Source organism: Callospermophilus lateralis, chromosome 17 (genome assembly GCF_048772815.1).
Source record: "Callospermophilus lateralis isolate mCalLat2 chromosome 17, mCalLat2.hap1, whole genome shotgun sequence".
NCBI classification, from domain to species: domain Eukaryota; kingdom Metazoa; phylum Chordata; class Mammalia; order Rodentia; family Sciuridae; genus Callospermophilus; species Callospermophilus lateralis.
The window spans coordinates 38,778,052-38,922,230 of NC_135321.1; the positions used below are offsets into that span (position 1 = coordinate 38,778,052).

The following is a 144,179-nucleotide window of genomic DNA, read 5'->3' on the forward strand; positions in this document are numbered from 1 at the left end:
GGCCTCAGCTATCCAGAATTTTCAAGGCTCCTTGCATCCTTTTTTTTTTTTTTTTTTAATATCAAATTCTTTACTTCTTACTTTCTTCCCATTCCTGGGCTTTTCCCCTCCTCTCCAAATAATTAATATTTTATTAGGAAAAAAGAGTTGGTTCCCCCTCCCCACTTTTTCCTTGTTCCTTGGTTTCATAGGGGTTTCTTTTGTCAGCTAGGATGGCTTCCAAGATATTCTGTTAAATGAGAGTTTTGAGCTGGGTGCCAGTGGCATACATCTGTAAGCCAAGTGGCTTGGGAGACTGAGGCAGGAGGATCGTGAGTTCAAAGCCAGCCTTAGCAAAAGCGAGGAGCTAAGCAACTCAGTAAGACCCTGTCTCTAAAGAAAACACAGAATAGGACTGGGGATGTGGCTCAGTGGTTGAGGGCCCCTGAGTTCAATCCCTGGTACTCCTTCCCAGCAAAACAAAAACAAAAACAAAAACAAAACCCAAGAGTTTTGGGTTGGGGGTGAAGTTCAGGAGCAGAGCCCTTGCCTGGCATGTGTAATCCCTGGGTTCAATCTTCAGCACTCCCCATTCCAAAAAAATCTACCCCCCACCAAAAAGAAAGCCACCAGCTGGGTTTTTTAATCAAACGAATACCACATGCATAAGATTAAGACATTATTCAATAGTTAGAGAGACAATGTAGAGACATAATTTCTTTTCTCCCCGTAGCTAAAAGGCCTCAGTTCTTCAGGTCTCTTTTGCTGTATACCTGCTGCTTACCATCCCAGTTCACTCTCTACCTCTCATCCCTGCACAGAGATCCATTGGGAATACATCCTTAGGTTCCCCACCTCTAGCTTCATGTGGGAAGATACTAGGGGGAGAAGAGAGACGTGGGCCTTGGCTGGCTTCCTAAGTTTCCATTGGTTGCTCTCACTAACTGCTCCCTTCCCTAACTGCTCCCTCCTTCCAGCTCTGGTAACTTTGCCTGTCTTTCACTTCTTCAGACCTTTTTGTGGTCACAGTGCCTCATACTATCAGGCTTCTTCCCCTCCCACCCTCAATTTATAAACAGCTTCTTTATAAAACTCAGTTTATTCAGTTTGAGGGATTGCTTGCAGGAATTCCCAAAAATAAAAATTGAGCACAATTTTCTAGAGCTTAAAAGTTAGGCCTTACTAACTCACATGAGATCTACTTTAGGCCGTTACAGGCATAATTTTCAGCTACATTGATATAATTTATTTACCCACTCCTTTATTGGTGGAAATTAGGTTGTTTCCAGTCATCCTATTTGAACATCACTGCAAATACATATTGTTGTGCGTGTATCTTTGCATATACACATAAGCAGGCTTGCAAGACAATTTTTATTTTTACTTTTTTTAAATTTTATTTTGGTGCTGGGGATTGAACCAGGATATTGGAAATGCTACACACATGCTCTGCCACTGAGCTGTACACCCCTAACCCCCAGGAAAATTTTAAAAAGTAGTAACTGCTCTACCAAAGAGTATTTGTATTTAAAATATTAATAAATATTGACAACTACCCTCCTTAAAGTTTGTATTCGTTTATATTGCCACTGACATTGTCTTGCCAATATAGTATAGTCTTTGCCAAACCAATAGGTGGAAGATGGTATCTCATTGCCATTTTAATTTGTACATTAAATATTTAAGTTTAACAACTTTCCATTTATTTAAAAATACATTTTCCATGAGAAGTCCCTTTCCCTATATCTCTTATTGATATGTAAAGTCTTATTCATATTGAGGAAATTAATCCTTTGTCTCTCATATGCATTTCAAATATTTGCTTTCAGATTGTTGTAGTTTTCTAACTTTGATTTTGGAAAACTTCCAAGGAAAAAAATTTAATATTTATCAGTCACTTCTCTTAATATCATTCTTAGTACCCTTCCCCATTCTAAGACAACTGAAAGATTCACCCTGTTTTTCTTCTAGTATTTTTACAGTTGTTACTTTTATATTTTGGAGTTTAAAACAGTAAACTCTCTAGAAATTTTTAGTGCAAAAAAGTAAGCAGATCTCATTTCTTTCAGATGCTAACATTGTTCCATCTCCATTTCACTAATCTTACTCTTCTTCCCATGACTTGAAAGAATGCCATTTTTACATAAATAATAAATATCTTTATTTGTGTCTAATTCTGAATTTCTGATCTGTTCTACCATTTTACTAGTCTAATTAATTAGTTGTCATAGACTATGTTATGCTATGATAAAATATTCCTAAAATATCAGTCACTTAATAAAATGAAAGTTCATTTCTTGCTTAGACTCAATTTCTTGCTTAGACTCAATGTACCGGTAGGTACAAATGGGTGTGGGTTTGGTTTTTGCCCTATGTGGAGCATGTAGAGTAGGGGAAAAGCAATATTCAGAGAATTAACAGCTGACAGTTTGCTAGAATTTAAGAAAGATGATATACCCTGTCTTTATCAAGGTAAACTAAGAAACATGTAATATTGAAACCACAGAAAATCTGCAAAAAGAGAAAACAGTAATAGCAATAGAAACTATCTACAAAAAAATGACCATTAGAAAAATTGCAGCCATAGATACCATAAGACAATGACCATAGTACCTTCAAAGGTATTACCTTCAAAAGTGTACCTGTTAACCTAGAATTTTATACTAAGCTAATAATCACTCGGTGAAGGAAAAATTATATACATTTATACCTACAATGACTGAAAGTCTAATACCCACAGGGCTTTACTGCTAGAGTTATAACTGACAGCCTTTAAGAAGAGAGAAAGTGAGCCTAGATGAAGCAATAGATGCAAGAAGCCATGGTGAGAATAAAAATGGGAAAAAAATCTCAGGCAAATCTGTATATTAGTACTAAAAGCAGCAGCCATAGTAGTTCTCTTTTTAATTTTTTTAAATAGCCTTAGCAATTACGTTTTTATTTTATTTTATTTTTCAGGGGGCGGGTACCAGGTATTGAACTCAGGGGCACTCGACCACTAAGCCACCTCCCTAGCTCTATTTATTTAGAGACAGGGTCTCACTGAGTTGCTTGGGACCACACTTTTGCTGAGGCTGGCTTTCAACTCATGATCCTCCTGCCTCAGCCTCCTGAGGGGCTGGGATTACAGGCGTGTAACCCTGCTTCCGGCTATATTTATATATTTTTTAGATGACTTTAAAATTTTTTTAATTGATTCTTCTTAGTTATACATGACAGTAGAATCTATTTTGATATATTTGTACAAACATGGAATATATTTTATTCTAATTAGGATCTCAGTCTTGAGGATGTACACAATGGTGAAATTCACTATGGTGTATTTTTATATGTTCTTAGGAAAGTTATGTCAGATTCATTCCACTGTCTTTCCTATGTCTATCTCCACCTCTCTTCCCTTTATTAAAAAACAGTTTGATGGGCTTTAAAATAAACTGAAATAAAATAGGCATGGCATGCTGTATGGAATGAAGGCTCATTGGAGAGAAGCTAAATTGTTCTAGAACTTTAATTGTGAAATATTCACTGATAATTTTAGAACTACTTAAAACAATAAAAATAGCTGTGCACATTAAAAATGTAAGGACCACCAACAAAATGATAGAATGTAGAAGATAGTAAAGAGAAAAAGTCAATGACATATAACTTGATTACAAATGATGACATGATGGGAATAAAAGAAGCTATTAGAATCTAGAGGATAGAGGTCCTCTGCCTCTTTAGTTAGTTTAAATATTGGTTTGCCTCTTGGTTATATTTATTCTGTCTTCTTCTTCAGCAAAACCATATGTGCATATGTCAAAATGCGTTACCTGTCTTTCCCTATTGTTTTATGTGCTCAGTTTTCTGTTGTCTTATACCTCTAATTGTGTTTTCAGCAATGTCTGTTATTTATTTATTTATTTTGTTCCTGCTCTCCATGTGGCCATGGTTTTTGTGGCAATATGATGCTCTTTTATTTTTTTATTTCCAGTTTTTCAGCTTATTTTGCCTCTGTTTTCTCGAGCCCTTCCAATTCTGTCTGTATTCCCAGGGATGGGTGTAGGTGTGCATGCATGTGCACATGCTTGTGTGTATGAAAAAATTCTTTTGATGTTTAAAACATTGGCTTCAATCTCATTCTTGGTATAATCTTTCTGATAAGTGGTTATCTACCTTTCATACATCATGTTCTTTTTCCTTCAGTTCTCTCGGTGCTTTACCCTGGTTCCTTTGGATAAGTTCAGTTTTGAATGGAGTTATTCCTGGTTTAGTCATGGGTATGGGCCAGGGAGTGCTTGAAGGCACAGCAGGATTGCAAGATGTTGCCTATGAAAGTTTCCTTATTGATATTTTGCCCAATGACATGGTTCTATTCCAGGTTAGGAGAAGTAGCACTGGTTTCTCATGAATCTCTGCATGATACAATTTCCTAATAAATATAAAAACATGGTTACCTTTAACTTAGCTTTCACTACTCTTCAACTTATAAAAATTGGCAGCTGGGGACTGCATATATTCCAAATTTTGTCTCCCCTTGCCACATTGATAACTTGCTTGTTATGGAAATGCTGTCTGTATCTTGTTGGTCGAACACCTCTTCTTTCTTGCTCCAGGCAGCCCAGGTGTAGTCTCTCCTTTCAGGAGAAGAGACTATTTTGCCACTTTGGGATTCCACAACCTCAGAGAGTTCTGCCCTTAAGTTTTGCCTTAAGTGTTCTGAGCAGAAATCTTCTCCTAGGACTTTTTTTTCCCCCTGACAGTGGGGTAGAATTCCCAGGCCTTCTCATGTATTACTTTTTAGGATTATAGGTATTCTCTGGTAACTTTGAAACAGTTTTTATTTGATTTCCGTGAGAGTTGGTGTCAGAGCTATTTTTGTTTCATACAACTGGAAGCCAACTTCTGCCAGTCCAATTTCTTGATAACAGGCTTCCTTCCTCCTACAAATAAGGTTTTAGCTCCTTTTTCCTGTAGCAATGGAGGATTTACCAAAATTTTTTTCTTGAAGATAGGAACAAAGTCATCCCTCCCTATTTTAATGACTTAGAGTTCAAGCATTAATATTTCCTCTCTATAGTTGTGTTGGTCAACTTTTCATCCCTGTGACCAAAATACCCAACATGAGCAACTTAGAAGAGAGAAAGTTTATTTTGGCTCGTGATTCCAGAGGTCCAGTCCGTGGTTGGCTGAGTTCATTGTTCTGGGCCCAAGGTCATGCAGTACATCATTGCAGAAAATAATGTTGGAAGAGCGCTGCTTGGTTCATGGCTGGCCAAGAAGCAGAGAGAGGAAGAGGGGAAGAGACCACAAGGAAGAAGAACCTTCCCAGCGCATGCCTCTACTGACCACTTTCTCCAGCCATGCCCCACCTGCCTTCTCTTAGTACCAATCTTTTCAAACTAGGGTGGACTGATTATGTTATAGCTCTCCCAGTCCAATTATTTTATCTTTGAACATTTCTGCCTTAGCACAGGAACGTCAGAGGGACACTGCAAATCTAAACCATAACAGTGATATACCGTGTTAACAATTGTCATATGTTAAAGGTTCTTAGGAGATTTTAATTTTACAAGTATGGGTCAGGAAGTTGATCAAGAATGTTTAAAATTAAAAATCTATGTATTAATCATCATGCAATCCCTATTGCTAAAATTATTCCACCATTATAGTTTAGACTTATAGGGTCTGGGGATAACTGGTATGTAAAATGTACAGGAATAAAATTTATTTCAGTTGTATTTGTATTCTTGATTTTACAGTTATACAAATTACCACCATTCTTCCTTTTTCGGGGGAGGAGTACTAGGGATTGAACCCCAGGGGCACTTAACCACTAAGCCACATCCCTAGCCATTTTTACTTTTTATTTTTAGATAGCATCTCACTAAGTTGCTTAGAATCATGCTAAGTTGTTGAGGCTGGCTTTGAACTTGTGATCCTCCTGCTTCAGTCTCCTGAACTGCTGGGCTTACAGGCGTGTGTCATTGCACCTGACCAGTTATACATATTGTTGATGTTTCATATTGGTAATGTGATGTTTTAGGTGAGTAGTTTTTTTTTTTTTTTCCAGGGCTGGGAATTGAACCAGGGTCTTATGCAAGCACTCTACCACTGACCTATACTCCTGGACCTACAGTTCTTATCATAAAGAAAAAATAGGGAAAATTTTTATTGAAATACATTATTTAAAGATAGCTTATATCAAGACCACAGCCTGAGCTAATTATAACTCAGTAATAATTGACAGTTTGCAAATATCCACATAAACAAAATTTCCTACAGCTGTATTTCATTCTGAGCAGTGGTGAAGATTGTATAGCAAAGGACTCAGTCTGAAATCTCTTTAAGTCCTCTTCTAGGTACATGGCCTCTTTTAACCCAGTGCAGAGTTTGAAGAGGCTCAGAGCAGTCATTCTCCATTGAGCACTCCATTGTCCTGAAGAGGCTGGTGCGTTTCAAGAAGTCCATCTTGCTTGGACCACATCTGCAGCTCTGGGTAAAAGGGTTATGCTCCCTACAAGCAATAGTGCTCCAACTACAAAGAAGACATTTGGTAAATACAAGCTTCTCTATTTTGGACTGTAGCAGACTGTCCTTGAAACTGTTGCTGTTTACATCTCCCTGAAGGAAAGACTTCATTTCTTTAAAAATAGACCAATCTTCTTACTTACTCTAACAATAAACATGTTTTTCATGTCTAGTCAGGTGAAGAATACTTGAAGCATAATTGGCAGTTATCATAGATATTGTTGGAATCAATTAGAGACTTATTATCAGTTATGGAGTTGTATCTTGCTTGGAAGCATGCTTAATGTCTGGTCTTAAACTACCTGTTTTAGGGATAAATGATTGTGACTTTCTAGGTTGGTCATCCTCCAATATTCATGATCACATTTAGGGAGAATCCACTTCTTTATAATATTGAATTTTCCATCCTTTCCCGTCTTCTTTTTTGTCTCTACTTTTTGTTGGTGGTGTTTTCCCTTCATGGTGGTTTTATTAGATATTATGTATTTATATATATTGTTGCTATAGCATTTGAGATATTGTTGCTGTTTATTATATTATCTCATGGGGTAACATTTGTATGGGGTAAATTGTTAAATTTTATCCATTTTGTACAATATAATATATCGTATCTCATTTGTTGTATTTATAATATTTTAAAAATAGAATATTCTATATGCATAATAGGCACTTCTATAATAAGCAGTCTTAATATTAACCTGTTAATGAGATTTTCTCCATGCTCTGAGTACCAGGATGTTTAATTTGTAATATACTTGGGCACTATACTACTACCAAATGCAACCAATACCAAAGCAAAGTCCAAACAAACCATCCTGAGTCAAGTGGTGTTTCCTCTTTTACAGCCTCTCCTTCCAGATTTTTATTTTGAGTTCCAGTAAATGATTTTTGACATGCTCTGACTATGGTGCTCTACCTACTGCAAAAGAACAAGGGCAGAGGATGGGCACTAGATTGGAATCCATCTGCTGACAACTTGTGATGCTTTTAAAGACATACTTGAGATAGCAGAGAAGAAAAATGATTAGAAGATTAATAGCAGTCTTCTGACAGTTTGAAGGGAAACTGAGATGATTGATCACTTGCTTAAGTAAATGCCTAAAATATTTCCCCACAGGAACTACAGAAACCCATTTAACTAAATTTAGTCAGAACTCTTAATTTCTAGGAATATAACCCAATGCTAAACTGGGTAAGTTTGCATTTTTGATTGATTATTCAATAATTTTAAATAATGAGTTTTAAATAATGGGGTTTTCAGTTAATGTTTTTTCCTGCTGATAATCATATAACCTACCAATAATGATAATTTCAAACACTTTCTTTCCACTATTTTTACCCCTTTTCTCTTTCTCTTTTTGGTACTGGGCATTGAACCCAGGTGTACTCTATCATTGAGACACATCTACAGTGCTTTTTATTTTAAGACAGGGACTACTCAGTTGCCGAGGCTGGTCTTGAACTGGCAAACCTTCTGCCTCTGCTTTTCTGAGTCACTAGGATGACAGGGGTGTGATATCATGCCTGGCTTATTTTTCTCTCTTAGTTTTCTCATCCAAGGCCATTGGCTAATTCTTGTTGACCTGTATCTTTTTCAAGAGTTATATGGGGATGATTCTATAGTAATCATGTGGATACAACTTAGCTAACTCTTTATGAAATATGAACATCTTCTCTTCTCCGTATTTTATGACAAGTTTTAACATCAGAAATTATTAATTGTATAAAATGCTTTCCTGGCCTGTATAAAAGACACTGCATGCCAATAAATATATGAAAAATTGCTCAATCCCATGAAACCTCAGGAAAGTGCAAATTAAATGAGACATCACTGCATTCTACCTGAAATGTTAATAGTAATAGGGTTGACTGCTGTCAGCATTGATGAGAATGTGAGCAACTTGAACTCTCAAATGATGCAAATGGGAGAATAAATTGGTACCACCACTTTGAGAAAGCTCTTTGCCTTTATCTCTTGAATTTGAATGTTCTATATATCATAAAATCTAGAGTTTCCACTACTAGGTATAACACCAAGGGAACTGCATATATATGTGCACATGTTTATGCTAGTTTTATTCATTGTTAACTGAGATTGAAAAGCAATGTCCATTCACAAATAATAGAATAGGTAAATAAATTATGGCATATTTACATAAATATCTACCTTTTAAAAAGGTACTGTATTTTTCTTTGGCCTAATATGTTGGAATATTTTAATAATTTGTCTAATGTTCCCAGGTGTTTGCATTTCTGGGTCATTTCCTTGGTCATGGTGAAGTGGTATTATTCACACTTTTCAGGCTAATAGGATTTGACTTTGTTCTTTTGGATAGCTCTGACATACCTGAAGTTCTTATTTTTCACATGTCTTTTTACCCTACCATAGTCCTTCCCATGACTATGAGCTTGTGGATTTTAGCTTAAGTGAGTATATCCATAGTACAGAATTCTCTTTTCAGGCACAGAAACACTAAAATCCTTCATTAGTATATCTGAATCCTATTTCTCACTTCAATATTAACACATTAAACCTCTAAAAGTAGTTTTTTTTTCCCTGAGTGATTTAGTCACTAAAAGACTAGTCTGAGAACATCCTATGAGCCTATGACATTAAATATGATAATAAATGGATGGAAAATGATCTAGAAATTTTTATTAAGTTACTCTGTATTATAATTAAATTTCTTGGATTGTTTTTGTCAGCTACAATTATAAGATTCTTGATATGCTAGAAGAACACTTTCATAACATATTACCTTTCATCTGTGTATTTTATCTTTTACTTTTATGAAGATGGCTATGATCCTATGAAGATGGGCCTTTGATGACACGCTCCAGGGGTAAGGTGAACTAAACTTGTACCATTTGTTACAGTAAACTTAAAGGGCTATGCACAATTATGTAAGAGATTAAGAGTGTATTAATCTGCTCACTCAATAGTTATTAATCGCCTTGTTTTTGTAATAGTTTCTGAGATTCTACTGCATATCACCAAAATGTGTTCAAGAAATGACTTCAAAAAATTAAGTAAGGGGGCTGGGTTTGTGGCTCAGTGGTGGAATGCTTGCCTAGCATGTGTGAGGCACTGGGTTCGATTCTCAGCACCACATATAAATAAATGAATGAAATAAAGGTCCATCAGCAACTAAAAAATATGTATAGGGGCTGGGGATGTGGCTCAAGAGGTAATGGGCTCACCTGGCATGCATGGGGCACTGGGTTTGATCCTCAGCACCACATAAAAATAAAATAAAAGATGTTGGGTCCACCGAAAATGGAAAAATAAATATTAAAAAATTATCTCTCTCATTCTCTGTCTCTTCTCCCTCTCTCTCTCTCTCTTTAAAAAAATTAAAAAGAAAATATGTATAAAAAATTAAATGACGGGCTGGGGATGTGGCTCAAGCGGTGGCGCGCTAGCCTGGCATGTGTGGGGGCGCTGGGTTTGATCCTCAGCACCACATAATAAAATAAAATAAAATAAAGATATTGTGTCCACCGAAAACTAAAAAATAAATATTAAAAAATTCTCTCTCTAAAAAAAAAAAATAAATGAGAATGGGATATTTTGGTAGTCTCTTTAGAAATTGTTTCCCCCCTTCTTTTTAACAAGAATATATGTATTAACACTCAGAATTAAGCACTATTTAGAAGCATGTCTCTCTCTCTTCTCTCTTTCTCTCTCTCTTTCTCTCTCTCTTTCTCTCTCTCTCTCTCTCTCTCTCTCTCTCTCTGTGTGTGTGTGTGTGTGTGTGTGTGTGTGTGTGTGATATATCTTCCTGATATAGTAAATTTTATAAACTTTCTCTGTCAGGTTGAATTGTCCAACTGGTGAGCACAACACCTGAGGTGCCCTGTGCATCTGAGGTGCACATGTGTCAAGATTTTAATTGTCTTTGGCCTTCGGGGTCCTCACTGGGCCCAGGCAGCCAAGGTCTCATTTAATGAAGGCAGCCTCCTACATCTAATCTGGTGAGAGTTGAAGGTTGTCCCTGTACATGGAAGGCACTGGACACCACTTTCTATGTGGCTCTTTGAACCTTCTATCTCTGCTCTTCTTTTCCTGTTCTCCTATCTTCTTCTTTTTTTTTTTTTAAAGATTTAAAAAAAATTTTTTTTAGTTGTTGATAGACCTTTATATTTATTTATTTATATGTGGTGTTGGGAATCGAACCCAGTGCTCACACATGCCAGGCAAGTTCGTTACCGCTGAGCCCCAGCCCCAGCCCTGTTCTCCTACCTTCTAACCCCAGTTTTGTGAACAAATTCTCATTTTTCTTGGGCAGGCTTCTTTTCCCAGTCAGCCTAGTATTTGCTGGTCTTCAGTCAGGGCCATTCAGTTGCTATTGCTCTGATTCTCTTTAAGGCAAAACTGGCTGTCTGTTGAATAAACCCAGCAGTAAGCCAAGAAAAAGAATGAATAAAGATAACACAATCTACTAACTTTCTCATTTTCACTCACCAACTGATTATAAGCAACATCTAAACAGTGAGGACTTACCTTTACGTACTGCAGTGTACTATATGGTGCATTTTTTTTTGAGGTGCTGGAGATTGAACCCAGGGTCTCATACATGCTAAAAAGTACTCTACTACTTAGCTGCACTACCCCCAGTCCTCAGATATGGTACAACTTATGTACTTTCCCGAGACAAATGCCTAAGACAAAATTGGTAAAGAATGATTGAAATAATGAATTGCATAGATTGATTTTTAGAAAATGAAACAAAACAAAAACAAAAACAAACCACTAAACATTAACACTGCCCTGATGACAAAGTAAACTGTGTGAAGACAGGAGCTGGTATGGTTTGCAGAAGGGCATGGAACTAGGTTGAAGATATTTTGGCTCTGTTCCCAGCTTGGCTGCCTCATTACCATGTGACCTCAGGCCAGTTATTTTACCTTACTGAGCTCTAGTTTCCTCACCCCCAAATGACATAGCAATACTTGCTGTTTCTACCCCAAGGCTCTTCTGAAAATGATATGAAAGTGATCTGAATACTTTGAAAAATCCTAAAGGGCATTCTTATGATGTAAAAGAATGATCTTAGGTTTAAGATAAAGGAGCTATGGTACTTTGAGATTAGTATGAAATTTGGGTTAAACACTGAAGTAGGGATTCTCACAGTGGTTTTACTTTTGAATTTTAACTATAAAGTATTGTATCACTTCATAGCTATTACATAAGATTAGTAAGATCTGGCTTTAAAGTGATTGTGTCTTCCCTTAAATATAAGACTCAATTATTTAAAAATTTCTTGAGTATAATATAAATATTAATGGAAAAAATATAATTTTTCAGAATGTTGGTGTTGTGATGGGCAAATGGTGCAACTTATGCAGTGGAGGAAGAGAATGTCCATGCTTTTTTGCCCTTTTCAATGCTTTATTCATTCAAATAATGCAATACAATTCCACTCTATAGGTTCCTAATCAAGAAAATGACAATCCTTAATGCTAGGCACTGCAATAGACTTAATCAATTCACAGCAAACAATTCTAGATTAATTCTAAGCACTGCAAACACACTTAATCATCAGAGGCTCCTGATAGACATTCCCTCTGCATGCTAAGCTCAAGTGTCAGATCAAAAGTCTCAAGCCCTAGGCTTTAAGTCCAGCAGATGCACACTTACTCAGGCCCCAGTGATCAGATCAGGAACCAAGGCAGTCTTCCCTTGGGGTGGAGCTGATGGCTGGTTGAGGGTCATAGGGAGAAGCTGCAGTTCTCACCAGGGCCAAGATGTGGCTGTAGAGTTTGAGAATGGTGAGGAAGATGCAGAGGATCAGGCAAACAATGAGAAAAGTTGGGACGTCAGTTCAAGGTCCTCATCAGGCTCTCCAGCATGAGGGCATCAGTGTCAGCTGCCTGAATGTCTGTTCATTTGCTCCATCATTTATACTAAATTTTGGGGCTTCTTTCAATCCCTATCAGCTGCCACCAGATTTCTCAGTGATGTCATTTGTCCTGGGGTTAAAGCATCTGAGGACAACATGACAGAGACTTCACTCTGAGCTTGTCAGGGTGGGGAGAAGAGACTTGTTTATGTCAGGGCTATGCCTGATGATCATATTGGAGGGCTCCATAGACATGACTGGTGAGACTGCAGGTTGCCAAGTGGAGTTTTTAAAATGGAGTTGCTGAGGTAAGGCCTAAGGCCATCCTTACAGTTGGTCATATTTAAAATGAAAAAAATTTTTGAGAGTAGTTTCCGTACCACATTTTGGAATAAATATATTTTATTTGATGAATCATGCCCATGTTTAACTTTTATACAATCTACATTTCGTTATATAAGTAAAAAATTTCAATTGTCTAAATACAAGTCCATCAAAGCAATAATTTTATTTAGCTGAATTTCAGATGTTAAGGCCACATGTTAGAAAAGTTTTAATTACTGTATTTATTCAGTGATTTTAATACTGAGGTTTGAATTTTTAACAACCATAAAAATGAGATTTTTTTTTTTTCCTTTTTCTGCTATTGGGAGTTGAAGCCAGGGCAAGTGATCTACCACTGAGTTATATCCCCCATCTTTTAAAAAATTTACTTTGAAACAGAGTTTCACTAAGTTACCCCAGCTGGTCGTGAACTTGCAATCCTCTTGCCTTAGCCTCCCAAGTAGTTTGGATTACAAACAGCATGTGCCACCATTCTCAGGTTTTGTTTCTTCCTTTCAGTGCTGTGGATTGAACTCAGGGCCTTTTTCCATGCTAGGAAAGTGCTCCATCACTGAGTTACATTCCCCATGCCCACCTTAAAAGTGAAATTCTATATACTATTTCATTGCTTTTACCAAGGTCATGTGCAAATCTAAAATACTGGGTGAATATTGTTCAGCTTCACCCAGATAGCATAAATCATCTAGAGTATTACCTACTTCATTAAACAAACATGCATTTCTTTTTCATTTTGATTATGGTCTCTGTAATTAATTAATTAAGTTTTGGTACTAGGGATTGAACACAGAAACATTTAACCACTGAGGCACATGCCCAGCTCGTTTTTTTTTTTTTTTTTTTTTTTTGTGTGTGTGTGTGTGTATATATTTTATTTAGAGACAGGGCTTCCCTAAGTTGCTTAGGGCCTTGCTAAGTTGCTGAGGCTGGCTTTGAACTAGTGATTCTCCTGTCACAGCCTCCAAACCACAGGGATTACAGAGGTGTGCCACTGCTCTCAGCTATAATTTATTTCTTATTAATACAAATAGAAGTCATTAATTATGACAACTTAATGTTTTATCCAAACATTTGAGTGTATGTGGACTCTCTCTAGTGGACCAAAAATAATTAAAAAATGGATGGTGTAATAAATTTAGAACAAAGCTATTGAATAAAATTCACTTCTGTCTTATCATTGTAATTTATTCTTACTATTATAGGTTTTAAAGTCTTTTCAATGTCATAAAATATTAAAGTTCTTAAATTTCTGTAGTTATGCCTTTGCTGTGGGGCTTATCAGGCTTATGAGAAACATCAGTTGATGGAGTGGGTTTGAAAGGTTCAGTTAGCATTTCTTAGGTTTTGAATATTTCCTGTTTTTTTTTTTTTTTTTTTTTTAAAGCTGAGGGCTAGGGGGCAGGTAGCTCAGTGGTAGAGTGCTTGCTAGCATGTGCAAAAGCCTGGGCTCCATCCCTTGCTCTGAAAGAAGAAAAAAAAAAAAAAGAGCTGAGACCTTGAAGCATCCTTCAGAGTATTAGAGAGAGACTTACTAGATGAAAGACTAGGAAATTTGGTGTTTAAACAAAAAGGGACAAGTGAAACATTACTTGTTTCTGCTGAAAGAGATAGAAAGAAGAGCTTTAAAGATTAAATTTAACAAATATTCAAATATTGATTAGCATGCACCAGGTCCTCTAGAGGTATTAACTCATTTAATATAATTCTCACAATGGCTATATCCTTGATTTTGCTTCCTAGTACAATAGATGAAGTCCTGCTTTATTTCAGAGGAGAACCAATCAGTTTTAACAAGTCTGCAGTGCCCTGGCTAACAAGACAAACCAAAAGGAATGAGGTTAAAATGAGAAGAGATACCAAAGGCAGTCATCTATGCAGCCAGGCACATCAGATGTAGCCTTCACATTTCTTACAAGATTAACCCTCAATTTCTATGATATTACCTCCCTCTTAGTTGTAAACTTATCTTAAAAAGCCTACTTTGCCTAGGATCAATGGTCCATTGGTAGGTAAGAAAGGGTATAGAGCCCTATCTAAATTAATGATTTGGTGGAATTAACTTTGTAAACAATCAGTTGAACTGGTATAAATAGAGATGAATGTCAAGGGGAAGGCACTACCACAATTTTTGCTTTCTCATCATTCGAATTTCTTTTGCTTAGTTTTTTCCAAATGTTTTATTTAATATGTTGCTCCTCTTTGCATTTCAACTCCCCTTAAATGTAACATCTAAAAATGTTACATTTCACATTAAATATCAAATTAGCTCGAGTAACTGTTAGAGTACTCCAAAAGGAAAAATACTGAAAATGAGTTTGAACTTGATGAGTCCATCAGGGAACTAATGGGATGTAAGGGAATCTTTTCTGTGCCAGATACTATGCTTAGTATTTTAAGTTATCCCACTTAATCGCACAGCCTTACAAAGTGGGTATTACACCCACTGTTTGAGGACTAAGAGAGTCTCAAGGAGGGTAAAAGCTTATAGTTAATAAAAGGCCAGGCTTTATAAGCCCAGGTGGTTCAGGCTTCAACTTGCATAGCACTGAGACTATTTAATAGAGAATCTTGGTAAGAAGGTACCAAACTTGCTGGCGATCCAGGGATAGTTCAATCTGAGAATACGGAGCAAATGATGGCAGTAGCTTTGTTCTAAATTTGTTACACAATACATTTCTTTTATTATTTTTAGTCCACTAGAGCGAGTCTCCATACTCTTAAATAGCTGGTTAAAACATTAGTTTGTCTTAATTAATGGTGTTCTATTTTTATTACTGTGAAAGTAAATTATGCCTGCACACATTTGTTGGAGAAAAAAAATGTGATACAGTTAAGGACTAAATTATCTAGCAGGAAGAAACATTTGAAGAACGGTAGCCCATGGCCTAGAAGGTCCATTAAAGCACCGAACAGCTTGTCCATTGAAGCTGGATGGGCGGCTGCGCTCAGGGGCCTACAGAGTGCACAAAGCTACAGGGGGACTACCCCAGTGTCCACCTTTAAAAGTGAAGGCAAGTCCTAACGTAAAGCACATAACGCACTCCGACAGTGTTTCTATAGGAAGGACGGGATGGGGGTGAGGGCGGAATTATTAATCCAGGTAGAAAATACATCTTGTTCTTCGAGTATTTGGGGGAGGAAATGACATGCCCTTCCTCGCCAGGTATATCATCCTTCATGATCGATTCCTAAAGTGGAACGCATGCCAGGAGGCGACGCGTTCCTTAGCCCAGTGCGGCGAGGGGAGCGCAGGGTCCCCAGGCGGCGGGGGCGGCGGTGACGCAGGAGGCGACGGGAGCCCGGGTCCCGCGGCGCGGAGGGGGTAGCACGGCGTTGTGCGGAGCAGGCCAATGAGGACGCGCGGTGTTTCTGGCGAGGGGAGGGCGGGGGCTCCAGGTTTCCTCGGGTCCCGGCGCAGCGCCGCCTGCCGAGTTGCGAGCGAGCGGGCGGAGCCTGCGGGGGTCTCCGGGCGCGCCGGCTAGTCCGGATTTTCCTCCGAGGCGCCCCCGCCTTTCCAGGTCCACCCCCTTCTCCGGCCCAGAAGCGGCTCCGACGGCTTGCGGCCTCCTCCTCTCCGCGCTCCCCACCTCGGCTCGCCACGCGCTTCGCCGGAGCCGGTCTTTGCCTGGTGTCCCGGGGGCGGCGCCGGCGGGGGCGCCTCACCCCTGCCGGCGGCGGTAATGCCTCTGCCTTTGCCGCCCTTGCGGCCGGACGGGCAGCTGGCAGCGGCTGGAACCAGAGCCGGAGCGTGCTCGCCGCTGGCCGGGACGCCGCCCTGGCCTGCGCTTGGCTCCCGCGGCGGCCGCAGGGCGCCGGGGTCCGGCGCGGCATGAGGTGGAGGTTGCGCGCCGGCGAGCGCCCAGCTCTTCGGCCCCCAGGGCCCCCGCGGGCCGTAGCGCGTCGCGTGAGCAGGCTGCGGCCCCGGCGCCCACGCTAGCCCGGCGCAGGCACGAGACGCCGCGGCCCGGAGAAGGAGGCGCAGGGCCGCCGAGCGATCGCGGGCTGCGGGACCCTGAGTTCTGGTCTCCGTCCTGGGCGGATACCTGGAGCCGCGGGCAACCCCGGTGTGCTGCAGTTAACTGCCCCTCTCCGCAGGGCGCCGCGGCGCGCAGCCTGCGCCTCTCCCCACCTGCAGCCCCTCCTCCCGCCGCTGCCTGGCAGAGGGAACGCGCGTCCTCGCCCTTCCTCCGCCTCTCCAGGTTCTCTGGTCCTCGGGACCCCCACCCGGACTCTCCTCTTCCTCCACCCTTCCCCTTAGCCCTCCCGCGCCTCTCCTCCCCGGCTCCCCGGCCTCCCATTCATTCCGTGAGCTTCCTCCTCTTTTCTCCTTCCCGCTCGGGCCCTATTCCCAGAGCCTCTCTGCACGGAACCCTCGGTATTCTCGGGGTTCAGAGCACATTCATGGAAGTTTAGGGCCTGGACGGTGGCCCCGAATCCGGCCTGAGAGCGCAGCCCGAGCTGCAGGCTGGGAAGAGGAAGATGTCTGTGCTCAGGCGAATGATGCGGGTCTCCAATCGCTCCCTCCTCGCCTTCATCTTCTTCTTCTCCCTGTCCTCGTCTTGTCTTTACTTCATCTATGTGGCTCCGGGCATCGGTAAGTACCGAGACACACCCTCACCTCCCACGGTCACAACCGAGAAAATGCCGAACGTTAAGGATGTTACTTGTGGGATTTGGAGGCTGTGTAAACGGGGGCCCCCAGAAAGCATTTTATTTGCACTGTTTCAGACGTGTCAAACTGCCTGCGGGCATGGCTTAGCTACGTGAATTTTGTTAATGTACGTTTAAATAACTTCAAGCATTGCATTAAATGGACATAGTAGGTGTAGGTGTGATGGCCCAGGATGCTCTGGACGGGTTCTGAAGTATTCATAACCGGCTTTATCCATTTAATGTCAAATCTTAAGCTGAATGGTAGTTTTATTCAAACGTCCTCAGATATAATAACTGGTTGTAAAATTATAATGGAGAAACCGGCAGCAGGGAATGTGATCGAGGTCAAGAGTGTACCTATTCTAGTGTTCTAGGTCACTTTTTTAGAATGGGGTCAATGAACATTTGTGTTATACTTCAGGAATTTTTAGGGTCTGACTTGTCTTGTAAAAAACAGTGCTCCATTATTTGGTATGCGTGGATCTGCTTTTCAAGGGCAGGTTGCCTCAGCTACCTGTTAGGAAGACTTCGAAGATAAAATAGTGATTAAAATAATTATGTAAGGCAATTTGTGGTTTAAAATTTTAAACTTCTGTTTAGCATTTTAGGCCTTTGGTCTGAAATACAGAATTGGCTTCTTTCTTAATTTCTCATCCCCACTTTTGTTGGTAAACCACCAACCTGGAATTATTCTAATGAATGAATAATAAGAATTTCACATTGCTATGAAAATACATCGTTATTTTCAAAACTTTTTTGAATTTTCCTTGGTTATTGTGTTTTTAATGTTAAACTGTTAGTAACAGTGTGCATCTCCTACCATTTTTCGTTAGACACTAAGTTGGTTAAAAATGTGATACTATTACAGAGTGAAAACACCTGCAAAATTTTGAGATGGAATTCTTATCTGGGCATCATCTTGGGTGTAATAGATATTGTTATGAATTGTTTGGGAGAAGGATGAAGCAAGCCTCATCCAGACTGTTTGACTTCTTAAAGAAAAATCACTATGTGACTTTTTCTTTATTAAGGTTTTAGATTGAAGTAAGAAATATACACTCAGAACCAGGTGAGGTGGTGCAGGCCTGTAATCCCAGTGACATGGGAGGCCCAGGCCAGGGGATCACAAGTTCCAGGCCAGCCTCAGCAACTTAGCGAGGCCTTAAGCAATTTACTGAGACCCGTCTCAACATAAAAACAAAAAACACTGGGGATAGAGCTTAGTGGTAAAGCACCTCTGGGTTAATCCCTAGTACCAAAAAAAAAAGAAAAAAAAAGAAAAAAGAAATACACTCAGATGATGATGCTTGAGAAGATAAATTGCTGACACCTTGATGTATCTCAAAATAGAAGTTTAGGGTAGAGTTTGTAGAAGCATGGATATTTTAATATTATTTTCCATAGATGCAGTTTCTTTGTACAATAGCAACAGCAAACAACACCCCCTTGAAGCCTATAATACTGACAGTAGTTTATAATTTAGCCTGAATTACATCTTGGAGCCAAACTCTTATGGCTGAAATATGTGTGTGTAGGAATACTCTTTATTGGTCCCAAATATTAAGTTTCAAATCTCTTCTATTAAGAAGCCCCTATTCATCTTACCATATTGGCTAGTTTGGTAGATGTCAATCTTTCGTATCACTCAGTTGGCTGATGTTATCCAACATGTTCAGTAAAGACTTTCCTTAAGGTTTGTTATTTATTTATTTTTGCCATTTTGGAAGTCTATACATTAATTCCTAATTCGATGGCTTTTTTTTTTTCTTTTACTTTCTCATGTAACTTCTTAGAATTTGGACATCCCAGTGGGATGTTATTTTACTAGACATTTAACTTTGATTTTGGAGAAGGTTTTTTTTTTTTTTTTTTCCCTTTTGGTTTGCTCTTAGATAACAATGTTCTTACTTTGTATTTAACTTGTTACTTTGTATTTAACTTGTTAAAGTCATATTACTCAAAAAGTTAACTAAAGAACTAGGTGTGGTGGCCCATGCCTGTGATCCCCAGTGATTCAGGAGGCTGAGACAGGAGGATTTCAAGTTCGAGGTCAGCCTCAGCAATTTGATGAGACTGAGCAACTTAGCAAGATTCTGTCTCAAAATAAAAAGGACTTGAGATGTGGCTCAGTGGTAAAGCACCCTTGGGTTCAGTTCATCAGAGCGGGTGGCGAGTGGATGAAGAAAAGTTAACCAAAGGAAATCAGAATTCCAACTTTTATTCGATGTCATCCTTTTGTTTTTAATTTTCTTGGTTGGTGTGTTAATATACTATCTGCAGATTCTTAAAATTCAATTGATGTGAAATACTAATATATCTTTTATATCTGAGTGTTTAATGTTTCCCATAGAACAATCATATTAATATCGTAAAAATTTGGGCAGTTTTCTTGCAAGCGATTAGGTTGACATAATTTAAACTACTGTCTTGAATTTTATTTAAACAACAACAAAAACCCATTAAAGCTAGTAAGAAAAGTAACTTAACCAAGCTTATAAAATACCATAAATTTGTTAAACTGACTCTGGTTCAAAATCCTGTGCCATCTAGCAACAAACAAAAACAAAAAAGCAAAGCAACCCCCTTCCCCCACCAAAACCCACAAAACCTTCCTACTTATCTGTATATCTTTTAAGTATTGGGAAACAGTTTTGCAAAATTCAGATATTTTGCTTGAATGTTCAACTTCTTATCATTGGCAACAAATGTTATCTTTTTTTTTTTTGTGTCAGGATCCATTTCTTCATATTTGAGGAAATATAGGTCAGACACACAAGTCTAACCATGGTGTGTCTGTTGTTCCCACAAGTAAACATGATGTCCCATGAAAAATGTGGCTAGTTGAGTTCACAGTGCGACAATCCATTCTCTGCACACATGCTTTGGGTTGAGACAGCCATAGTACTTTGTTAGGCAGCAGAAGTGCTTTACCTGTGCTCCCCATTCTGTCCTGGATTTCTTAGCGTTTTCATTAGACCTATAGAAACTTCTTCATGAAATGCATCATATTTTAGCCTGAATTGCCTCTTGGGGGCTAAATTTTCTTAAGACTGAGATATATGTTGTAGGACTCTTTATTGGTTTTAAATAAATGTTTCAAATCTTTTCTGTTAAGCCGCCCTTGTTAATCCTACCACATCAGCCTGCTTGGTAGGTGTCAGTTACATTATGTCAACATCTGTGTTTGCCAGGTGCCCTTCTCAGACAGGACTTTTCATTTTAGTTACTCTTCTTTGATCTCCTTTGCCTGTGTTCCTGTCTCCTCTCTTCTCTCAATTGTGAGCTGATACACTAACTGATTGTAGTGTGCTGGTTGCAGACGGCATACTCTGTTTAGTTTCCACTGATTGTCGATGTTGCTTAGCATTTTCTGGGCTATTTGGGTCTTAATGTACAATGAGTTCCATAGAACTTTAAGCTCATTGTTTTAGGAATAACTTGAGACTTTTTTCCCCCCTGACATTTCTGATTCATTCAGGAAACACAGGGATAGTCTTTAAGTCTAGTGCTAAGGGTAACTTATGGGAGATGTAGGCACCTTCCCCCTGGCCACCCCATAAGAAGTCCACAGACACACTGCCCTACACCACTCAGGAGAGGTGGGAGCCATGAATTGTTTTTCATCCTATGTTGGCCTTTGTGCATGATTGCAAAGAGATGAGTGCAGTTTCCCTCCAAGGTTTTTACCTGGTGGGATTGAGACTAGAATTTCACTTAATAGGAAGCTATTTCTAGTATAACTTCCAACATAATCCAGTTATTTCCCTGCTGTCATATCAGAGGAGAAGATGAACTAGCTTAAAAAAATCCATTCAACAAATACAAATGGAGCACCTGAGAGAAGCTAGACATTGAGATACCAAAGATAGATGGCAGAAGCAGTCATCAATGAGGATGAGCCTGGGGAAGGAGCTGCAGCAAGTCCTTGGAAAGCATGTGGTGGAGATATACCCTACTGTCTTAAACAAAACAAAACAAATAAAAATAATAAAACAGGTTAAGAACAGAGAGAGCCAGGCTAGTCTAGCCAGAGCCTGGAGGCTAAAGGGATATGATAAGAAACCTGCAGGGCAAATAGCAACTTTCTGAGAAGCCCAAAGAAAAGCTCAATCAAAATGACAGGTGAGGGTTGAAGGTGTAGTTTTTTGACATATAACACCTGTCCAGCAATGCAAGAGGCCCTGGATTTGATTCCTAGCACTGAAAGGGGAAAAGAAAAAGAAAAAGGTCAAGGGGGCTTTGAGCAAGGACCTGACTAAGCCACCTCTCCTAGAATACATATGCCTGTACCCTAACCACCCAAGACCACCAACTCCACCACTCCCAGTAGGACACAAACCCCATGGTGGCCCAAATAACCCAACACTTGGTCAGGTAATTCCTCAAAATGGCCCACAGGAATTCAGACCAAAGTGGTCCAATTAGATTCCACCACTACCCAAAATACCAAATAGCCTCTCACTAGGCTAGGAAAGGTCAGGGATGCTAGTGAGTCAAATGGACTATGAAATTCTCACTCCCAGGGAGATTATTCAGTCTCCCCCATGATACTGCGTCACTGATTACAGGCACACTGATTTCTTTCTTAATAATAGACAGCTTAGATAAAGCTGTGTGAGCCCAGAAACCTTTCCCAATCTGACCCATCTACCACCCCACACCCTGAGTTGTAGCCAGATGGAACTAGAGTACTCCCACTTTCTGGAAGCTTACTCATGCTGTTCATTCTGACCAGAAACCCTTTGCTCAGTCGGGAAAAATCCTAGTGATGGCCCTCTCCAACCACTAGCTGAAATACTTAACCAGTGCTCACTATTTTGACATATTATACATCCATGGAGTATAACTTAGGATCTCATTCTTATGGTTGTACGTGATGTGGAGTTTTCACTGGTTGTGTATTCATCTATGAGCATATATGAGGAAAGTTATGTCCGTTTGTTCTACTGTCTTTCCTGTTCCATTCCTCCTCCCTTCCCTTTCATTTCCCTTGTGTAATCCAGTGAACTTTTATTCTTCCCAACGCCCCTCCCCTTATTATGTGTTAGCATCCACATATCAGAGAGAACACTCAGCCTTTGGTTTTTCAGAATTGGCTTATTTCATTTAACATGATAGTCTCCAGTTCCATCCATTTACCAGCAAATGCCATAATTTCATTCTTCTTTATGGGGTGAATAATATTCCATTGTGTATGTTTTCTTTATCCATTCATCTGTTGAGGGCACCTAGGTTGGTTTTATTGTTTAACTATTATGAATTGAGCTGCTATAAACAATAATGTGGCCGTGTCACTGTAGTATGCTTATTTTAAGTCCTTTGGATTTATACCGGTGGTCAAATGGTGGTTCCATTCGAAGTTTTCTGAGGAATCTTCATACTGCTTTCTAGAGTGTTTACACCAATTTGCAGCTCTACTAGCAGTATATGAGTTAACCTTTACCCCCTCATTTATGTGAGGAAACATTTATTGTTAACTTGTATTTTTTTAGGGGGTACTGGGGATTGAACTCAGGGGTACTTGACCACTGAACCACATCCCCAACCCTATTTTGTATTTTATTTAGAGAGAGGGTTTCACTGAGTTGCTTAGCACCTTGCTAAATTGCTGAGGCTTTGGACTCTTGATCCTTCTGCCTCAGCCTTCCGAGAGCTGCTGGGATTACATGCGTGTGCCATCTTACCTGGCTGCTACTTGTATTCTTGATAATTGTCATTCTGACTGGAGTGAGATGGAATCTCAGTGTAGTTTTAATTTTCATTTCTCTAATTGCTAGAGTTGTTGAACATTTTTTAAAAAAATATATTTGTGGACTATTTATGTTTCTTCTTCTGTGAGTGCCTGTTCAGTTCCTTTGTCTATTTATTGATTGAGTTATTTGTGTTTTTTTTTTTTGTTTGTTGTTGTTTTTGCATGTTAAGTTTTTTTAGTTCTTTGTATATCCTGGAGATTAATTTGAGCTATTTTAGTCTGTGTTGCATTGCAAAAGCTCTTTGGGTTTTTCCTCACCAAATGCTCTGACCTGTGTGGCTCTTTCATGGGTTCTTCTGCTTTAGGCCATGGTGTTGGTCATATTTATTCTTGGGGCCTCCCTACTGGCCTCACATCCCATGCTGGTTTGTGCTGTGAGTAACTGAAGTTTTAAAAAGGGAAATAATGCAATCTTTATTTCAGAGTAATAGTTCTAGCATGAAAGATGGGGTATAGAGGACAGAACCAGGGACAGGAACAGCAGATGAGAAGTTATTGCAGTTGGTCAAGCAATAGAAGGTTCGATCTGGATCAGACTTGATAGTTGCCCCAGGAAGAACTAAGTATTTGAATAGTGCAGTTGAAGAAAAGGAAGTGGCTTCAAGATGGTGCTCAGATCTAACTTAGACAACCAGGTAACTAGCATGAGGGAGTGTAGAAAGACTTGTTTTGATTGGGCTGTTTTGATTTTAGAGAGATTGAGTTGGGGTGCCTGTGGGGCATCCAGGAAGGATTGTGTCAGTAGGTAGGCAGATGGAAGTATGGGCATGGAGCCCAGAAGAGAGATTGGAGTGTCTTTAGTCCATGGGTAGATGACATTTATCTATTTCTCCCCTAGCACACCTGAGTAATAAACTCACTCCTGCAAGTGGAAGTGACTCACTAAGTTAGTTACTCTTCAACATGGAATCATAGGCGCTAAATCAGAATATGGAGAAGGCCCAAGTGTTGTATGGAGGTATCCTAGAAGATGCTGCTACCTTTTTTTTATTCTCTTGTCTTGTGAGAAAGGAGTCGGGGCTGGGGAGGTAACTCAGTGTTAGAGCCCTTGCCCAGCATGTGCAAGGTTTGATTCCCTGGGTTTGATTCCCCAGCATCGCAAAAACAAAGGATCCAGTCCACACTCAAGGGGACTGGAGGCCTTTTTAGAGATGGCCCTCCACATTCAGATTACTGTTCTTGAGTAACGCTTGTAACCCAGCTCTGTAGTGTCAGTGTAAATTAATCTAAATCCTATGGTCTTGGGGGAAATTAGGAAAATTTATTGACTCATTGAAATCTGGCACTGCTAAATACCATTTATTTAGCACTTTAGTCTTTTATGAATAATATGAGATCTAGTAAGCATTGTGGCAGAAAGAAGTAGTAATATGTTTATCTATCATTTCTCCCTCTTCTTGTTTGCTAAAGAGAAGAATAGCCACATCTGTGGATACCTTTAAAAGGGAAACTCCTAACCTAGCTTTGTAGTCTTTGTATATGGTAAGTATTCATGTTAGTCAACTTTTTGTTACTGGGACCGAGGAGGGAAACCTTATTTTGGTTATGGGTCCAGAAGTTTAGTCTGTGGTTAGCTGAGTTCATTGCATTTTAGCCTAAGATGAGCAGGATGTTATGGCCAAAAGCCATGGTGAAGAAGTGCTGCTGTGTTCATGGCTGACCAGGAAGCAGAGAGGAAAGCCGGGAAGGGACCACAGGGAAGATGAAGCCTTCCTGGGCATGCCCCAAGTGACCCACCAGCTCCAGCAGTGCCCCGGCAGCCTGCAGTTCATTCACCCAGTTCATTCAAAATAGGATGGACTGATTAGGTTACAGCTCTCACAGTCCAATCGTTTTACCTCTGAACATTCCTGTATCAGTGCAGGAATTTTGGAGGGGACACCTCATCTTTACAACATAACAGGATTCCAAACGCCGTTTGGAATTTGGTTGGGAAGAAAATGCATTTATTTTCCTTTTGAGGCAGTGTTATTTATGGTGGTTAATTTCCTACCCATCCAAGCCTTATTTGAGGTGGTATGCTTTAATGAGCATCTTTCCCAGGTCCCAGAAATCTTGGTTCTGATTCATTTTTAACATAATCATCCTGGCAGAAGCCTGTTTATCATAGCATGTGCTACAAGGCTTCTCGGGGCACTAGTACTTTTAGGCTTCATGCTCTGGTGGTTCCAGCTGTGACGACTACGTTCCTCATTCACAATCCCTGTTTTTGCTTCTCTCTGCAAGGGCCAAGGCCATGAGAATCCTGGACACAGAGGCATTGGTATTTCCGGTGCCAGAGTTGTAAGCCCCAGGAGCAAAACCCCAAAGGTAGCCGGCGCTTTGTATGGAAAGTGCCATAGCCAGTAGGGCTAGCTTTTGTGTGAAGAAAGAAGAAAAAACAGACTCTCTGGGTACTTGCCCAAAGTCTCACCCAGCTTGGTGGAAGAGCTGAAATGCACACTTTAGTATTCTGGATTTCCCTGTTCCTGAGTTGAAAGAACTGACATATTCTGCTCTGGAAAATTGAACATTTGGAGAAAATATGAACCCCATTTGAAGGGATAACCATACAGAAGAAACTTTCCTTACATGGCCTCAGGAGAGTGACTGCTTTTAGGATTATTGTTAAGAAACACAGACAAGCACACTAATTACTAACGGACTTGAAATCAGTGTAATAAGAGGCCTTGTGAGTCTACCTGTCCCTGCATGTTTTCAAGTGATGGTAAATGACCACCCGTTAGGGCTGGCGAGGATGCTTTGCTTGAGACAGGACAGATCACCAGCATGGCTTCAGCTCTGTGCTGTGCTGACTGTGTGCCCTTCACTCCATGCACCCGTGGCCTTCCAGCCACCTGTCCTTTCTCCACCCACCCGGGCCTTCCTGGACTCCTCTTTCCTTTCAAGCCTGCATTTCCTGTTTGTGTTGGACCAAAACTGTGGAGGTGGGTGGGAAGTCCAAGAGCAGAGTCCTAGGAGACTCCTTGGCTCCTAGGTTGCATCTGGGTGTTCCTCAGGCTCTGAGTGTTTACAGTTTTGTCCTGGCTTTTGTCACCAGTGCCTGAGCTGGCAGTTGGCCCATTTGAGCAGAGCAGTCTGTCCTGTGGATTCGTTCCTCTCTTTTCCTTTCTCTGCTTGCCTCCTCTTGTTATTTTTAATTTGTGGACAGTGCTGTGATTTAATATTTAAAAGACCCTTTCCTTCCATTTCTGACTTTTGTCAGGATAATAAAGAGAATAATGTGCAAGTAATAAATGTGATTTAAATTGGAGATCAGGTCAATTGAAGGTTGAAAGCAGACTTTTCTGAAGGTACTTACAACACTATTAACATGCCTTTCGAAAACTAAGCATTTCCTCTACTTGTAACAAGGTATTTTTACCTAATTTCTTGTCTCACTAGGGAGTGAAAGGGAGCATCCCAGTTTTACTCTTTTCTAGGTATAAATTATACTTATGGGACCATTCAGTGTGTTATATTTCATGGTCACATTCCCGTGGGCATACATGCTTTTGGTCATAGAAAAAATTGTCAGAGTTTGGTGTAAGCTACAACAAAACCCTGGTTAGTTGAAATGGGAGTTAGCTTGTCAGTAGTCATGTTTTTGGCTTTGTGGCCCAGTAAAATATTTAGGAAGGTAAACTTAGTAATGTTAAATCTTAAATGTGTTAATTCACCTTTTTTTTCCTTCTCTGGGAGTGTAACAAATAGGACCTTTTACTTGGATCTTTGTTTTATAGGTTAATTAGTTGAGTTAGTAAAAGTTTTTGTCTCCACCAAATCCTTGTTGTTGTATGTTGATTAAGGACTCCGATGGACTCTCCAGGGTCTGAATGAATTGTGCATGCCTCAGAAAGCTGTGTAAAGGAGGATGCATTTAACTAATTTGGAAGGAAAAATTCCTGTTTGGCTTATTACAAATGTTATTAACTATGTTTAGAGAATTACTATGAACAGTGATTTTTTTCAAATATTAATGTGCTTAAGCCATAGTTAGGGTGGTCTGCTTTAATAACCTTATTTCCCAGGAATTCCACCAGGGATTCTGAGTGCAATTCTGATTTATTTTTAAATGTGTCTCAGGTAATTCTTCAGTCTTGGAATTATGTTTCTGAAAAACATCCCAAATGGTGGTGCTGGTGGGAAAATTAAGTGCTAGCTAGGTTTACTTTTCTCAATTGATCATCATAATGCCATTTGGTCTTTCATAGAGTGACTCTTACATTTTGAAAACCAGGTTAAGTTGTTCTAAGATAGGAGTAGCTATAAATCATGGTGAGGATTTTTTCTTCCAGAAGAGAAATGGACAGATAAATTGCTTAAGATAGCTAGAATCTTGTACTCCTTTATGAGACTGCAGTGAGTAGGGGTTTGGGTTACAGGTTGATCTTAAATGTGTTAGCTAGTGTTTATAATTATTAGAAAGATATGTTGTAATTCATTTGAAACGATTAATAAAGTTCTCAAAGTGTATAGCATTACAGGTTACCCAGTGGAAGTAATTTTAACATAACATTTCCCCGTATTTGGCTAGAAAATTCTTTTTATAGTATCTTTATGAGAGTTTTTGCTATATAACTGTATCAGGTTTGTTACTATAATATATCATGATTAAAATAGTCTGTCTTGTTTTTAAACCTTTTTATGTATTTGAGGTTTGCTAATGTTAGTGTGAGTTTACTGAAATCATGTTACATATATGGTCTTTTGATAATTAAGTTAATCTGGTGGTGGGGCATACTTATAGTCCCAGCTGCTTGGGAGGCTGAACCAGGAGGATCTCTTCATCCCAGGCCACTCTGGACAACATAGTGAGACTGGGTCTCAAGAAAGGAAAAAAAACAAAAACAAAAACAAAAAAAACAAAAAAAGAAAATTACAATTTCTAATTAGAATGCAGTTTCAAGTTTGAGTCACAGAAGAGAAATTGGACTTTTCTTTTGAATCTGGAGACTGAGGTAGAGAATTATAAGGCACCAAAAATGGGCTCTGGATTTGGAAATCTTTGAAGTTAATTTCCTGTCCAGCATCCCCTTCTCTGCTTCTTGTTTTTCTTTCATGACTAAGTGAAATTCTAAAAGGCATTTTATAATCATGAAAACACCAGGAGATTGGGGATAGTTGTAAAACATAATTCAAATAGTTCTCACTTTATTTATTTTTTCTTATATCAATAGAATTCCCAAGTGGGTAGGGAGATTTGTTTCACATTCATCTTCTATACTCTGAAACTACTGATTTTGAACAATTTTATAATGTTTCCTAGGCATGTTTACTTATGGTTTGTTTTTTTTCGGTCTGTAATGTGGTTGGGTTTCCTGATTAGATTTTTAAAATCTGTTTAATTGCCTACACGTTTCCTTCTCTGATTCCCTCATTTCCTCCTGATTGTGTTTTTTTCCCAATGTGGTTCATTAACTCTCTTGGGCTACCATAAAACTTTAAAGAAGCCGCGCATTATTTTATATGAGTACCACAGTGAATCAACAGCAGGGCTCACAGGTATCTTGAGTGTTTTCAAACCACTGGATTCTGGGTCTACTTTTTGAATTATCAATTATGTACAGAGTAGGCTGAACTCATGATCTGCTGCAAAGGAACTTCTGATGTTTTAGGCAGTATGTGCCTCTTAGGATCTTGACTATTTCGGCAGGAATCCACAGGACCTCTTACTTCCTAGCTCTTCTTGGTAAATAGTAGACATTCAATAAATATCTGTTGGGTAAACACCTCTCCAGCCTCAGCATCTGTAATGTAAGGCCATTGGAACAATCCATTTTTATATGAGAATGTTTAACCACGATCAGTATTCAAGCGCAGATAATCTTCAGACAATTTAAAACTGTCAACTGCAAAATGAAGGGATAGAGACGTGTTGTCTAATTTTTAGTGTCTACAGCAACAAAGTTTGAGCTGTTGGCTAAGATTTGAAATAGATCTGTACTATTTGTGATCATTGTTATTTGTTATCTGCCTGATAAAATAGAACTCTGAACACAGCTCATGACTTCTTTGCAAGGTGGACAGGAGGACAGTATAGGCTGGTAATTGTACAATAGATGATCCTGAGTCAAAATCTGATTTGTATTGGAATGACAATGGTCAGATAGTCTCTGTTTAAATAGTACTTTGACATAAAAGGAGTTGTTTGTTTAATAGCCTGGAGCAATGTTAGAGTTTTTTTTTTTTTTTTTAATCTAAGCAATACCTTAGTCCTAGGCAAAGTATAAACAGCATTTCATATTTAGTCTGGTCTAATCCTGGGGCTTATACCACTATCAGTAGAGGTAATATCTTTTCCTTTTCCAACATGGATGAGTAATGTCTGGGGATTTATTGAACATGTCCCTGAATGTAGAAAGAAGATAACTTTTCAGCATATGAACCATATGAAGAAGATTGCTGATGTCTGTAGGAAATAGTAAGGGGTAAAGACACAAGGTATTTTGCTTTTTAAAATGTTACTTATTTATATGTTCAGTAGTTAAACTGGCAACTCTGTTTCTCTCCTATAACTTTTTTAAAAAAAATATTTATTTAGTTTTAGGTGAACACAATAACTTTATTTTTTATTTTTATGTGGTGCTGAGGATCGAACCCAGTGCCTCATGCATACTAGACATGCACTCTACCACTGAGCCACATCCCCTGCCCTCTCCTATAACTTTTAAATGTCTCTTCTGGCTTTCTCCTGCTCATGTTAATTGAAGTCTGATTTATTCCTCTTATTGTCACTTCCCTCAAGACTTTTTACATTACAGGTTTCTCTTTCTCCTTGTCTTTCCATGTCCTCTGTGACTTTGAACCTTTGCTTCTTCTAGCTCACTCCCTCCCCTCCCCCCATTCAGATCTGTGCTTAAATCCTGAGTTTCTGATTCTACTTGTGTAACTTACTTTTGAGCTTTTTCTTTTCATCATATCTATCAAAGGATGGTATATCAGTTTCCCAGGACTGCTAAGCTCCTTGCCACACAGTGAGTGGCTTAAAACAGTCCAAGTTTACTTTCTCACAGTTGTGGAGGCTGGAAGTCTGAAATGAAGGCTGGTTTACTCTGGCAGCTCTTGGAGTGAACTGTCTTGCCTTTTCTAGGGTCACATGCTGGACTGCTTGCAAGGGTGTGGCCATATCACAGTGTTCTACTCTGTCTTAACTTTGCCTTTCATGTGCATGTGCCTTTGTGTGTGAAAAATCCTCTTCTCCCTTTCTCTTGTAAGAGCAATTGCCTCGGATTTAGGGCTCACCCAGATAATCCAGAATGATCTCTTCATCTCAAAATCCTTAACTGGAATACATCTGCTAGGACTTTTATCCAAATGTGGTAACATTCGCAGGTTCTGGGAATTAGGATGTGGACTATCCTTTTGGAGACTCCCATTCACCCTGCTACAGAGAGTTATAAGAACTAAATGAAATGTAATTATGTGTATATTTACATATATTTAGTTACAGTCTTTAGCTCAAGTCCTGACCAAAGTTGGTACTCAGTAAATGCTAATTCATTTCCTTCTCTTTAGAATCCTATGCCCTCCATTGTCCTGCATCTGCATGACATGTCTGACAGTCTGTCCTCCATTCAGAGTGTTCCTGCTCTTGTATCCCCCACTGACAGGGAATCTTCTACCTTTACTCCATTCTGTTGTGCCCTGGTTGTCCACATAGCTGTGGCCTGACCTCCCTGCACCTCTCCAGCTGTATAATTTTGTAAAATTATGTTTACAAGACACAAAATAATGCACAGATGTTCTCACTAGCATTCCGTGCTTAGGCCAGTATCGTTTCTGGAAGTTTGTTTTTTTCACCCTTGGCTCAGTTCTGCTACTCTGTGGTGGCCTTTGTATGGTTTGATGTAGGACAAATATAAGGTATTTATATCACCGGTAACAAATGTCATATGCAGTTTTGAGTTAAAAAAAAAAAAAAAAATCCAGGATTGGGGATGCCTCACATGCACAAGGCCCTGGGTTCAATCCCTAGCACCACACACATACAGAAAAAACAAACAAACAAACAAACAAAAAAAACGTCCAGGTGCTCTCAACCAGTTGTTGTTCATAATCTGTTTGATGCCCTTCCCCACCTCCTTCAGTTGGACTTTAGATCCTGGTTTAGGTAGAATTATTAGCGTTAATGTGATTTTTTTTTTTTTATCGGAAGTTTTCGTACATTTTTGAATGGCTGTTATTTTAGTTTTCTTATTTCTCTTTGTCTCTTTTTTTTCATGTCCATTCAAGTGGAAAAATATAATAAAATTTCGTGACGTTTATAGCCTAGTATAATAAAATCAAGTCTAAACAAGTAAAATCTGATTATAGGACTGCTTTCTAGTAAGTGGGTAGATGTACTCTCAAAAAATGATTGCGGTAAAGCTTATGTAAAACCTGGATGTTTCTGTTTATCCTTTATGGGTTGTAGGTGAAAGAAAAAAATCACTCTGCTTCTCTACTCATTTTATTTCACGCTGTGTTGCTGTGTTGTTTGTAGTTGGACAAGTTCACATTTACATAAAAATGGGAAGAGAGGTAGTAAATGTCATGTTTTTCTCATCTCCCTGCCACCTGGAGAGAGTAGAGCAGAGCCCAGAAAGTTAGTTGAGCTTCTTAGCTTTTTCATTCAGCATTCATTTTCTGAAGAGTGTCATTACTGTGCTCAGTGACAACTTCTCTTAACATTGGAAGAATCGCTAAGTGACCCTTGCTAAGTCTTGATTTTGCCCAGGGATGAGCTTCTGCCTCTTGTCTTGATTGGAGTTCTGACACCCTGGCTTTGTGACTCCAGAACTGAGAGTGGAAGAGGCTTTGGAGGGCACCTGGTGCAGGGCTGCCTCTGTAAAGTGAGGAAACTGGGCTCCAGTGAGTGTCCCAGGCAGGTACTAAAGTAGCAGAATGTGGACCAGCAGGGGATCTGGGTGTATAGTTCCCTGGGTTTATAGTTACCCATTTCTCCCCAGGAGGAAACCAAGGGCCTGGTTTTAAAGCACTTTTTTTACAAAGAACTAAGGTGACAAATCATAAAAAAATGTACATTAATTTTTTTAATCTCATCATTTTCACGATCGTGGTAGGTATATTTGTGATGGAAAGGGAAGTAATTAACTCTTGGACAGAAATTACCAAAATAGATATTGATTCTAGAACAGCCTTCTCTCCCAAACGCATGAAGAATATACAGGATCCATTGCAAGATCTTCATGTATACTGAATGTTATGGTTTGTGGTATATTCATCATTAAGTAAAGAATCCTTATATTTGTTGAATTTTTGGTTTGAGGGAATTAATGTAGAAATTAGAAAAAGAAAGTTTTATGACTTGGTTTGGGAATTTAAAACGAGATAACTTTTTGAAATAACTTTATACATTTAATAGTAGAAAATAATTTTGATAAAGAGTTTGTTGTGGTATTTCAGTTTGTTCATTTAGTCTATTTGGTAGATGGATATTGCCACTTTAATTTTTTCATTTTTAAGAAATCTGTTTTTGTACCTTTAAAAAGTAGGTAATAGTCATCTTACATTTCTTCTTCCTTTTGGGCATGATAATGGAGTCAATCTTTGTTTATTGGCTAATTCTGAATATTATTAAATAAGCTTATCATATTAATGACATCCCCCCTCCTTTTTTTTTTGTAGCCAACACATACCTCTTTATGGTACAAGCTCGAGGTATAATGTTGAGAGAAAATGTGAAAACAATAGGACATATGATCAGGCTGTACACAAATAAAAACGCCACCCTCAATGGCACAGGTAAGGCAACTTCCTCTCAGCTTTGCTTGGCTTCTGCTTCTTACCCTTATAGGCATAGAGCATTTGACCAGATCTTTGAAACTCTAATTTTGCCTCCCAGTGACTCCCTGTTAGAGATGAAGATTTCTCCTACTAAGTGCACTGGTAGGTTAATTTATTGTGCAAATTAGGTCTGTTCCATATTTTAGGATACATATAAAGCTGTGGTTTCAAGGGTGATGGGATTTGGTGTAAAGATACTTAAAAGTTCACTCCTGCACATGTAAAATATACAGAACAGCTTCTGCTTTTTCAGTTTATCTATTGTATTTAAATTAACCACAAAGAATAATTTATTCATCTCAATGAGCCGTGCTACTGTTATATCTATTCTTATTTCTAAAATGTTTTTCCAACTACTTTGACCCTATACTTAGTTGTTTTACATTATAGGATATTCTTAACTTTATGACCTTTTTCAGGGGCTAGAGGAGAAGTTTTATAAAGTTGGAAATCAGTAGTTGCTCTTTTCAAAATGTTATCTGGAAGCAGAATCTGCATTAGAGTCACAAAAAGTTAAGATCTAATAGGCTAAGCTAATAATGATTTGGTGCTGTAAACGTGCATGTGGTGTGAATGGGTTTCCTACTGTGGAAGAGGTCTTCCCACAGTGTCTCGCAAGTATTGTAGGTGCTACTTTAAAGGGATTCATGGGATTGATTGTCAGTTGTTGTATGCTCTGTGTTCTCATTTTAAATAATTGAAAATAAAGATTTAATGTGTGTTGATGTTGCTTGGGTCACTGTAGACCTGCAGTCACTTTTCTGCTGTCTCTGTTTCCTCCTCTCAATAGAATGTCTACCTCCCAGCCATAAATGTTCTTTCTTAAAAGTATGTTAAGGCATATAGTAGTTTTAGATCCTGCTAAAAAATGAAAGACTACCAATTGCATACCAGTTTGCAATTTAACGTCACACATACTTTTACAAAATCCATTCTAGTCATTTGCTTAATTTGTTTTTGACGCTACTAATCAAAACACTCTTGTTTTCCTTTAATTTTTTAGCCTTCATTTCCTTTAGGAAGACTCTCAATATAGTGGACATTTTAATAGTACAGTACAGTACAAATCTCATTAACCGTTTTCTGCATTGATGCAGTAGGCCTACTGAATAGTAGGTCAGTTTTAGGAGATGTTTAAAAGATGTTTGTTTTTATTTTGGTACCAGGAATTGAACCCAAGGGTACTTAACCACTGAGCCACATCCTCAGCCCTTTTTTTTTTTTTTATTTTTTATTTTGAGATAGGGTTTGATTAAGTTGTTTAGAGCCTCAGCTTCCTGAGTCACTGGGATTATAGGCATGTGCCACTGCACCCAGTGTGAAAGTGTTTGCTACAAGTCTGTTAAACTGAAAGAAATATTAAGTTACTGTATTTGTATGAATATTAAAAGTGTGTATATTATAGTTTTTTCCTGAGACATGAATAAGTTATGTGTGGATGTTGAGTTCAATTAGGAGAAATAATTACCTGAGCAAGGCAAACTTTCCTTTAGCAGTAGGCAAAAAAGAAAAAGAAAAAAAAAAAGAAATCCATTCTTCCCCTCACTTAGTTACAGTTTCAATAATGACAAAGCAACCAGTGCATACTTTGATTGACATTTGCTTAGTTTTATGTACCTTTGAAAACCTTTCATATAGTTTATTTTTACTAATGGGAAAACTGTCCTTAGGAGACAGGAATGGGTTTGGTTCTAACAGATGCCTGGAGGTGATGGCTTAGCTACAAAGCCTTTTTGTTCTCATGTAAAAGTCTGCAAGTTGGTCATCTGTGGCTGTTATGGAGATTTCTTCATAAGTCATCACCTGCTTTTCATCTTCTGCTCTGCCACATAGCATGGCAGTGAACTCGCAGCCTGCGGTGGCTGCTGGGGCTCCGTTCTTTGTATTTGTGCTTGACTCAATAGGAAGGAGGAATGAAAGGAAGAAGAACAAATTGGGTACCCCCCCTTTTAAGGAGCCTTCCCAGAAGTCCCACCCAGTATTTCTTCATACATCTCTCCGGCCAGAACTTAATTGCATGGGCACATATAAGTACACTGGGAAATGAAGTCATGGAGCTGGGAACACTGGTGCTAGAATGAAATCAGGGTTCTGTTACCTAAGGAGAGAAGAGTTAAAGTAGTCAGTCCTGAGGCTCTGCCAGGTTCATTTAGCTAGCATTTATCGAACAGTTAGTATAGCTTGTATACTCCACTCGATGTGGAAGACACAGATTAGGAAAAACATTCTCCCTTTACACACAGCTTTCTCTAAGCTTGGAGATATGAAAACATAGTTATTTACAATGCAGCTATTATTTCTGCACAGACAAATACATATAAAATTTTGCAAAAAGGAGATAATGGCCAATAAGGTGTACAAAGGGCTTAATTGAGCCCTAGAGGAGAATTGACTAATAATACATGGTGGCTCATTTAAATTTTAATAATAAAGGGTACATAGCTTGTTATATTTATGAGTACATTCAATTTCAAAAAGAAGTTTTAAATACCCTACGTGACTTTATGTGGCATCAAATGTAAATAGGTATGTATTTTTGTGCAGAAATCATGTCATACTTTAATGATGCCTGCAGAGCCAGTCAAATTAAGAAAACAAGATTTACTCATTGAGTAATTACTGAAGTAGGTGATGGGGTCATGCTGTGTCAGGGTTGTGGGTTGGTTAGAGAAAACCTTGTATGCTTTCTTAGTGGATATATGCGTGGAGACCCTCGGGCATGTTCTGCTGATAGGGTAAGTTGGTGATGAACAGAAAAGAACTCAAGGGGTTTCTGCCACCCTTTTAAGGTGCCCTTTGTAGAAGAAGTAAAGCCATTTAGGAGGTGTCCTTTGGTCCTGTTCTTCTTTTCCAGTAAGTGATAAGGTCCAGTGAGTGTGGAGTAGGGGACCTGTCCAGGTTTTCATTTTGTTTCCTTTTTCTTTGGGTGTGGTTCTGGATGGGAAGAAAGAGGAAAGGGCCCGGAACTCGTTTCATTTTCATTCATTCATTAGATGAAATAATGTCTGCCTCTTAACAGCATTGTGGTGGACCTCAAGTGCTTCTGGCATGCGTGACCTTTTAAAACTGTCACCTATTTTGAAAGCAGTGGTTATATTTGATGGACATGGCTCACCTAACCACTTGTGTAGGAATCATGATTTTTATGGGTTTATGACAGTATAATCTCCAAGAGCTTAAATCATCATTGGCTTTATTATCAGTTGTAAAGGGTTTATTTGCAGCATGTTCCTGTTGTGCCCTACAACTTTATTGGATGGTAGAAATAAAAGACAATTGAATTTCAATTAAAAGAGGTATATAGACAAAGGACCTGGGTAGTGGATAGAGTTATATATTATCATTCATTGGAAAGAGGTAAATACCACTGGACAAAGTGCTCAGGATTGTGCAGACATTTCTGTAAGTGTTACAGCCCTTATGATCATTTATAATGATGTGGCTAAATAACATGTTTAGCTCCAGTACTGTATTGAGAGCAAATGAAGATAATGTTGCATGTCTTTTTTTTTAAAAAAAATAATTACTTATGAATGTATTCTTTTATGAAGATTCAGTTATTCTAGCACTAGAATAAACTAAGTGAAACAATTCTCTCTGGTTTTCCTGTCACCACACTCCCCAGGGGGAGTGACTGTAACAGTTTGTTTTGTGGAAATGTCTAGAGAGCTTGAAATAATGAAATTTCAGTGAGTTGGATGTAGGCCTATGGAATTATAGTATGTGGATAAGAAGAGGGGCCCCGGTATTAATGACAAAATTAGTAAATTATGCAGAGTAAATATTCTGATTTAAAGTTCATATACAACATTAATAAGTCATTTGAGGATACATGAGAATGTTAATATTTTTCTGCCTTAGCATTATAAGAAAATGAGTTTTTTTAAATAGAAAAAGGCAGTGACCCTAGGGACAACATTATTTAACCTCCATTTCCAGCTGCTATAAATGTGTATTATATTCTAGGTGCTAAAGAAAAATTGACTGAAAAGATTAAGAAAAAGCATCATATTTATGTAGCTAGTCCATCTGTTCTGGTGGCATATGCAAAAATAAAATCTGTAAATGAACTCTGTGTCTGAGTATAAGAGAGCTTGTGAGTGCAAGAGCTATGTAATTTGTGCAGAGGAACTTTCTGTTGTATTCATATTGAAAAGCAAATTATATAAATTACTTAAATTTTAAGTAGTACACACACCCATATATTTTATTTTTTGGTACTAAAGATTGAAGCTGGAGGCTGTTTGTCATTGAGCTATATCCCAGCCCTTTTAAATTTTTTATTTTGAGACAGGGTCTCACTAACTGGCTGAGGCTGGCCTTGAACTTGGGATGCTCCTGCTTCGACCTACCAAATTTCTGGGATTATAGATTACCCAGTCAGGATCAAACAGAAACAGCAGTCTCCTGTCACACTCTTCCTGAGTCCTGATCCTCCAAGAGAGCGACTTTTGATTTTTAACAACTTACTCTGTGTATACTTCCTTCTGTTCTGCTTACTTCCTTCTGTTCTGCTGTTCCTCCCTCCCTCCCTCCTAGATTGAACCCCCTGCTCTGAGCATGTTAAACATGCATACCCTCTACATTGGGCTACACTCCCACCCTTATTTTGCTGTTTCTTTATTATCAATTGTGACTGTTTCTGTTATGGAAGTAAGATATATGTATGTAATTAAGGGTAGTTTGTTTTCTTAAGCGAAGTAGTAGACATGCTTTTGTGGATCTTTTTATTTTTACTAATGGTACTTGTCCCCCTGCCTCTACCCCCATTTGCTAAGCTTTCTATGCATCTCCTACTGGTTTTTTTTTTTTTTTCCTGAGCAGTTTAGGAACATGAATTGACCACACGTAAGAGGATTTCATATTCCCATGTCATTGTTTTCTCTGATCACAGTTACTAGATGTAGATGAGTTTTTTCTTTCTGCAGACTTGTAGGATTTTTTTTTTTTTTCTTGATCGTGAAATTTTACAAGGAACTCTTGGAGCTTTGTTTTTCTTTTCTCTCTGGGTACAATGGGCCTATCAGTATGAAACCTCTTGTCCTTTGGTTCTACAAAATATTCCTCTATTATTTCTTTGACTATTTGCCTTCCTGCTCCTCACCCCGCCTTCTTTTTGGAACTATTTGGATTTGTGGTTTCTGAAAGAATCATCTAAGTTCATCATCTTTTATTTTTTGGTTTTTATTTTTTTTTTCTTTCTAGATTTTGGGGGATTACTTTGACTTTATTATAATCCTTTGATTTAATTTTTCAAATTTTGACAAACTTGTAATTTTTAAGAATGTTCTTTGTAGGTGATTTTTTTCTTCCTGTGTACCTGAAATAGGAATGCAAAATAAAGTTTAAGTTACAAACAGTAAAATCTATTTGTTGATTGGAGATATAAATAACTCTTAGGTATGAATCAAGGAGTTTGACCAAAAGGTACTGTAAAACTCAACAGTAATAATCTTAGCTATTTTTTGTTGAGGTGACAGAAATCTAACTTATGCTTACCACTAGCAAAATAAGAGTCCCCATAGAGGTGAAACCATTTTTAAAATACGAAAAATTGTGCTGTGAATGGATAATTTGAATGTAATGCACTCCACTATTGTCATGTATGTAAGATATTAATAAAAAAAATAGGACTTGAAATTGATATACCTACATTTTTTAAGAGCACCTTAAGGAAAGAATCAGAACCTTGTAAGACTGCCTTACACTTGTTTTATGTTTGTCCAGTATCTCTAAGTCTTATAGATAAATGTGGGTGGGATGCATAACGTGGGCCCCAGGAGGAGTTTCTCTGGCCCGGCTTTGTCCCTGGGCACACAAAACCATGCCCATTGAATCTCTCCTGCCCCTAGAGCCTGCGGGATCTTCCTTGTTAGATGCCTTCCAGGACTTCTGGAGAGGGCTGGGGGAATTCTCTTACTGGGGTTTTCCTACTCCCTGGTGGAATTGTCCTTAGCAACTGTACCAGCATCGTTCTCTGTAGTGTTTGCTTTTTCTGGCAATACAGTTAATGCCTTATTGATGACCTGTCAAGTTAATAACGGAGCTTTCCATGCAGCTTTTGAAATTGGACCTTCTCCTCTGGCTTCTGTCTCTTCCTTGGTAGAGAGGTCTGGAGCCTTTGTCCATCAACCTCCATGTGGCAGCCTTGGCAGGGCCCTGTTTCATAGATGGACCTGGAGATGAGGTGTATTTCTGTCCTGAAATGCTCTTCTGGCTCTCAGCTGTAGCCTCATCAACTCAGTTTTGATAATGAATGAATATTTGTACAGGGGACACATTTAGTTTGCTCTGACTCTATTCACATACCTCATAAGCATACTTCTGCCATTTTCCCATGGGTCCGAGGGTCTGGCTTTTACCTCTTTCATTGGAGCTGATCATTGAAGATTGAAAGAATATCTTCCCATTTTCCTAAAGTGTTTGTTAGAGCTTCATTTTCTGTGGTATCTGGTTGGATCCAGGAGACAATTTTTTTTTTTTTTTAGTTGTAGTTAGACACAATACCTTTATTTCATTTATTTTTTATGTGATGCTGAGCATCGAACCCAGCGCCTCTCACATGCTAGGGGAGCACTCTACCACTGAGCCACAACCCCAGCCCTAACAGACAGTAGTTTAGTCAATGGCTTCCATCTTTTATCTCGTATGCACTGTATTCTCTTAATCTTCATAGCAGGAAACGGACAAGTTGTGGTTCTTAGATTTGCATTTCAGAACTTTGTTCCAAAGAGGGATTGAAACGTGATCTCTTTGGTTCCACATTTAAGAATCCTAAGGTTCTGATTGTCTCACGCTGGGTCAGGTGCTCATGTCTAAACCAGTCACTCATAGCAGTAACTATTGGGTCTTTTTATAGGCCCAGAGGTATTCTGAGCTCTTTATGTACTGTAGTTTATCACAAATCTGAAAATGACAATAGCAGGCATGCAGAGATGAGAAACTGAATAGTGTCCTACCCTGAAAGCTAGTACCTGTTAGAGCAAGAGTTTGAACACAAGGATTTGAACTTGGTGCTCAGAACCACTGCTCTATCTACAGCATAACTTGCCGACTCTAAGGAGAATGGACCAAACTGTAATAATAGCCTCAGGGCTCCCTAGGAGCTGATGCGGGAAGGCTGAGAATGACTTAAAGGTGTAGAGTAGGCTGTGTTAGAGAAGTAAGTTGAGTGGGTGAATCTTTCTTTCTTACTGTGAGGTGTTAAGAAAACATTAGTCCCATCCCTCTGCTAGTAGCAGTGTGCTGGGTTGAGTGTGGCTGTGAGATAGTGGACAGAATTCCCTGGTGCATCTCTGTACTCCCTTTAGATCTGGCCCAGCCAATGGGTTGCAAATGGTATTGCTGTTTGTGTGAAAGGATGGGGCCAAGCTGCTTTCTAGGCGTCTCTTGGGAAATCTTGCCGAGTGTCTGTTCCATCAGCAATTTGCTTTTCTCTAGTTCTTTCTAGATAATTGCTTTAAAGTACTTCTGTGGATTACCTATTGTAGTCATCCCATTGACAGTGACATTTTATACTAGAAGCAAAGCAGAAAGCAGTTTTTTTTGGTTATAACTTTCTTCTCTCTCTCCAAGATTATCCTGAAGGCAATAATTCAAGTGACTATCTTGTTCAAACAACAACGTATCTCCCGGAAAACTTCACATATTCACCATTCCTTCCCTGCCCAGAAAAACTGCCTTACATGCGTAAGTGTGAGCTAATTTTGACTTATCTGTTTACTTGTGTTATTACAAAAAGAAAAAAGCCACATGATTTGAGCACATTACAACTGTGGGTGATAATATTCATATTATGCAGCATGTAATTTTGTTTTTTTTTTGCAAGGGAGAGCAACTTTTTGGATGGTAGTGATTGAAAAATGGAAGAAAAATAACAAAAGAGAAAATGGAAGAAAAATAATAAAAGAGAAAATGACGAACACCCGTATTCCTACCATCCATATTTAAAAACTATAATTTGGCTTGCTTACTTCTAAAAGCTTTTGTGAGAGTAATGTGTAGTCTCAGTTTCCTATTGGAAATATTAGAACATTACAGATTGAGCTAAAGTCCTTTTGGATCACCATTCTGATGCTGTTTTTCCATCTTCTCCCTCAGAAGGCACCTCACTTCTTTTGTGTGTATTCCTGTAGGCTCTTCAAAAATTTTTAAAACTTAGGTAGATGCTAGATACTTGAAAAATATTCAGTTTCTAAAGTTTTAATAATTTATAAAAATGGTCTTATAAATTATATTTGACTCTGACTTGCTTTCTTTAGTTACTTTTTTTGGAGAACTATCCATGTGTTACATATAGATATAATGTATTTCTTAACTATTGCTTAACTGTGGAAGAGTATGTTTTTGTATAAATGTATCATATTTATCTGTTTACCAGCTAACACACATTTAGGTTGTTTTCATGTTTTTGGTATTACAAAATAGTATAATAATAATGAATAAAATATAGATCTGTGCGTGGTTCCGATTTTCCTGTGCATATATGCGTATGTGCTTGAGGTGGAATTACTGGCTCTGCTGGCTTGGTTTTTTCATATTTTTTCAAATTGTTCTAAGCAGCTATACCATATTTCCATAAATGTACCAATTTGATATTGATGGACTTTTTAATTTTTGCTGACCTGATAGATTAACAAATGTTTTAGTTTTTACTTTCATTATTACTAGTAGGCTTAAGTAAATTTTTATATTTGTTTTTGAATTTTCTCCCATGTGACTTGCTTGGGCTTTATTGGTTCCTTGTTGGTTATTAGGTATTTGAATTGATTTGGAGGATTCTTTATATTCCTGCAGTGATCTGTTGTCTTCTCTGTGTGTTGAAGTATCTTTTTTTTTTTTTTTTTTTAATAGTCCTGGACTTGTCTTTTCTTTTTGTTAATGGAGTCTTTTATTTTATAAATGTTCAAAATTATGATTTTCAAGTGTGTCAGTCATTGCAATGTTTTTGGCTTTTTCTTATTCCAAGGCTATACAAATACCTTTATCCCCTCCTAATAATTTTAATATTTTGTTGTTAACTTCTGCATATAATATGTGGTAGTGACCCAGATATTGTATACTTTAAACTTATATTTTTTCAAAATTAAGAGGAAAGTGATTGGATGTGGTGGCACACTCCTGCAATCCCAATGCCTTAGGAGGCCAAAGCAGGAGGATCATAAGTTCAAGGCCAGCCTAAAAAAAAAAAGATTTACCTTTCTATGTCATCTAAGACCATGATTTTCCAACCGGAGGTTATCTCAGAATCACCTTAATGATCTTGTAAAAGTGCCAGATTGAATTTCAGTTTCAGTAGGTCCAAGGTGGTGCTGAGAATTTTCATTCTAACATATTTAATGCTGATGATCCCTGAGCCACACTTTGACTGCCCTGCCACCACCTCATCTAAGGTAGTGACTCTCATTTCTGGCTACCTGATAGAATTGCCTGGGGAGCTTTTACTATTCGTGGGCCCAACCTGTAAATTTCTGATTTTGTTGATCTAACCTGAGGCCTAGTCACTTGTTCTAAAGAACAAATTCTTGAGTGATTCTGACCTTGCTATCTCTGCTGACAGAGATTTTTGTGGCCATATGTTTTTCATAACTTTGTTATTACAGCCTTGTTTTCCTAAAAAAAATGAGTGTTTCTGTCTGCAGTACTGAAACCACTGGGTAATGTTCTGTTGAAATATTGATTACAGTAATTTCTTCTTCATAATATGCAAATTCAGGGATTTATGGTTTTAGGAAATCTTTCTGTCTTTGGTTTAGTTACCATTTTCTTAATTAGTGCTTTATGAGTACTAATTAAACAGCTGTAAAGTGTCTGCCTGCCAGCCCCCTGGTGCTAGCATTCCACTCTTCCAGTCCTGCAGCTTATTGTAAGTACCTCTGCCCTGGAGCTCCAGGGATTGCTTCATGGCTGCTGTGGCTGCCTTTCTGCTGACTTGGTGCTGGAACTGCTTTCTTCTGCCTTCCTTAAAGTCTTGCATTCTTTCACAAGGAAGATCACACTGGTTTGGCAGCCACTTTTTCAAGGCAGGCTTCCTTTCAGGCTGCTAGCTTTGGGTCCAACACCAATCAGTCTCATGTCCAGGTAGTGGTGGCCAGGGGACTGGGTTATTTGGTAGAAAATAAGTTGATACATAGGTAACACTTGAGAAAGGGACCATGGGTACAACCAGCATAATGAGGATTCTGTCAAAAATTTTTTGCATAAGCCACCTAGGAGAGAGAGAGCCCCTTCACTGGTCATGTGACCTGTGCAAAGGGGAGCCTCTGTTTTTACCTATCTGTAAAGTCTGAGATTATAATGCTATCTTTAGAGTGTTTGGAGAAAGTGAAGCACAGTACCTGAAGCTTGGGTGACATTCATTTAATAATCCCTTTTCCTTCTTCTTTGAATGATGGACCTAGATTTTACGATGAAAGGAATTGGAAACCAAGGAGAAATGTGTGGAGTTGTTTTACAGTTAACTAAACATCCTTAGTATTTTCCTTAATTAACAGGATATTTCCCATTGATAATAGAAAACATAACAAAATACCTAATGTAAAATGTTGTATCACACACAATAACTGAATGTAATACCTTCTCAAATAGGAGAGGGAATTTATGTAAAGAATGATATCCAGTTGGATGAAAACCATTCAAGTATGAGTGATATTTAATTTACATATAATTACCAAAAGGGAAGTTAACTTAAAGTGCCTGAGGATCTAGCTGTCAATCCTTCATGATTTTTCTGTGTAGCATTGGGACTACCAGCACTGGTTTTCCATTGAGTTTTTCAAATTGAAATTAAGAATAAAATATTTTCATGGATTTCAGCCATTTGATATTTAGTATTAGTTACACTGTGAAATCTATTTTAATGTATATTACTTATATGAAGAGTATGAGTGAATACTTCATTAACTATTATCATTTGCAGATTCACTAGAGGGAAAATCCACTTTCAGCTTTATTGACTGTATATAAGACTATTCCAACCAAGTAAAATAGAAATTTCATCCTATTTAGAGCAAAAAACATTAAGTGCTTTGCAAGGAAGTTTGAGTTTGATTTGTCTGGGTAAGGTAGAAATAGATGGTGTTAGCTGTGCCCTCTGCATTAAAATATATAGACTTACCTTACGTTTTCCTATCTTCTAATTCTTATTCAAACAAATTACATTTGCAATGACATTTATATATGCTGTTCCTGCTGTTTGTGCAATAGTTGCCTTTATGGTTTAACCTGATAGTTCCTGTAGTTGCTTAGCTTCTGTATATAACAAAAGGTACAAGGGCTTTTTAAGGTGATTTTAAATAATTCAAATGCAAATCATCAAAGAGGGGAAAAATGGACAAACTTCAGAAAATTCAACTACTGCTTCATATGACAAGCCGTCATGCGTATGCTTATTATAAAAAGACAGATGTGAGCCATTTTAGAGTAAAGGAACGATGGCTGAACAGCAGCTGCCCAGCCATTCTGGGTATTCACAGGGGCAGGCAGAGGAGAAACAAAGCCGGGTAGGATCCTCAGGGTGCTGGCTGGAAACAGGCAACACACTGAGAAGGGCAGCTGCCACTAGGAAGGTAATAGATGAGGCTCAGGGAAGACAGCAGTAAGAGAGGGACACTGGAGCTGGGTCTTCAAGATAGCTCAGTGGGTAGCTGTGAAGGCCATCAGCACCTGAGGGGGCTATGTGTGTTCCTGCAACAGGGAGCGTGCTGCAGCTGGAGGGGGTGTGTAAGTGGGGTGTGCAGGAGGCCACACTGCTCAGGGAAGTGCAATGCCCTGTGCAAAGCACTGTGTAAAGGCATCCCTCGATGTCCGTGAGTTGGGCTTCAGGGGGAGCAGAGCCCTGAGCTTGTATGCAGGGTTGATTTATGAGCCTGTGTGCATCTCTCTCAGATGAGAGCACACAGTTTTCAAAGGGTCTGGGGCAAAAAGGGTGGAACAAAACTCAAAGCAAAAACACTGTTGTAGGGGAATGGAAAACCATCTAAGGCTTTAGGCACATGAATGATGGACTAGGAATGTGCTTCAGAAAGATGATTCAGATGAGAGCTCAACAGTGGATGAGTGTGGGGAAATTCTGGAATCGGGGACACCAGTGAGGGACTTCCTGCAGAGGTTAGAGAGGAAAGGACAAGGGCGTGAGCTAAGGCTGTGGTGTTAGAGAGGAAGAGGCACAAGAAAGGAGCTTCAGGGTGCCCAGGGCTAGATGTCAAGACTGACTGGGGGACTGAGGTTGATTTCTCGCTTCCTGACTTGGTGATGGTTAACTGAAAGAAGCAGCCCAGGGTAAACATCACAGGAATAGAATGAGGAAGTTAATGAGTTTGGTTGGGCATGTTTTGTTTGAAGTTCAGGAAAATTAACTTGGGGTCTGAGTTTCATGGGCGAGATCTGGACTGCAGACAAGAGGAAGTGCAACTGGAAGAAGGCGAAGAGTGGGGCCCTAGGAGGATCAGCACTCCTGGGGCCGAGTCGTGTTCAGAAGAGGAAACCGTCAAGACAGAGAGAAGTCAGAGGACAGTGTCCCAGGAGCCACTGAGAAAAGCATTTCGAGGAGAGATTGTTTCCTCTTCAAAGAAGCAGGTAGAATGAGCAACTGTGGAAAGGCAAGTAGGAGGTTAATGCAAGCAGTTTTGTTTAGTCCACTGGGGTAAGAAGTCAAGTGTGTAGTCCTGAAAAATGATCAGATGTATGTAACAACTAGTTGAAAAAAAAAGTTTGGAGGAAAGGGAATGAGGGTAAGGAACCTGGGAGGTGGGGCTCAGGGAAGGACTCCTCAGGAAGAGGTAGAGGAGCGTGGGTTGTAGACTTTATGGAGAAAAGGATTGGGAGAAGAGGGATGAGAAGGATAAGGGAGAGTGGCAGGTGGGAGGTCTCTAGAGAACATGAAAGGAAAACAGAAGCTCCCTGAGGGTGAAGCTTTCACTGTGGGAGGAGGTGGAAGCCCCCCAGGCCACATGGCAGTGCAGTGGAGGAGATGTTGCTTCCCTGTCTGAGGAAGCGGGCCCACTGCGCCTATGCAGAAGCAGCCAAGGATTTTTGCACCCTTCAGCTCAGGAGGGAGGAACAAATATTGAGAAAGTTTTGATAGAAAAGAAGAGTCAGAAAGCCCCCATGGAGGATCAAAGGCACACATCGTGTGACACTTTTTTTTGTTGAACATTTGCTATGTGTGTGGCCATATACGAAGTATTCTCATTCTAGTGATGGGATTAAAATTGTGCTTATGTGGTTTTCCTCAGTGCCATTTTTTAGGTAGAGAATATGAGAATGGAAAGTAAATGCTCCAGGGTAGGATTGCAGCCCCTGGGTGGCAGGTCTGGAAGAGAGGGGGTTTGGGGTGGTGGTGAGTGTGTGGGTTCTGTGATAGGGTGAAGGCCATAGAGCTTTGTTTCTTGGAGGGTGGTTCAGGGATGACCTGGACCCAGATCAGCTGGGATGCTTGTTAAAAATTTTGGCTTCTAAACTGGGCACAGTGGTACATGCCTGTAATCCCAGCGGCTTGGGAGGCTAAGGCAGGAGGATGGCAAGTTCAAAGCCAGGCTCAGCAAAAGTGAGGTGCTAAGCAACTCAGTGAGAGACTCTGTCTCTAAAATACAAAATAGGGCTGGAGATGTGACTCATTGCTCGTGCCCCTGAGTTCCACTCTTCCCCTACCCCTGCCCCCAACCAAAAAAAAAAAAAAAAAAAAAAAAAAAAAGCAGGCTTCTAACAGCCAAACCCCAGACCTATAGCAAAAGTCTTAGTTCTTGGTTGCACACCATGGAATATACTTTATGTGATTTATGAATATAAGGAATCTATTGAAAAACTGTCTGGAGAGTTAGGTTCAGAATTTGAGCAGCTGAAACAAGGCCTAGGCCACCTTGTGAAGTGTCTCTTCTGTCCCTTGGCAGAACTCATGGCTCCCACCAGCAGTGTTCAGGTCTGGAGATAGAAGTGCCACCATCTGGTGCCCCTAAAGGCACATGCTTCTGCCTCCACTTCTCCTGAAAGATAAAGTTGCAAATTGCCCCTTTCCTCATGCCGTTTCCTGCTCCACAGTCCCATTGGGTATGCATGACCTCATGAATTCCTGCCAGAGGGGCTTGGAGAATGGGTTATGGCATCTTCGCCTGGCAGGCAGGACTTGCATCAACAGTTCAAGTAGCTGAAATGTACCCAGATCAAACTGATGGCCACAAACACGACCCTGGGCATCTACTGACACAGGTGCTGATGAGGCTGGGGATCTACATTTTAAATAAGCATACCCCCCACCCCCAAAGAAGCAAACCACTTTATTTGGAGAATAGGTAGAGAGAAAAAGATGGAGATAAAGCAGAGAGGCCTCTATGTTCATAAGGCTGCAGAAGGAATCTCATGGGAGGCAAGTGGTGGGCAAGTGAAAGGTTTATGAGAGTGTGTAGTGGTGGCAGAGTTGACAGGCAGCTGGTGCCAGGCAACGGTGATTGTTACTATGTAGAAGCAGGGGTGCTGCTCAGGGGTGGTGCACAGGGCGAGAAGGTTACCTGTCAGGAAACGGCTGCATGGAGAAGGTGGTGTGACTACAGGCACAAACTTTAAAAGAGGGTGAATTTATGGAGTAAGGAAATAAATGATGGTTTGTAAAGTGCAGGTATGAGTCTGTGTAAATACGTTCTTTTGTGGCAGCCTTCAAGATTATAGACCTGGGAACGGGAGCACCTTTCACTTAGCACACATTAAAAGGGAAGAATATGGTATCCTTAAGATGAAGAACTAGAGAGGGCATTCTAGAAGGAACATTGAGGGGTAGCATATGGAAATTTCTTGGCAATTAAATGGTTCAAAAACACATTTGGAAAGGCAGTAGGAGTCGATGATAAACTGTATTTTCTTGAAAGACATGTTATTAATTTTATAATAGCTATTTGGGAACAAGAACGAAGCAGCACATTTCATGCACACATTACAGGGTATGTCTCTGTGTTAGCATGCTAAAACATGAACGGATGTGTCTTGGAAATCAGGGAGGGTGGAAGTCTGGATTGTGTCTTTGAAGGAGATTGTCAGTTTTATTATAGAGAGTAGGAAACCAATTTGAATAAGTTTAATGAAGGGTTTGAGGCCTCTAGGAGTGGACCAAGGGCTCATTGGTTAGATTGTGAAGCGGACAGAGAGCAAAGACCGTTGACTCCAAGGAACAGTTAGTCATTCAGAGTAAATCAAGGAGAACCACAAGCAAGGGAGGAAAACAGGTGTTAGGAACTGTGTGCTGTGGTCAGGTTAGGAGACAAGAGCCTGGACAGTTTACGCTTGGAGGTTGGTCATTTAAAGAATACTTGAATAAGAAATCATTTGTTAAGCAGAAGTTTAAAATTCTAGAAAGGGAGAGGCATAAGTAAAGCATTTGAAATAGAGAGTTGCTAATGTTGGCTTCAAAGGGTACAGTAGGTGACCAATGGCAGGATGACTCATAACTGTTCAGCCTCAGAGCTCTACCCAGGAGGTAGCGTGGAGATGGGGGAGGGAACATGACATCTTATCATAAAAATTCAGCTCTGACTTTGGAGAGGAATTCATCTGAAGGGACATTTCTGGGGGATATTCAGGTCTTTTACGCTGTCACCAGAGCTTTGGGCTGTGCACATTTAAAACCCTGAGGGCAAAACATTGACAGAGGCCAAGGAATTAGGCTTTTGATAACAAAAAATACAGGCCCTAGATTGAGTGAAGAAGCCATTTAAAACTGCTGATTTATGGAGAAAAGAACTCTTTGCCTACATGTTATATGCCTTAAATTTTACTTGAAATGGTACAAAGTATAGGCAATTTGTGTGTATTGAGGATTTGTTATTTTAAGAATTATATTTTAATAGAAAAATTCTGAATCATGTCATATGACACATTTTAATCCACACCTCAGTAAGCCTGCCATTTGGGCCCATGTGTACCTAACAGGCCCAGGGCCATTATCATTTTATGTCTTGCAAATTCAACATTAGGAAATTATAATAATAAATGTTCCCACATAACCAGTAGCACAGCACATTATTTTTACATGGAACAGCAGCAAAGCAAGTAGGCTTGGCTACCTGACTAACAGGTTGCCTAACCTTGTGTGGGAATCCCTGTTCTTCACCTTTACCCTCCAGATAGGCTGCAGCTCCTCCACTCTCCAGACTCTCAGTTCTCGTGCTATTTCCTTTCTGACCTCAGCACCACCTTCCAAATAGCCAGCACCACCTTCCAAATAATAAAATTTATTCCAGTAAATCACACTACCAAGTAAAACAGCTTTCAGTCAATATATTTATTTATTTTTGAACTTTAAATCTCCAAAGGAAGGAAGAAAGCACTTCTTCCTGGTTGAAGCTGTCAGATTTAGCACAGGTGGACTGTGAAGATGGGAGAGAAGGGAGTCCTATGGAGCCCAGCGGATCCTCCCTCTTTAGTTGCCCTTGAAACCTCAGCTAGTGAAATCAGGAGGCTGGCTAGGCAAGTGGCTTTCTTTCCAAGTACCTTAAAGAAGGATGTATGTTCTCCTGCTTCATTCACAGCAGTTGCTTTCAAATGCTTTCTTAAAGCACTGGCACACTTAAACCCGAGAGGATATCCATCTGTAAGAGAGGTGAAAGTGGCCTTGGTGGGGGACCTAAGTCCCCCGAGCCTCACAGACTTCCCAGGAGAGATTTTTTTCTTTTCTACTGAAGGCAGTTTGGGGATAGCCCATAACCACTAGCTTATCTGCTGAGTGCTGCTTCTTGGCCCCCTCTTGTAGCATACCCTCTTCCCTTCCCTGGCCATGCACAGGATCTCCTCTCTGAGTTGTTGCTGCTGATACAGAAGGCCAACTGTATTTTGTGTATGGATATAACCACCATGGGAGACAGGCATCACAGCACTCGGACAGTGGAGGAAGCCAAGACAGAGGAAGATTAAGTAATTGTCCCAGTGGAAGCTGGGACTCAGCTTCCAGTCAGTCTGACTGCTTATTTAACCCTTGAGTTAAATACCTAGTGGTGGTGGTGCTTGTCTTGGGAAGACTGCTTTCTTCCCCCACTTCCTCCCCAGCATAGTGATGTTGCTGTTACCACTGGAAGAACCACCCCAGTGCCACTGGGTCATTGTTGGTGTTCACTCAGCAGGATGTCAGGACTCAGAGCAAAGAGCAACAAGCAGGTAGACAATGCTGTCAGACTCTGAGGGGTATGGATGGGGAGGCAGTCACAGGGAAGGTGAACTTAGGCACCTCAGGCGTCAGGAATAGTGAGGGACACAGGAAGCCCTCTCTGTCGAGGAGAAAGATAAAAGGCCCCTCAATTTGGCAGTGCCTGTGCATTGAAGATGGTAATTAAACTGCAGATGATGCTGGAGAAAACTGCTGACAATGATGATTACAGCTGTTGAAGCAATAAAGCTGGAAAAAAGAAAAAAAAAATTTGGATTAACAGTGCATAAAGATTGCCAGCTTCAGTTACTTACATGAACTGCTTATTATTTAGCCTAATCACTATCATTTTAGCAATCATGCATACTATTAAATGCATCAGATTTATTTGCGTGAATTTTATTTGATTACAGTGCTAGATTCTGTTTTTGTCAGCTGAGTCATGGTAGTCTGTATTTGTGTTGACTGATCACTCTTATATTTAACTTTCCCTTTCTTTCCAAGTTCATAGGTCTCATTCCATTACGTAAATTCGACCTTTCCAAGATTAGCTAGTTTGTATATATCTTGTTACACTCAAGGGTGGTATTTCATATAGGACCGTAAATTTGTCAGCAGAACAGGCAAACATTAGCAGATTGCAGTTTTTTTTTTTTTTTTTTTTTTTTTTTTTTTCCGAGCTTACTCTTGAAATCATAGGCATTTGCAACTAAAATCACTTCTCTCTGGCATGCCTCCATGCTACTGATGGTCCTGCCTAATCAGAAGGAAATGGAATGGGAAGAGAGGCCATTATAAAAACATTGTAGAATGTACGGTAGCAGGAGGGAAGGGGCTCTCTGGAGAGGAACTGAGTGTTTTTTATGTGAAATCATGGCCACACGAGGCTCAGAAGACTTGACATGGGAAATCTCAACATTGGTTGGCTTGTATTTTATGAGATGAGGAACTTGGACGGAAGAATTTGGCCCAGAGGGAATTTTAGAGCAATTTGTACCTATGTGGGCATTAAGAGTCTGTCTGTAAAAAGAATACTGTGGTTTTATCCTACTAGCCTTCATTGGAAACACCATGGACAGTATTGCTTTGAAGGGGCATAGTGATCATGCAGCTGTTTTAATGCTCAGGCAAAGATACAGAGCTTCCTGTATCAGTTTTTGACTGAGTTGAAAGAAAAAATTTTTCCATCAAGATTCATTCCTGTTTTAAAGGGTTACATTAGAACACTATTAGTGAAAAGCATCTCCAGTAATATATATTTGTTAATTTGGTGAGTGAGCACTAGTTACACCAGGAACATCTAGAAGTCTCTGGTTTTTCAGTTTTGTGGACCAAGAGGACTGATACTCAAAATAAGTGGGTTGAATTATATTTGCAAATATCCTCTCTTAAGAAATGTCAGTAGCAGGGGTATACCTCAGTAGTAGAGCATATGTTTAGCATGCAAGAGGCCCTGAATTAAATCCCCAGCACCCAAAAAATAAAAAATAAAAGAAATGTCAGTAGATAATGGTGACAGTTGCTAACATTTATTGATTTTTACCTGGCACTGTACTTGATCTCACAGATCACAGTCCTTCCTCAGTATCTAAGGGGAGTGGTTTCAGGACCATCCCTACCCATAATATGAAAATCCTTCTATAGAATGGTGTAGTATTTGCTTGTAACGTACACCCATCCTCTTTACATATACCAAAACAAGATTACGTATAATACCAAAAATAATGGAAATGCTCTGTAAATGGTTGTCATGCTATATTGTTTAGGGAATAATGACAAGGAAAAAAAGTCTGTGCATGATCAGTGCAGATGCATTTCTTTTTTTTTTCCTCTGGAATGTTTAAAAATTTAAGATTGTTGAATCTGTGGCTGTGGAACCTGGCTGATACAGAGGACCAGCTGTATTTAACGTAGTGGATATAACCACAGTGGGAGATAGGCATCCCTGCACTCCCTGACAGATGAAGAAGCCCAGGCAGAAATATTAAGTTATTGTCCCAGTAGAAGCTGGGATTCAGCTCCCAATCTGACTACTTATTTAACTCTCAAGTACTGTTTCATTTGTGTCCCCTATGCTGAAAAGGCTAAACCTAAAAATAATTCTAAAACACTTGAATGGTTGTTAAATTGCAACAATATCCTATAACAACATGCAAACATTTTTTCAAAAAATATTAAATATTCAGTATATTACTTAAAAGCAAAAGGTTAGATAAAGAACTTGACTTTCTTTGGGGTGGCCATATGAATTGTCAGCTGAAAGTGAAAGGTGCTACTAATAATTATGTGGTGAAAACAGTAGTAGACCTTACTGTGCTGGTAACTAGATTATGTCATCACCCTACTGATTGTTGTTTGTCCTTTGTGTATCTTAGAGGCAATAAAAAAAATTAAAACCATTTTTCATGTTTTTGACTTCTAGGGGGATTCCTCAGTGTCAATGTAAGTGAAGTCAGTTTTGATGAAGTTCATCAGCTGTTCTCTAAGGATTTGGATATTGAGCCAGGAGGTCACTGGAGGCCAAAGGACTGTAAACCCAGATGGAAGGTGAGGTGTTTTGTTTTGTTTTTTTTTTTTTTTTTTAATAATGTGATTATTACTATGTATTTGAAAAAATTTGCACTTGGTTCAAAATATATAGTAGAATATCATTAACTATTGATAAATTCAGTGTTTAATGCATAGGCATTTACGGTTCCACTGTAATATAACAGTGTTACTTATGAAGACTGTAAATGTTCCTGTGCACATATAAAACATACGCTTGTGTGTTCAGTCCCTAGGAATCCACAGTAAAAAAAAATACATCACTTGAATTTGATTTGGAAAACAGATTTTTTTCCTCCTTTTTGGTGGGTTCTTTTTGTTTTTCTTTCTGTTTGGAAGGGAGCTAAGTTCTCTGCCTCCTGCAGGTGCCCCTAATAACTACAGACCTGCAGGCATAGCCCCACAAATTCCTGGATCTATGAGAACTCACTGAGAGGATATTAATATCCTGATTTTCAGTTGTGTCCAGCATTGTCAAGCTGTTTCTCGGAGTCATTAATCCCAAAGAGGCCACTCATAGGTCACTGCAGTACTTGAAAGGGAGGACTTTGGGTCTTCACTTGTTTCAGAAGATAGAGAACAAGCATTTGGTTTTTTGATATGTCAGAATTCTATTTAATGTTTTGTTTGAAAATCTGTAAGGGGAGAGGTCAGCCTCTTCTGCTCTTAAAACTTTTGAAAACCCTGATTTAGAGTTTCTCTGAATAGTGTGAAATTGTTGTTATGTTTCAGCAGGAAATGGCATTTGTGTAATTCGTATGAGAACTACAGGCGATTAAATCAAATTATATCCTAATAGAATGTGCTATCACCTTAGTCTGGGAATAGTTTTCAGCTTCTCTTTTAAAATATTAATAGAACTCTAATTTTTTTTTCAGAAAGCAGGTTTGATTTATTTATCCCCCCACAACATCCTTGACAACATTTATTGTTATTTGTATTCTTTTTTTTTTGGTATTATAATTCTTATTACACATATACAGCACAATTTTTCATATATTTGGTTGTATATTAGAATTCTAACATTTGAATGTTAGTCCCTACTCCCCACCCCTGCCCCCAAAATGTCACTGGTATTGATAGAATTGTTTGTTGTTAGACTCGTGAAAAAGATCCTCTGACTTCATTGACCTTGAACTCTTTGTGCTAGGAATGCATAAAATTTATATCTGCATCCCTAATGCAGACCATATTGTTTTGTACAAGGTAGAAGCGAAACAATTTTATTGCATTGACTTCATGAGACTAATAAATGCCTCTCTGGCTTTGCTACAAGTGATTAAATAAATGCTCACCTTTCTCATTGCCTCAAACAAGTTGTGAATCTGCTTAAATGGATATCAGTACAATTTTTTTGCAAAGTATTCTATTTTTATTATTGCCTTATGCCATTTTTCCAAGATCAGATTCATTGACTGTATGAAATATGGCCTAATTTACATACATTCCACTTTTTAAAAATGTTCTAGGCAAAAAAAAATGTTTTTATTACTTTGAGTCATGAGTGTATATATTGAATGCTAATGGAATGAAAAACACCCAATTATCAAGGACATGGAATGGCATGAGGGTTGATGCTGAGACGTGAATAAGATTTATAAATGTACTCTTCTGGTGGGCACTGTATATCATATTAGTGGGATAATTTGGGATTGGAAAACTTGAGATTTATTGTCCTTTTGCCTGTGATCCATACCAGATAGATTTTAAATTTTATAACACTTACAGGCATAAAGAACCAGATAACTGTATGGTGCTGCTACCTATACAGAGACCAGGAATATAACTTTTAGTCCAAGGTCCTTTAAGGATGGTTCCAAGCCATCTGTTTCAGAACTCCCCAAGGCCTTCAGTAAAAATGCAGGTTCTTGAACTCAGTCCTGAGGTACGCTGACTCTAGAAGTGGCAAGAACCTGCAGTTTAAAATCAAGTGCCACCAGTTTGGGAACTGTTCCTGTAGGTATTAGAAACAAGGAGGAAGAGGCAGGCAGAACTGAAAATACCACAGGAGAATGAGGGTATCCCTTTCTCTAGTCTAACTCACTGGCAAATAGCTAGATGTGCCCTAAACTAACCTCATCTAAAACCACGTCGTTTAAGGGTACATAGCTGGTCATGTGCTTTAAGTTTTGAAAGTGGGACAAAAACTTGGTGGAAGAAATTTATGTGGTAGACACCTTTCTTACCTCTTCATAGCATGTTTGGGAGAAAACAAGAAAGGATAAAATCAGTGCATAAATTCAGTAAGATTAGTGGTTTGAAGGTGGGAGCAAACTGAATGGGATAATCGTGTTTGAACAAGAGGTGGTGAGGAAAGATTTGGGAAGATGAAATGATGTTCTTACAGAAGACAATGACCATATGTTTTCTACCTCCGATGGGGCTGTATCAACAGAATGGCTCACACAGCAAATTAGGGCACAGAGAAGGATGAATGTCCTGAAAGGAAGGCTATTAAACCTTAAAATAAATGATCCCAGAACACTGAGGTCTTTTTCTAGATAATGAATTTGTAAACTATTGAGAATGTCATTGCACAGCTATAAGGGGCATGCCAAATGAATTTTTAAGATACTATCTGGCTTTATTTTAATTAAAAAACCCCTTAGCTTTAGGCATATTGTTTATAATCTTTGGCATCTCATTACAATTTGGACATTTATTTGCTATTAAATATCAATTTAGCTTATTTGAATTTTCCAAGACATTTGTAATTTCTTTCTCTATCTCAGTAAACTTCTAAGATTTAAAAAAAAAAAAAAGTTTTTGATATTTTCCGTGCTTCATTGAGGAATTTACTGTATTAAGGATTACAACTTTGCCTTTGTTGATCCTTATGTTCAACTTACCAGTTAGCCTAATTGTATTTAATTAATATAGACTGTGGCCATTTGGTAGCTTCTTCCTTTCAATAGCTATAATTTGCCTTAAGCACTTTTATAGCCCATTCACATTATGCTGTAGGCAGCCAACTTGTGGCCAAGAACAAAATCAGGAAGGGCAAGCTCTTCCCTTATTTCACTAATCATTTCCTGTATTAAGAGTGGCCTCTGAACTGATTTAATAGCCATATGTGATTTAGGAATTCCTTGAATATACCGATTACACTCAAGCACATTAGCAAGGCCAGGCAGCCATACAGAGGGGACAGGGAGGGTGTCTCGGATATTGGGCCAGTATTGCTGTGGCAGTCTCTCAAGGTCCATAGGCTCCTGAGCTAAGATATACATAATAGGATAAATAATAGGAGTGGGATCCACAATAGTGCTGGCAGGGACATATATTAGAATCTTTTTAGTTCCTACCACTTACCCAATAAAAGATCATATAAACAAGAGAACATTAGTGTCCAAGCAGCCCTGATCCTTTTTTTTAGAATTTTGTCCCATTTATGATTCTGGTAATACAGAATGATGGATAAATATCACTTTTTTTTTTTCTTTCCTTTTTGGTTCTGGGGATTGAACCCTGAGCCTTGTAGTACATGCTAAGAATGTACTCTCTCTACCTTGAGCTATATACCCCCAGTCTCAATGTTACTATTTTTGGTTGATGATATCTAATGTTGCCCCGATTTTATAAGTAGGGTTCAGTAAACTTAGGAATTCTCAATTATTTTCATGTATTCATTCATTAGTTTAATTTAATTAGTTATGGGAAAATTTTAATCAATTCTAGATGTAATGTTCTTTTATAATTTTCCAGTATAATCAGTTTAGATTGTATTAAAAAATCCAGAATATAGAGTGAGACTGTGGTATCTTAGTTACATATAATTTACTGTTAGGTTCTTTGAAAAGCTAATAATTTCAGAATTTATAATCTGTAGAAAATTTGTTTTAATTCCAAATTTTATTAGAAAACTCACAGATTATAATAAAACCAACCTAGCTCAGAAATTGCTAAGGAGGGGCTGGGGATGTGGCTCAAGCGGTAGCGCGCTCGCCTGGCATGCGTGCGGCCCGGGTTCCATCCTCAGCACCACATACAAACAAAGATGTTGTGCCTGCCGATAACTAAAAAATAAATATTAAAATTCTCTCTCTCTCTGCCTCTTCTACCTCTCTCTCTCTTTAAAAAAAAAAAAAAGACAAAAAGAAATTGCTAAGGAAAGTAACTTAGAAAACATTTTAGCTTATTTTCAAGGGGAAAATCTGAATTGTAAAAAAACTTATTAACTTGTATGGCAAAGCTTGGGTCTAAGAGGATTTGAGTAAGTGATGACTGATAATTTTTAACTTACTCTCATGTAGTAGTTAACACCTTTTATGTAGGTAAATTTTTTTTATGGATTCCAAGTAATTTACTTCATTTAAAAAAATTTTTTGGCAGTCCTAGGGCTCCAGCACAGAGCCTTGCTCATGATATGCAGGCATTCAACCACTAAACTAAATCTCCAGCTCATTTTTTTTTTCATGTTAAAGGAAAGATTGATGTACTTAGAAACCATTTGTATTTTCATATGCATGTTTTTTTCTTCTACTTTTTGGGTGAGCACAAATTTCTTTGGTTTATACAGGACAGACTTCTTTTTTGTACACAGTGTCTGATCCTTTTTGTTAAGCTTGACATTTTAACATAATTTTGTTGCCAATTGCATTTTAAACTGTTTATGCTACCACTAAAATAAACTTACAAATATATCAAAAGCTTAATTTGTGCCTTTTGATTAAGTGAAAAATAGTAATTGTCAAACTCAGTGTATATTTTGTGGTCCTATTAGATATGGTTGAGTTCTATAGTGCACTGTACATATTTATGGGGTACGGTGTGAAGATTCAATATGTATGCAATACATAAGATCAAATCGGGATAATTAGCATTTCTATATCCTTATACTTTTGTCGTTTCTAAGTATTTACAGACTAGAAACTCCTTTTTCCCAGCTCATCATAAAATACATGATTGATTGTTTCAAACTATAGTCATCCTGCTGCGCTCTAGAACACTAAATCTCCTTCCTCTTATCTAAGTGTACTTGGTACCCATTTTCTAACCTCTCTCTGTCCCTCCCCCCCCAGCACTTCCTAACTTTTAGTAACCACTGTTCTTTCTTCTTTGAGATCAACATTTTCAGGCTCCACATATGAGAGCATGAGATATTTGTCTTCTGTGCCTGGCATTTTTCACTTCATATAATGTCCTTCACAAGATTTTTTTTGTTTATGAACTTGAAGACCTCAAAGTCACTCTTGCCACATCCCCTTTCCTTCACTCCTCATGTGCAACATAACTGAGTCCTCTTAATTTATCTCTTAAATGTTTTGAGAACTCACGTACCTCACCTCTCCTCCTCCCTCACCTTAAGTTCAAGCTGCCATTCCCTCTTGCCTCAACTGTTGCATTCATTTCTTAACCGGCTCCCTGGGTCCAGCTTTGGTTTTCTCCAGTCTGCTCCTTATACTCTCACTGCAGGAGTCTTGGTGACGACAAAATTGGAATTTTTCGCTCTCTTAAAATCTTTCAGTAATTTTCCGTGATGTTGTAGGACAGAGATCACAATTCTTACATGGCTTTAGAGCCCATCTGTACCTCCCAGCTTCCTAAAACCATAAGTAGCATGAGGTGAGTGTGTGTGCTCACTCTTCTGTCTGGTGAGAACATTCACGAGGGTATGAGCTGAAGCCATCAGAATTTTTTTTTTTTAAGTATTTTTTAGTTGTAGTCAGACACAATACCTCTATTTTATTTATTTATTTTTTTTGTGGGGCTGAGGATCGAACCTAGGGCCTCGCATGTGCTAGGTGAGTGCTCTACCATTGAGCCACAGCCCCAGCCCAGCCATCAGAAAATTTTAAGGATCTGTTTTATCTTTACCTCCAGGATTTGCTGCTGTATTTATTTACAAATGTGACTCTTTTGTTTTAAAGGTGGCAGTTCTCATTCCTTTCCGTAATCGCCATGAACATCTTCCAATTTTTTTCTTACACCTGATTCCAATGCTTCAGAAACAGCGCCTGGAATTTGCCTTTTATGTCATTGAACAGGTGAGAATATTTTTCAAAATAGCCAAAATGTTAATATTTTTCAAAACTTAAACTCTTAGATATGGCTTGATTAAAAATGTTTAGCTATGATTAATGAGGTAATGCAAATATTTGGTCTTATAGTTGAATAAAATTATATTTTGGATTTTTTTCCCTTGTAATTATTATAATTTTCTTGTAATAATTTTAACATGATCAGATGAATTGACAAGCAGTTATGTTTGACTTTAGTATGATAGCTATGGTATATTTTAATGACATTCTAAATACTGGATTGTCAAACCATGATTTTCAAATAACTGTATAGCTGATTTTTGTAGGATTAATATTCCTTTGACTCGTACTATTGTCCAGTTTTATGTGTTCATTAGGTTTATGATTTTTGTTTATTCCTGAAAACTTTGTAGAGTTTCACATAATTGAGAAATGGCTTATTTTTTAAATCAGACTGTTTATGAGTGCTTAACTTGTGTATTGCCTTCTGGACTCAGTGGGTGCACACTGTAGTGTAACTCAAAGTCCTGTTTCACATTGTACTGAGGCACTCTAGGATCACCTTAGATGCATTCATAGTATTTAATTTTGAAAGAGCATTTCAGTTTTCTGAATTTAAATACAGAAAATGAAGAATAAGGTCTTTTATTGTGATTTTTAATAGCAAAACATAATTCTTGATGAGGGTGCCTTTATACTGTGAGGTAGTTGGCTAGTCCTGAAATTTAATAATGAATCAATTTTATTAGGTAATCAAGGGCACATCAATGAGAGTCAGGTACTAATCCTTAAAAAAAAAAAAAAAGTGGTATACATTGAACATTTGCTGTCCTGTTTTTGTAGTGTTTGAAAGGCATCTTTCCTGGTAGAGGAATTTGGTCCGTCTCTGTTGGAGCCATACATATTTAATTTGCTAACCTTGCTTAGCCTGGTGTTAGCAGCGGAGCACTAGCCTTTCCAGTGGATAGACACATCTCAATAGCTGACAAGTAAATAGGCATCCAGTGAACTGACAGGTCAAAAAAGCCACACATTGCATAGAGGTCCAAACCATGTGATGCCCAGGATTACTTCCAATTCAGAGATTCCATGATTCTTTTAGAAATAGAAATAACCAGAAGAGAGTGGATTTAGCAAATAATGGCAAAACCAAAAAAGTTTATTCCAAATATTTTGAATAGATATTGTTAAAGCTAAGTAAATAATATTCCCTTAACATGGTTTACACGGAATTGAAATGACTTTGACCTGATTTTATAGTCTGTGTCTTTGTTTAAAGGCTGTGAATTATAAGCATAATGAAAGAATTTAATTAATCTGTGTTCTTCTTAAATGTGCATAAAATCACGTTTCAAAAACCTAAAAAAAGGTGTGATAACACTTGAAGACCAGGTCTCTTTGCCAGCTTATACCACTTTTATCATTGTTACCTCATCTGTGTGTGATGCAACAGAATTTATATATTCATGTACACTGACCTTTTGAATTGCTCTATGTCATTGCCAGCACTTGGCACGTTAGAGTACCTGTAGTAGTAGCTTATTGAAGTTTTAATTAGTGTTTCCCTCATGACTCATGATGTCGATCACCTTTTCATATACTTATTTGTTATCTGGGTATATTACTTGGAAAGTTTCTTTTTAAATCTTTGCTTATTTTAAAATTGGATTGTCCTCTGATTGAGTTTGTAAGAACTCCTTGTGTTTTCAACTGTAAGTCTTTTGTAAGACATAAGTTTTGCAATTATTTATCTTTAGTCTGTGGCTTGGCCTATTATTTTCTTGACAGTGTCTTGTGAAAAGTAAGAGATTTTAATTTTGATGAAGTCCAGTTCAATTTTTTTTTATAACTTACACTTTTTGTTTTGTATTTGTGAAATTGTGTTCTAAGATTTTCTGTGTTTTCTTCCTGAAGTTTATAGTTGTAGCTCTTCGAACTAGACTACTCCATTTTGAGTTAATCTTTATATGTGGTATATAGGGCATATATATGGTAATCCATTTTTTTAATATTTATTTTTTAGTTTTAGGTGGAAACAATATCTTTATTTTTATTTTTATGTGGTGCTGAGAATCGAACCCAGTGCCTCATGCAAGCTAGGCGAGTGTGCTACCACTTGAGCCACTTCCCCAACCCCCATTTTTTTTTAAATCTATGGCTATTTAGTTATTTTATCACTGTTTATCAGAAAAGATTAGCTTTTTCTCATTGGCACCTTTGTTGAAAATGAGTTAACATACATGTATCATCTATGAGGTCTATTTTCTGATCTGTCTGTTTGGTTCTGTTGAATCTGCTTGTCAAAGGGACCTGCTAGGATTTATTTTCCTGTTTTTCTATAGGTAAATAATAGAATAATAGACAAAGTAGTCTAGTGATATTGCTATGTTTTTTTCTTTTTGTTAGCAGATACTCAAATTTTTATTCCTAAGTTAGTTTTTCCTCCTTTGTGTTTTTTTTTAATATTTATTTATTTATTTATTAGGTGTAGATGGACACAACACAATGCCTTTATTTTTATGTGGTACTGAGGATCGAACCCTGGTCCCGCCCGTGCTAAGGGACCGCTCTACCGCTGAGCCACAATCCCAGCCCACCTCCTTTGTGTTTTATTGGTTGATTCCAGATCTGCTCCCCCCTCCTGCTCCCCCCCCCCTTCCCCAGCTTTTTTCCTCTGCTTTTCTTCCCTGGAGTAGTTGGTATTTAGTGTAACATATTTTTGTGTGTGGAAATCATCCTTAAGTTTTCTTCCATTTGTGTATGATGTTGTATATCATGACTGGGTACTTTTTAAATTTTTAAACATATTTTTTTAGTTGTTGGTAGAACTTTATTTAATTTTTATTTATTTATATGTTGAGTGCTGAGAAATGAAGCCAGTGTCTCTCACATGCTAGGTAAGCACTCTATCACTGAGCTACAGCCCCAACCCCCTGGGTACTTTTTAATGTAACAACCCATCTATGAAAATTTACCTTCTTGATAAAAAGTCAGAATTTTCTGCTACTTTTTTGTCAGCCTTAGTTGTGGATTTCTAGGTCAGTATTACCAATTGTGAGTTTCCTTTTTTTTTTTTAACTTTATTCTCCATCATGTACTGGCATATTCATCAAGGCATATTCATCATTACTTGGTGTATTTTGTGTATGCAAGGAAGACATCTTTGCAAAACAACTAAGATCTATACTTTTACCTTCAAAGCTAAGCCTGAATCTCAGCCTTGATCAATATTAATTCAGGACCACATATTTGATAATGTGTGGATCTGACTAGAAATATCTTCACATATCTATGCATGAAGTAGAAGAATATTTTTTTTTTTTTTTTTTTTGCTGGATGGATGCCCAGGAGAGGTGCTAAGAAATTGAAGAGCAGCTCAGAAACCCGAGTTAAATAAGGAGGATTGTGAATGGGTTTACCTTTTCTCCTTTCCAGACTCCAAAAATGGAAGTGAAAGAAAAAAAAATCTTTTAAACCAGAAGGGCAGAGAGATGGGAGTAGGTGATGGAACTGACCGCTTCCCCAGAAGCAGAGAATGTTGAGAACCAGGTTCTTGTAGAGGGCGATTGTGACCAGAATGGAGTCAAACCTCTGCTCTTGAGAAATAGGCTGAAGTCCTGGGCGGTGGCGAGGAGATGGTTTAGAAGTCTGATTGCAAAACAGTGAGATCCCCAGTTTCTTGGCTTTGCTTTCAGTGCCAGGTGTTTACTCTCTTGTATCCTATACAAAATGAGGAGTTTATCCTCTGGAGAAACTATGAGCAGCTCCTGACTGTTGACACAGCTGTGTTGTGGGGCCTAAACACAGTGGTAAGTAAGTCTGCAGGCTGATGCCAGGGACCCTCAGGGCTTTTCCCTGTCTTAACTCTTTGAGGCCAGCTGTCGGGTAGGAATTCCTCTGCCCTTCAACTGGGGCAGGCCATGAGTGGTGGTGACTTCATCAGAGAAATAGATTAGGCCCAGGAAGAAGAGTCCAGATCTAATATTTGGAGGTCTCCAAAGGAACAGGGCAGCTCATCACTGTCACCTCCCTGCAGCCCGTTCTCCTTCATTCAACAAAGAGGGTACTGCGGTGCTCACACCAGATAAGGTCCCATTCTGTTGGTGAGGAAAGAGTAGATAATTTTGTGTCAGGTGGATGGAGGGCACAGGAGAGTAGGGAGAGGGGGTGAGCTCAGAGCATCCTGAATAATACAACGTAAAGGAGCAGGTAAGGGCTGGAGGAAGCTTGGCATGTGGATTGCTCTGGGAGGTCAGTGTCACCATAGCATCCAGTGATGTCAGAAAAGTGGGTGAAAAGCTCTTATGGAAGGGCTTAATAATCAGGTCAGGGTGAGGACTTTAATTATTCTGTGTGAGGTAAAAGATGCCCATGGGCTATGAGTGAAGAAATGACATGATTGAACTAGTGTTTTTAAATAATGACACTGGGTGTTGTGTAGAGAATAAGCTACAAATGGGACAGGGCAGAAACAAGGAGAGGAGTTAGAAAACTTGAGTAGTCACGCAGGCAGGAGAGATGATGATGACTTGGGCTATGGTGGTAGTGGTGAGCAGCAGAAAGATTTGGGCTGTGTTGGTTTAAAAGTGTTATTATTTGCTGATAAGTTAGACATGAAGTGTGAGTGATGGACGGTCAGACATGATGCCAGGGTTTTGTCTTGCATAGGGAAGGACATTGCTGTTTGCTGAGCAGCAAATGTGAAGGATGCTAGAGGAAGGGCAGTGGAAATTAATTGTTTTAGTTTGGTTTAGGGGTGTATGTGGTGTGGGTCAAGTGGGGTTTCAAACAATTCTTGGGTACATAAGTGGAGATTCTGTTAGCTTTGCAGTGCCTTAATTTTCAACATGATTAGGCAGCCAAGGGGTCCCAGTTTTTGAAAAAATCTTCCACTATAGAGACAAAACCAAGCAATAAAAGAGAGCATGGAAAATAGAGATAATCAGAGAAGATCCTTAAGGTGGTGGGATGGTCAACAGAACTCATAGTTAGAATCTACGGAGACCAAAGGAAAGATAATAAAAGATAATCTGAATCAAAAACAGGACATCATAAAGAACAATCAGAGTAAGAGTATTTTTGAAGATAAAAGATGTGATTAAAAAAAAAAAAAACTTTGAACAGAACAGCTGGAAGATAAAATAATGCTTAAGATAGAACCCAAAGGTAAGAGGAGGATCTAAGAGTACCTGTATATTTTGGGGATAACCATCCTCTAAGAGGGTCTGGGAGTATGAGTGAATTGCTCGAGGAACCAAGTTCTGTGGAAGTGGGTTTTGGGAGGAGGTCATAAAAGACAGCACAGCTTGTGCCTTGCTGTCTTGGATCACTTGCTCTTGGAGAAGCCAGCTGTTCTGTCATGAGGGTGCTCAGGTAATCTGAGGAAGAAATGACCTGCCTGCAACCTTGTGCCAGCCATGTGAGTGAGCCGCCTCAGAAGTGGATCCTCTTGCCTGAGTCCAGTCTTCCCACCGAATCCCTGAGCACTTGGGAATAGAGATGCAGCTCTCTTCTCTGCTCCCAAAATTCTCTTTCTAGAGAAGCAGTCAGCATAATAAATGACTGTGGCCCCCCCACCCTGTGCTGGAGGGCTGGACCCAGGGCCTCATGCATGCTAGGCAAGCATTCTACCACTTTGCTCTAGTCACAGCCTCTGGCATTTTTAAGCCCCTATGTTTTGCTGTGATTTGTAATATATCAAGATGATTATGCACTCACTAATAAGAATTCTGGAAAAACTATAGAAGAAAGAAAATTTTTGGTAGTAGAAGGAAGTGACCAAAGAAAAAAAATATAAGAAAAATTTCCTGACGTGACAGCTAGATTTTAGAGACCCCCACACGTACTTATGAATGAAGTGTAGATCTATTATGAAACATGTTATTTTGAAATTTTAGAATAAAAATGAAAAGGAAGATATTTAAAAGGTTCTATAGGAAAAATGACAAATCAATCAGAAACGTAGGAATTTTCTTTTTTTAAAATTCATTTTTAGTTATAGGTGGACACAATATCTTTATTTTATTTTTTTTATGTGATGCTTAGGATTGAACCCAGTACCTCATGCATACTAGGTGAACAGACTGCCACTGATCCACAATTAGCAATGCTGACAGCTAAAAGATATGGAGCCATGCTTTTTAAATTCTAGGGCAAAGTAATTTTTGACCTAATTTCTTTCTTTCTTTTTCTTTTTTTTTGGGGGGGGGGCGGTGATATTGGGGGTTAAGCCCAGGACCTTGCACATGCTGTCAACCTAGAAGTTTTTACCCAAAATACCAAATCAGGTGTGAGGGTAGACAGTGTCATTTTCAACCACTCTTTGGCTAGAGACACACACACATACACACACACACACACACACACACACACACACACACACACATATTTTTATTCCCTGCCCAAGCTCTCTTACTTAGGAAGCTACTATACATTGTGCCTCAGCAAATTAAGCAAACCATGTAAAAGATGTGTATGATCTAGGGCATGAAGAGAAGCCCCAGATGATAATCACACATGGTCCTAGTCCAACTTCCAGCAAGAAATGATGGTAATAGAGTTGAGTTTGGGGGAGAGAGAGGAGTTGAGAGATAATCTGATGTGTTTCTGTGATTGCATCACTTATTAATAGGTGTAGGGCATATCTATGGGGCTTTTTATACAGAAAATAATAGTTAATCTTAGCTTAATAAATAAAACAACATACTCATTACCAAAGAAATCTTTACATAGTTCTAATAAAGTAAACTCTTTTTTTTAATCTTACAATTTTTTAAATTTGTTTTAATTAGTAGTAAACTCTTGATTTAACAAAAAATTGTGCTATAACTGTAGTGGGAGACTGGAGGGAGGAACAGCAGTTGTGGTGTTTACCTCCTCTACCTCCATGGTAAGAAGGCAAGAAATAGCCACATTTCTCATTACCTCAGAATATGGAGATGAATACCAGAATAAACAGCTACAAGAACTCAAATGTATTACTCTTGGCTGATGAAGATGGGTTAAACATGGAACTTATTTTTATTATAAGCTTTTTAAAGTATTATGCCAACATTTAATAAAAACAAAATTTTAAATCTTAAAGGAAAATAGTTTATCAAAGCCAATTTTGAGGTACCAGTACCAGTAATGTTATATTTGCCTCCCTTTTATTTTCTCCATTTCACTGATGAAAAAAAGGCTTCAGAAAGTAAAGTGAGTTCTTTTTTTTTTTTTTTTTTGGTACCAAGGATTGAACCCAGGGGTGCTTAACCACTGAGCCATATCCTAGCCCATTTTTATATCTTATTTAGAGACAGCATCTCACTGAGTTGCTTAGGGCCTTGCTTAGTTGCTGAGGCTGGCTTTGAACTGTTGATCCTTCTGTCTCAGACTCCAAAGCCAGGATTATAGGTATGCACCACTGCACCTAGGGTCCAATACAGTGATTTCTGTGACCTCAAGTTGGTGCAAGAACCAGGTCTAAAAATGAGTAATTTCCCAGTCTCAAGTCAGTGCAATAGTGTGTGTCATTAAGATCAATTCTTTTCTTTTCTTTCTTTATTTTCCTTTTTATTTGGTACATTATAATTACATATAACAGCGGAATTTGTTGTTACATATTTGCACATGCACACAATTTAACAGTTTAATTTGGTCAGTGTCTGTTCATCAGCACCTCCCCTTTACAACCTTTCTTCCTCTCTCCACCCAGTTTCCTTCACTCACTCTGCTGATCTCCTTTCTGTTTTCATGTCTCATTCACTTCTGTCGTAACCCTCTCTTTATATTTTGGTAAATTGAGAAATGTTAAGACATTAATAAATGCACCTTAGTTTTCTTTAGATGCTGATAGCGTCTTTTTTATTGCCAGTACATTTCAATATATTTTCACTACTAAGTGAAGGAAAATGGTCATAATATACGAAGTTGGGTTTTGTGTAATAAATCTCTATATTTTATCCATTAAAATGCTCTTGTTTTTTTATATAAGTAAGAATAATTAAAAATAAACTCTTGCCTATGTACTTTATTATTTTTTCTAATAAAGGAAAATGTTTGTAATAAAGGAAGCTGGGTTTATGTAGTACATTGTGATATTTTTGTCTCTAAAATGATCTTGGTTCTATTGTAAGCATTAGCAATGCAGAGTTTGACCTTACTAGCTTTTGATATAGGGAGAAGAGAAAGGTTACTGCCTTTTGAGTTGCTTTCACTTTCCTGCCTTAGTATTGATGGCATATGGAAAGTGTCACTAAAAAATAAAACATAATTTTTTGGTCATAATATGTGGCCCAATATGTTTGGTATAAAGCAGAAATGTAAATTATATTATAAATATGACATCGAACCAGGAGGCTAGATAATAACAGTTATTTAAGTATTGTTACCAAAGTATAAAATAATATTGTAAGTCATATACTATGTAGTGCTGTTTCAGTCAGCAGCAGGTTACAGGGATGGTCCCTAAGGTTACATGCCTGGTGACATCATAGCTGGCTTGGTTCCCTGTGTATACACTGCAATATTCATACAACAATGAAATCATCTAATGATACATTTCTCAGAATGTATCTCCATTGTAACATGACTCTTGGCTTTGTTTGAAAGTCCTGACCTATGGTCGTGACTTATCTATTTGATTGGGGCGTGATTACTATTGTTATTTGCCTACGAGTCAACAAATTAGAAAATTATAGGAAAAAGATGACAAAGCCTTAGTACATTTCTGCTTTTCTCTCTGCTCTTTCAAGACTGGCACACAACCTTTTAATCGTGCAATGCTTTTCAACGTGGGCTTCAAGGAGGCCATGAAAGACAACGTCTGGGACTGCGTTATCTTCCATGATGTGGATCATCTACCTGAAAATGACCGAAACTATTATGGATGTGGTGAAATGCCTCGTCACTTTGCAGCAAAGCTGGATAAATACATGTATATGTAAGTAGTGTGCACTCTTCCTCATATCATACAGTGTCCTTGGTCAGTCGTTGCATTGAAATGGTAGCAGCATCAGGCACCTAAATCAGAGAGCTTGAGAATAACATCTTTAACTCCAGCCTGTCCTCTTAGGGAACCTGGATGTAGAGTAGTTTGTCATCTATCCGGGCACCTCCCTTATGTAGAAGTTTGAACGCTGTGTGGGGGAAAGGAGAGCCTGGAAGTCAGGCACATGTAGATTTAAATTTAGGTTCTCACACTTGCAGGACTTGGTTAGTTACCTGGACCTCTGAAGATTGGTTTCCCTTTCATTAGAACAGTGTCTGTAGGGCTGTTCTGTGGAATCACACATGCCCAGAGCCTGCCACATTTATGTGTGGAATGCTGGCCTCTGGTTCGCCTCCCTCTTGTGACAGTTCAGAGACACAAAGGCCTTTCTTCTGCAGTGTATCTTCTTCCTAAATCATGGATTCTTGACTTGTTTTTTAATTTTAAGAAACAATTCTTTTCATTTTCTGATTGGAGATACCTTAAAATGTGAAGTTATTTTTTTAGAGCTGTGAGAGTAACTTAAATTGACATCAAAGAAACCAGGTCTAATCTGGGAAAGAGATCATAATATTCACCGGCTAATGAAAATGGAGAAAATAGAAGTCTATTGCCTGGAGCAGGGAAGATATTGCCTGCATCATAGCTTTGGCTGGTGTCCAACCTACAGAATAAAGAGAGGCACAAAGTCTCAATGACACAAGCCCATGGATTGGCATCAGAACAGAAATATTTCCCTCTCTCCCTCCCACTGTCATTAGAAACACCTTTTCCTTCTTAGTGCTATATTTGAACTTCAGGTTCTGGGTAACCTTGGGAGAGGCCATCAGAGTTGATGATCTGGTTCTTGACTCTTCTGGAAACTTGACTTTGGTTAGCCTGCTAGAATCAGATGGGTTCCAGGATAACTGTTTTCACTCTAAAATACCATAAAGGTCATATAAGCTAAAAATTCTAAATTATTTTTTAATACTTGAAAATATCAATTGCTGATAAACAAAATATTCCTATCCCTTGGAAAGTAGCTTAGGGAAGGTGGTGGCAGGTCCAGGCCTGGGCTGGACATGTGTAGACTGCAGTCATTGTAGAGAAGCCTGAGGCAGCATCCCTGCCCACAGTGCTGATCACACTCTGGTCCTACTGAGCTGAAAACTTAGGTCCTCCATATTTAAAACCTCTCCTACTTTGGATAGTTTAAGATAAATACTACAAAAATTTCTCTCCATTTTCTGCCTTTAGTTTTTCTGTTTTACCCTCATTTTCTCGAATCTTTACCCATTGTGTATGTAATGCAATTGTGTATTTCCACTCCAGCAGAACAGCTAATAGAATTGATATGCTTGCTGATTTATACATGTCAGTAAGCACACACATATTAGATTCAATGATCTTGGCTTTCTCCAAACCACTAGCTGGTCAAGAACAGTCCAAGTGGTATGGAGAAGACAACACTGCTTGGACATTGGCTCTGTGGAACTCCCACCAGCATTATTTCAAGAACCCTGAGCACTTGTGTGGGCCTTGTAGGGTCTCCTGAGGTGGTGTCTTTAGGGTTAGTGTTGTTCTTACTGTCTTGGGGTATCCCTGGAAGAGTTTTTTAACATTTATATTTATGCTGTTCTATATGATAAATTATTTACTTATAATGTATTTTTAATAAATTCAGTTAACTTTTAAAGTGTTACTAGTTTAGAAAGATGTAACATTGTATTGACAGTTATGAATGTATTTAATCAAGTTTGCTTTTGTGAAAATATCATACACTTTTTGAACACAGTTTTGAATCATATAAAGTAATGATACTAAATGTTGAATTTCAGTTGCCACAAATGTTTTATTTGGTGTTTAACATAACACATGTTCTTCTTTCATTAGTTTACATTTTCCAGAATACAATTTCATCTGCCTACTTGTTTATTTAGAAGATACAGGTATATTTTGTGAAACACATGAAAGACTGAAAATTTGATCTCATGTGGTAAACTCTTATGATTTCATTTATAGAATGCTGTGTCCTGTTTTCTTTTTTAGTCTGCCATATAAAGAGTTTTTTGGTGGTGTAAGTGGACTGACAGTGGAACAGTTTAGAAAGATCAATGGTTTTCCTAATGCCTTCTGGGGATGGGGAGGAGAAGATGATGACCTTTGGAACAGGTATGTTGAGGTACAAATTCCTTGATAATAGAATTTCTGAATTTCATTTTTATTAGGTAAATCATATTTGTTTGCTTCAAGAAAGAATTTTTTGGGATGGAAAAATTTTGAAGTTCTTAAATCATATTTTGCATTTCTTCCCTTATTTCATTAAGAGTACCTTCTGAAATTATGGTAGTGTACACATTACAGCATATTTTTTATTTTGAAATTGAACTCACAAAATGTATTTTTATGCATTTTTATATTGTACTATAGAGTTCATTATGCTGGATATAATGTAACCAGACCAGAGGGAGACCTAGGAAAATACAAGTCTATTCCTCATCACCATCGAGGGGAAGTGCAGTTTTTAGGACGGTAAGTTAACTTTATATTAAAGAACCCAGATATACGTTATATTTAGGAATTAAGTTAACTATTTGTTTTTAAAATGTTTCCATTTCATAAAACAACACATTTTATTTCAGGGATGTCTAAGTTGTAAGAGTGCAAAATAATTGTTTTAGGTGGCCTTTTTTTGGGGGGGTCCAGTAAAAATACTAATTTAGAATAATGTTTTAGAGATTTTTAATTATTCATGAAAACTTGAAATTATAAAGAGCTTTAATTGTAAGTTAATCTAGAATTATATTTTACATCAGCTTTCCATTTTTGAACATATTTCTGTTATTTCTTTTTCTCCTTTCACACTGTAGGTATAAATTACTAAGGTATTCTAAGGAGCGTCAATACATCGATGGGTTGAACAATTTATTATACATGCCAAAAATACTGGTTGATAGGTTGTATACAAATATATCTGTGAACCTCATGCCAGAGTTAGCTCCAATCGAAGACTATTAAAAGAAGTAAATGTCATGGCAGGGTAGACCACAGTACTGGATCATAAACTTGGAGTGCACTCTTAGTGGAGGTCAGCGATTGGATGTCTCAGTGCCCTGATCTCTGAGAAGAGCCAGCAGTCCTCAATGTTTACAGTGTGGGATTACATACATTCATCCTTCTTACACCCCTCCTCTCTACTTCGAGACACACCCCATGGCGAGCACTGCAGAAACCAGAGCCGTTGCTTGAGATTGGAAGTTGAGAGAGCTCCCCACAAAGAGAAAGTTTTTTTTTTTTATACTGAAATCTATAATTTAATTCAAGAGAATGCTTTTATTTCCGTTTAAACATACTTTGTACATATGTGATGTAAATTAATGTGTTCAAATTGTTGAGAAATAAGATGTGTTACAGTTTTGCATGTAATTGGTTATGCTTTCCTTGGACTTTTATAGACATTTTTTATTTGCATGGAAAAAAAAACACTGTAAATTGATGTCACTAAACAAAGGTTAACCCTTGTGTGAAATGAAGGAACTGTCAATAATTGACAGTAAATTAATACAGTAAACTGTTATACTAGTTTTCAGCTTTAGATCTCCAGCCTCTCATATGGAAGAAGTCACAGCTTTTGTAGGGCTTTAAAGGGAAAGAAGAAAGGACTTAAACAGCTTTTCTTCCTGCCAGGATTACCTGTTTTTTTCCTTGCTTGCAATCTCATCAGATTTTGCTAAATCACAACCATATTGTTTATGCATATTGCATGAGTATTACCAAGAAAATCTTAAAAGTTGTGATGTGACATGATATAAAGGACCTCTTTGTTAAATGTCTTTCATGTACCTCTGGTGTGTCAGGGATTTTGTGCCTCAAAAAATGTTTCCAAGGTTGTTTATACACTGTATTTTTTTTAATTCATAATGAATAGCAGTTTTATTATTTCTAGTTCAGAAGAGCCAAAAAAAAACCCCAGTATCTTCATTTTTTAAAAATTAGTTTTCTTTTTCAAGAATGAGCTACGGAAAACCCAGTAGTACTTATATAAATGAGTTATACTATTAGATAAGAAATTAAATGTTCTATTTTTATGAAGATAAATGCTTACTAGATAAAAAACAAATTTTAATTCTCAGACTTGTAGAATTTCACTTTTGAAAAGGACCCTTTTAATGTCAGCTGGTTTCATTCAAACTGTTTTTTTTTTTTTTCATTTTCAAAAAATTGGGTGTTAATTACTAAAATTTTCTTGTTAAAAGTAAAAGTTAATAGAGTTATCTTAAAATGAATTATCAGTTATTTGTATGTGCTGATATTATAATATGACACTTCTGAAGACAGCTCCAACTACCTGATACCAAGTATATTTATCTTAAAATTGGGCAGAGTTTTCCATGGCAAAAACCAAACAATATTTTTACTTTGAAACTTATCAGTTATGTAGATTCTTTAAAATATCCTACAATATTTTCAGAAAAAAATGTTTGGGGGGTTACTGGGATTGAACCCAGTCAAACTTTACCACTGGACTATATCCCCTGTCCTTCTTATTTTTTGATTTTTGAGACGGGATCTCACTAAATTGCTGAGGGTCTCACTAAATTGCTTAGGGTCTCACTAAATTGCTGAGGCTGGCCTCAAACTTTGGTTCCTTCTGTCTCAGCCTCCAGAGTTCCCCGGATTAAAGACATGTGCCACCAGGCTGAGTATTTTCACAAATTTAAGACAAAAAGTTGTGTACCTATTATAAAGTGAATCTTCAGTAACAATGAAGAATGATAGAATTCTACACTTGAGAAATGTTTGGGTCATTAATTTTGTGGGTTGTTCACCTAAAACAGAAATATGATTGTTGGGTTGCAAATTAATTTTCAAGTGTCATTTTCTGTGGCAGTTTTGGTAATACAAATGATCATAAGCCAAATCATAAAATAATCAGAATTGTTATACTTTGAGAAAACTGATAGTCTAGTATGATACCAAACAGATTTCCCATATTGATTTCTTAGAAATATTTTCAAGATATTTATCTTTTAGTTTTTTGTGGTACTCAAAATAGTGAAAATCAAACGTTCTGCAAATTAAGATATTTGTACTTAATTTGTGTATCTGGTCATTTTGCTTCCTACAAGCTAACATAATTTTTTAAATTGGATGAAATGAAAGCAGAATGATAATGATAACAAATGTTTGCTGACCACTAACAAGATAGTAGGGATATAGGAGCATAAATAACCCAGTAATACTCAAATATTTTAAAGGTGGGCAAAATTAAGATAATTTCTGAGTCTTATTAGGGAAACATTTTTCTCATTTTAATGTGATGTCCACATCTTTTCATTTTGATGCCTATTTTACAGTTTTTAGAGAACTCAGTTCTATGCTATCTGCCTTATTTTCTTGTGACATTAATATTGGTTTAGGAGTGGGATGTAAATATTAAGTACAGACCTAAAACTATTTTTGGCTAAAAACAGTGACCTTTATATGTTTTCCATATAAATGAAAAGAATGAAAGAGATTTCCCCAGTCGTCTTCATTGTATGACAATGAATTTATTTCCTAAAGATTAACAAATACATTGTAAATGCAAACACTCTTCTATATGGTATGTTTGGCAGACTTATTAATGAATATGTATTGATTGCCTATTCTGTATTGGGTGCAATTCGAGGTATGTCTGAAAGTATTATGTCATTTCTAAACAAATCAAGTCAAGCAAATCGAAACATTTCTGAAATTATGAAGATATCATCTGATAACTTATCTATTATATTTCCTTTATCTGTGGTCATAGACATATTAAGAGTTCCCATGGCACTACTGTATAACTATATAGTGCCTTTTACTAGAGGAGGAATCATAATTAATGGGCTTGTCAGTAGAAGAGAAAAGGGAAAAGTGTACCCAGTGGTGATGTTATGTCTAATTCACAGTGAAGATACTCATTTATTCTTTGCCAAAACTAGGGTATGATAAGTATTTTTTTAAAGTCTAAATTTAATTTTTTGTTTGTATTTTGTGAAAGATGTTCTCTCAGAAAACCTTACTAACAATATTATATAAGTACAAAATTTGTGTGTTAAAAACTTACACTGTGTCCAAGCCAAAATATTGATATCCACTTTAAAATAAAATGGAAAAGTATCCAATGCAATATACTCCTTTTGGAGGATCCCTACAAGTGAAAGCAGATTTAATGTCATATTATTTGGCCTTTGCTCGTCTCTGTTATATTCCTGTATGTACTTTTCAAATAAATAGTATTCTAGAGAATTATTGCCTTGGATTTGCAAGTATGCCAACTAAGAGAACAAGTGACCGTGGTATTTATCAGAAAGAGGAAGTGTACTTAAAATTATTTTATTTATTAAGATATAAAAGGCTTCTACATAAATGCACTGAAATAAATGCTATTAATTTCTTGTACTCTTTTTTTTTTTGCTTCTCATGGAAATGTTTGTACTTTTTTATTATTGTCTTTTATGAAATATAATGTTCTACAGACTTTGTGTGATGATGTAATTATTTTCTCTCAGGAACTCCCCCTTCCCCCAGCTTAGCTGGTGATTTTGTTTGTCTTCCTGAATATCCAGTGAGTTATTGATGACAGTCTTGGTTGACTTTAGGGTTGCAACATGAGTATAAAGCAGCCATAGTTAAATATACTTAGTGATCACATCATAGCTTGTACTTCAAAAAAGACTAATATTTTCATTAGTACAGTTGGTAATCTGTTATATCAAGGCAAATATTTAAGAATTCACTTTAAACATAAATTTTCTTCTCCCTGCAAAATTTCAGAAAACTAATCTGACATTAATTATGGACAGTTCATTTTTCAGCTATCAGTAGTCAAGAAGATCTTTAAGGCAAATCTTGAAAATACTTAAGAGACTAGATTTAAGAGACGAGTACTTGGACTAGATTGTGAGATCATGACTTTTATCAACTTACTGTTTCTAAGTACTATTAATTTTTTTGCATAGCATGATCTATAAGGATATGACCACTATATATCACACATAAAGCCAGTTGTTAAATTATAATAGTTCAGTCACTTAATCATTTAAAATCATAAAATTCAATTAGGTTAGTCTGCCCTAGATTCCTGTATATGGTACTAATATGTCCTCCGATGGAACAGGCTAACTCAATAAAATAACCATGTATACACACACACACACACACAAACACACACACACACACTCTCTCTCTCTCTCTCTCTCTCTCTCTCACATATATTCTTTAAAAACATGTATTAAAGTTTGTGAGCATATTCGAGACAAAAATGTGTTTTGGAGAGGCTCTTAAGGACCATGTGCTATTCTTCTTGATGTAAGTGACTTTCAGGAAAAAAAAAAATGATCACTCATCTGTTCTGCAATTAAAAGAAAAATACATGGTTTGAAAAATAAAACTTGAATCTTTCTTAACACATTCCTATAACATTTTGATAGACTTGAAATCCATTGCTAATTTAATCTTTCCAGTTTCATCAGTGAGATTCTATGCTTTGGAGGATCTTAAGCAGTATCAAACACTCCTATCTGCTGGTATTTACCACCTTTGTTCGTTTAGAACCTATGGAGTGGAAACTGCATGCCATCTAATGAGGTGCTGGTTTGTGTCCCATGTAAAACATCGGTTTTATATTTCACTAATGCAGTGTTTAGTGAACAGCTTTTCTCCAGGCATGTAATGTTTCTCAGTTATAACTGTATAGCTGAAGGGTATATGTTTCAGAAGAGTAGTTGAAATGTTCTTTGGCAATGGGCCTTAACAATTTGCAGTAAACTTTGAGGAGGACCGTGGAAGGTGAGGTTGGAATAATAAATTAAGACTTAGGAGTTGGACTGATCTGAATTGAATTCAGGGATTCCCCTGCCATTATCTGTGAGAAATTAGTAAAAACTGAAAGCTTTATAGTTCTGTTTCCTGCTCTCTCAATCTAGGTTGATAGGAACAACTGGAAGATCATTGAAATTATTCAACAAGATAACCCTAATTGAACACTTAGCACAGTGCCTCACATTGAACAAAAACATGGTTCATATTAAGTCAGTGTCCACCTTTTCTTTTGGGCAAATTGTTCTGGATAATATTTGAAGAATGATACTGCATTCTCGAATTCTAGGAAATTGAGTCAGTGATGATGATATGAAATTATGTAAACAATAAATCTGGCGAAGGTACACAATTAAAATTTGTCAGTATAGTAATGAGAAGAAATGTGGCAAATATTAATCAGGGTCTTTTGTTTCTTTTTTAATGATGTAATATATATATGTATATGTGTGTGTGTGTGTGTGTGTGTGTATGCATATATACATATGGTCTCAAGTTCCACCCATTTTTATATAAATAACATAATTTTGGTTTTCTTTCTGGCTGAATAAAACTCTATTGTGCATATATACCACATTTTCTTTATCCATTCATTTGTTGATAGACATCTAGGTTAGTTCCATAGTTTGGCTATTGTGAATTGTGTAAGTATGAATATACAGGTGATACTTTAATTTTATGTATACACACACATATATATATTTAATATTTTTTAGTTGTCAATGGACCTTTATTTTTATTTATTTATATGTTGTGCTGAGAATTGAACTCAGTGCCTCGCATATGTTAGGCAAGTGCTCTACCACTGAGCCACCACCCCAGCCCCTGATGTAATACATTTTTATATATATTTACTTATTTATATGTGGTGCTGAGAATTGAACCCAGTGTCTCACACACACCGGGCATGTGCTCTTCCACCGAGCTACAACCCCAGCCCTCTTTATATTTTCACCTGTTAAGTTTTATTGTGTGACTTGCAAATACATTTGTAATCCCAAAGTTGACATTATTGCGCACATTGTTTTATTGGTGTGTTATAGTTATACATAAGAATGATTTGTTGTTGTACATTTGTATATGCACACAAGATAACAGTATAATTTGGCCAATATCACTCCCCAGAACTTCCCCCTCCTTCTAAACCTCCCACCTCTGGTCCCTTTCCTTTACTGATCTTCCCTTGATTTTCATGAGGATCCCTCCATACACACATTTTTCTTTTTCTTTTCATTCTCTAGCTTTTGTGTATGAGAGAATGATGACCCTTGACCCTCTGAGTTAAGACTTATTTTGGTTAACATAATACTCTCAAGTTCCACCCATTTTTACATAAATAAGATAATTTTGTTTTTCTTTATGGCTGAGTAAAACTCTATTGTGCATATATACCACATTTTCTTTATCCGTTCATTTGTTGATAGACATCTGGGTTGGTTCCATAGTTTTGCTATTGTGAATTGTGTTGCTGTAAGTATGAATATGCATAATTAATTCTTTAGGATAAGTACCCAGGAGTGGTATTGGGGTTAGGGTGTCATATGGTGGTTCCATGCCTACTCTTTTGAGAAGCCTCTGTACTGATTTCTTTAGTGGTTTTACAAATTTACAATTTCACCAACTTTGTGAAAGTGTTCCTTTTTCTCCACATCCTCGTCAGCTTTTATTGTTTGTATTCTTGATGACTGCTCTTCTGGCTGGTGTAAGATGAAATTTCACTATAGTTTTGATTTGTATTTCTCTAATTTCCAATGATATTGAACATTTTTCATGCATTTGTTGTCCATTTGTTGAGAAGTGTCTGCTTAATTCATTTGTTCATTTATTAACTTGGTGGTTTAGTGTTTTGACTTCTTTATATATTAATCATGTGTCAGAAGAGTACCTAGCAAAGATTTTTTCCCCATTCTGTGGGTTCTTTCTTCGCATTCCTAATTGTATCTCTTGTTGTGCGGAAGCTTTTTTTTTTTTTTTTAAAGAGAGAGAGAGAGAGAATTTTTTAATATTTAGTTTTTAGTTTTTCGGCGGACACAACATCTTTATATGTGGTGCCGAGGACCGAACCTGGGCTGCACACATGCCAGGTGAGCGCGCTACCGCTTGAGCCACATCCCCAGCCCAAGAAGCTTTTTAATTTTATGCCATTCCATTGAATAACTTTTTGGCATTATTTCCTAAGCTTTAGGGATTCTGTTGAGAAAGTCATTGTTTGTGCCTCTATACTAGACTGTTCCCTCTACATTTTCTTCTAGGAATTGCATAGTTTCTGGTGTAATTTCTAGATCTTTGATCCATTTAGAGTTGATTATTGTGCAGGGTAAGAGATAAGAGTCTAATCTCATTCTTTTACATAAGAATAACCAGTTTTCCTAGCACCATTTGTTTAAAAGGTTGTTATTTCTCCGGTGTATGTTTTTGGCACCTTTTCACACAGATGACTCTTGGTGGGTTTATCTCTGTGTTTTCTATTCTGTGCCATTGATCTACATGTCTGTTTTTACACCAATACCATGAAGATTTTGTTTCTATAGCTCTGTAGTATAGTTTGAAGTCAGCATTGCTGCTGCTGCTGCTGCTGCTGCTTCTTCTTCTTCTTCTTCTTCTTCTTCTTCTTCTTCTTCTTCTTATTATTATTATTATTATTATTATTAGAATTGACTTGGCTACTCTGGATCTTTTATTTTTCCAAATGAATTTTAGGACTGTGAGAATGTCATTGGTATTTTGATGGGGATGGCATTGAGTCTGTATATTACTATTGGTAGTTTAGCTATTTTAACAATATAATTCTGCCTGTCCACAGGAAGTCTTTCTGTCTTCTGAGGTCTCCTTGAATTTCTTTCTTCAGTGTCTATAGTTTTCATTGTAGGTGTCTTTCACCTCCTTGGTTAGATTTATTCTTAGGTAATTTTTTTTAAAGGCTATTGTGAATGCAATTGTTTTCCTCATTTCTTCCTTGGCAGATTTATTGTTGGTATATAGGAAAGCTATTAATTTTTGTATGTTGATTTTGTAACCTTCTGCTTTGCCAAATTTGTTTATTAGCTCTGACAGCCTTTTAATGGAGTTGTTTTTTTTTTTTTTTTGGATCTTCTAGGTATAGGATCATATCATCTACAAATAGTTATGATTTTACTTCTTCCTTTCCTATTTTTAAAATTCTAATTTGTTATATATGACAGCAGAATGCGTTCCAATTCATATTACACATATAGAGCACAATTTTTCATATCTCTGGTTGTACATAATGTAGAGTCACACCACTCGTGTCTTCATACGTGTACTTAGGGTAATGATGTTCATCTCATTCCACTGTTTTTCCTACCCCCATGCCCCCTCCCTTACTTTTCGTTCTCTTTGCCTTATCTAGAGTTCGTCTATTCTACCCATGCTCCCCCAGCCCCACTCCCATTATGAATCAACATTCTTATATCAGAGAAAACATTTGGAATTTGTTTTTTGGGGGGATTGGCTTACTTCACTTAGCATAATATTCTCCATCTCCATCCATTTATCTGAAAATGCCATGATTTTTTACTCTCTTTTAATGCTGAGTAATATTCCATTGTGTATATATACCACATTTTCTTTATCCATTCATCTACTGAAGGGCATCTAGGTTGGATTCACAAGTTATCTATTAAGAATTGTGCTGCTATAAACATTGATGTGGCTGAATCACTATAGTATGCTGTTTTTAAGTCCTTTGGGTATAAACCGAGGAGTGGGATAACTGGGTTCCATTCCAGGTTTTCTAAGGAATCTTCATGCTGCTTTCCATATTGGTCGCATCAATTTGCAGTTCCACCAGCAATGTGTGAGTGTGACTTTCTCCCCAACACTTATTGTTGTTTGTATTCTTAATAGCTGCTATTCTGATTGGAGTGAGATGAAATCTTAGTTTTTTGACTTGCAATTCTCTGATCACTAGAGATGTTGAACATTTTTTCATATATTTGTTGATTGATTGTATATCATCTTCTGAGAAGTAACTGTTCAGTTCCTTGGCCCATTTATTGATTGGGTTATTTGATTTTTTGGTGTTAAGATTTTTGAGTTCTTTATATATCCTAGAGATTAGTGTTGTACCTGATGTGTGTGTAGTAAAAATTTGCTCCTATTCTGTAGGCTCTCTATTCACTTCACTGATTGTTTCTTTTGCTGAGAAGAATCTTTTGAGTTTGAATCTATCCCATTTATTGATTCTTGATTTTAATTCTTAGGAGTCTTTTTAAGCAATTTGGGGCCTAATATGACACGATGGAGATTTGGGCCTTTTTTTCTTTTATTAGGCACAGGGTCTCTGGTTTAATTTCTAGGTCCTTGATCCACTTTGGGTTGAGTTTTGTGCATGGTAAGAGGTAGGGATTTAATTTCATTTTGTTGCATATGGATTTCCAATTTTCCCAGCACCATTTGTTGAAGAGGCTATCCTTTCTCCAATGTATGTTTTTGGTGCCTTTGTCTAATATAACTGTAATTATGTGGGTTTGTCTCTGTGTCCTCTATTCTGTACCATTGGTCTACAAGTCTGTTTTGGTGCCAATATCATGCTGTTTTTGTTACTGTTGCTCTGTAATATAGTTTAAGGCCCGGTATAGTGATGCCACCAGCTTCACTCTTTGTAAGGATTGCTTTAGCTATTCTGAGTCTCTTATTTTTCCAGATGAATTTCATGACTGCTTTTGCTATTTCTATGAGGAATGTCATTGGGATTTTGATTGGAATTGCATTAAATCTGTGTAGTGCTTTTGGTAGTATGCTCATTTTGACAATATTAATTCTGCCTATCCAAGAACAAGGGAGATCTTTCCCATCTTCTAAGGTCTTCTTAAATTTCTATCTTTAGCGTTCTATAGTTTTCATTGTAGAAGTCTGTCACCTATTTTGTTGATTCCCAAATATTTTTATTTTTTTGAGGCTATTATAAATGGGGTAGTTTTCCTCATTTCCCTTTCAGAGGATTTGTCACTGATATACAGAAGTGCTTTTGATTTATGGGTGTTGATTTTATGTCCTATTACTTTGCTGAATTCATTTATTCTAGAAGTTTTCTGGTGAAATTTTTTTGTGTCTTCTCTGTATAGAATCATATCATCAGTAAATAGTGCTAATTTGAGTTCTTCTTTTCCTATCTGTATCCCTTTAAATTATTTCATCTGTCTAATTGCTCTGGCCAGTGTTTCAAGAACTTTGTTAAATAGAAGTGGTGAAAGAGGGCATTCCTGTCTTATTCCAGTGTTTAGAGGGAATGCTTTCAATTTGATTCCATTTAGAATGATGTTGGCCTGGGGCTTAGCATAGATAGCTTTTACAATGTTGAGTTAAGTACCTGAGATAAGTACCTGTTATCCTTAGTTTTCTAGTGTTTTGAACATGAAGTGGGTACTGTATTTTGTTGAATGCTTTTTCTGCATCTATTGAGATGATCATATGATTTTTATCTTTAAGTCTATTGATGAATTACGTCAACCTTGCATCCCTGGGATAAACTCCACTTGATTGGGGTGCACTATCTCTTTGATATGTTTTTGTATTTGACTTGCCAGAATTTTATTGAGAATTTTTGTATCTATGTTCATTAGAGATATTGGTCTAAAGTTTTCTTTCTTTGATGTGTTGTAACCTGGTTTTGGAATCAGGGTGATATTGGCCTCCTAGAATGAGTTTGGAAGTGCTCCCACTTTTTCTATTTCACAAAGTAATTTGAAGAATATTGGTATTAGTTCTTTATAGGTCTTGTAGAACTCAGCTGTGTATCCATCAGGTCCTGGGCTTTTCTCGGTTGGTAGGCTTCTGATGGCATCTTCAATTTCATTGCTTGAAATTGATCTGTTTAAATTGTGTATATCATCTTGATTCAACTTGGACAAATCATAAGACTCTAGAAATTTGCCTTTGATATTTTCTATTTTATTGGAGTACAAATTTTCAGAATAATTTCTAATTATCTTCTTATTTCTGTAGTGTCCTTCATGATATTTCCTTTTCCATCACAGATGTTAATGATTTGAGTTTTCTCTTTCCTTCTTTTCATTAGCATGGCTAAGGGTTAGTCAATTTTTTTTTTTTTCAAAAACCAACTTTTTGTTTTGTCACTTTTTTTCAATTGTTTCTTTTGTTTTAATTTCATTGATATCAGCTCTGATTTTAATTATTTCCTCTCTTCTACTGCTTTTGGTGTTGATTTGTTCTTCTTTGTCTAGGGCTTTGAGAGGTAGTGTTAGGTCATTTATTTGTTGACTTTTTCTTCTTTCAAGGAATGAACTCCATGCAGTGAACTTTCCTTTTAGTACTGCCTTCATCATGTCCCAGAGATTTAGATATGTTGTATCAGTGGTCTCATTTACCTCTAAGAATTTTTAATCTCCTCTTTGATGTCTTTTGCAACCCATTGTTCATTCAATAGCATATTATTTAGTCTGCAGGTGTTGGAGTAGCTTTTATTTTTTATTTTATCATTGATTTCTAATTTCATTCCATTATCATCTGATAGAATGCAGGGTAGTATCTGTACTTTTTTGTATTTGCTAAGAGTTTCTTTATGGGCATAATATATGGTCTGTCTTAGAGAAGGATCCATGTGCTGCTGAGAAGAAAGTGTGTTTGCTCATTGATGGATGAAATATTCTATACGTCAGTTAAGTCCAAGTTATAGATTTTATTATCGAATTATATAGTTTTCTTTGTTCAGCTTTTGTTTGGAAGCTCTATCCAGTGGTGAAAGAGATGTGTAAAAGTCACCCAGAATTATTGTGTTGTGGTCTGTTTGATTCTTGAACTTGAGAAGAGTTTGTTTGATGAATGTAGATGCTCCATTGTTTGGGGCATATATATTAATAATCATTATGTCTTGTTGGTGTATGATTCCCTTAAGCAGTATGAAATGTCCTTTATCCCTTTTGATTAATTTTAGCTTGAAGTCTACTTTATTTGATATGAAGATGGAAACCCCTGCTTGTTTCTGCAGTCCATGTGAGTGGTATGATTTTTCTCAACCTATCACCTTCAGTCTGTGGATGTCTTTTCTATGAGATGCGTCTCTTAGAGGCAGCATATTCTTGGGTCCATTTTTGAAATCTATGTCTTTTGAATGGTGAGTTTAGGCCATTAATATTCAGGGTTGTTATTGAGACATGATTTGTGTTCCTAGCCATTTTTGTTATTTAACTTAACTTTGTTTTTCCTTTGATTCCTTTTTTTCTTTAGTATAATCCCTCCCTCTGCTGATTTTCATTGTTGTTTTTCATTCCTCCTCATGGAATATTTTGCCAAGGATATTTTGTAGTGCAGGTTTTCTAGTTGTAAATTCTTTTAACTTTTGTTTATCAAAAGTTTTTTTTTTATAATATATGGTCTATCTTAGAGAAGGATCCATGTGCTACTGAGAAGAAAGTGTATTTGCTCATTGATGGATGAAACATTCTAAATATAAAACTTAATTCTGCTGGATATAAGATTCTTGGTTGACATCCATTTTCTTTCAGAGCTTCATATATGTTGTTCCAGGATCTTCTGGCTTTCTGGGTATGGGAAAAATCTGCAGAGATCCTAATTGGTTCCCCCTATATGTAATCTGATTCCTTGTCTTGTGGCTTTTAAAATTCTTTCCTTATTCTGTATGCTAGGCATTTTCATTATAATGTGTCTTGGTGTGGATCTGTTGTGATTTTGTACATTTGGCATCCTGTATGCCTCTTGAATTTGGTTTTCAAATTTATTCTTCATGTTCGGAAATTTTTCTAATATTATTTCATTGAATAGATTGTTCATTCCTTTGGTTTGGAACTCTATGCCTTCCTCTATCCCAATAACCGTTAAATTTGGTCTTTTTATGCTATCCCATATTTCTTGAATGTTCTGCTCATGGTTTCTGACCATCTTCACTGTGTGGTCTACATTCTTTTCAAGATTGTATATTTTGTCTTCATTTTCTGAGGTCCTGTCTTCCAAGTGGTCTCATCTGTTGGTGATGCTTTCTATTGGTTATTAATTTGGTTTATTGTTTCTTCCATTTCAAAGATTTCTGTTTGGTATGTTTTCAGAACCACTATTTCCCTATCAAAGTATTATTTTGTTGCTTGTATTTGCTTTTTAAAAAAAACATTTATTTTTTAGTTGTGGGTGGACATAATATCTTTATTTTATTTTTACGCAGTGCTGAGAATCAAACCCAGTGCCTCACACATGCTAGGCACAACCCCAGCCCTGTATTTTCTCTCTTATATTATTCTTTAGTCCACAGAACACTTTAATTATGTATATCCTGAATTCCTCTGTCACTTCTTCTGTTGTGCTGGTCAGTATTCTAATAATGTAGTATCTTGCTTTGTTTGGGGCACTTTCTTCCCTTGTTTTTTCATGTTGTTTGTGTGTCTTCCCTTCTAGCACTGCATTACTGTTTTTACCCTATAGGCTTATAGTGCCTCTGCAGGGTTCCAATACCTCTTCTTTGGGGGAAGAACTATGTTAACAGATCCCAATGCAAATAATATACAACCTTAAACCAAATAGTTGCTATTAAGATGTTTACAGTTTGGTCACGATATATAGAAATGATGAGTTCAATTATTATCTACAATCTAAACAGTAGGTTTGCAAAAGGTTTTACCTTTTCTGATATGGACAAAGAACCAGGGGTAAGGTGTAGGCTGAGATGCTGAGTGGGTCAGAGGGGAGGATATAGAGTTATTATATCTTAGGAAGTGTGAAAGAGGAATCTAAAGATGACACACATAAATATTAAGAAAAATTTAAAAATGTAAAAATAGAGAAAAAAGAATATACTATACAACTGTAATATACTATTCAGACATCCCGGTCCTCTGTATCCTAATTCAGGCAAAGTACTTGGTTTCACATATGTTGGGGATGTAAGGGAGCAAGAATAGAGAGAGAGAAAAGAAAAAAAATCTTGAAGGAAGAAACAAGGATTGTTTTGGTTGGAGATCAGCATCTTTCCTGCTTTCCTTCTTATCCAGTATATGGGGTTGTCTGTTGTTAGCTGTATCTCCACCCTTAGGAAGGTGATTGTTACCAGGGTGAGAGGGTTGGTATTGGGTAGAGGGCACCTGGAAGTGGGGTATGATGCCCGCTGGTCCCCAATGGGAAACTGTACCCCAAGGATCTCCTTTGGGGCCCACTTGTTTGATGTGGGCACCTGGTCTTATCTCCTTATATTGCCTGCAGACCTCACAGTTCCTGGTTTCTAAATCAGTCTCTAGACTGTATCTCACTCACCCTCTCCCTTTCTACCTCCTAATTAGGAACCTTTCTCTTCCAAGGTCTTGTGGGTGGCACTCTGGGGACTTCACACCTAACTTGGAGAGCTGTTTGTATTGGGCAGTAACTGTGCTGGGTTAGCGACTGCAGAGGTGGGGAGGTGGGGGGGCGGAGTTGGGAACTGTGGTACCTGCCAACTGGTGTTCCAACCTGGGAGTTTCCCTACCTAAAGATGGTGATGAAGTTGACCTAAGATGGAGGCGCTGCTTTCATCAATGGGGTGTCGGGTGGGGTAGGGGGACTAGACTATGGCATTGGGCAATGTATTCAGAGATGCAGCTCTGTGGTGTCCAGTATTGTGGCTGTAAGCTGTCTTCAGAGCCTGTGCAATGGCCCCAGGTACAGGCAGACTACCATGCCTGGGGGACTATGGCAGTGGTTGCAGAGTCCCAAGATGGAGGTGAACGGGGTAGGGGGCACATTGGGAGATGGGAGTCTACACGGGAGTAGCAACCAGAGTTCCTGAGCATGGGTAGTGGCTGGGTGTCCTGTGTGGTATCCACATCTGGGATTCCTGCTCAGGTGGGCGGCCAGGAGTCCTGTACAGGTGCTGATGCCAGTGGTCCCACTTGGGCACCTGGGAGTCCTACGAGGGCAGTCTGGGTAGTCAGGGTGCTGCTCTGACACTGAGGCCTGGAATTCTTCACAGGCATGGCAGCCTGTGATTCTGCATGGGAGCAGATGTGGGGAGTCCTCTATCTCTCAGAGAAGCAATATTCCTGCTAGTTGAATTCCAGGTCATGGAACAACTCAGAATGCTGCCTCCCTCTGGCCTGCCATCTTGTATCCCCCTCCTTTTCTATTTTCATCCCTTTTATTTTCTTCTCTTGCTTAATTGCTATGGCTAGAATTTCTAGCACCATATTATGTAGGAGTGGTGAGAATGGACATTCTTGTCCCAGATTTTAAAAGAAATGCTTCTGTTTTTCCCCATTTACTATGATGTTGGCTTTGGGTTTTTCACATATAGTTTTTATGATGTTGAAGTTGGTTCCTTCTGTCTCCAATTTCTTCAGTGTTTTTATGATGGATGGGTGTTTACTTTTGTCACTTCTCTGAATCTGTTGAGATGATGAAGTGGTTTTTAATTTTGTTTATGTGATGAATTAGACATTTGTTGTTTTGCTTATGGTAAACCATTTTTGCATCTCTGGAATAAAACCAAGTTCGTTGGGCTATACAGTTTTTCAATATGTTGTTTAACACAATTTGCTAATATTTTTATTAAATGTTTTTTGTACCTACGTTCATCAAGGATGTTGGTTTATAGTTTTCTTTCCTTGATATGTCTTCTGAGTTTGGTATGAATGTGATACTGGCTTCCAGACTCTGTTTTTTTCAGAGATTGGTGGAATTAAGGGCAACACCTATTTTGGTATGTAGCACCTGGGAGGCATCCAGTAATTTGAAGTTTCTCTCAGTTCAAAACTGAAGAAGTTAAATGTCCCTGTGCATCTGAGCACCTGCTTTCTCTTTCCTATCTTGGTTTTGGGGTTTGTTTTTTTTCATCTCTCCTGAGTTTTCTGGAAAACTATGGCTAGAATTTCCTCTGAAGTGGTGAGAAAAGTTTATCTCTGGTGTACATAATTGCCATCAAGGAAGTTCTTCTGTTCTTCCCACTGCCTCCGTTGATCAATACTCACTTTTTAACAGTGTCCGGTAGAATGTTCTGTGATGATGAAAATTCAACATCTGTGCTGTCTGATGGAATGTTCACTGGCCACACGTAGTTCTTAAGTGTTTGAAATGCAAGTAGCAGGACTGAAGATTGGATTTAGGATCTCGTTGAATTTTAACTAAATTAAAAGAGCAAAATGCAGCAGGTGATTTCTTGTACTTCCAAAGCATTAACTTCATGGACTCCCTACCAAGGAAACTCCCAAGTCCAGATTCCCAGCTCATAGTTCCTATCTCTTGTCTCATACTATCCATCTATTGTTCATTCCCATCTATTGATAGAAAACCAAAAACTCACTCTGATGAAGCTGAATCTATCAGATTCTCCTTCAAAATCCAGTCTGTTTCTGTTTCCCCTCAATTTAGTAAATCAAGAGACAAACCCATGAGTCATCTGTTTTTTTTCCTTCTGTAGTCATAACTAACCCTGCCTCACTTCTCTGTCCATCTGGTCCTTTGTTTCCTCAATAACTGTCTGGATTTCCCCCTCTTCTTACCAGAAGGCTTTGTCTCCTTTGAATCCATCTCCCAGATGCAACAGAAATTGGCCTTTTAAAGCACTCACCGGCTTGCTTAAAACCTTTCAGGGGCTCCTGTAGCGTACAGATAAGGTCCAAGTATTTCTGCTGCTCACATCAGGCCTTAATGACACAACCTCTGGCTGCCTTTCTAGGGACTGCTACCTTGTTTCTACATCCTCTCAACACCTGCCAGTTGCCCCAAGGAGCCAGTGTCCTGTGCTTGCCTTTGCACACCATCTTTCATACCCCATCTCTTATTGTTGGGGTATGCACTTGAGGTCCAGGTCTTTTATGTCCCTAATGAAGAATTGAGTAAGACACACAGAAGCAACAGGCACAGTGCAGAGTTATTGAAGGTGAAGGTGGATGTGACACTCTGTAAGGTAAAGCAGAGTGGGCCAAGTGATAAAGAGGCTCAAGGATCCAATGTCTGGAAATTAGTGTCTTACATGCTGAGCTGTGAAGCGTTCCCTGTCCTGTAAAGACCAATTGAAGATCTTAGCCCATTTGCTCCTATTGGTTTACTTTAAAAAAAAAACCGAATTAGAACATTGCCTACTTTACCTCCAATTAATCATTTAAAATACTGAACTTGTGATGGGAGTTGTCATGGCGATAATCCACCATGGTGGGAGTTGTCGTGGTAATAAAATTTACCAATAAACAGGGACATGACTCATCTCCCTGTCTTATCCTCCAGTGGCATCTTTCATATACTCTGCTTCTACCATCTTGGTGTCCCTGAACTTCTACCTAACATTTTCCCCTGAGAGAAGTGATCTCCAAGTTCTTTTTGGGTGGCTGAGGGGCTGGAGGTCTCCTCTGATAGCTGCTGCAAGCTGACAATGGACTGTTGTCCCTGCTTATTTGGGATTCACAGACTTCTTGCCTTATCCGATCAAAATGAGACAGCAGAGTACCTGGGTCTATTTGCAGGATCTGTTTGTAGCCATGCTGCAGTATTAGCTGGAGTTTGAGGGCTTCTAAAGGAGAAGAAATAAACCCTGTTAGTAGGTTTAGCAGGCAGGGTCCAAACAACAAAACCAGAAGGAGTATGGAAAGGGATGCTGTCAGGGGTAGTAACCAAGACATCCAATTTCACAATTTTGACCATGATCCCCATGACTCTGACAATGGCTGTCAGAATCTGGAGGCACTATTAATTTTTTTTTTGTTCTATCCATAACAACCCCAAATTGGTTTGCATAACAGCAGCATTTCTCCTTCAAGAAGAGACATAATCTCCCCTTTTCAGCGGTTAAAGTCCCCTCCTATTTTGGAGAGTGCTGCTAATGAGTCTATCTGATTTTGGAGGGTGGTTATGCTTTTTGCTGTTTCCTCTAGGCTATCAGAGAGATCTTTCGACAAATTCTGGAAATAGGAGAGGGAAATGGTTAACCCCCCTGCCCCTGTGCCAACTCTTGCAGCTATTACCAGTCCTACTAGGAAGGGAATTGTTGCCCAAAGCTTGGTCCTTGTCCCCAATGCCAATCCGGTAACCAGGACACAGTTTTTGAAGGGGGAAAAAGAAAAAGGCAAAAGAAAGTTTATTGCTTTGCTAGCAAGGGAGAAACACGGGGAACTCCTGTTCCAAAGCCTGATTCTGCCCATGAGCTGGAACAGGGGCTTTTAAAGAGGTGACTCAAAAACTATACTCCATGGGTTCTCTGTTGGAGTTGTAATTCACTTGTTCATTTGGGAGATGGTCATTTCTGAGATCTTCTGGCACCAGCCCCAAAGTCTGGATTACTTCATTCCTATAGTGGGGGTGTACTCAGAGACAGATAATCCATCTAGGATGGGGAAGAAAGGTAATCCTATTTCCCTTGAGATTAGGGAGGGGGAGATATTAGGGAGGAGCTGGGAGAGAGGAAGAAAAAAATGTCCATTTTAAAAATAAGTGGCAGAGCAGCAAGAGTTACATTCAAAGCATAAAGTTACAGAATCCACTGGATAGCTCTTTTGGCTCTAGTAGATGTCATTAAAAGTGTGATTAGAGATTGATTGTTAGGGGCTATATCTATGTTTGTGGCTAGATATACCAGTGTACATGTCCCCGTTCAGTTGGCTGGTAGACACAAGTAAGAATTTGTTCCACACAAGAAAAAGATTCCTGGTGTCTCCATCGGTCCTTGTCCCCAATGCCAATCTGGTAACCAGGACATAGTTTTTGAGAAAAAAAAAAAAAAGCAAAAGAAAGTTTATTGCTTTGCTAGCAAAGGAGAAACATGGGGAACTCCCGTTCCAAAGCCTGTGTTTCTGCCCATGCACCTGGCCTGAGGGGTAATTTTTAAGGTAGGGTTGAAAAGGTGGCTTTCTGATGTTTCCAGGTACTACCCAGAATCTTATACCCCTGATACAGGACACCTGGAACTTGGGCCTTGTTTGGGTTGTAATAGGTCCTGATATTGGCAGATAAAATGAAGTGTTAGTTATATTATTTTGATAGGACTGGAGGAGCTCAAATGCCCTTCTAGTCCTTGAGTTTTTTGGTCATCTCTGTAATTTGGAAGTTGTAAAAATCACCTAAAGTCATTAGCTGGAATGCAGGACTACCTTCATGTTTAGGATGGTGAGTCCTTTTGCTGGGATGACAGTGTTTTCTTTAGAGGTCGGAGACAGGCATATCCAACAGTCTAATTTAGCCAACCCAGTATTTGATTGGCTTAGTGGATGGTGGGTAAGATTTAAAGTTTTTAACAGATACATTGGATCCAAGAGTCTTCCTAGATGTTGACTTGAGCCAATTACTGGCCATAGACCAGAGTCAGGGAGAGAAATGGGGAAAAGCAGAATGAGGCTTTTAAATATGGTAGCGGTCCTCTGGGATAGTCACCCCATGTTAATGAGACAGTAAAGGTCTTATTGTTGACAATAAAATCTTAGGAATAGCAGGATTCCACACACAATAAAACCATGGAGAATGATAATTCCCCAAATTGGAGTCTCACCTCAGGTGGGGTAAAGAATCAGGAGACATTCACTTATCTTTTGGTGGTTGCTTCTTGAAAAGGTGTAAGGTCCTTGCTTAGCATCTGGGCGGCCATCTTAAGTGACAGCCGCCATTTTAAGAAAAATTTCACTTTCCTGCCCAAGGGCGTTCCTGAGAAAGGCTCACCAGTCCCTCATAACAACCCAACCCTTCACCGCCCGCGTTAGGACCCACCTGGCTCTAATCCCTGAGCCTGCCCCATAAAAGTCCCAAACCCCAAGCCTGTTTTGCCTCTCTTCATCTATGGAGAGATGAACCTTTATTTGTCAGCTCTGACAAATAAACTCTTGTGTATCTCCGCCTGGTCTCAGTCTTTCAATTCTCACTTATCCATCTCTCATTCCTTACTTTCTCTTCAAAAGGAACTTGAGGTATTCAACTGGATGATCGGTCCAAGTTTCCTTAAGTGGGGTGTGATGGCCAGGGCAGTGCTTGATAGACTTTAATAGCTGTGGAGTAGCCAGAATGACCTGATATGGACCTTTCCATCTTGACCCCAACTGATCCTCTGGAGATCCTTCCTTCCAGGTTTTTATTAACACCTGTTGTCTGAGTTTTACTCATAGGGCCCCTCTGTCTTTAGGAGTTGGAAGGACTTGGTTTCCTATGATTTGAATAGCCAGATGGAATTTGCCCAAACTGGTTAAATATTTAATGAGTTCAGTAGCTTCTGGATCTGCCACAAGTTCTTTTTGACAGAAAAGGTCCCTCATAAAGCATTTCATAAGGGCTGTATTTAGCTGGGCTCTAGAAACATTTTGAATTCTTATGAGAGCGATGGTCTCTTGTGTTTCAGAAGTCTCTGGACAGAGTTTAGCTAGGGCCCGTTTTAGGGTCTGGTTGGTTCTATCCTCTTTTCTTGATGACTCGGGTCTCCAAGCTGAAGGTAGGTGGCATTTAATTCCTAGGGCTTTGGCAACCCTTTGTGTGACTGAAAGGGACATGAAAGAAGGTCCACCGTCACTCTGTAAGCTTTGGGGGAGCCCAAATCTAGGAACTATTTCTTTTAATAGGGCTTTTGCTACTTCTGTGGCCTTTTCTGTCCTCATAGGGTAGGCTTCACCCACCCAGTAAAAAAGTCCACCAGGACAAGTCGATATTTAAATCCCTGGATTTTCCAGTCTCCTCCTGGGTGTGTTCCCTTGTGTTATATTGGTTCAACTGGTTGGGGGAGCCTGGGCCTGGGGTTGTTATGAGAGCAAAGGCAGAAAGCCCTGCAGATGTCTCTCACTGTTTTATTTAGACCAACACCCAGAAAAATTTGGGTAGCCATTAAGGGTGGCTCCTCACCCTAGGTGGAAAGAGTCATGTAAGGTTTTAATGGTCTTCCATTGAGTTGACATGGGTAAATAAAGTTGTGCATCCCTTTCCCTTGAGTGGCTTCTGCCCCAAGAGTAGCCTGTTCCTCCCCTGAAGCACAGATTAGGTGTACTTTGGAAAGGGAGCAAAACCATAGTCAGAGTTGGACTTATTCTCGTGGCTGCCTCCTTGGCTATTTGATCAGCTCTTTCGTTGCCTCAGGATGATTTGATACATGCTTTTGATGTCCCCAGCCAGTGCATGACAGCTACCTTTTGGGGGAGAGAAACAGCTTCCAAGAGCTGCAAGATTTGTTTCTTATGTTTAATGGGGGGACTGTCGACTTGTTAGGGGGCCTCTTTGAGCATTTTGGTGTAACACCAAACACATATTTGGAGACTGTATATATAAAACACTTTACCCTGTCCTTTTATTAAGGCTCCAATTAGGGCAATTAGCTCAGCCTATTGAGCTGAAATCCCAGGGGGCAAGGAGAAGCATCTATTATTTTTTTCTAGGCTAACTATTGCATATCCAGCCTTCCTCTGACCATCTGTGAGCCACTCCTCCTTGGGGTTAGGCAGGGGTTGGTAGGTAGGTCTGGACCACTGGCATAGGTCTGGAGGGTTACTTCCTCACATGAATGTTCAGCTGGGAGGTCAGTTGGCATTAGAGAGGCTGGATTGAGAGTATTACATGTACTGATACTGAAATCAGGATTACCCAAGAGAACTGCCTCATATTTTGTGAATTTCTCTCCTGTCATCCATAAATGCCCTTTTATTTCTAAAAAGGCTGTAATCTGGTGTGGGATGAGGACCTCAAGAGATTGTCCTAAAGTAACCTTAGAGGCCTCTGTTACCAGGAGGACTAAAGCTGCCACCATTTGCAAACATCCTGGCCACCCTGTGGTTATTCCATCTAGTTTCTTGGAGAAATAAGCCACTGGCCTGTGTTGGCCCCCTAGGTGTAGGGTCAGGACCCCTGTGGCTATCCCTTTTCTTTCTGCCACACTAAGTATGAATGGCTTAGGTAGGTAGGTATTCCTAGGGCTTTGGCCTGGCTAAGGGCCTGCTTTATTGTCCCAAAGGCCACTTCTTTTTCTTCACTCTAGAGGCTCTGAGTCTGGCTGTTTTGGGGTTTTATGATAAGGCTCAAGTTTGGGATCTGGATTCGACAGAAACCTGCCATTCCTAAAATGAAGTGGAGCTGTTGCTTATTAATGATGGACCCAAATCACAATGGCCCCTATCCTGTCCAGGGAGATTTGTACCCTCTGTTGCCATATCCGAACCTTCTTTTTAGATACGTTGTACCCTCTTTCTGCCAAGAAATTGAGTGTTCCCATGATGTTTTGGTTGGAGACCTCCTTGGTTTGGCTACATGTTAGCAGGTCATCCTCATATTGAAGGATGCCTCCTGCACTTGAGCCTGAGATCCTTCAAGTCCCTTGCCAGGGTCTTAGCAAAGAAATGAGGGCTAAGCCTAAACCCCTGAGGGAGGACTAACTGTGGACATTATTGTCTTTCCTTATTAAAAGGATTTTCCCATTCAAAATCAAGAAGATACTGGGATGATGGGTGCAGTGGGATTGAAAAGAATACATCCTTGAGATCCAGCACCTTAAAGCAAGTAGTCTCCTGGTATTTGGGAGAGCAGGGTATAGGGTCTGCTCATTAATAAGTTTCGGATTTTGGAGGCAGGTACCAGGGATTGAAACTCAGGAGCACTCAACCACTGAGCCACATCCCCAGCCCTAATTTGTATTTTATTTAGAGACAGGGTCTCATGGAGTTGCTTAGCACCTCACTTTTGCCGAGGCTAGCTTTGAACTTTCAATCCTCCTGCCTCAGCCTCCCAAGCCACTGGGATTATAGGTGTGTGCCACTGCGTCCGGCTAAGTTTCAGATCTTGTAGCCAGTATTCCCTGCCAGGTTTCAGGATAGGCAAAATTAGGGGAATACAGGGGAATTGGCAAGATTTAAGAAGTCCATATTGAACTAGCTCATAGATAATAGGTTGTAATCCCCCTTTTTTTTGCCTCTTCCTTTAAAGGATATTGTGTTTTATGTGAGTAATGGCCAGGGTCCTTTAGGGTTATATGTACTGGGGGAGCACAAAAAGGTTTCCCTGGGCTTCCTGCTTACCAAGCCAAAAGATTTACTTGAGAATCAATCTCCTCAGGTACAGGGTCACTAATGACCCCAAAGAGTATTTGGGGATTGTATCCGAGTTGAAGAATGCCCCTAGTTTTGCCATTATGTCTCATCCTAGCAGTGGAAGAGGAGAGCTGGGGATAAGAAATTCATGAGTAAAAAGATCATCAAGTGGGCAAGGTATGGGAAGGTGAAGTATCTTGTTTTGTTTATCTCTTCAAGGCCTATCACAAAAATGGACCTGGAAGAAGGCTTTCCAGCATAAGTGGTCGAGCAGAGCAAGTAGTCCCCATATCAACAAGGAATTGGATCTGCCTACCCGTAATCTCCAAGGTTACCAGAGATTCCTCAAGACAGATGGTGATGTCACACGGGGGCTTCTGTGGCCCCCTTGGGCATCCTCGATCAGCTTTCTCTCCATCCAGGAGGGCCTGTTCCACTTGAATCTTGACTGACCTAGTCCCTCTTTTGGAATAGGGGCAGTCAACTCCCCAATGCCAGGGGTCTTCTGAAGTGTTTTTTACACCATTTACAAGGATCCGGTGGTGGCCTTTGGCAATCTCTTGCCCAATGCCCTGTGCTTTGGGTCCTGAGGTCCTCTTGGATTTGCTCTGGATGGTTTATGGGTCTCCAGGGCATTGCCAATTATGGCCACCATAAGTCTGGTTTGCCATCTATCTTTGCTGTGATCCTCTCTAACTTCCTCCAAATCCCTGGTGTTGAAAACCATAAAGGCAGAGTCTAGTAATTGGTTTCTGTTTGTCAGAGGTCCCATCTGAAGTTTTTGTAATTTTCTCCTAATGCCTGAGGCTTATTGGCTAATGAAATGTTGGCCTAATAGGGCCATGCCTTCTAAAGAGGAGGGGTTTATATTGGTATATTTTTGGAAGGCCTTTTCTAACTTGTCACAGAATGGTGCAGGGTTTTCATCTTTCCTTGGGTAATACTTTTTTTAAAAAAAATACTTTTTAGTTGTAAATGGATCTTTTATTTATTTAACTTACATGCTGTGCTGAGGATCAAACCCAGGGCCTCACACATGTCAGACAAGTGCTGTACCACTGAGCCACAACTCCAGCTCCAATACTTCTTAATTTGTCATAATTTATTGGGTTTTGTATGCCTTTCTCCATCCATGTCATCTGGATTCTCCTTGTCATTCCTGCAGGAGTATTATAATCCTAATTGGGGTATTTTGTTGGAACTCTCTCTGCCCTGGGCGGGGATTTCCCTCCTGGGCAAAAATTTCATCAGTTTCCCTTGAGGCTGCCCGTTCCTTCTCCAGTGGGTTGCAGCATACTGTCAAGATAAACTAAATGTCTTTCCAGAACAAATCAAAAGCCATGGTTAGGATTTGAAACCTGTTGGCAAATCTGGGTCTTCTGAGTATTTCCCTAGTCTTTCCTTACCCTGTTGGATGTCGGTAATGTCCAAGGGGACTTTCACCCTCACAGTCACCTCTGCTCCAGCCACCTCTCCCTGAGTGGTAACATGAGGGCAGCAGGTCACTTCCTTTGAGTTCCTATGACCAGGACCATGAGCTCCCTGTCTACCACTTCTGGTATGTTGAGGGCTTAAAAGCTTTGGAGAAGGGATGGCCTGCAGGGTTCCTCCTTGGAAGGATTGTATGGAGGTGGTTGCCATAGTTGCTTCCCCTGAGAGACAGGAGAGCAGTTTAACAATGGGTCATCTAGGGCATCAGGATTTGGGGCAGTTTCCTTGGGGGTCCCTTGTGGGATCTTGTCATCACATAGGAGTGGATTTGGAGGGGCCATGAAGGCTTAGACATAGGGGACTTCTGACCACTTGCTTTGTCTCCTGCAAAAGAGGTTAGTTGCAGGATGATATAATAATTTTGGCTTCTATTCAGAGGCCATTGCTCTGAATCCCTTAGCTCACATTTTGTCCAACAATTATTAGAAAAAAAATGTCTTTTTTGAAAAATTTTTTTTTCAAATTATCAGGGCCAAAGCATTTCCAATGACAGAGGATACATCTGAGAGGGAAGTCCTATGGAATGGAGGTGATCCCTTCCATGTTGGCTATGCTGGGAGAGAGGAGAGTTTTTAGTTCCTGTAACTACAGCCATGAATTCCACCCAAGTCATCCCTCTGGGGAATTAAGGCCTTTAGGTTGTGTGTTTCACAGGAGTCCCCGTAGAATTCCCACAATAATATTTGTAGTCAGATATCTCTGGCCCCCATGTTAGGTGTGCACCACTTCCTTTGAGTTTCTGTGACCAGGACCATGAGCCCCCATGTCTACCAATTTTTGGACACAATTTTCTTCACTCCTTTTTTTTTTTTTTTTTTTTTTTTTTGATACTAGGGATTGAACCCAGAGTTGCTTAATCACTGAGCCACATCCCCAGCCTTTTCTTAATTTCTTTGAGACAGGGTCTTGCTAAGTTGCTTGGGGCCTTGTTAAGTTGCTGAGGCTGGCTTTGAACTTGTCATCCTCCCGCCTCAGCCTCCTGAGCAACTGGGATTACAGAAGTGCACCACTGAGTCATGCATTCTTCATTTCCTTTTGAATATAGACTTTGTTTGGTTTGGCCCCATTCAGGGAGTTATGTAACTCCCTGATGTTTTCTTTTCTTTCTTTCTTTCTTTTTTTTTTTTTAACAGTGGTGTTTAATCTCACTGTTCATAGGACCAAAGAGGACCCATATAGTCCTATGTGAAATGGCATCCCAATTGTCCTTATCCTACCTTCTGTAGTCTTATTAAGCCGAGAAAAAGAGGGGGAAAAACCAATTTTATCTTGGCCTATTTTATTTTGATTGGTGGTTAAAGAGATAGGTAGCCATCATAGCTAATAGTCCCCATCCCTCAGAGGGAATTTCAGGTAAACAATTAAGAAAAGACAATAGGTGTTTTGGAGGTGGTAACACCCAGAGAGAAATAAGTGATTGACTGAGAAGGAGTGAAAGTCCATAGGAGGTGGGAGAAGGCAGGGAACAGAGCAGAGGTGGAGACAGCACCATGTTGAGCTCTGATTCAGCTAATTTCCTTTTGGAGTTGGGGTAGTTGGATGATTGTACAATGTGCCTGCATTGGTGAGCTTTGTCTTGAATCTGGCACAGACTAAGTCTAACTGTGGTTCACTACCAGATTATGCTGTCACAGGAGTCTTCCTGACTTTTAGCTGCCTGACCTGTGCCTGTGAGAGTGTGGAAAAAAGACAAGAGCTCTAAAATGACATAGTAAGCAAGCAAAGCAGTTGAGAGCACATTGACTCACCAGGAGATTAAACCTACAAACAGTGAAACCAAAATGTCAACAAGCCAGGTCAAGCACATGGCAGGGAGGCTGAGTAGTACCATAGAGTTTGATAAAGTCTCAGGGCCTCCACTCTCCCAGGCTGTAGAGTTCCCAGTGTTCTGAGCACAGGTGCCTTCTGATCGCCTCAGGATGTGATTTTAGTTGCTCCTCGGTCTGCATGTGGTACTCACAGAGAGCCTGATAAAAAGACAAGTAGACTTAGGTGGGCTTACCCACTGGCTGGCTTGCCAATAAGTTATCATTTGGGTGTCCAGTGGGCGGTCCAGGTCCTTGGTGTCTCAAACAAAGAATTGAGCAAAATACACACATAAGTGACAGGAAAAGTACAGATTTATTGAAAATGGAGGTAAGGATAGTACTCTGTAAGGAAAACTGGAGTGGGCCGAGAAAGAAAGACTTTCAGTGTCTGAAAATTAGTGTCTTATATGCTTAACTGTGAGGTGTTCTTTTTCGTATACAGACAGGACTGAAGACCTTACCCCATTTGCTCTCATTGGTTACCTTATGATACCTGAATAGAATATTATCCAATTTTTCCCCATTAGTTACTTTAGAAAACTGAATTAGAATACTGCCCACTTTACTCCCATTGGTCATTTTAAAATACTGACTCTGTGGTGGGAATTGTCATGATAATGGAACTTACTGTAAGCAGGGACATGACTCATATCCCTGTCTCATATCTTCCAGTGGCATCTGTCTTATACCCTGCCTCCACCATCCTCCCATCTAACATATCCATCAGGAGACCTACCACACCGTTCCCAAGACTCACTTAAGCTCCTCCTCTAGGACTTATTTTCCTCTAATCAAAGGAAAAATTTCCACTCATTACCTGTATCCTTGCCCTACAGTACATAAACCTCATTAAGGCATGGCTTACACCATTGCATTTATTTGATTACAGGGATTTCTTTTCTCCTGAGGACTGTTCACTCTGAGAGTAGCAGTTCTGTCTTCCTCATTTTTATACTCAAGCATCCAGCATAGTGCTCAGCAAAGGAATTATTCCACCAAGGGAGCTCTATTTGCCAACAGAAAAGAAGTCCACTGCATTCTAAATTACTGTTCCATTAATATGTTTACTTCAATAACTACTGGATTTTATTGAGTAGGATCAGTGCCTGTATTTTGACTATTAAGGGCCATCTTAAAAATCTGTGATTCGCCTACAAATGTATCTGAATAGAGATCCAAGCTCTCTTTAATTCAGTGTATTTTTAAAAGTTTAAAAATATTTACTGTTAAACATAGATAGTAATATTTACAGGAAAGCAAAGTTTCACAATCATAGTTTTTATTAAATTAAAAATAATCAAACAATTTTTAAAGCCACCCTTCTCACAAGAGTATTACATGACACTAATTTTTTATAAGCTTTTAAGAAATTGGTGACACAAATATTTTGATAAAAGCTTGAGAGCAGGTGCTAAAAATGCCTGTTTGGCTTCTCAAAGAGAAGGTGTTCATTGACCTCTGGAATATAATTGCTGTCTGAGGTAGTTTTTAAAATGTATCCAATTTCTGATGATTTTAACATTTTTTTTGACATGTTTTCCCTCCTCCTAAGCTTCTCCTTCACCTGTCCTTTTCTTCTGTCTTCCACCACCATCTTTGTTAGCATCAGGAAAAATGCTGGCTATAATTTTCCTGCAGTCTTCATAAAATACTGGGACTCTTTCATTCAGGCAAAAGAGGGTCACTTTATTGTGCCCTTCCTCTTGACCTTGGGATAAATGTCATTTTACATAGGCTGGTCATATAGTCTTCCAGCCTGTTTAGTAACTTCTGACCACCTGATTTCTAGTCTTTCCAATCTCAATACTTCAGGCATTTATTAAGAACCTACTGTGTTCAATGCTGGGGAGGATGTGGGGGAGCTTGTGAATGAGATCAAGTTCTTTCCCCAAGTAGCCCACAACCAAGTAAGGGAGATGCTTGCCAAGAGCTTCTCAAAGGGCCATCCCCCTTCTTGAAATGCTTTATAATCAACTTGGAAACTTGATAAAAAAAAATTTAATGAGAGTCTTCATCAAGTGACATGAAAAGAAGGGAAGTTCCATGGACTATGCCAGGGAGGGGCATCACCGGGTTCCTGCCAGTGAATGAGGGTTGGAAAATGTGCATCCCCCACCCAGCACTGTCTGTTGGGAGCAAGGGAAATGTCCTGCATCTTAGCTGTGTCAATGTCAGTGTTGTGGCTGTGACATTATACTGTTACACTGCAAGGTGTTATGGGGAAGAGGACTAGGTAAAGTACACATGAGATCTCTCTGTATTTTTGGTTTGTTTCTCATGCTAGGGATTCAACCCAGGGCCTCACACATGCTAGGCAAGTGCTCTACCACTGAGCTGCACTGTAGTGCTCTCTATTTTGTTTTTTACAACTGCATGTGAATCTATCATCATCTAAAAAAAAAAGTCAAAGAGAGCAAATGGTGCTATAGGAAAGATGACCAACTCCACTCACAAAAAGAGTTCAGATTAAAATTATCCTGAAATACCAATTCTGACTTGTTGGATTGCCAAAAATGCAAGTGTTTCACAAATGCTATTGACGAGGCTGTGGAGAACCAGGCACTCTGAGGCATCTCTGTCAATTGCAAAACATCCCTGCCTCTGCAAGGGGCAGAATAGCAATGTCCCAGAAATCTTTTAAACTTGTGTCCTAAAGACATGTCTCTACAAATATGAAGCCACGTGTTCAAGGTTATTCATGGAGGCATTATTTAGAGCAGCAAAAGATGAGAAGCACTTGAATGTCTCTCCAGAAGGGACTGGTTGAATTAAGTTCTGGCCACACACAGTGGAACACTCTGCAGCCATATCAAGGAGGAGGGGTGAATTCTATGCTCTCATGAGGCATATTGGTTTCCAGGTTAAATCCACATGAGAACATAGAATTCAGGAGGTGGTGTGGGGAGGAATAAGGCTTAGACATTTTATATAAAATGCTCTTTTGTGAATGAAAGAAGGAGAAATAAAAATATGCATGTGTATTTGTTGCTTTTTACAACAGAGACTGGCAGGATAAACCAGAGACTAATAACCATGATAGTCTGCTGGGGTGGATGGCAGTGAGGGCAGGGCGTAAAGATAGGAGACTCCTTTCAGTATCTTTCATATAGCTGTGAATTGGAACCGGGTAAGTGATTTTGCTTACAAAATATGAAATTTAAAAAGCAAACCCCAAATTGATTTTAAACCAATTTTAGAAAGTATTTGGACAAAACAAATATTTAATGAGTTTGCCATTAATGATTAACCTTAGCAAGTGTAAAGAAAACTTTCATTTGATGACTGTTTTAGCTGCATTATATAGATGTCACTAATACCATTTTTTTTTGTGTTGTGTATGGTTTGTATTTTTCTTCCTATTATAATTTTACATTTTTCTTTTCATACAGTTTTTTTGATAGTTAATGTGAGAAAGGTAGCATCTACCCTTTGGTGACCCTTTTAGTGGGTTAGCAGGCCCCCCACCCCCACCGGAGTCCTTTCCTGGACAATCAACCTAAACCACCTCAAAAATGGAGTTCCACATGCCTTGTAGTTCTCCTGGCTAAAGCTCGCTGGATAAGGGATGGAGCCTGGCCCAGAGAGGGCACCACAATTCACAGAAAAGCCAAGCTACTCCGACTTCTCAGGAATTTGAAGAGACAGAGACCGTAGACAGCTAATTGTTGAGGATGGGGGTATATGTCAGGAAATACTTGGGGCTTAGCTTAAATTTCCTTCTGTGATTAAGTGAGCAGATAAACTGCTCTACAGAGACAGAATGGAGAAAGCTCATACTGGAAATCCTGCAGCCTCACAGACAAAACACCCAGTCCCTGATGGGCCCCAAGGTGTTCCCAGTCTGTGTTCTGTGAGATACACATGGTTCCTTCATCCACTGTCATTCAATTAGCTGGACTGGATTTGTTTCTTAAATGAAATGATCCTTAGTTGATGCATTGATATATCTTTTGGAAAAGTTTTGGCCTCAATAAAATCAATTTTGATTATTATCAATCAAAGAGAAAAGCTATAATCAGGTATGTTCAAATCTACATGAAAATAGCCATACTGGGATGAGACATGTTGGAAGACCAGAATCATTTCTTTTTCATTTTTACATGGTCCTCTTAATAGGGGTTTAATAAGTATTTAGTAAAGGAAATTTTTCATTTTTTGGTTGTTGCCCTTTCAATATAGATTCAGGTTTTGTTTGATTGTTTCCAATTGCTTTTCTCTAGAATATAGAATTTCAGTTTCAGCTGGACTTGAGGATCTATGCATACTCTGGAACAGTTCTCCAGGGTTCTGGCTCATTCTGTGACTAGGAAGTCTGGGGAAGCTGATTTGGATGCTATGCAGGTTTGGGGAACTCTTTAAATGGATAATAGTTTAGGCTAGTGGTTTTGGTTTCAGCAGTGATTCATATTAGAATAACTGGGGGATCTTTTAAAACTACAGTAGTGTCCTTTTACCAATAGTTTTTCACAGTTTCTGTTACTTACGTTCAGTCATGGTTATAAAACATTAAATGGAAAATTCAAGAAGTAAACAATTTGTAAGCTTTGAATGATATGCCTTTCTGGTGATTTCTTGAACACAGGCTTTGCAATTCCATGACAGTTGATCTGCAAACTAAGGCACTGAGTAACTAACGTGTGTGTAGTGGATACAGCGTGGATACACTGAACAAAGGGATGATGATTCATGTTCTAGGCAGGATGGAGCAGGAAGATATGAGATTTCATCACACCATCCAGGATGGCTTCCTGGGATAGATGGAGAAGGTCAATAGTAGCCTAACTCAATGCCTATAATATTTGTCTCACTTCATCTCATCATGTAGGCATTGTGTCATTTCACATCATCTCAAGAAGGATGATTACAGTACAATAAAATATTTTAAAATGATCACGTTCACATAATTTTTATTACAAAAGTGCTGGAGATTTATAATATACCATTTCTAATACTTATCCTGATCAGTTAACCATTCTGGATATTTGTAGAATGGTATGGCCAGTTTATACATTGTTTCACAAAGATAATAATTCATTATATTACATGCCTGCAGTGGGCCAGGCACTCTTTAAGCTCTTTCCATTTAATACCTTAATTCATCCTCACAACTACTCAGAAGGAGTGAAAGCAAAGATCACTTTAGAAGCTATAGGAGATTGGTTCCTTAGCAGAAGAGAAAACAGTCAATGTTAGGCACTGCAGCATGTTCAAGATAAACCAGAAAATGGAAAGTGGTTGCTAGGCAGGGTAGTACACACCTGTAATCCCATTGATTCAGGAGGCTGAGGCAGGAAGATCAGAAGTTTGAGGCCAGCCTCAGCAACTTAGTGTGAGACCCTGTCTCAAAATAAAAAATAAGAAGAGCTGGGGATGTAACTCAGTGGCAAAGCACTCCTAGGTTCAATAACCAATGAGAAAGAAAGAAAGAAAATGGAAAATGGTTAAAGAAATTTTGAAGATCTACACAAGTAGAACAAGGAGGAACAGATAAGAAATTTTATACATCCTAGAAATTTACTGCCTTATAGAAACCTTTTGTGTGTGTGTGTGTGTGTGTGTGTGTGTGTGTGTAGCATTGAGGATTGAACCCAGGGCCTCATGCAAGCACTCTACCACCGAGCTATAGCCCTTATATAAACTTTTCTAGAAACGGATTCCTGACTCTACACGTTAATTCCAAAGAAATCCAGTACACACTGATTGTTCTTAGTCTGAAGGATTTTGTTGCTTCTACGAAAAAAAAAAATTGGCATTACTTTTATAGTGTACTTTTATAAGGACATAAAGCTATACAAAGTCATGTTAGACTACACTGGAGGAAATAATCAAGTAATTTTTCAATAATGATGTTTTAGTAGCTACTTACCTAAAAAACTCCTTTAAAAGTCATTGCCTGAGAGATGTAATTTCACTCTAGGCACAGAAGCTAAAGTACCATAATTACTAATCCCGTTGGAGAAACAAATTGAATAGGAATCATGAAATCACAGAATTTTAGATCAGGGAGGAAACTTTAAAGTTATCCAGAGCATTTACTTCTTACTAGCTATCCATTAAAACAAAAGGAAATACAGATGGAATCTTCTACCCCTCTGGGTGGTGGTACCAGCCTTTCAATTCACCACATTCAAACTGTCCCAGGCATGGGACTGGACTTCTGAAAAAGCTGGGTGACCCTTCTCACCTTCGCTGGCTTCCCCAGCTTCTTTAATCTCTTAACTAAGCTCTTCCGTCTTCTGTCTCCCAGGAGGAAATATTTGAACCTCTAGCTAGGCCCAAATCACTTGCCTTTCTTTCAATATTGACATTTTCAGCCTCAAATTTTTGTCCCTTGGCTATTTCATCTTTTTTCAGGAATAGCTTTTTCTTACTTATTTGCCTGGTGCCTCCTACATATGCTTCTAAGAACTAGCACACTTCTGTCCCTTCTGTGAGCTCCTCTGTTTCCCAGGAATCAAAACACATTTTTTCTATTATACTACCGTAGAGAGATTTTTTTTTTTTTTTTGTACTGGGGATTAATTAAACCTAGGGGCACTACTTAACCACTGGGCCACCATCCCCAGCCCTTTTTTTTTTTTTTTTGAGACAGGGTCTCCCTAAGTTGCTCAGAGCTTTGCTAAGTTGCTAAGGCTAGCTTTGAACTTAAGATCTTCCTGCCTCAGCCTCCCAAGCTGCTGGGATTACAGGCATGCACCACCACACCAGGCTACCGTAGCATATGGCAATGTTGACCAGCTGGCTATCTAGCCTGCCTTCCTTCTACCCTTCCTCCCTTTTTTTCCCCTTTAGCTTGCTTGCTTTCTCCTTTCTCTCTCCCTTCCTTCCTTCCCTCCATCCCTTCTTTGTTTCTTTCTCTTTTTTCCTCCTCTCCTCTGGGTCCTCTCCTTTTCTTTCGCCAGTAACATGTTCCCTACAGACCCTGTATCTTCATGCATCTTTAGAGTTCCAGCACCTGGTCCAGAGTAGGTGCTTGATAACTGGTGAATGGGTGAAGACATACATGCTGTCATAGGATGAATAATGCCCCCACAAAGGCTGAATCTCAGAACCTGTGAAGTAAAGGACTTGGCTGGTATGATTTTAAGTTAAGGATCTTGAGTTGGGAGATCTTCCTGGAATATTTGGGTGACCCCATGTAATCCCAGGCTTCCTTATAAGAAGGAACAATGAGCCAAGGAGTACAAGTGGCCTCTAGAAGCTGAAAAAGACAAGAAAGTGATTCCCTCTGAAGCACCCTGACAACCATAAGTTCTGGACTTGTGTCCTCCAGAAATGTAGGATAATAATTCTGTGTTGATTTAAGCTGCTGAATTCAGTCATTTGTTATAGTAGCAATAGAAAACTAATATATATGCCCATGTGAATCAAGTCACATATCCTATCAATGTATTAGACATACTTCATAACATTATTTATTGAAACATGCAGACAAGACACATAGAAATAAATAGAGAAATGTTCGCCTTCACTAATTAAAAAATTAACACAATCCCAAGATAGAATGGTATGTCTATTGAAGTGGCCACACGTTGTTAGTAGGCAGAACTAGTAAGGTTGCAGTGCCGTAGAATATATTATATAATGTGTTCAGACACTAGTAGTACTCCAGTAGCTACAGTTGTTGTGAGATCCTTTACATGTATTATGAAAACTGCTTTCAAAACAACCCTCTGGAGTAGATGCTATGATTATTCCCATTTTACAAATAAAAAGAAGAAATCCAGATGCGGTGGTGCATACCTGTAATCTCAACTGCTCAGGAGACTGAGGCAGGAGGATCACAAGTTTGAGGCCAGCCTTGGCAACTAAGCAAGACCCTGTCTCAAAACTTCAAAAGGTTTGGGGATGTAGCTTAGTGGGGTTCCATATCCAATATGAAAAAAAGGGGTGGGGGAGGGACAGAGGAACAAAGGGAAAGGGGATTCACTTTTCACCTTCTTGAATTGGCTCCCTCCTGAGGATCACTCTCCTCATCACAGAGGGTGGCTGCCAGACAGCCAGGTGGTATTATTCCTGGGAAGCATCTCATTTTTTTCAATCTATAAAAGAGAAGTCCTGAGTGCCCCTTTGATTTGGTCATTTTAGTTATCCTGCCCATCCCTAAATTAAATATCACAGCAAATGAGATTTCACTGGTTGATTTAGACCAACTTCTAAAATCAGCCTCTTATTCTCACTCCCCGACCCCAGGGGCTCAGGGCTAAGATGATTTCCATTGCTGTTCAGTGGAAGGAGATGGAATGGGAGTAAGTGATGTAGCTGTAACATCCATTAAGGAGCATTTGGGAATTTTCCTGTGTGTTTGTCTACTTTAGGGGAGCCCCAGGCAAAGACTCCGCCTCTCTGAGCAGAACTACAGCTTCCCATGAGGGCCTGGACTCCCTGTGCCTCCCCGATACCCCCAGAGGGCTGTGCCCACAGCAGTGCCATCTCATGCTGCTTCTCTGCCAGGAGTCCTGGAACAGAGAGGGTCTCTGCCTTCAAGACCCTGGTCCAAACCCTCTCAGTAGTCTTGAGCTGTCATTCTTTTGGTCATTGGGTCTACTCAGAAGTACATTTTAAACAGACTCCTTCTATTTTTTAATATTCTGAATGGCTAAGTTCTTGAAACCAATCCAAGTATGCAGAACCTGTAGTTTGTCATTTGAATTAGGTTTACCTGAAGGAGTTGGTAGTTTTCTAGTGTTTCCCAATAAACTGTTTAATCTCTTGTATTTTATGGGTTCTGGTTCTATTTCTCACATGTCTGTGTGACAGGAGAAAAAAAAAAAAAAAACCCAAAACAAAACACCCTGGAAAGCCCAGTGATCTGTAACGACACAGATATGAACACTTTGCCCACCTGGGGCAAACCCTTTTTCATTCCTTCTTTCCACATATTTGAAAGGACTCCTACTCGATGGGCTCAAACGTTTATTAATCACCTACTGATGTGCTAGGCACTACTCTCCAGAATGTGTCTGATATATTTTCCAAGTGTTACCTTCATGAAGAAGCCTGGGGTGTGATATTCATTCAGCTCAGTACACAGGTGGCTGCCCAGGGCTCTTGCACTGGCCTCAGTATTCTCCTGAGTTTCCCACCAAGCCTCTTACCTAGTTCCATAACCTCCAGCCTCCTGGGGAGTGACATTAGCTGCAGCAACAGCAGGTGGGTGACTGATGAGCCCAAGGGCAGCTCCACATCTCCAGGGTTTATTTAAGAAAACCTGCATGTGACCTGTCTCTGCTAACAGTGGTTCTGGAACAGATCTTCGGCATTTGCATAGATTGCTGAAGATGAATTACCATCTGCCTTGGCTTTAAATTAACTGGGGCAGTTCTAACCCAGAGAGAATGGGCATCCAGGAAAATGGAGTTGATTTTGAGCTTATTTCCATTTTGAAAGGCATTTAGAAGAAGTAAGGGGGTTATGGGAGGGGTGTGTTCTGTGAACCATGAAGTAAAAGGAAGGAATTGACTGTAAAACTGAGGGTTTGGTGAGAAATTATTCTTCGGAAGTGCCGCCTCTGCTGTCACTCTTGGTAGAAAAGTGCAATTGGAGGCATAAGTGCCCTACATTTCCTTGTTTGACAGGGACTATCAAAATGTTTCAGGAAGTGTTTTCATATTCATGATTTTTATTTTCAGGAGATATCTTAATTTTCTTTTCTGTGTGTGCACACAATGTCAACTTCAAAGTTATGAGATTAAAAGCAGGCCTGACTACTTCAAGTTCAAGTTGGTTAAAATTGAACTTCATGTTCAAATGACTGCAAATCTGTGCTTCTGCCTATATTCCTGAGCTCAATCACTTGCTCATCCAATTCAACCTGCTTGCCAGGAAAGATGCCTGAGACTCCTCTAATTCTCTCACAGCCTACGGCAAAGCTATTACTGATCTTGCTGTTGATTTTCTATTTCAAATAGACACAGAGCAAGAGGGAAATGTAAAAAACAGTTCCTAACACCCAGGGATGGCCTCGATATTATTAGGAGCTAATCTAACTCTAACAGCTGGCCGTGTTGTCTCCTTGGAAATAACAATCTCACAGAACATCAGCATCTAACAAGGTCATTGAGACCATGACAAAGTAACACAAAGACAAAATTACTGTGAAACCTATAAAATACCACACACTTACATCTCCCTGAAGTGAGTAACTACTGCTGTTTGACCAATTACCAGCTTTATCTTGGCTCTGGTTTGCCCTCCCCATAGGTAGATACCCAGCTGTAGAATTGCATCCACTTACTGACAGCATCCAAGTTAGATTGCACCCCACTTCTTTAGTCTCTCCCCACAGTCACCCATCCAAAGTCCAGATTTTCTGACAGTTCCTCTCTGACACCTTGTTAGTGAGCTGCCTTCTGGATCTCCTGGTATGTGTTTCTTCTTGTTGAAAATAATAATAAGCACACTGGTTCACCTGCATTGATGTGCTCTGGTGGACTTGGGCTGTGGAGTATTGACACCCTTCTCTCCTTGCCATTTTTAGTTGAATTTCGTCCTTCATCCTCACTAGCTTACAATTCTGCAGCAACAATGTCATGTATATTCTAGGTTCTTCCTCTCCCATTCTTCTTTCATGTTGCCTTGTGATTATCTCCTCTGCCCCCACCAGTGAATTGCATAAGGCTTTATTTATCAAACATGGGGCACAGAATATGATATATTGACAATATCAACTCCTAGCCAGGCATGGTGCAGTGCATACATAAACCCAGCAAATTGTGAGTTCAAGGCCAGCCTAGGCAACTTAGGGAGACTCTGTCTCAACAATTTAAAAGGCTGGGGATGTAGCAAGTGGTAGAGTGCCTCTGGGTTCAATCCCCTGTATTGCAACAAACAAACAAAAACAGACAATATAAACTCCTAGATATATAAGGTGTCTTGACTGATGTGGTTTTTTTACAACTACAAATATTCCTCTACATATTATGTCTACTTTAAAAATACAATTCATATTATCTTTCATATACACAAAGTTCTTATAAATCAGGATTAGATAAATAGTTCCTCTGTATTATGTGGCTGACTGATGTGTGTGGCCATGAAATTCACAGATGTTTAAATGCCCAATAAACACAAGACAATATATTCAACATTACTAAGCAAAGTGAATAAATAAATAAAAAGTTGAAATAAACATTAGATGTATTAAATGTAATTTTTTTTTTTTTTTTTTTTACTTTTCAGGTGGCAAAGGTTTCAATGAATACAATCCCAGAATAAAATTTGAAGGAACCCCATAGGAGGCAATATGGCTATATTAGTTTCTAGGGTTACAGTAACAGTGCCACAAACAGTGTGGCTTAAAACAACAGAAATGTGTTGTCTCAGTTCTAGAGGATGGATGTCTGAAATCAAGGCATCTGCAGGACCATCCTCCCTCCAAAAAATGTGCAGGAAGGATTGATCCTTTCTTGCTCTCTCCTAGCTCTGTTGATGGCTGTCCATCTTTGGTGTTCCCACTCTGAAGCTCCATCACTCCATTCTCAGCCTGTGTCCTCCCATTGAGCTCTCCCTGTGTCTCCTTTCAAATTTTCCTCTTAGAAGAAGAATAATGATAATCTACAAAAATGGCAATTTGATATGGATTAATCTAACATAGGTGGGACAAAGATTTGCTAACAACATTGAACAGAATCAGAGACATCAGTTTGCCACATATTTTAGGAAATCTCAATATTCATTATAAAGTCCATCCGGGCATGGTGGCTGTAATCCCAGTGACTTAGGAGGCTGAGGCAGGAGGATTGTAAGTTCAAAGCTAGCCTTAGCAATTTAGCAAGGCCTTAAGCAACTTAGTGAGACCCTGTCTCAAAAAAATAAAATAAAAGAGGCTGAGAATGTAAATCTCATGAAAGAATTTCATTCTTTCCAAATTTCTTGCTTTCTCTCTATGCAGCCGGATAGACGGTATCAAGATATTAGATTTGAAATTGGAGGACAGTGGAAAGACTTCATGGGATGTTTAGGCCTAAGCTATGTGTCTGGCTCAGGTTCACTGAAGGATTCTAGTTGGAGACTCTATGCAAGCAATAATTCTCCTTACTCTAGCCACAGAGGGTGACTGATAACAAAGTTTCCCTCAATAGATTCCTGTTGCCTTTAAGATAAAATTTCCAGCTCTAGTGGGTGACAGGTAAAGCTGGCTTTCACTGGGACCTCATTTCCTACCACCCCAACTCTACTGTGGCAGAGAGAGACAGTGTTGACCAACTCAGATTCACGCTGCTCTTCCAGAATGTAGAGTTGTCCTGGGAAAAGACTCTGGCCAGGAACCCTATTTCTCAGTGCCTCTAGATGGGACCATGGACTAGGGTTTGAATGTGTCCCATGAAAGTTCACATGTTGGAAACTTAATTCCTGAATGAGGCCGTGTTAGTAGGTGGAGCCTAGGCCGTGTTAGTAGGTGGAGCCTAGTGGGAGGTGTTGGAGTCATGAGGGCGGAGCCTTTATGAATGGATTCATGCCTTTCTGAGTGGGATAATGCTCACAATAAGTCAGTTCCTCCTCTACAGGGACTGGTTTGTTATAAAGCAAGGCTGTCTCTCATGGTTTGGCTCTTTCAGATGTGCCCACTTGCTCTCTGGATTTCTGCCATGAGTTGCAGCAGCCTGAGGCCCTCATCAGAAGCTGAGCAGATACTGGGGCCATATTCTTGGACTTCCTGGCCTCCAGTACCATGAACCGAAATAAACCTCTGTTCTTTATAAATCATCCTGTCTGTCTCAGGTATTCTATTTCAGCAACAGAAAACAGATTAAGATACCAAGTAACTAGCTCTGACCAGTAAAACGTCAGTTTGATCATGTGTCAGCACACAGAGGCCTAATACCACACTTCCTCTTCCCTCTGTCTGCTGGCTAGATGTGACTACAGTGACCCTTGAAGTCACAGACTAAATTAAGCTGCATCTCAGAGCCATCATTTACAAGAAAAAGGTCCTGAAGAATTGCCAGAGCAAGAACTTCTGCATTGGACCTGGCATGAACGAGAAATCACTGAGAATTGGGGTGGTTTGTTATAACTGCACAGCCTCCACCCACCTTAACACAATTACACTATGAATCAAACTGTTTCCTCTTTTTATCAAGTTGTTTTCCTTGCCCTGGCCTGGCAGTCTTTATTCTATCTACCTAGAATGCCTTCTCCTTTTTCTACTTAACTACAAAACTCAGTTTGAGTGAAGGCTATTCCAAGATAGTCTCAGACTTCTTCGGGCTGTTGGCTTCTGCCTCCTTCATACTCTCTCTGTGCTTTGTACCATAGCCCCTTGTTAAAGCAGGATGGATGATATAATTATCTTCTTAAAAGGTTGTGGGCACTTTAAATAAATGCAGGCATCCGGTCTTATTCTTGATGCTTTGAGCACCTGCAATAGTGCCTGGCACATGAGAGTCCTCCATACATGGATTTTGGATTCGTCAAAGCGTATTGGGTGTGTGAGGGTCTCTGTGGTTTTGTCCCTTAATCAGCTGATTGTGCCAGATGGATCAGAGGGGCTGAGTTGCTGCAGATATATCCAGCTGGCTTGGCGCTACTCTTAAAAATCAGTAAAGCACTTAAAAGAAATGCCTGGAGTAAAGAAATGGGCCCTTACCATTCATCTTTTGCTATTCAGCGAAGGTTACAGAAAAATGAAATGTTCTCATTTGCAGAATCTGTGTTTTTAACAGCTGCAGATCATGCTTAATATGTGCTTTGCTTGCAAGACATTGGAAATTTGGATCTCTCCCAGAGTTCTGGCTAGAAAATTGCCAGCAATTTTTTTTTTTTTGCTTTTGTATAAAATTTGAATTTTTTTTTTCCAACGGGGGAAAGGAACAAGTGGATAAAAAAAAAAAAATCAGTTCACACAAAATGGGAGGTGCTTTCATGGGAATGTTTTATTGTCTCTTCCCGAGTTTCTAACATAGCTTATAGAGTAGGAACACTGCATTTGTACAAAGGGAATACTGTCAGTTGTGTGAGATCCTGTCCCTCCGTCAAGCCCCTCATGCTTTGGGGTCGCTGACTACTGCGGTGGTGGAGTAAGAGTAGGGGCTGAGCAGAGCAGCGATGGTGTAGTGGCGGTGGCCAGAGTCATTCGCTGTGAACACCACCTAGAGGACAGACAGAGGACAGACAGAGCTGTTTGTAACAAGAGCCCAGAAGTGTGAGGCACAGTCAGAGAGATCACTGGAAATCCAGTGCAAAATTAATTATTTTTATTTTCTTATCTCATCTTGGGGGAACAATTAGAACAAAAAGCAAAAACTCAAATACACTGGCAGATTAAGCCACTGGAGTCTGGTGCAGTTCTCAGAAATGCCCTTCAATTGGTGAATGGATAAAGAAACTGTGGTACATATACACAATGGAATATTACTGAGCATTAGAAGAGAATAAAATCATGGCATTTGCAGGTAAATGGATGGAGTTGGGGAATATCTTGCTAAGTGAAGTGAGATAATCCCAAAAAACCAAAGGCCGAATGTTCTCTCTGGTAAGTGGATGCTGATCCATAAGGGAGATGGGAGGGGAAACATGAAAGGAATGAAGGAACTTGAAATAGGGCAAAGGGGAGGGAAAGGGAGGGAACATGGGGGTAGAAAAGACCGTGACATGAGACGGACATCACTACCCAAGATTACACTTATGAAGACGCGAATGGTGTGACTCTACTTTGCGTACAATCAGAGAAGTGAAAAATTGTGCTCCATATGTGTGCTATGAATTGAAATGCATTCTGCTGTCATGTATAACAAATCAGAAGAAAGAAAGTAAGTAAGTTTTCTACTGCCTGCATGATGAGTCTCTTGTTTTGCAATTCACACCATAGTCTGGATGGCCCTCGTCTGACTGAGGGGAGTCACAGCCTAACATCTCTTGTCCCTTTTCTTGGCTTCAGAAAAAAGGTGAGGAGAAGGTGAACACCAGCATCCAGAGACTAGAGACTGGCTGAGAAGGTTGACCAACAGTCCTACTTTGAGAACTAGAAATTTGGATCGGGAGGAACTGTTTTTCCTGTTTTACAGATAAGCAAACCAGACTTCTGAATTACTTTACCCAAGTTCATAAAATGACAGAGCCCCACCAGGAAGACAAGTCTCATGTCTCCAAGCCCAGAGATTTTCTTTGTATTTAGCTTAGAAATTTAGATTCTCCCCACCCCCCAGGGAAAAGGAACAAGTGTATGTATATACCAAGGAATGGAATATGAACTAAAAGAATTCTACTTATAATAGAATTACAGAATTCTACTTATAATACAAAGAGATTGTGGAAAAGCCTATTGGAATTCTGAAATGTGTATGAATGCTTTTGAGCTTTCTGACTGGGCCAACTAGATCAAAGTGCCCTTGTAATTCATTAGTCACACTTCTCAAAGTCACTGGAGTAACTGAGACTCAGGGGCTGGGTGGCCTAGGCGACAGGAGGGAGGGAAGTGGGGGTTGATTTGATTGAGGAGAAAGCTGGAGGGCAGTAATGGGGTATTTAGTTTTACTTATTTTTTGTATGCAGGCCCTGGGTTGAGCGTTTAATAGACTTTTTGTTCCAATCAAAGAAGACTGGAAGACTTAGGGACAGGAGGAAAAAAATATCTGAGTGAACCATACCAAACATAAAAAGAACATTCAGGCAAAGGGAGGTGAGACTCTCCTAAGAATCTTCTTCTGAAGAAGAGAGGGACTCCTTCAGGTTCACCCTGGAAGCAACTAGGAAAAATTTCCTAACTTTTTTGGTGACAATAGCCTCTGACTCTGTCTCCCTTAAAATTGTAAAAGGCATAGTCTTGTAATCAAAAATCCATGAAGTGAAGAGGCATATTAGTTCCATAGGAAATTTTCTAATTCTCCTTGGTAAGTCTAATACGGCTACCTGGGTCACTGGCCAGGAGGAGAAGACCAGCTCTGAAGGGCAGTGAGTCTCTGGGAGGTGCTTATCTGCAGGAATGGAGCTCATGGCTGAAGTCACTGTGCACTGTCCCTGGAATGAGGTGTGAGGGGCACATGCTTCACTACTCTCTTTCCCTCTTGCTCCCCTTATTCTTTCAGGCTCCAAACTAGACTTATGACTCTTCCTACTATGTCTAATATCATCCACTTCCCTTCCATTCCAAGAGCAGGGGTGTGTTTTCATTTCCAAATCTCTAGTATCTCCGAGTGCTCAACACATACAGGATTTTATTTTTCAAATATTTGTTGAATGATCAGTAAAGAGTGAATAGTAGCTGATATCAATTGAATAGGAGCAGCCCCTTCGTGGGCTGTATAGTGGTAAACCTTTTCAGATTGGTCCCCTCAGTCTGTGACCCAGGGTGGACGAAGGGCCCAGGGAGGCTAATCCAGTGCTGAAGGGTAGGGCTGAGAGCCTCCTGTGCTGTGCCCAAGCTGATCCCTGCACTCCCCTGCTCAAAACTCTTGTCTTGCTGCCTGGCTGAGGAGTAGCCAGAGACATACTTCCTGGTAGAGGGGACTCCCTTGGTGACTTGTGGGCCCCAGAAGTCAAACAGTCACCTACAGTTTCCTTGGTAACACTGTCTGCTAAAAGAACCGTTCTATGCTAATTGAAATTCTCAACCATGACTAAGCCAGAGAGAATGGCTGCCTTTCATGCTGAGCTATTTTCGATGGAATTACTTGATCTTTAACTCTGACCAACAAATCTGGATTCTATTTCCATGACAGCCATCTGTTTTAAATGACTTAAGGAGTTCAGTCAAGGAGGTGGCAGGGAGACTGGGCCCATGTATAACTGCTGGTGGATCCTTACCTCATAAGGAAAAGAAGAGAATGAACCAAAGTTTACAAATATGGCTTCTTCTTCTTCTTCTTTTTTTAAAACTTGGCTTCTCACAGGAAAAAGGCTTCCTGAGGCAGTGTGAGGACATCAGAAGTGAGGCCAAACCCAGCCTGGCCCCTGCTGGTAAACAGGCCTGCTCCTCCACTTACTAGCCATGTGACTTTTGATGAGTCATGTAACCTCCCATGCTTCGCTTTTATCTGTGATGTGAGGATAATTGGACTGACCTCAGTGGGTTGGTCATGAGGTTGAGCTAGGTTAGTAGAAAACACTTACCATGGCGCCTGACACATGATGTACACTTAGTGATTTTATCTATTGTGTTGCCGTTATTAGTTTGAATTTATTGTCTTTCTATGCATTGCCAAGAATGGCTTATTCAAACCTCTGGGGAGCCAGATGTGTTTTGAATACAGCATTTCCCAGCTTTTAAGAGAAATAAAATGGTGCATCCTTTCTTCTGTTTACCTAACACCTTAAGTGAGGACGGGAGGACTGCCTCATAATGAAACATTAATAATTCTTCAGCAAATAAACAAATGTTCACATGAGATGGGATGAATAGACCACCATAGTGTTACAGAAGTTTATGTTGTCAAATGAGTTTTCACCAAACTCAGAACAGGGTTGGCTTCTCAGAGTGTGGATTTCTGATGGTAACATGGGCAAGGGAACCTGTGGTCATTCAGAGCTTTCCTTATGACACTTAAGGAAACTATACTTACTTCCATGATATGATAAGTGCAAACTGTGCATATCCTGGAGCTTAAAAAAAAAAAAAAAAAAAAAACTCCAGGGTCTGTGTACTCACCTCTGCATATTCATGGAACGGGGAAATGCCAAGTGCCTTCCAGTAGGATTTGGTGTCTAATTCCACCCTGTAGAGCCCTTCTACAAACTTTTCATCTGTTGTGAGCCCATGTAGCTCTCCGTTTTCACCGGTCTTCCTATAAGGTACAGAAGTCTAGGTTAAGTTAGGCCTGAAGGGAATAAATGGCCCAGTAAAGTGGTACCACACACATATGTGTGTGTATGTATTTGTGTGTGATATATACACATATGTATGTGTAATATTATATATATATATATATATATATATATATATATATATATATATATATATATTTCTTTTTTTTTTTTCCCCTTCAACCAAATTAGGAGGGAGAAAACTAGTAACTCTCTGAGTGGCAAGGAATTTTTTGAGTGGAAAAATCAAGTGGCAAGAAATTTTTTGAAACTTTCCGAATATCTCATTGTAGATTTTTGTTCTTATGAGTACAAAATACAGGTATAATGTTAATTTAAAAAGTCTTAGGTCTGGGGAAGTAGTTCAGTGGTAGAGCACTCGCCTAGCATGTGTGAGGCTTTAATTCTATCCTCAGAGCAACAACAACAATAACAATAATAAAATCTTGGGATTCATGGTTGGTGATTGGATGAAAGTTCAGGACACACCCTGGAAGTGGCCATAAGGTGCTCTAAGTGGCCATAAGGAACTCTCCTGTTCCCCAGGACCACAGGATATCACTTTTGTCCCCACTGGCATGTGGCTGCCTTTCAGAGAGTACTATTTGTTCACACTGTGGGAAATCTAAAATACAAAGAAGAGCCTATATTGACTCTTGTTCCTTTTATATGATTGATCTCTTTGGTATTTCTTTGCCCAAACAAAATACTAGGGAAATTCTATTTCTATTTAGGTACCAGCTCAATTGTTGAAATGTTAGAAATGGCTCCCAATTAGACTACAAACCCAAGACGGATAAAAATGGAAGTTGTCTTTAGTGATTTTGATCATGCCTGCCCCTGTTTTTTTTTTTTTCCTTCATTTCCTTTTTTATGTGTTGTGCGTGTGTGTCTTGGTTTAGGAACATCTGAATACTTTTGGTGTCCAGTCTATCTCCCATGTAGAATATCTCCCATGTTGGGCTTGGCATTTTACATAAACATGAGTGAGTTAAAAAATAAAATCTCAATTAAAACTGCATGAGGGAAATGATCTTCCTAATGATGGGTGAAGAAGATTCATAAAGTAGTTCTTGGGATTCAATTAAAACCCAACAGAAATTCTTCTCCAGGAGATGAAATACTTCAGAGCTTCTTTTCTGCTTGGTGAAGAGGGTTTCTTAGTGATGCTTCCTTTGGTTAGTTTGTTTAGGTTTACTAATATGGATTTTGTTTGAAATTCTTGCTAGAGGAGGTAGAAAAGCTCTATGAAAATGATAAAGTGGTTAATAAAAGGTGAGAAGTCATTTTTCCATACTGATGGGTGATGGAGAGATTAGTCTGTGGCTAGAATTTGCCTTACATGTCCTTCTCCTAGATGTTGTTTTTTAAATTGAGCTTGACAATAGCTAGTTTTGTACATAGTAGGTACAAAAGCCCTGGATTCTATATAAACTCCTCCTAGGTGTCCCCTCAATGCTCTTTCTCAATTCCTTTCTTTTCATTAATAAATTAACACACCTTGTCCATCATGCTTAAAATTTTAAGAATTTTCCCAGCATGGATGTCATCTTAGGGAACCTTAGATTCACCTTAGGAATCTGTGCAAATCCTGAAATTCTATGTATATTTCTGTATAGTGTGTTTATTGTGCATTTTTCTGGGAATGGCGTCTATAGTTTTTTCACTTTCTTCAAGTAGTCTGCGACCTGAAAAGTTTGATTCCTGCTAGAGTAGAGGAGTTACTCACTCCTTCTTTTTCTTTTTCTTATCATCAGCCCTAAATGATGCTCTGGTCACTTCCAGCTAAGCAAAGCAAGAGGACAGCCTTCTCAGGCCATATTTGTCTACATTTTCAATCTGTTCATAGGGTTTTTTTTTTTTTTTTGGCGGGGGGGAGGGGTACCGTCGAGCCACATCCCCAACCCTTTTTAATGTTTTATTTTGAGACAGGATCTTGCTCAATTGCTTAGGCCTTGCTAAGTTGCCAAGGCTGGTTTGAACTCACGATCCTCCTGCCTCCGCCTCCAAGCCACTGGGTACTTGTAGGTTCTTTAGCTGGTGATGGAAAAAGTGGAAAGGGTGAATGGAAGGATAGAACCAAATCCCATGGCAGGGTTCTCTGGCAGCTTACCCAGAGGCAAATGGCTCCCAGGTGCCATCAGCCGCCTTTTTGAACACTTTCACAGACACCTCCACAGCAGGACTCCCTCGCACTGCATCTAGGACTTTGACCATCAGAGGACAGTTGGTTTTACCAGTGCCCTGAGAGACATGTGAGAAGTCAACAAAATTAACCAGAATGAAAGGACTTATTCTTTATGGTGTTGGAAATCCACAACAAAGCTGGAAATACATGCTGATCCAATTACCAGTAACATAAGTGTTGACAATTAATGAGCTTTCCCACTCAGTATATTACAGGCATAATTGTTTCCAAAGCAAGATTGGTTTCTGCCTCCAGACACACTGCTATCGACCAGGGACGTGCATAATGAATTTTCAAGGAGAAAATGGGCCCTCTGAGAACTGTTGCTTTGTTCAGCCTCTCCATTTGAGTGAAATACTGAAAAGATGCAATGTGTCATAGGACTGAATAGTTTTTCCTGAGGTCGTTTTAATAAGTGGTTACTATAGTAATACCCTCTTACTATCTGTTGTCAAATAATGTCAGAGTGCTTCCTGGCCTCTTTGGTAGTATTAGTTAATTCTTCCAGAGGATTTAAGAGTCAGATATCTGACTGGAATATTGTTCACCAAACAAACATTAATCAATCCATAAACACATTCAGATTAGCCAAAGGGCCAGAGTATAATCTCTGTAGTTTGCCCCCTAACTATATTTATAAAGGGACGCTTTCAGGAAAATTCAATATTATCAGCTTCATTAAGATGATATCTTTATTTCTATCATGTGTCTGAGGACACTGGTGTGCTAGGCACTGAGACTTAATGCACTAAAGCAACAGAGTCAAGAACACAACAGAGAAAAAAGCCCTAAGCTGTTTTTGAAGTTCAAATCAATGATATTAAATGTAGGTGCTGAGTACCCTTGCCCTAGTAACACGAGCTGGTTGTTAAAGCTGGAAGAAGTCACTTCTATTTAATGTACATCTGCAATGTCCAAAAGGGACTTGACAGAATTAACACTCACCACGGGGTCAGCTTCAGACACAAATACCAGTCCAGCGAGACACAGGAGGAGGAGATGGTGAGAAGCCATCCTGCCGGGACCCAGTGGACTTCTGTGATGGCTACTCTTGGTTTGGGGCTTTTATACCCTCTTTTTCCAATCCAGGCTGCTGATCCCTGCCAATCTGACTCTAAACCTGCTGATTCTGATTATTGACTTAGTCAACAAAGGGAGAATAAGTAACCCACACAAATATGAACCTTGTCTACAGAGATTAGAGCATCGGAACATTAGCTCTGTGGAATATTCTTAACTGGTCATTTGACTATTTGGATCACTAAAACACAACCTAAACAGAGCAAAATTAGCCTCTTCCTGCTTGACTAAAGGAAGCAGCATTCTTGGGATCTTCCACCCCGCTTTATTTCTGTTCATGTTTCCCATTTGCTATTCATTTTTGTCTTTCATTTTAGATGACAGATGTATTTTGTGATTTTTCTTTTCTTTTTTTTTTCTTTCTTTCTTTTTTTTTTTTTTTTTTTTTTGGTGTGTGTGTGTTGAATGACATTAGATTGCACTGGCTTAAATAATAGTACATTGGAAAACATCATGGCACTAGATATATGTCCATGAGCCAACAAGAAAAACCCTCAGCAGTGCTTCATTCTCAAAAGCATGTTTTAGCCAAATAGTCATTTAGTCACTTGGAAGCCCTGTTTAGTGATTTCTCTTCGTTGTGTGTATATGTGAGGATGTATTCTTCCCAGATAAGGTTCACCTCAACCCAGGGAATAATAGCATATTTCAATTTGGTATTGATGAGCCTGAAATTCAGAGAACCAAATCTTTACTGTGTCTCCTCACTGAACATGCAAGAATAGGGCTACCCAGCTGGCTTCTGTCAGAATTAAAATATCTGGAAGGAGGTAGAGATGATTATTAGAAATAGAAACTAGAGTTGACAACATCTCTTCCTCCTGGATGACCTACAAGTCTAGGAATTATAATAATTTGATGATTTATTGATAAGTACCAAACTCTAGTGTGTATGTGCATGTCTGTGTGGCTTTGTTTATGCATAAATTAAGACAGGTCTTTGTCCTTATAAAGACAAATATATCAGAGATAGAAGACAAACATTTTGGACAAATGCATCTCAAGAGTGAGTCCAGTTTGGAGCACTAGAGTTGGGGGAACATTGCCACAGCTGACAGAGTCCGGTTGGAAATTTAATGAGAAATTTTGGAAGGTAAGAGCTTTCAGGGTGTGGGGGAAGGGACAGGAAGGTATTCGAGGAATATGGATGGGTGTAGGAGACTCCAGGAGAGTGGGTTAACTGTAGCAAAGGAATAATGAGCGAATCCAGTGGAGAACATTAACTAGGGCTGGAATCCTGTAGCCTCAGAGTCTGAAGATGAAGTAGCAGTGGAAAGAGTTTTGAATTTGGAGTTAGAGGCCATGAATCATCAGACTCTAGTTCTGCTATTCAGTTTCCTGGACACTTCAGTGAGTTACTTAGTATCTGAGACATTCAGTTTACTCATTTGTAAATAAAAACACCTACTTTTTAAAAATAAAATTCAAAAGACTGTTTTAGTAACTTTTATATAAGATGATACGAAAGCATTTTATACACTGGAAACCATGATCCTGATGTAAAATCACAATTGTAACATGATTTGGTTCAACATCTAGGTCTAAGGAGAAAATCCTTTAATATCATATGTTGTCATCCATTATGCTCTTGATTATTTCCTGTTACTCAGAACCTGGATAGAGTCTGTTGTTCCCTGACTGCAAATCCTAAATCTTCAAAAGTTCTTTCACAACCCAGAAATCTTCCATCCATACGTTTTAGCACTACACCCTGTAGAAACTAAGAATTGCTTCCTATAGACCCTGTGAACTGGCAACGCTGGGCTGCCACCGGGCCAGAGACACCAGTGTTTCTTGAAACAGTTTGAAATAGTTGCTAAAATTAAAATAAAAATCTGGATTTCTGGCTTGTCTTAAGAAATCAGAAAAGATGGCAGCAGTTGGCCTATATCCACAGGACAGCAACCAGCAGCATCTCATTCACACGCTTTCCTTCATGTCAGAGGCCAGGTAATATTTCCAGTGGCACTGTCATACTTGAGGTTCTTTTAATGCATGTCCTGTTTTCCTTGTCTATGTGCCTGCCCAGCCTCTTGAAAATTAGCGTTTGTGATTTTGGGTCTTTCAGTAGCAAGTTAAGTAGTGAATGACAGCTTATTTTCTTTTTGCCAAATAGATATCCCTATTTCTTTGAATGCTTTCTCTTCTGGAATCTTCACCAGAACTTTGTCCTTTGGCATTTTCCCATTAGTCAATGTTCCTCTTCAAATGTGATGCACTAAACTGGATACATCATCCAAATAAGATCAGATCAACTCACAGGACTAGGGCAAAATGTGCACCCTGAGGGCATTACAATTGTAGTTGCTATGACTCACCTCTTCATTATACCACTACCCATTGTGACCCTACGGGTGACAAAGATCTAAAATAACCATGGAGTTTCCATTGTCCTGTGCTTTGCTCATTTTTACAATTTAACCTAAATGTGGAAACTCGAGTTTATCTTGGATTTATCTAATCCAGTTAGTTTTAACTTACCACCTCATCCTATTTAATAGTTGATTCTGTCAGTCACTGAGTTAGAGCACCCTCCAAGCCACATGCCCTTGGACACTTCAACTTGCTTGCCTTCTCCACTGCATTGATCTGGAAATCATTAATAAAATTTGAATTTGAACCAGACAAAGAGGTGGAGAGCAAGTGAGGCAATTCAGAGTACAGGAGGATCCTGAGTCTGATTGGAAAATCATTGATAAAACATATAGAGATAGAGATTATTTTAATATCAAAAGAAGAGAAAATTTGTGCAGAGGACTGAAGACAAATATAGGCAGGCTGCAGTCAGAGCCAGACAGTTTCTAGAGAGGAAGCATGCATGCTTTAGGTGAGAGAACAAGGCTGAGGCAGGAAGGAAGAATTGAAAAGGAGAGAAGAAGAACATTCTTTGTCAAAGGGCTGCTTGTGTGAAATAAATAGCAATGAGAAGTCCATTGCTTCTTGCCCGAGAGGTAGACTGTGGATGAGAGAGGGTTATGTAGATAAGCACAGTCCCCCAAAGAGAAGAGAATCTGCCTTTTCCGTGTTTATTTGAATTTCTGAAAGCTCTTCTCAGAGGATGGTTACATGGGGTCTGTTGAGACAGATGAGTTGAGGTCAAGGGTCACCACATTCCTGGAGTTTTAAGTGGTTGCTGTAGATGCTGTGTGAGTGTGGCGACACTATAGGTAACCAGGATCCAGGGCTGGGAAACACTGAAGCCACAAGTTTATGTCTTCTCCTCCCCATGTACTGTGTTTCTTCACATTTTGGCCTGTGGCTACCATCTAGATGTTTAATAGAGGTGAAGAAGACTAATTTGTTAACAACATTCTTCCTCCTACTTCAGAATATGTGGTGGTTAATGAGCAACTTGGGCCTCTCTTGGTTTAAGATTCTTCTCCCTCTTAATGTACAGCCTCATTTATTATATAATATATTATTATATTCATATTTATATTATTTATATTATAATATTTATATTTATATTATTATTTTTCATATCACAGATAAACCATTTCTCCTTAACGTGGTTTCTGAGGGTGCATGTCAAACGGCAAGTCAGGGGTCTGTCCACACGGAGTGTTCTCTAACATTACTGTGAATAAGCCGATTAGCCACATGGCTTGTCAAGTACTTGGACTGGGCCTCCCCAGGTGTTGGGAGGAGGGGGAGGGCAGTGACAGTGTGGGGGCCCTGGATCTTTGTAGGTTAAAGAATTCAATTTTGTCAGCTCCCCTTGAGGTGCATAAGTCCTAAGGGTTTGATTAATGATAAGCAAATCATAAAAGACTCATTTAAAAACCATAATGCCAATTTAATTAATGGTTAGATGGTTGCTAGGGAAGCGAGGAATTGGAAGAAAAGGACCTGGCTAATTTTGTGAAAATATTTCCTCCAGGCTGTGGGAGAGCCAGAGAAGTTTCCTTACCTCGCTGCAGTCCCAGGCTGGGAAGGCTGTGTGTGCCTAATCTCACGTGCCTTTCTTCCACGGAGAGTTACATAAACACTGAAAACATCTTTTCCTTTATGTCCCCTGCCTTCCTTGTTTGCCTACCTATCCAAGTTACAGCCAATATTATTTAGTAATTAGTAAGTTAGACCTCTTTTTATTTTTTAGTAATTATGGTTTCACTCCCATGATTGAATTTTAGACGTCATCCCAGTTGAGCAGCAAGTGAGAACTCCCTGGGATGAGAATCTTCCACAGCTGATACCTTGCATGCTGCCAGATCTCATATTCAGGGGCCATATTATCAAGAGCAGTGATCTTAGCCCCATTGCTAGCTTGAGAACCTACCCTGTCTCTATCTGGAAGACCTTAACTTATCTTATATTATTAGCTCAGATGATACCCAATCAAGTCACCCATGCTTTAGTCTACATTTTCAACTGCCTTAGTGATCTTATGTATTTTAAGGACTTTATCCACAAATAGGCATTAGATACAGTTGGAGTTTTGGATTCTAGAGTCCCTCAAAGCTCACCCACCTACACTGAGGGGGAGATATGCAGACAGAAAAGGAAGTTCAAAACTATTCTGTCTAGTTGGCCCACTTTCCTTGGGCTTCTTTTTGTCAGGCCCTGCGTCTCTCAAGCAGCTAGTGTGGCAGGCAGGACAGGCTTGGGGGGGTGTGGCACTTAGATGGGCCAACCTGGCTGTGATCTGTGAAGGATAAGTATGAACCACCATGATGGAGAAATGGCAGTGAACATGGGGCTGGGGATGTGGCTCAAGCGGTAGCACGCTAGCCTGGCATGTGTGCGGCCCGGGTTCGATCCTCAGCACCACATACAAAAAACAAAGATGTTGTGTCTGCCGAAAACTAAAAAATAAATATTATAAAAAAAAATTCTCTCTCTCTCAAAAAAAAAAAATGTCAGTGAACAGACAACTTTCCAATCACATCCTTGGGATGCTTTGTAGCTTAGTACTATTTACAAGAAGTCTGCACTGGGGTTTGGATAAAAACACCAACTAGAATGAAAGAAGATTTGACTGATCTTATCTCCATATCCACTGCTTCCTTAAAATCAGCTGTGCTGATTCTGTGGCCATAAGTCAGAGTCCAAGATTCCAGAGTTAGGTTTTGGCCACTTCTAGTATCTTTTGACTTTGGAAGTATGATTAATAAAGAGATAAGCTAAGTTCAACTAATAAAAAGAAGCAACCATTGAGCACCTTCTGGATATAAGTCAATGTGTTAGCCACTATGGTGGGAGTTATTGAAAGACATACACCTTAGAGTTGCTTGTAATTTAATCATTAAGAAAATATATTTATCCCATTAAAATGGGAAGCAGTAGACAAGATGGGCAATAATCCACACTAGGAGGAAATGACTTTGGGATCATGGAAATCTTACGTGCAGAGATGAGATTTAAGCTTGATTATCAAGGATAAATATAATCTGCCTAGCAGAAGAGGAGTTATAGCATGTGTAACTCCTTTCCCAGACAAGTGGGAAGCATTTGAGATCCTCAAGTTGATCTGAGTGGAAGGGGAAATTAGTGGCCCAAGTACCTGGAAAACCCCAAACCTAGGATCAGATACTAAGTATAGAATCTGTCAAAAGCATCAGTTTTAAAGGGTGAGACAGATTTAAAGTAGGCAGGAGGTAATGGAATGGTAAGGAGACAAAAGATCAAGCAGGTTAAAAATAGGATCAATTTTGAAGCCTGGGATCTGATGAACTCTGGCTTGAGAGGCTTCTGGATGCTGTGATTTCCACACACATAAGAATAATTAGACACCTCTCTCTCTCTCTCTCTCTTTCACACACACACACACACACACACACACACACACACATGACAGCCCTTTTGCATAGATGGAAAAGATTGTTTCACTTGGAAGTGATGAGCCCAGGGAATTCAGCCATCCAAAGTCCCTTCTGGCAATTCCAAGAACAGAAGGCACCATCCCTATATAATGGATTAGGAATTTGTCCATATCACACAGAGGTCTTAAGGGGTTCTGTGCATGATAGTTGCTGTTGCTATTGTTGGCTTTATTGGGCTCTAGAGCCTCTTCAAAGAAGGATAAGGAATTGCTCTGGGCTGAGCTCATAGGACAGGCAACCTCTCCTCCTAACAAGACATGAAATCAGGAGGAGCAAAGTTACAGAAGTGGCAAAAGTGTACCAGGCATGGCCAGAGAACAAGGAGCACAGCAATGCCTCTGTATGGGTTTTACAGTCCTCGCAGGCTGAGCCAGAAAGAGTTTGGAGCAGATTGTGGAGGCTCTGTAACTTTCCTGAGAAGCTAGTGTTTTTCCTATAAGAAAGAATATGAACCTTTCTGGTAATTTCAGGCTATTTCCTATTACTCTGTTGTGGGGTGAGGAATCCCTTTGGGTACCCTTGTAGGAGCTCCCTGACCATGAATCAAGCATACTGGGTTTAGGGATCCACAATGGTTAGAGTTGGGAATACATGACCTGCAAAGTCCCTTCCAATAACAAATCTTTAAGGGGTTTATTGAGATCCTTGAGTGGTAGAATGACCAGTGTGAAGAATGGGAAGATGAACCAGAAGAAAGATGGAGACTGGAGGAGGAAATTCTAGAGGCTGAATGGTCACTTAGATGTCTAATGAATCAGCAGGAACTGTTTTAGTCAGCTTTTTTGCCACTGTGACTAAAAGACCCGACAAGAACAATTTTAGAGGAAGGAAAGTTTACTTTGAGGCTCATGGTTTCAGAGGTCTCAGTCCATAGACAATCGGCTCCATTCCTTGATACTTAAGGTAAGAAAGTAGGCAGAGGGAAGTGGCTCACGTGATAATCATCAAGCAGAGGCAAACTCCACTCACCAGCTACACAATATATACCCCAAAAGCATGTCCCAATTTCTACCTCCTCCAACCACACCCTACCAGCCTTCAGTTACCGCTCAGTTGATCTCTACCCTAATAGGGTTAAGGCTCTCATAACCCAATCATTTCACCTTGGAATGTTCTTGCATTGTCTCACACATGAGATTTTTGGGGACACCTAATGTCTAAACCATAACAGGATCCAACCTGTGGGTCAAATCTACTGGCACTCTTGTCCTTCTGGGGTTGTGGATCTTGAGTCTATCTTCACATGCATTTTCTCTATCAATGGATATTAAAAGAACAATTTCTATTAAGCGAAGGCCTGCATATATTTTCTCATGCTTTTAAAAGATATATTGCATTATAATATGCACACAATAAAATTCTCCTTTTTAAGGAATACAGTTATATGAATTTTGACAAAATTCATACATGGATTTGTGAAACTAGAACGAAGAGTTAGGATATTTTCCTCTAATAAGTTCCCTTTTGTAGTGAATTTGATTCCCCAACTTAGCCTCTAGCAATCTCTGATTTGTATTCTGTCCCTTAGGTTTTGTCTGTTGCACATGCCACATAAATGGAATCAACTATCCCACCCTTGTGAATCTGGCTTCTTTCAGTTAGTATAATTCTTTTAAACATTCATCCATGTAATTCCATGTTTTAGTAACTTTTAATTTGTAAATAGTATTCAAGTGAATGGATATACACAATTTACTCATCTATTCCCACTCAATGGATACTTCAGTTGTTTCCATTTTTTGGTGCTTATTTCATACTTATTTCAAATGCAAATTGTACCTTCTTGAAAAGATGAAGAACATATCTGACAACTGTAGGTTATATACATGAAATGAAATGAGTTGCCCAATAACTTAGAAATTAAGATGTGGGGAAAAAAACACTACAAAATCATCATGCAATGAGAAAAGAAAGAAAAAGAAAAACAAAAATGAAAAAAAAAAAAAAAAGAGAGAGAGAGCCATGCTTAATCACCTTAGTCATCTGGAGGTCCACAAATTGTTGGTGTCTGTGGGCAGAAATCAGAAAATATTCAATTTGGATGGGAAAAACATCACCCCTTTATTTTTACAAATCTGATTAAAATCCAGCATTTCCTTAAAGTATGAATGAAGGAAAAAAAATAAGAGTCAAAATTAGCAGTACCTGTGAATTTATTACCAGTAGATATTATAGATATTTTCATAGTACATATAGTCGAGAGACATATTTGGAAATATCCTTTATGCTCATCACTGCTTTGAAATTATAGATCTGGTGCTGAGTTTTATAATTAATATAGATACATAACATTGCTATATCACAAAAAAAAAATAAATCGTAGTTTTAGGTAATTAATTTCCTTTGTAATCTCCTATATTTAATTTTATGCAAACAAGTTTAAGGACCCCAACAAAGAGAAAAATAGTGTCCAAGTTAGCAAGGCTTAACTGCAATCTAATGGACTCTACCAGCATGTGTAAAGAAAATGGCCGACATCTCTGGTTGACAGTGGAAGGGAAATAAAAAGGAAGTTGTGACATTGGCTTTTTGGATTGAAGATTTAGTTTCATTAGCAGAACTTTCCTTGGAATAAGAAAGATTGCTGCTAAGACTTCCTGTGGAGATATGTCACAAAGAGAACTTTCTAGTCATTCTGATCTGTGTTGACACTTTTCTTCCAACCCCCCCCTTCCCTCCCTCCCTTTCCTCCCCCTCTCTCCCCCACCCTCTCTTTCTTTCTTTTCCATTGCTGGGGATTTAATCCACAGGTGCTCTCACACTGAGCTATATTCCCAATCTTGCTAAATTGCTGAGGTGGAACTTGAACCGGAAATCCTCCCACCTCAGGTTCCCAGGTTGCTGGGATTATACTACCATGCCTGGCTGACTGCTGGATTTTTATGGAATAATGCTACCTTAGAGTTCTAAGATACTTCAGTATTTGTAAACTTGGTTACTGAGAATCCATCTCTGAGATTTCTGATGCAACTGTGGTTCTAAGCCTCCACAGTTGACTTTGGACATTGATCAGCCCAGTGAATTAGCAAACTTGCCCAGGTAACGCCCCCTAAGGGAGAGGGCCAGCTGGGCTTTACCTGGAGACACTCTGACCTTAGTGAGCACCACCCTTGCAATGTCAACAATAGTAATCTGGGCTGATGGAGAGCCACCGATCACAGACTGAAGGGGTGTGTGCAATAGATAATGTAAATAAGGAGCAGTGCCTGGAGGACAGGGTGTTGAGAAAGATGGAAGAGTTGAAATGTTTCTTCAGGTTAGAACCTCAGAGGATTAGAGAAGGACTCTCTGACAGAAAGTCGAAGGCAATGAATCAAAATAGCAATTGAATAAGTGGAAGATTTCATTTATGAAAAGGGTAGTAACTGAATATTTAAATGCAGAGGCTAAGGAGGCAATGCACATATAACTCAAGTTAGATGTCCCTGCAAAAATTACATGCTTTCTCCAAACACGGTTTTGACCTGGAAGAGATTATCCCGGACAAATGGACCATAAGAATAAACAATGAGGACATTCTTAGGGTGACTTGCTTCACTAGTTGGAGATGGAGAAGGATGACTGGTGTTTCCAGTTGACAAGATTCTAAGACCTACTAAGCGAACAAAAGAGATTGACAAAGAAACCAGATGTATATTCCTTTATCCATATAGACACAAACTCCTCCCTCTAATTTCCAACCTTTCTTCACTTGCGCTTATAACTGCTTAGATCACTCTCCACCCATTCCTTCCACTGAGTTCCAGATAACTTTAATGCCATGTGTACCAACTCCCAAGACCAGCTTGGGCAACCTAGTGAGACGCCCATTTCAAAAACAAGAAGAGTTGAGTTAAACATTTAAACTTTATTTCTTTTGTGAATGATTCCCTTAACCTCAGCCAGTGCCCTGGTGTCCTTTCTACCTCTCCATCGTAATTGGAATGTGGTCTCTCCCAATAACTGCACTTCTTTTGAGTTTTTGTCAGTGGTACTAGTTCCCTGATCTGACCAAGACACCTTGGAACCCTCGATATTCCTGTTGGGGATTAGCTTGCCTTCCCTCCCAGCCAGTGACCCACGGTCAGAGCTTCCAGCACGTCTTGCACCAGGCACTCTCAATGCTGTATGTCTTCTGCCATTTCCCTATCCTCAGTGTCTGATTGCACCATCTGATTGCAGAGTTTCTCTGGAAGGAGGCAATGTGCTAAGTTTGCTTAAGGGAAAAGTGACAAAATGATCTTAATCTTGCCCTAATAAATGCATTTAATTCTTGGGTAGCCCTCTTTGCAGGCTTGGCAACTTTGTATCTACACTCATGCTTTACTGACTCCTTGTAGCATTTCCTACTTATCTTTTTAGACTTGGGTTAAAGCTGGATGTGGTGGTGTCTGCCTGCAATCCCATGACTTTGGAGCCTGAAGCAGGAAGATCTCAAGTTCAAGACCAGCCTGGGCAACCTAGTGAGACGCCCATTTCAAAAACAAGAGGAGGTGAGTTAAACACTTAAACTTGATTTCTTTTGTGAAGGATTCCCTGACCCTCCTGATTTTGTCCTTGATTCAGAAGAGAGTACATTATTTCTTCTAGGCTACCCCCTATCTTCTATCCTTCTAGACTACTTTGACCTTAATCTTTGTCTTCTTCCGAAATCGTCCATGATCTATTCTTCATTGTATTTCTACCCTCCATCTTCTTATCTCGTCCTATCCTCTATGCTGAAAACTAATTCATGTCACTTCAAGGCGACACCTCCCTCTCCACCTTTCTACAGCCTTTGACTATTATGCCATCTCTCTTGTTCCTATCCCTGCCACAGGCTGGCCTAGGTCCCTTCTTCTCCTGTCCCATCATGCACAGCTGTACCAGCAGTCTCCGCCCCTTCCTCTTCAAGAATTTTTGGACTTCAAGATATTATTATCATCATCAATTCCAAAAGTGTTCTGTGTCTCCAACCTTGGTCATTAATTCCCAGAGCTGCTCTGTCACCTCTGTGTAGGGGCATCTACCTCTTCTTTCTGGCCCCACCTTATCTTCTGAATCTCCCAGTGCTCTTGCCATCCCAACAGGGCCTCTAGTTGAACATGTCTAAATCTTAGCTCCCAAAGCCTTCTCCCCTTACCCCATCACCCCTTCTCCAAGTGGAATCACTCACTGTTCCCCTGGTTAGTCAGGGCTAGAACCTCAAGAGTTATGCTTGAATCACTCCTCTTCCTAGCACCAGACTTTAAAAAGTCACATCAATTTGACTTCTCAAGCATTTCTTCTATTTCTTTCTGTTTCCATAGCTGCCAGTCGAGTTCCAACTTTCATTGCTAATCATATAGCCTTTTGCCATTATGTCCCAGCTGATCTCCTTAATGCTAATCTGTTTTCCATATAATCTTTTCTATAAGCTACTGCCAAATTAATCTTCTTAATGCATACCTCTGATTACATCACATCTCTCTTCAGAAGCTTTTTCCCCACTCCCTGTGGTTAGCCACATAAGTCCAATTGTCCTTTGTCTGACATTCAGAGAGGGCTATGACTTGGTTCTGCTCCATCTTGGTTTATTGCAATGGTCCTTCAAATACCAGCTGAACTGTGGGCAAAGTCCTGTATCAGGCCAGTCCTGTGCCCTCATCCCCTTCCTCATCCATTCTTCCTCACACTGCCAACTGCCTGAAGGAGCACACACCAGGAAAGTGTTGATGAGGGCAGTGTTCATACAAAAGGCCAGATGGAGGCAGTCACAGAGGTAGAAATCAGAGGCTCTGGAGACATCAGACATGGAAAGTGAGTGAAAGGAAGAGCCAAGGATGACTGGGGTGCTTTCTTTAGCTTTGGAGCATATTTAAATAGGAAAACTGTAGCTTCTCTATTTAGAAATATGAAAGAAAATGAATCTAGTCTTGGACGACAGGTGGAGGGTGAGGGGTTGATATGCAGGCATTTATTTCCAGATGGCAACTCAAAAGGAGAGCCTGGGAGATGGAACTTGGAAGAAACCAGGCTCACCAGTGTGAGGTAGAGTCCAGCATTTGAAGGTCACCAACAGACTTTAACAGTAAAAAGTCAATGATAGAATTCTAGGGTAAACCAGCATTCATGGTAAAAGTAAGAGAAGCCTGAAACAGGTTTCCCAGGCAGAGTTCACTCTCCTGTGAATGCTTTGCACCCCCACCCCCTACCTTTTTTTTTTTTTGCACTGGGGATTGAACCTAGGGGTCTTTTTTCCACTGAACCACTTCCCCAGATCTTTTTATTTTTTATTTTGACACAAGGTCTTGCTAAGTTGCTTTGGGCCTCGCTAAGTCCCTGAAGCTGGCTTTGAACTTGCAATCCTCCTGTCTCAGCCTCCTGAGTTGCTGGGATTCCAAGCGTGTGCCACCATGCCCAGCTGCATCCCTCTTAAAACAGTTATGCATTGATCAGAGTTGTTTGTGTTCACAATTTCTCTTTCTTGGAGGCAAGTGCCAGGCCTTCTGCATTCTTGCATCCCCAGCTTCTAGTGCATGGCATGACCTGCCCTATAAATGCTTACTGAATGATTCAATAAATGAATGGAGTTACTCCTGTTCAGCTAGACTGTACTTTTTCCCTCAGAGCACTGAAACTTCCATTGCCCTTTATGTCTCGTACCTGAAGTTTCTGACCATAGGTCAACAATCACCCTGGCATTTCCTGGGTTCTCGACTGCAAGTGCCAGTCTGACTCCGAATCCCAAAGCTCCTCATTCCACTCTTGATGGTGCCTTCACTTTCCTATCTGCTGGCCTGCACCCATCTCCCGTGGTTGCCCAAGTCACCTGTGGGCTTCGGTATCTGCTTGAGGATTCATTTCCTTATTTTTGAGTCTAATTCAAGATCCTTTATTGTGGTTCAGCAGGATGGGCAAAAGGAACCTCTAAAATATGCATTCTAGAAGATAAATTCACCTAACTTACTTAGCCCAGAACAGATTTGAAAACTGGAATTAACTTCTTTATTCTGAATTTGAATATGAATCTTCTGTTTGGGGGATCAAATGGGCAACAGGGTCAGTCGGATAAATATTGATTTAAAAACTCAGCTGCGACTCCCTATGTGAAACGGGTAGTTTGCATTTTTTGGTAACACCTCCCCACCTTTTTTTTTTAAAGCCTTTTAAGTACCTTCCCACTTTCTTATACTAGGATTATACTCAAATCTTCTTCCTACCCACACATGTGACTTTAGTGGTTCTCCAAGTGTGAGCCCGAGACCAAGAGAATCAGTGTTCTCCAGGAACTTGACAGAAACCTGAAGTACGAACACACTGAATTTGGTGCTCTCGGGGTGGAGCCTGACACTCTTAAAGAAGTCCTCCAGGTGATTTTGATGTTCAAGTTTGAAAAACGGTGTCTTAGATGCAACTAGTGCTCAGGAGTAAGGTTGGGCCAGGGAATCTGACCTGTTTTTTTTTTTTTTTTCCTTCTTCTTAGCTGAGTAACCTTGGGGTAATTGCTTAACCGCTCTGAACCTTATATTTTTTCTTCAGAAGATAATATTTGAGTCAGTTATCTTAACAGTTCTGTGGCTCTGTGAACACCTCTAAAGACAATGATGGAAAATTCCCAAGTTAATAGCAAAGGGCTTCAGGGTATTGAAGAGATAGGCTGATTGGTGGCCAGGTACATGGCTATATTTCTACCTTCAACCTTTCTCAGAAAGAAGTCCATTTGGCTGGGTGTCTAAAAGCAAATAGGGATCTCCTTGCCTGCATTAATCAGGTGCCAAAGTTCCAAGTTGAAAGAGGCAAAGCTAATCATTCATGACACATGGGTTCTTTTGTACCACAGTCTCTAACCTGCAGAGAAAGAACTATTTGCAGATATTAGCAGCTCAGGAAGGCCAGTGCACAAAGATCAACCCAGATTTCAACAGCCAAAGGAATATCCAAATAGTGGCTTAGTGTGACCGTGTTTTAGTTACTTGTAAATTCAATAGAGCAGCTTGTTCATTGTGCTCTCAGTCTGAAGAGTTCAAACTACAAGGTCACTCTGAAAATGAGTGCTGATTCTTGCAGAGAAGAAAACCATGGCATTAGCTGCTTGTGTAGTCAATAAGACTCCTTTGGAACACAAATCAGCTTCTATTCTTTTAATGCATATTCATGCCAACACTGTAATTCTTCCATTGGGACAAATGTTTGCAATAAAATGTTTGCATTAAAAAAGAAAAACAAAATTAATTTATCCATAGCTTTATTTGAGTCATGTGTAGCCCCGTTTGGCTTTTCCCCCATTGCCTGGTTTTTAAGAGGTGCTCCAAAGTCATCATGAAGGTCAGTGCTGATTTGGGCTAATTTGGATTAGTGTTTTCCTAATAGCACAGTTGCAGTCCGCCACCGCATCTGCAACCTCTTGTCCCCAGTCTTGTGGGCATTGTGGGAGCCAGCTCCTGAGAGGTAAGCTGCCCTATCTAGCATCATGTCCCTCCCCTGGAGTCCTTCACTGACTTATCCTCCATATGGCCTCAAGGGTGATAGATGCCACATATTAATACATCTGAACTTGGAGCTCCACATGGTGACTCATGGTGCATTGTTTAAGAAGATCACCTACATGAGTAAGTGGAATATGTCTGTGCATATTTTATTTTTTTAAAAAACCAGGGTCATTTGGATAAATATTGATTTAAAAACTCAGCTGTGACTCCTGGGTGAAAGGGATAGTTTGCATTTTTTGGTGCCAACCCCCACCCCACTCCCTTTTTTAAAGTCTTCTAAGCACCTTCCCACTTTCTTACACTAAGATCATACTCAAATCTGTGTACACACACCAGGCAAAGAAATAATATTTCACTTGAGAGGCAACGTAGTATAGTGGAAAATGCACAAACTTTGTATTTTCAGAAAATCTTGGTTTGACTCCAAGTTTATCACATTCCAGCTGCTTTACCTGGGATTTCTTACACAATCTGAGGCTTAGTGCCCTTCCCTGTTAAACAGTGACAAGAATTGCTTATGTCCATTAGGGAGGATTGAATGCAATAATGGATAAGAAGCATAGCACAGTTTACGGCCCATAGGAATTTATAAATATTAATCCAGTCAGGTAGAGGTATATTGGGAAGTTAGCAAATCTACCTTCATTTTCATTAAGCAATTTAATCTTCGGCTCTGTTTCTTATAGATACTATTCAGAGAAGTTGCTATCCCGTGTCTGTCTGGTTCCAAGTCCCAGCTTATAGGAATCACTTTATCATGACACCCTTTAAGACCCATTTTATTTTTTGACCTGTGGGCCAATACCATCAAAAAAGAACATGTAAAGTGCATTGGAATTTGAATATATTAGTTAACTTGGTAGTCACCTCTTGGTTTACGAAGCATGTGGAGATGCAAAGAATTATTATGGCATTGAGGTGATGCTCCTTTTTATTTCAGTGGGTCTCCCTGTGCTGGATGGCAAATCACATGTGACAATTTGTTAAAATAAAGGTAGTGAATTGGGTCAAGAAGGGAGAGGATCTATGTGGTGTCTGTTGACGCTGTGAGAGGTGATGAGTCTTATTCTCACCTCTTCCTGGCCATGGAAGGGTGGGACTCTGAAAAATCTGCACTAGGGAAAGAGAAGAACTGGAACTTGGCCTTGCGGTTTACTGTAAGCTAAAATAGAATTGTTTAAGTCATATTTTTACATTTTGATTGTAGCTTCCAGCAAATTGGTCGAGGGTGACAGTTGCATCAGTAGTGTTTAAACTTTGCCCTCAGCATTGAACTTCTGTGAATTTAGAAGCTCATTTTTGGAAGACTCAGTGACTCTGTTTCTAAATGTGGAGCCTGCACTCTGGGCAGCAGTTCCCAGCCCGCCTCCCACCTGCCTGAGTCTGGAGGAGACCAGCACTTGCATGAGCGATTCCAACCTGCTCTAGTATGATCTGGAAATTCTTTTTAAGGTCGAATAAATGCTGAACACTGAATTTCTATTATTCACCCCTATAAAAGCAAATCTATGACCAGAAGTTAATAAAAAGTCAGCAATGTCTTGAAAGAACTGATTTTTATACATTAATTTCGTGTGTGTGTGTTTGAAAAAAAAAAAAAAGACAATCATTTTCTAAATGAATATTACCTCCAAATCGCCTTACATGCTTAGGTAAAGGACTGGCCCTTTGCCATACCTGTGTGTCCCCTCTGCCTCAGAGAACACAGAGATGGTAAAGAAGAGCACTGTGTCCTGGAGGGGAAGCCCTCCACAGTTCCCCTGACGATGCTTGCATTCAGGAGCGCATGCTCGGGGAAGAGTTCAATTAGTGAGTCAAGGCCCATCTGGAGGGTGAAGAGCAATTCTAGGACTTGGCAGTGAGGGAAGTTTCTAGGATAACTTTGTCCTTGAGCAACTGAAACCACCTATTGAGATATGGTGTCAGGAACTGGGTTGATATGCTTCCAACTAGAGGCATGCCATAAAGTGCTTGGTTGGTGGTTCAGAATAAAACTGCCCAGCACACCTGAGAAATAGAGAGGGCAGCAGGGCATGGTGGTGACCTACAATCCCAGCAACTTGGGACACTGAGGCAGGAGGATTGCAAGTTCCAGGCCAGCCTCTGCTACATCACAAGGCCTTCAGCCCCTTAGTGAGAGTTTGTCTTAAAATAAAAAATAAAAAGTGCTGGTGATGGACCCCTGGGTTTAATCCTCAGTATTGGGGTGGGGAAGGGGAAATTGAGATGTCCGTGTTGGTTAAGGCATCGAAGATTTGTGAAGGAGAGCTTTTCATGACAACAGAGTACACTATTGGAACCAGAGACCCAGAAGTGAAGAAGGAATGGGAAGAGGTGGGTTCTGTCACTGAATGTGCTTGACTCCTGGCCTGTGGAGAGCCTGTCTTCATTTTCCATTTTTCCTCCTCCTCTCCTCCTTCTCCTGCACATCTTCCACTGGTGCACCCTGCTAGCTTGTTGTCTCTCTTCCTTGGCTTCCTCTTATCTCTACCAGAGAATGCACAGAGCAGGTAGCTCTTCCACAGATGAGCCCAGAGGCAATGTTACCCTTCTTCAGCTGGGTCTGTATTTTTTTTTTTTCTGTTTTCTTTTTAGTACTGAGGATTGAACCCAGGGGCACTTTACCACTAAGCTATATCCCCTGCCCCCCCCCCCTTTTTTTATTTTGAGACAGGGTTGCACTAAGTTGCTGACTTTGTGAGGTTGGACTTGAACTTGCCATCCTGCTTCCTCAGCCTCCCAAATCACAGGAGCCTTCCAAGCCACCACACGCACAGCTTCAGACCTGTTCTTTGATTACATAATTACAGAAATTTATTTAGAATGCCTGACCTGGAAGTACCAGATCACCAAGTATAACCTCCCCAGTTTCCAGATTAGAAACTGAGGTTCGGAGAATTGCAGCATCTTGTAAAGGGTGGACCCAGCAAGCTCAGGGCTTGCTAAGTGTTCAACGCTGCACATTAATTCCTCTCAAAAGCCCTATGAAATGGTTACTCTTCTTGTCTCATTTGTAAAAATATTACAAATGAGAAACGAAGTCACCCGATTTAAGCAATTAACCTATGCTGAACCATTAAAGGCCATGCAGATTGTCAGTGAAAAAACTGGAAACCCACCAAGTTCATCCTTTTTCTGCTCTGGGTTACTTTTCCCACACCATGAAGAGATCAGTCCATCTCAAGGTCGCTATACTTTCTTTGAGGTCAAAAATGTCCTTAACTAAAACCATGAAAGCATCATCTACAGAGAATCATCTAGAATTTACTACAATTGGTGGTTGGCACATGCCTGTAATTCCAGCGATTTAGGAGACTGAGGCAAGAATATTGCACATTTGAGGCCAGCCTTAGCAAAAAAAAAAAAAAAAAAAGACCAGGGGTGTTGGTGCATGTCTATAATATCAGCAGCTTGGGTGGCTGAGGCAGGAGGATTGTGGGTTCAAAGCCAACCTCAGCAAAAGCAAGGCACTAAGCAACTCAGTGAGACCCCGGCTCTAAATAAAATACAAAATAGGGCAGGGGGTGTGGCTCTGGGGGTGTGGTTGAGTGTCCCTGAGTTCAATCCCCAGTAGTGGGGGCAGGGGAAGGGTTGGGGATGTGGCTCAGTGATTAAGCACCCTTGGGTTCAATTCCTGGTACCAAAAATAAATTAAAAAGTAAAAAACACAAAGCTCAGTGGTAGTGCTCTCCTTGGTTAAATTCCCAGGACCAAAAAAATAGATAAAAATTAAACAACAAAATAAATTGGAAGATTTAGAGTTGTTTTAGCTTCACCGGAAAATGAATGGGAGGTACAGAGATAAGATGGAGGAAACTGGATGTGGAAAACATTTGTTTAAAAGAGCCAGCTCTCAGTCTGTCCTGCCCTTTCTACACATGAATGGCTTATTGTGAAACTTGTTCTCAGTATCTTGCCCTCTTTCAACAAGGCCCTGTTCTTTACCTCCTATACACCATTTGTCCTATATAACTCACATATGGGCTCAATTTTCCCACCCCACAGCTTCCCCTATTATTAACACCTAGTATTAGCATGGTTACATTCCCCCCCTCCCTGAGCCCAGGGGCCCATGCATGCTGAGTGTGTGTTCTATCACTTGAACTGCATCCCCAGTCCTACATTTGTTGTACTTGGTGAGCCCATATTGATAGTTATTAATAGAAGATCATTTTTTTTTACATTAGGTTTTGCCAAGGTTGATGGCATGTATTTGCCAGTACAATATCATACAGAGCAATTGCTCTGTATTCCACTCTTCCTCCCTTCCTCCCTGCCTCCCTCCCTCCTTTCCTCTCTCCCTCTAATTCTTGGCCACCTCTGCTTTTCTTGCTTTACTGTCTCCATAGTTTTACCATTTCCAGACACCCTATAGTTGGAATCACATAGTAGACCGTTTGGGTTGCCTTCTTTCATTTAGCAATGTGCTTTTAAGGTTCCTCCATGTCTTTTTCACAGCTTGACATCTCATTTGTTTTAGCCACTGAATAGCATTTCATCATGTAGATGCACCACCATTTCTCTAACCATTCACATATTGAAGGACGACTTCATTTTACTCAAGTTTTGGCATCCGCTATGCCAAAATGTGATTAAAGCTGCTATCGATGTTCATGTACAGGTTTTTGTGTGGTAGAAATATCTTTGTTCGGTAGGTAGAATAACTGGCCCAGCTTTAAGAATAACTTCAACTTCTCCAATTACATGGATTTGTTTTTATCTCATTTGCTTCACCTAACACACACAGGGATTCCTTTGTAAAGCCAGATTCGTGGGACCCCAATAGACCTCCAGAAGCTGAATCCAATGCAATCAACAAGAGTCTTTATTGCAAGCTCGAGCCTGGACTCACAACTGTTTCCAATGCAGTGGTCCCAGGGAGTGAGTCCCGGTCCTTCGTTCAGTGAGATTTTATAGGTTTTTTGGGGATACTGTATGTGTCACAACATCACACAGCAAATCATTCCATACCACGGGAAAGTCATACAACAACTCTTAACATTGATTAGCGTATGCACTGGCAGGAACGAGTTGGGTAGGGGTTAGTACAAGGGGTTAGTACAAGAGGGGATTCGTTTGAACTCATTGGTTTAGGCCATGAGGGGTGTACATGCTAAACTACATGGTTTCCCAACATGTTATCAACCACCATAAACTACTGGGGGGTCATCTGGCATCCCAGGTATTTTCCCTGTCTTATGCAGATTGGAGGTTGCTAGGAGGTTGCTACAGGTCCTCACCTAGCTTAACTGAGTCAGGGACACCTGGCGCTGCAGATCTTTCCTGGGTGGGTATGTGCTTAGGAGTGCTCTGTGGGTTTTTCCAAGGACAAGGGTCATGCCCCCTTCCTTGGACAGGCTTTGCTCTGAGGTAGAGGCTGGTTTCTCAAAAATGGAGTCACATCAGTTTCTCACCTTCCTTCCTGGAGCATGTATTTCCTCATTTAAAGAGGAACAATCCATATCCAATGAATTGCAGAATTGTGAGATCTTAAGAGGCCCAGATCCACATAATGGCCCCATGGGTCCCCAGGTTTAATTAAATTTAGGAGAACTCATCACTCTCAGAGCAGTCAGCTACCACAGGGGCTTTAACTCAGAGAAAGCTTTCATGTGGAAGATTCTGGAACATTGCAGGCCATTCATAGCACTTTGGCTATAAGCAAGCTTCTTATGAACTTTCAATCCCACTGTTCTTTCTATAGCTGGCTCAGGAAAGGGATGCTTCTTCCTTGTGACTGTTCTCCAGGGCACAGCTGAGGTTTGGAAGAGCAACTGTGAGAATTGTTAAGAAAGACTTTTAAAAGCTGGGTGTGGTGGCACTTGCCTGCAATCTCAGTGGCTTGGGAGGCTGAGACTGAATGATTGCAATTTAGCAAGACCCTGTTTCCAAATAAAAAAAAAAAGAAAGAAAGAAAAAAGGTGGGGCTGTATCTCAGTGGCAGAGGGTCCCTGGGTTCAATCTCCAGTACTACAAAACAAACAAACATACAAACAAATAAATAAATGAAATTAAGGGTGGGGGCAGGGAACAGGGACTTAAGCCACTCTAAACCAAAAGGGAAACTCCTGGGTGATTAGTGTTTCTCCCCTTCCCTGTGGCCACAGGCAGTGGGGCTGTGGGAAATGTCACCAAGTCACAATCGCTGGCTCGGTCCTGCTATTCTTTCACCCGAGGGCTGAGACTGAAGACTCTCATTTTCTATTTGCTTCTATTTTCACACAGCCATTTCTTCTCTTGCCTGAGATTTGATTTTTATTTGCCTCAATAAAAAAGAGCCCTACGAGAAAGCACTCCCCTGGATAGCCATCTTAGTGATGGCAATGCATTTCGTTCTGAGTCATTAGGTTTCTCCTCTTATGGTTATTATTATTTTCCATTGTTTTCAATAACCTTTGTTAACGTTAAATGAAAATAAAAATACTCTCCTGAGGCCATTTGAGAATGATTTTCTTGGGTGATCGAATCAAACTATCCCTTTCTTCAGCTGGTAATATTGGAAATAAAACGTAGAATTGAAGTGAGTGGAAGGAAACAAAATGGAGCATGTTCTTTTTCCTTGTGATGTGGATAAAGGAGCCAAGTGACATAATATTCTAACAACCCATGTGTAAAAAGGCATCATCTGTGTGTCTACAATTACAAGCCTGAATGTCTAGGTGCAGTCCAACACTTGGAAACACTGACATGAAGGGACCTCATCAAAGACTGGGTTGCAGGTGGGCTCAGGGTGGTCTTAGGGATGTTAATTCCTGGGGCAGAGATGCAGGACTGAAGACATGCCGGGCAGACCTACCTGTAGAGGCCACAGCTCTAATGTAGGGACAGGCAGGTGACAGGTCAATGCTTGATGGCTGGGCCCTGTCCTCCTCAGTCTAGACAAGGCTGCCAGAATGATCTGTGCCAGGTACAATCAATGTCAGAGCTGTGCCCCGATGGAGGTCCCCAACCCTAAAGGATGATTAACAAAACTGATGTGCCAAGGTCTTGCTTACTTTTTATTGTGAAACACAGTTACGCACAGAGTTAAGAGCAATTGGATGCCTTAAACTCATAAATATTCTTTAAAATAATGGTTACGTCTTTGGATTTTAGTTGCAAAATATATGGTGCTGAAATTTCCACTTATGCCTACCATAGAAATTTAGTTGTATTCCCTGAACTGATAATGACAGCATCTAGCATGTCATATGATGAAAATGACTCATCAAATACAGAATCCATGAACAGGCATCAGTGCTATTGCCTTAATTACTGCAGGTGACTTTTGCTTAAATAATACCTGACTAGAGCTGCCACAGAATAATTTAGGATACTAACAGACTTGATATTGTCCTTCTCTGACATTGATATTGTCCTTCTCTTGGTATTTTATCGGCTTTTCCAACTTCCTCCCTTTTGGAATACATTCACATGCCACGTGACTGTGTTCCAGTCAACGGCAGGCCACAGATATGTATGTGGTCTCATCAGGACATAAAGGAGCTGAAAATTCTATTGTCGAGTGACCTCATAGCTGTCGTGGCATCATAGCTATCATGACACCAGAGCCCGGGGCATCACTCATGAGTTTGAGGAGTTGCTGGTGTAAACAAACCTACTGAGCTGCTTGCTGCATGAAAGTCGAACCCACATATGAACAGCACATAAGACTTGATCATAAATGGCCTTGCTTGGTTTATGTATTTACTATATCATATGTTTTATCCTGTTTCTCTGTGACTCTCTGCTTTCCCAAAGCCCTCAAGACGGCCACCACAACTGTCCCTATTGTGTTTTCAGCAGCAGCCTGAGACAGAAGAAGCATGTTTCTTTTTTATCAGGGAGAAACACCTTTTGACTTTTTCTCTGGTGTGTGAGCCGGGATGAAGCCACAAGGCAAGTCCCGGCTGCAAGCGTGAATAGGAAAGCCAGTATCTGACATTTACAGCTTGTATCCACCAGAAAGGAAGAAGGTCCAGGGCAATAGCAATTGGGACACCACTGGTCATGGCCGTTTTAGTGCCCTGGAGACTTTAAGGTCTTGTTTAGAAAATGTAAAGCTGAAACCACACTGTGATCTCACGCCACAGCCATCCTGATCTTCAGCCGCTCCCACCCTGGTTGAAGAACAGGTTTTCACGCACCAGAACTATTCTTGAAAACTCTAAATAGGAGACAAACAGGAAGCTGGCACTTCCTTTCTTACTGTGTCCTGGATCCTGCAGCCATTTGTGAAGTAATGGGAGATGGCAGGAACTGGTTGAGAGCTCACTGATAAGGAATGAGAACTCTGTTAAGAAGAGTGAAAGTTATAGGGAAAATGTTGGTAGCAGTAACTGAAGGATACAGAAAATCACATCCCGGGGAAGCACAATGGGCCCTGAGCACACACAATTTCCCTTATCTGTAATCGTTCCTCCAGTTGCTCAGGGCCTTTCTCCCTGCTGCAGCTGAAATTTCTCCTGCTATGACTCAGCTAAAATTCACCTGCCCTCCAAAAGCCCGCCCAAAGTAGCTATCTCCTCCCATGAGGTGGCTCTGATCTTGGCTGAGGCCTTCCCTCCACATTTTCTCCCCCCAAAATGCACCCTTCAATGCCTGACTGATTGACTCCACTGCTTAATAAAAGGCATTGCTGATCCGTCAAGGTCTGCTCTCCTTTCAGTCATTTTTACTTATAGTAACGTGTTTAAGTTATAAATTACATTGCTCATCCGAGAATCTGTCCCATGCCAGCTACCGTCGGACAAATGTTCAATCTATGAATTTGGGATAGAAAACATATCAGGGCCACTCTTCCCATGGCTTCTCATGGCTTTTACTAAATTCAACCCATGCTTTTTAGCCCTGCTATGTGTGCTTGTGTTTCTTTATTGCATTTCTGGGGACTAGACTCAGGGCCTCCCACATGTTAAGCAAGTCCTCCACCACTGAGCCACATCTGCAACCCTTTCTAATTTATTTTTGTGATAGGATCTTGCTCAGTTTCTCAGGCTGCCCTTGAACTTGTAATCCTCCTGCCTCAGCCTCCCCAGGAGCTGGGATTACAGGAGTGTGTCTCCACACCCATCTTCATTTATTTTCTACAGCTGACATTTGGAGGCCTTATTCCTATTAGCAAATAAGAATAAGGGAATTAGGGCAAGGAGTGAGGGACTATTAAACTTGTTGAAGGAAACTTGCAAGAAAACTCTGACTCTGATGGTTTAAAGCAGTCACTTCTGGGTTGTGTTACACTGTTTTGTACCTGCCTCCTTTTTCCCTAAAATGTTCCCCAGTGCAGGGGGCACCTACCCACCCTCTTGTTGGGACAGGCCTCTCCCAGCGTGCTGTTTCTGTCTGTTCCTGGTAACCTGTGCTCCTCTCCTTGGAGAAGTGGCTAATTTCACAAGATCAATGAACTGGGACCTGCTGCTGAATCGCAAGGCCTCTGATCTGCCTCCATTGAGGATTTGGCCACCCTGCTCTCCTCTCCTGACCTCATATATATGCTGGTCCTCCTGTCCTTTTGGTACCTCCACACCCCCACCTGGGACCTGTGACTTCCTAAGTTCCATGCTAAGGTGTGAAGGAATCAGGGAGCTGCAGGGGATCTTCTACAGGTTTGGGGAGAATTAACAAGCAGGAGAGAAAACGTCTCTAGAAGTCACTAGAAGGTTGAATAGCAGAAGTGGTGGGCATGAGACAGACCTTGGGAAAACGGAGGACTGACCCAGAGGTAGCCTGAGCTGGAACAGTTCCGAAGCTAGAACACTTCCAGTCATTGAGTGGGACCCAAAGGTCGGGAGCAGAAATGGGGTACAGGGAAAACTGAACACTGAGAGCCATCTCACTTTGTCAGTGTGCTTGGGGAAAAAGCAGAAGGAAACTCGGGAGAGCAGAACAACTTTGAAGGTCCAAAGTCAATCTTCAAAGTGAATCTCTTGAGTTTAAACCCTGGATCCAAGGTCAAAAGTAACTCCATTCTTGAACCTCGAGTTTCCCAGGTGTTAAGCAGGAAAATGACATCCTTTCTGCAGCACAATTGTGGAATGCTCAGAGCAGGGACTTGTGATCACCAGTGTTAGCCACACTCACCTCCCTGCATTAACTTCCAAGTGCTGGAGAGAAAAGCAGTTAAAAATGAACCTCCTTATTTCCTTAGTGCCCCCACACTTTCCTTTGGGTTTTGAAAATCCAGATGATGCATGCATTTATTACACCTGTTCTCATTTTTGACTTTTTGTTCTTGTATTAAACCAATGGTGTATTTTACAGTTTCTGGCACCTTGAGTTCAGGAAAGGCACGATTTGCTTCTACTCCCAGGTGGGTGCAAAGGTGAAGCATGGTTTGGTGTTCTTGTTGTCTCATTTTTGCCACTAGGTGGCACATCCCTTCTGTGACTGCTGCCCTGCCCTCCCCATCAGTGGACTTAAGAAATAATTGAACTTTACTGATAAAAATAGATTTGAAATTTTTATAAAGTAAAATTGAAATTTTGAAATGGAAAAAAATTAAGATTTTGAATTGACAGATCATCAAAATAAGAAGTTTCAAAAACAGAATCCTTGAACTTCACACAGTGCACCTGTGCCACTACTTTTTAAAATAACTACTTCTCCTCTCGAGAACACAGGATCATGTCATAGATCTTTCTATGTCCCAGACCTAGCCTAATGCCAAGACCAGCAGAGGTCTTTCCAAAAAGTGATTTAAAAATTGAATGTGGAGAAGGAAAAGGTCTATGTGCCTTCATTTCGCATGTAAAGTACACAAAAAACTATGCAAAATCTTAAGATTGTTGCCTCCTCTATGAAGAGAATGAGAAGGAATTAGCTTGACATAGCAGCAAGGGGAATTTCAGTGAGACTTTAAGAAAAACTTCAGAGTGAGCACTAACGACCCCGCCGAAACAACTGGTCGGCCCTTCTGAACTTACGGAGGTAAAAGCCAACCGAGCCTTCATAGGCAGTGGCCACAGGATTGAAACGGGGCTTGGGAGAGACAGTCAGGACCCACCCGTTGCATTGGTCACCCAGCAAAGGGAATGAACTGTCACCATTTGCATGGGATACCACCATGGCAGAGAACTGACGTCACCAAAACGCGGCGGAGGAGATAACTTCATTGAAACCAGCAGTGACAGCATCAAACAAATTTATAAGAGTATACAGTAACTCAGCAGTCAAACAGAACAAGAAGTAACATGAGCAGCATGGAAAAGCAAGGAAGAAAAGGAGTACAAACAATGCAGGACAGCCTAAATATTCAGGAGGACCTAGAGTCATCAAAAAAATGGTCATATAAAGAACTCAAGGAATACCTTAGACAGATGGAATGGAACCTTAAAGAGGATACGAGACAGCAAATTCAAACAGTGAAAGAACACATTGAAAATGAATTACATAAACAGATAAAAGAAGAAGTTAAGCATCTTTATCAGGAGATAGAGATAATAAAAAAAATCAAACAAAAATTATATAAATGAAGGAAATTATAAACCAAATTAAAAACTCAAATGAGAGTATCACTAACAGAGTGGAGCAAGTAGAAGCCAGAACGTCAGATAATGAAGACAAAATATATCATCTTGAAAAGAGTCTAGCCAACTCAGAAAGGCTGGTAAAAAATCACGAGAAAAACATCCAAGAGATACGGGATAGGGGCTGGGGATGTGGCTCAAGCGGTAGTGCGCTCCTCTGGCATGCGTGCGGCCCAGGTTCGATCCTCAGCACTACATACAGACAAAGATGTTGTGTTCGCCAAATACTAAAGAATAAATATTAAAATTCTCTCTCTCTCTCCCTCTTTCTTAAAAAAAAAAAAAAGAGATATGGGATAACATTAAAAAACCAAACTTACGAGTCATCGGGATAGAGAAAGGTATAGAGATTCAAACCAAGGGAATGAGTAACCTGCTGAATGAAATAATTATAGAAAACTTTCCAGAAATAAAAAAGGAAACGGATATACAAATTGTAGATGCATACAGGACACCGAGCACACAAAATCACAGTAGACCAACGCCAAGACACATTGTTATGAAGATATCCAATATACAAAACAAAGAGAAAATATTAAAAGCTACAAAAGAAAGGAGGCAGATTACATTCAGGGGAAAACCAATAAGGTTAACAATGGATTTTTCATCACAGATGCTGAAAGCGAGAAGATCCTGGAACAACGTATTTCAAACACTGAAAGACAATGGATGCCAACCAAGAATTCTGTATCCAGCAAAATTAAGCTTCAGGTATGACAACGAAATAAAAATCTTTCATGATAAACAAAAGCCTAAAAGAATTTGCAGCCAGAAAACCAGCATTGCAAAGCGTCTTGAGCAAAACACTACATGAGGAAGAAATGAAAAACAATAACCAAAACCATCAGTGGGAAGTGCCTCAGTAAAGACAGACGGAGGGGGGAAAGCTA

The 144,179-nt window shown here is 39.5% G+C and overlaps 2 protein-coding genes across 3 annotated transcripts; one reads left to right on the forward strand and one right to left on the reverse strand.

Moving 5' to 3' along the window:
- Positions 1–16,703: 16,703 nt before the first annotated feature.
- B4galt6 (beta-1,4-galactosyltransferase 6) lies at positions 16,704–73,876 on the forward strand. Of its 2 annotated transcripts, none has more exons than XM_076836682.2 (9): positions 16,704–17,268; positions 32,689–32,805; positions 40,423–40,536; positions 52,395–52,519; positions 58,390–58,506; positions 67,233–67,420; positions 69,500–69,622; positions 69,881–69,982; positions 70,321–73,876. In XM_076836682.2, the coding sequence occupies exons 1-9, from the start codon at positions 17,154–17,156 to the stop codon at positions 70,466–70,468; spliced, it is 1,149 nt and encodes a 382-aa protein (XP_076692797.1). In that variant the 5' UTR covers positions 16,704–17,153; the 3' UTR covers positions 70,469–73,876. The 2 variants fall into 2 exon arrangements, with proteins under 2 accessions (XP_076692797.1, XP_076692798.1); XM_076836683.2 differs by lacking the exon at positions 16,704–17,268 and adding an exon at positions 29,426–29,502.
- Positions 73,877–110,509: 36,633 nt separating this feature from the next.
- On the reverse strand, positions 110,510–117,468 carry Ttr (transthyretin). Its single transcript, XM_076836873.2, has 4 exons — positions 117,400–117,468; positions 116,380–116,510; positions 114,112–114,247; positions 110,510–110,617 (listed from the first exon to the last, which is right to left on the reverse strand). The coding sequence occupies exons 1-4, from the start codon at positions 117,466–117,468 to the stop codon at positions 110,510–110,512; spliced, it is 444 nt and encodes a 147-aa protein (XP_076692988.1).
- Positions 117,469–144,179: the final 26,711 nt, after the last annotated feature.

Excerpts from the sequence above, each read along its gene's own strand:
- Ttr (XM_076836873.2), bottom strand. The coding sequence starts at position 117,468 with ATGGCTTCTCACCATCTCCTCCTCCTGTGTCTCGCTGGACTGGTATTT. Across the intron at positions 116,511-117,399 it reads TGTCTGAAGCTGACCCCGTG|GGCACTGGTAAAACCAACTG; the intron begins GTGAGTGTTAAT and ends CATGTCTCTCAG. Across the intron at positions 110,618-114,111 it reads CGTTCCATGAATATGCAGAG|GTGGTGTTCACAGCGAATGA; the intron begins GTGAGTACACAG and ends TCTGTCCTCTAG.
- B4galt6 (XM_076836682.2), top strand. The coding sequence starts at position 17,154 with ATGTCTGTGCTCAGGCGAATGATGCGGGTCTCCAATCGCTCCCTCCTC. Across the intron at positions 69,623-69,880 it reads GATGATGACCTTTGGAACAG|AGTTCATTATGCTGGATATA; the intron begins GTATGTTGAGGT and ends ATTGTACTATAG. Across the intron at positions 69,983-70,320 it reads GAAGTGCAGTTTTTAGGACG|GTATAAATTACTAAGGTATT; the intron begins GTAAGTTAACTT and ends TTCACACTGTAG.